The sequence below is a fragment of the Eumetopias jubatus genome, unplaced genomic scaffold (assembly GCF_037043125.1).
Source record: "Eumetopias jubatus isolate StellerSeaLion01/CBP00866 unplaced genomic scaffold, mEumJub1_p1.0 scaffold_3, whole genome shotgun sequence".
In the NCBI taxonomy this organism is placed as follows: Eukaryota; Metazoa; Chordata; class Mammalia; order Carnivora; family Otariidae; genus Eumetopias; species Eumetopias jubatus.
Genome location: NW_028274809.1, coordinates 45170280 through 45314458, shown reverse-complemented (window position 1 = coordinate 45314458; position 144179 = coordinate 45170280). Strand labels below are relative to the sequence as shown.

The 144179-nt window shown below is 37.9% G+C and overlaps 1 protein-coding gene and 1 pseudogene across 2 annotated transcripts; one reads left to right on the top strand and one right to left on the bottom strand.

Annotated features, from left to right (window-relative positions):
- The first annotated feature begins 9570 nt into the window (after positions 1–9570).
- On the top strand, positions 9571–42816 carry WDR75 (WD repeat domain 75). Of its 2 annotated transcripts, none has more exons than XM_028125109.2 (21): positions 9571–9686; positions 14861–14990; positions 17550–17615; positions 18493–18583; positions 21958–22082; positions 23568–23638; positions 24620–24739; positions 25067–25155; positions 30258–30416; positions 31459–31518; positions 31610–31725; positions 32771–32946; positions 34461–34618; positions 35080–35260; positions 36100–36194; positions 37013–37108; positions 37745–37914; positions 38454–38513; positions 41058–41204; positions 41707–41798; positions 42482–42816. In XM_028125109.2, the coding sequence occupies exons 1-21, from the start codon at positions 9601–9603 to the stop codon at positions 42681–42683; spliced, it is 2490 nt and encodes an 829-aa protein (XP_027980910.1). In that variant the 5' UTR covers positions 9571–9600; the 3' UTR covers positions 42684–42816. The 2 variants fall into 2 exon arrangements, with proteins under 2 accessions (XP_027980910.1, XP_027980920.1); XM_028125119.1 differs by having other exon boundaries at positions 42487–42579.
- Positions 42817–64963: 22147 nt separating this feature from the next.
- Positions 64964–96568, bottom strand: LOC114225117 (lysine-specific demethylase 3A-like; annotated as a pseudogene).
- Between the last annotated feature and the right edge of the window lie 47611 nt (positions 96569–144179).

The following is a 144179-nucleotide window of genomic DNA, read 5'->3' as shown; positions in this document are numbered from 1 at the left end:
ACTTAACTTAATACTATCTCCTTGGTAAATACAGATCTGATTCTCAAGTAAGAGTTTAACCAAATTTAAAAACACTCTGAAGTTTATTTTCCACTATGAAATATCTATTGATATTAGTTATTTAGGCTATTATATAGCACAAGTGTTATAAAACTATTATTACTAGATAAAAGCTCCTCTACTAGAGAAACTCTACTTCTATCATTTTACCCCTATTATAAATGCTTGATTCTTAGTTTCTTTTTTTCAATAAGTTCTTTGAAGTAATAACTTTATTCCTAGTACTCTTCAAAGATGACCAATGATTTTGTTTTGTTTGTATTATGATGAACTCATGATTTTAACCATATGTTTCAATCCACTGCAGTTATTATTCTTTTTGATATTCAAAATGTCCCAACTCAGTGGGACCATCTTCAAGCTGTTCCTGAGTCCATTTTTGAGTCAGGAACAGCTGAGTCAACCCCAGTAGTCTTTGATAGCTCTCTTGCTCTGGTATGATAAGATGTTTTGTACATCTGTGTCTCATACCTAAAATCAGCCATTTCTTCAAGCAGCTTTGTTTCCTTTTAGTGGAAAATGGAATTTAGAAGCCATATATGGGTGTTAAGAGTGCCCATTGCTACTAAGTTAGTGACAAAATACATTTTTAAAAAACAAAATACATCATAAATTCATAATGATGATTCCAATTCAAATTTAGAACTATCTTCAGATGTTTCTAATGGGCACCCAAGGTAGAGAACCAGTAAGCTAGGCCTAGCCTGTCTCCAAACACAGCAGTATTTTTAACGTTGGTCTTTTAGCATTAAAATCAACTGGAAAGCTTTTAAAAACTTGATGCCCAAAAAGAAAGATCTCAAATCAATAACCTAATTTTACACCTTAAAAAAACTAAAGAAAGGAAAGCAAACTAAACTCACAGCCAGTTGAAAAAAATAAAGATTAGAGTGGAGATAAACTAGGCAGAAAATAATAAACAATAGAGAAAATCAATGAAACCAAAATTGAAAAGATCAACAAGATGTTTCATTGACAAATATTTAGGTAGACTAAGAAAAAAACAAGAGAGATGATGCAAATAACTTAGATGAGAAATAAAAGTGGGGACATCACTACCAATCTTACAGAAATAAAAAAGAATAATATGAACAATTATAAGCAAACAAACTAGGTTACCTAGATGAAGTGAGAAAATTGCTGGAAACTTATGAATTACCAAAACTAACAGAAGAAGAAACAGAATTATTTCAACAGACCTATAACAAGTAGAGACTGAATGAGCAATCACAAACCTCCCAACAAAGAAAAGTTCAGGACCAAATCGCTTTACTGGTGAATTTTACCAAATATTTTAAAAAATTAATACCAATCCTTCACAATCACCTAGAAAAAATTGGAGATGAGGAAACAATTCCTAACTCACTCTATTAGGCAAGCACTAGTCTAACACCAGAGCCAAAACACCACAGAAAAGGGAACTATAGGCCAATATTCCTTATTAATGTAGGAATAAATATCCTTAGAAAATACGAGCAAACCAAATCCTATAGCATATCAAAAGGATCATATGCCATAACCAAGTGGTTTATCCCAGAAATGGAGGAGTGTTTCAAAATATGAAAATCAATGTGGTAATACAGCACATTAATAGAATCAAGCAAAAATCCCACATGATCATCTCAACTGGCACAGCAAATTCATTTACAAAATCCAACATCTTTTCATGATTAAAAAAACACTCAGCAAACTAGTAATAGAAGGGAATTTCCTCAACAAGATAAAAGGAATTTATGAAAAACCCACAGCTACCATCATACTCAATAGTGAAAAACTGAAAACCTTCCCCCTAAGATCAGGAATAACACAAGGATGTCCACTTTCACCACTGCTATTCAGCATTGTATTAAAGTTCTAGTCAGATCAATTAGAGAAAGAAACAAAAAATATCCAAACTGGAAAAGAAGAAGTAAATATTCATAGATGACATGATCTGATAAATAAAAAAAATCCTAAAGAATATACAACAAAAGCTATTAGAACTATAAATGAAATCATCAAAGTCACAGGATACAATATCAACACACAAAAATCAGTTTTATTTCTATACACTAGCAACTGAGAGAGGATACATAGTGAGTGCTTAATGGTAAAGGGTTTCCTTTTGGAGTGACAAAAATGTTCTTGATAGATACATAGAGTGAAGGGTTGTACAACACTGTGAATATATTGTCACTAATAAAAACTTTATGTTATGTGTATGTCACCACAATTTAAAAAAAAAAAAACTCTGATGTCCAGGTGACACTGCAGACCAATTAAAATAGAATGTCTGGGGGTTGGACCAGGTTGCATTATTTTCTAAAACACTCCAGGTACTTCCTGTGTATAGCTAAGGTTTACTACTTGTTTATACATAGTAATGAGAATTTAGTAAAAGAGTGGTATCAATAGCTAGAATATCCTTTGGGGATATGACTGGCATAAAGTATTTATTAACGTCAGGTACTTAAAAGCATAGGGTTTTGCGTAAGTACATTTTTATGGGGATAGGGCCTCAGAGTCTACTTAAGGGCTTTTTTGCACAGCTGTCACTAAAATGTGCAACTTTTTTAGCTTTATGAAGTTATTCCCTATTGCCTAGTCTCTCAAATTGAGATCTGAGAGTTCACTTAGAATTTTTAAATTTTGAGATGTCATTTTGATAATCTGAGGAAAAAAAAGTATCAGTATAGCAACAAAAGTTCTCTTTTACAGTGATATTTCCCAACCGAATTACATCTTCAATCTGCAAAGAATAAAATATTATTATCTATGTTTCCTGTCTTCTTGGACACCCTCCATTCTCCCTTCCTACCTCCTAAACCAAGAGTCAACATAACTCTTCCATAACGGACCAAATAGCAAATATTTTAGGCTTTCATGACATACGATCTCTGTCACAACTACACACCTCTGAGTCTGTAGTACAAGACCAGTCATAGACAATACATTAACAACTGGACATGGCTGTGTTCTAATAACTTTATTTTCAAGAGATATCACAGGCCACTTTTGGCCTACAGGCCAGTTTGCTAACTATTGATGTGGAAAGAATGTGGAAAAGATGATTATTTCATATCTCCTTCTCTTCTCAAACTTCCAACAACTCCTTCCCAATCCTTATTTCAGTTGATCATCTTATTTGCTGTTTCACTGCAAAAAGAGAGAGCAAGGAAAAGAAAAATTTCAAAAGCTCCCAGAAGTACATCTTCCCATCTAACTGCATCTTAATCTCTTTTCATTTCTAGAGCTGAAGTGTCTGTGCTCCTGGCAAAGGCCAATTCCTCTACTTATACACTAGATTCCAACCTCTCTCACCTATTTAAGAAGTGTGCCAGCAATTATTTCCTTACTTCCTTTCATCGTCAGTTTTTATTTCTCCTGTGTCCTCTTTCTGTTAGCCTATTATCTGCTGTATCTCAACCTTAGAAACAAAAACAAAAGCCCTGTCTCTTGACATCACTTCCCCTCCAGCTATCATGTTTCTTCCTTTCTTTGTACACCAAAACTCTTAAAGAGTCCTACTATCTCTAACTTCACTCCTCCATTCTCTCCTAAACCTGAAAATCAGATTTTCACTCCCATCACTCCATCAAAACTGCTCTTACCAAAGTCCCCAATGACTTCCACATTGCTAAGTGCAACAGTCAATTCTTTGTCTTCCAGTTATTTAATCTATCAGTCACAATTGACAAAAAGATCAGTTCTACCTCTTTCTTCATTTGGTTTTCATGGCATATATCCTTCCGATTTCCTTCTAGAACTGGCCAGTCATTTGCCGGTTTTCTCTTCATCTTCCTGATCCCTAATATTAAGGTGCCTCAGGCTCACTCCATTGGTGACCTCAGCCAGTCCCATTGCTCCTCCATATCATCTATATGCCAATGACTCCCAAATTTATATCTCCAGCAGAGGCCTCCGCACTAGATTCCAATAGGATATCCAACTGCCTACTCAACATCTTCATTTTGATGTCTGATAAGAAGCTTATACCTAGTTCCACCCTCCAAAATCTGTTCTCCCATAGTCTTCCCTTCACAGTACATAGTGATCTCAATATTCAAGACTCCCAGGTCTAATCTCTGGAGTCAAGTTGTCTTCCATTGTCTTACATACATTTCTTCTATCAGAAAATACTATTTGTTTTACATTCAAAATATACCCAGAACACAAACATTTCTCACCACTCTTATTACCCAAGTCTAAACCACCACCATCTCTCAACTGCACCATTTCAAGAGGCTCCTAATAGGGCTTCAAGCTTCAATCCTTTCCCCGCATCAGTCTCTTATGTATAAGAATCAGAGTGATTCTGTTAAGAAGTTAACCTAGAGACTCTCAGTTCCTGTCAAAATGGAATCAGACACTCCACTCTCTCTCTTCTACTAATTACAGCTAAAAACTCTAAACAAAACACAAAATAAACTAACAGAGGCCTCTGCAAGGTAGACAAAAGTGGGTGGACGAGGTAGGAAGATGAGGACTCCAAGTAGCGACAAAAATGAAGCAGCTCTCTCTTTCCGCTATCCCCATCTGGGAGTAATGTCCCCTGTGAGATGGAGGTCTTTTAATTCTCCTGGCTCTGCCCCAGATGAGATCCAATAATAAAGGTACAGTGACTCAGGAGCAATAACAATATGGGGGAGAGGGAGATGGCAGTGGTGGCCCCATATATTCTTTGCCCTCACTAATTAGCCCCATTACAGGCCTCACTGTGGAAAAGTATACAACACTGTGAGAGGAAAAACCCTGGGTTTTCTCCTTCCTTTTCTTTCTTTCTTTTTTTTTTTTTTTTTTTAGAGAGAGAGAGAGAGAGCATGAGCAGGGGCTGGGGGGGAGGGGCAGAGGGAGAGAGAGAATCTTAAGCAGGTTCCATGCCCAGCACCCCCAGTGCAGAGCTCAATCTCACAACACTGAGATCATGACCTGAGCCAAAATCATGAGTTGCATGCTTAACTGACTGAGCCACCAGCTGCTCCAAGCCTGGGCTTTCTAATCAGAACACCAGGAGGAAAATAAATAGAGCCCAAGAATATAAAGAGTATCACAGAGGAAAGAATTGGAGAAAGGGATCCTTTAAATCATAAATACTGGGCTCACTTCTGAACTGTGCATGCACAGCCAAGGCTGGAAGGATTTTAGCAGGATCCAGGATCTCTTAACACAATATCTGGGATAAAATATGAAATTATTCAACACACAAAATCAGAACCAGAAAAATCTCAATAGCTCTGAAGGGAAAGGCAATCAACAAACACCAACCCCAAGAGTACCCAAATGTTGAGATTACTAGAAAAAGACTTTAATTCAGTAATTATAACAATACTCCAAAAAGTAGGCAAAATTCACTTAAAAGAAATGGAAAGATGGAAACTTTCATGAAAAAAAGAGGCTGTAAAAAAGAACCAAATGGAAATTAACCCAGAACAGATCATAGACCTAAATATTAAGTGTAAAACATAATATTCTTCATATAAAACATAAGAGAAAATCTTCATGAGCATGGAATAGGTAAGGAGTTCTCAGATACAACAACAAAAAAAGCATGATCCATAAAAGAAAAAAATTGAAAAACTGTACTTCATCCAAATTTAGAACTTTAATTCCATGAGAGACACTTAAAAGAATGAAAAGACAAGCCACAGAATGGGAGAAAATATTTACAATTCATACATCAGACAAAGGAAGTGTATCCGAAATAAAGAAATCTCAAAACTCAACAGTAAGAAAACTGTGAAATGTCATTAAATATGACATTTATTAGAATATATTAGATGAGAAAAATAGACATAAAAAAGTGGAGATAATATAAATTATCTATACACAAAGGACCATTAAAGTAAATAAAGGACTGGGAGAAATTAAATCAAATGATTTACCAGTATTTTATAATAATGTAAATATTATAAATGGTGTCTGAAATACAAAAATTTCCTTTCAAAAGTAAAAATAAACAAACAAACAACAAAAAAACAACCACCACCCAATAAAACAATGGGTAAAAGATTTGAGGACCTTGCACCAAAGATGTATAGATAGGAAATAAACACATGAAAAGATGCCTAACAGTCACTAGTGAAATGAAAACTAAAACAATGGAGTCCTACTACAAATTTAATATAATGACTAAAATAGAAAATCCTGACAACACCAAATGCTGATAAAGATGTGAAGCCAGTAAAACTTTCATATATTACTGACTGGAATGAAAATGGTACAGAAACTCTAGAAAAACAGCCCAACATTTCCTTAAAAATTTAAAGATATCATTTGACCCAGGAATCCCACTTATTGGTATTTATCCTAGAGAAAGAAAAACTCATTCACACAAAACCCTACAAATGAATGTTTAGAGCAGTATTAGAAAGGGGGGGAAGACTTCAACAAAAGAATGAATAAACAAACTGTGGAATATCCATACAATAGAATATTACTCAGCAATAAAAAAGAGAAAACCACTGATCTACCCAACATGAATCTCAAATGCATTATGCTAAGTGAAAGAAGCTAGACTCAAAAGGTTTTGTACTATATGATGCTATTTATTATGAGTATCTGGAAAAGGCAAAACTGTAGGGACAAAGAACCAATCAGTAGTTGCCTGTGTTATGGTTAATTTATGTGTCAACTTAACTGGATCGTGGGGTTCCCAGACATTGGGCTAAACATTATTTCTAGGTTTGTCTGAGAGAGTATTTCCAGAGGAAGTTAGCATTTGAATCTATGGACTCATGGACTCAGTAAAGCAGACTGCCCTCCCCAATGTGAGTTGGCATCATTCAGGGCCCATTAAGGACCTGAAGAGAACAAAGAGAGGAGGAATGAAGAATTTGTTCCACTCTACCTGACTGTTGGACTGGGCCATTAGTCTCCTCCTTCACTTAGCCTGGATTTACACCATCAGTTCCCCAGGTTCTCAGGCCTTCAGACTCAAACTGAATTACACCAACCAGCTCTCCAGGGTGTCCAACTTGCTGAACGCAGATTGTGGGACTTTTCAGCCTCCATAATTGAGTGTACCAATCCCTTTAAATGGATAGAGAGATCGATCGATCAATCTTATTGGTTCTGTTTTTCTGGAGAACTCTCAATAATACAGATTTTAGTACTGAGAGTGGGATGTGGCTGTAATTAACAAATACCTGAAAAGGTGAAAGTGGCCTTGGAACTGGATAAGGGTACAGGCTGGAAGAGTTTTAAGGTGTGTGCTACAAAAAGTCAATATTGCCATTAAAGGACTTTTAAACATGATTTTGGCGAGGACTCAGAAAGAAAAGAGGAGAGCTGGAGAGAACTAGGGATCTGTCAAATATGCTCAGCTTCCCTTCTCAACAAGGGAGCCAAGCTTTCCTAGCTCTCTTCTATGAAATGCCTAGGGAAGTAACTGATAGTTTAATAATAGCACATGCAGAGAGTATCTAGCCACCTTCCATCATCCTCAATATCATCTTAATTCTTTCTGGTCCTCCAAACGCTTTAGAAAATTTTGCTTGTGTACTAGTGCTTGAGAGCTAATCAACAAAGATTGATGTATTACTATACAAATGCCAGCAAATGAAAGAAACTATCAGACTTAGGAAGCAGAATTCATTATACTTAACAATTCTTGGCAAAGTGAAACCCCACACAATCTAAATACAGATAGCTCTGGCTATCTTCCAATTGTTGCTTATTGCTGCAGTATCCATAGGCAATATTGCTTGCCTGATACAATTTCTCAGTCCTTTTCCCTTCTGATTTCTTCTTAAGAAAACATACTCTCTTGTAACTCTCTTCTTCTTATGGATTTTCCCCAAACTTTAGACTAAAAGCTAAGTTAAATATTTTCCCTTTTTGGCTGCCATTAGTTATTCCTCCTAGTTTCCCCAATAACTCATGTCTCAATTCCACAAAACATTCCTTCAAAATAAAAATGTAGATATCTTTCAATCCTGCAATACCTATTCTAGGAAGCTCTCCTATAGCAATAACAACAAATTTATGTGTTCTATAGCACTATTTGCCACTTTAAAAAATGGAAATGACTAAATATCCACTTTTGAGACAATGATTTCATCAATTATGGTACATTTACAGAATACTATGCAGTCATTAAAAAGATAAAATCTGTTTGCAGTGAAAGCGTAAGAGAAAAAAGAATTCTGTAGTGCACTGTATTGAAGAATAATGTTAAGGTATATATATATATATATATATATATAGAAAAATATCAGGAAATTTTCAATGGTGGAGAGATATTTGTGGGATATAAGATGGGCTGGGATCATTCTAACCATATTTCTGTACTGAAATTATTTTACTGCAAATCTGTACTAACGTTGAATTTTTTAAATATTTTTTAACCTGCACAACTTAAATACACATTCATCATGTTAAACATCCTCACAGAAATCTTTTTTTCTCATGTTACGGTCTTATTTTCTTCAGCACACAATCTGATTTACTTGTCTCTCTCCCGTTGGATCACGTCTGTCTTGCGCTGTGCCTCACAATAATTATTAATAATTGTTATTTGTCTCCAGAAAAACTGAAGAGATACCATAAATTTTAACACATCAAGAGGTAACGCGTACAAGTACAGATCTCCTGTTCCCGCTAAAATTAAGCGGTCAGTGGCTCTTCACTCTTCGTAATGACACAGAGCTGGCAGAGAGGATCGATAAATGTTTACTGGATAAGTGGATAAAGATAAGCACCTGTAATATACAGGGACCACAAAAAAAAAAAAAAAGTACGTAACTTTACAAAAAGGAATGGTAATAGAGTGTTAAGGCTTCCTCACCCACAGGCACGGTCGACTAATGGGGGAAGCTAAAACCAAAGCAACAGGCACAGAAGAACCCGTAGCAAGACATGGAACTTGGGCGGGGGTGGGAGGGAATGTCAGATCAGTCCGAGCGGCTCCATCGAATCGGTGAAAGAAAGGTGCGCCAGAATCCCGGAGCAGGAGCCAGGCGTCCAAAGGAAAAAGCAAGGCCCTCGGTGTTGTGGAGATTCTACAGGAACTTATGGGTACGCTCGGCGGAACAGGAGAAAAAACGGCTAACGGGTGGGTGAACAGCTATGCAAAAAGTAGACAGCTACCTTTCCACCCAAGAACTCAACTGCGCGGCCGAGTAACCAATTGGTACGAAACGCTGGCGTCATCTCGCAGAGACCGAATCAAAGTGGAGAAAAAAGCGGCCTGGTGGGTGGGGAAGGGAGGCCGACTGGAGGTCACGTGATAGGACACCCTTCTCTTCTGGCGGAAGAAGATATATAATCAAATTGACAGGGCCAGAGAAAAGAAAATTAGCACTAAATAAAAGTTCAGGGGTGCCTAATATAAATTCATTGTCTCTATGTCTCTGTTTCGCTTCTACCTTTTTACATGTGTCCTAATTTGACGTTGCCCACACAAAAGATGGCGGCACAGGCGCTGGGTCCTACCATCGAGACTGAAGCCTAGAGGGGCCCAGGCACGGGTTATGAGGGCTGCGACTCGGGTTCTACGGCCCGGCCTCCATAAAGGAAATTCGGGGCGGGCCCACGAGCGTGAGTTCCTGCATCTGCGCAAAGATGGTGGAGGAGGAGAGTGTCCGCGTGGTTCGTTGTGGCGGCAGCGAGTTGAACTTCAGGAGAGCGGTGTTTTCTGCAGATTCTAAGTATGGGGCCACCGCACATTGCCAATCGGGCTGGGGGACGTGAGTCGCCGGGGGGGGGGGGGGGTGGGAGGAAAGAACTGTCAGGCTCGTCCGCACTCGCAAACCCGCGTTCTGGGCTCAGGGAAGGGGGAGAGTGCGGGGGAGCTCGCAGGGCACGCGCGAGGCAGCCGGTGCCTGAGCGCTGTTGAGAGTGAGAAACCACTTCGTGCCCTGGCACCGCAGGCTGGGGCGCGCTTCTCCTTCTCAATACAGTTTACCTGCAAGTAGATTCAGGGACCGGGGGCGGATGCGCGTGTCCAGACTCGGCTCTGCGTTGGGGGCGGCGAAAAAGTCCAGGTACAGGTTTTGTACGCTACCGCTCTTGCAATACCACGGGGAGTATTTCTCTTTCGGAAAGAATCGGGATTTTGAGTTACTGAGAGAGTGAAGATGTCCGTTTTCTCCACACTGCCCTATCCCTGAAAAGGTATTTTGGCAACCTTTTTGCAGCTTTTCCTGGGTACGGATGTTAGATTCTATGCGGGGTAATAACATATAAACCTTGGTCCCTTTTCTCAGGAGTTCAGTATAGCTGGAAACCACACTACTCGCTGGGTTCAAAACCCGGTTCTTCCATCGTGTGAGCTTTGCGAGTTTTTAATCTTTGCCTCAGTTGCCTCATCTGTAAAACAGGAATGCTATTTTGTAGTCTGTCTCACAGGGTTGTTGAGAAGGTTAATTGCTTTAAGACATATGAAGCAGGTAAAATAAGCCTGGCATTAATGGCTCGGTGTGTGTCCGCTGTCATCATTATTGCTCTGTTGTCAGCATCATCTAGAAGTGACACAATGTAGGAAGAGATTTCAAATCATTTAAGGACAGAGTAGCCCTTAGTAAAAACGCTTTCTATCTTAGAAGAGTAAAGATTGTATCTTAATGGAAGTTTGTATCCCTCACAATATCTTGCTTATGAGTGTATAATAGTTGTTGAATGCATACATGACTGAAGGAATTTTCATAAACTGTCCTGGAGGCAAAAAAAAAAAAAAAAAAGAATCATCCTTGGTCTTTACGTGAAAGAGGGTTTTGTTGATATTCATCTTCTAAATCAGGAAGAAACCCAGACTTCAAGAGGGTGCCAAAGTTCTGCTACTTTGGACTTACATCTAGATAGCCAGTTTCTTGTTCCAGTGTACTGGAACTCTACACCTTATTCACTATAAGAAGATTCACTGTGTTTCATTTGCTCAGTCCTACAATTTAAGTATTTGTCAGCTGTCTATTATAACAGACTGACATAACAAAAGCTAAATTTAATATGGATCCTACCTTCAAGACCTTACAGTCTATGAGGAAAAGAAATTAATTAATTTTAATTAATTTAAATAATTTTATAATTAATTGATAATAATTGTAACATGTTTCATACTGTGGTACTTTGGGAGTTCATAAGAAGGAGAGAGTACTTCAGACTGGTGAGGTTCCTGAGGAAGTAACCTTTAGGCTAGGCCTAAATAGGTGAATGGTATTTTGACTAGGGGATGTGGACAGAAGGCATTCCAAATAGGGGGCACAGAACGAGCAAAAGGAATGAACAGACTGTGGTACAGTTAGCTAGTGTGAATGGTATATGAAGAGAGCTAGTGTGGTTGGACAAGGAACATGAAGCCAGTTCTTGATTGTTTGGTCCAAAGAGTGTATTTTTTTTTCCCCTAGATGGAGGGTGGTGGGAGGTAACATGGTTGTGGTTTCTTCAAGAAAAATTAATCCAAAAACTGTGTATAAAACTATGTAATAAGTGGTGGAGAACAGCAAGATCAGAGGTGGGTTGGCTTAGCATACTTGAGGTACAGTGTTGGCATGGAAGGGAGAGTGATGTAGTGAAAGTTTTCCTTCAGTAGGAGGACCTTGAAAGACTAATGGGAGTTTGCCCCACCGGTGATATTGGGGGAGGACATCCAGGCAAAGTGTGCAGCTTGAAATTGCTGGGGTGGGGTTCGGGGTAGGGAGTTTCATGTGTGTAAGTCAGTATAGTTGCAGCATAAAGGAAGTGGTAGGAGAAGAATCTGGAAAAGTATAGACAGGACTTAAAAGACGAATGCAGGCATCCAAGCAAGAGATTGCTTTGGCCTGAACTAAGATATATTGAAGATGAAAAGACAGAATTTTGGAGCGATTTGGCAATTAGGATTAATGAGAAGATGTTGAGTTCATTTTGGGGCCTGATGAGTGTAAGGTACCTGTGAAACAACCGGGTGGGCCAAGCAAGCAATAGGTAGAAATTCAGTCCTGAAGGCTGGGGAATTTGGTGAAGATTTAGATGTGTTGTTGTTGTTGTTGTTTGGTTTTTGTCTGTATAGAAGGTAGTAATTAAAATCAGTTCTCTAGCAAATTAATAGGGTTATAATGAACTCATCAAGGATTTGAATATTATCTAAAAGATACTGTAGGGGTTGGCTAGGTTATACAGAAAGAAGGTAATTTTGTATTTTGCTTCAAGGAACTTACCAAGAAAGCTGAAATAGTAAATAAAGCAATAGAATTGTGGAATTTTAGCTGTCTCCTCTTGGTCACTGGGGCCTCTTGGAACGAGGACACAGAAACCGTATCTACTCTGCCTACCTGAGAGGGTTGTTATGAGAGGCAAGCCGAGAGGTGAGTACACATGAGAGTAGGTGGCATTCCTGTATCAGATATTACTGACTCCTGGTCCAGCACTGTTTGTATTACATCCTGTTACTCCCCCCCTTTATAGGATGCTCTGCATTAGGTTGCTAGGGTATAGAAAATTTAAAAAAGTGGGTCATTTTTGCCTTTTGCACTTAAATTCCCACAAAGCTAATGTCCAACTCTAAATATTTTTCTTTTGTAGACCATTCTGCGTACTGCTGCTGTAATACTTTTCCTTAAGTGTTACTGTCATAGTGTTATGACTCTCACCCTTATTCCTAGTCTTACTCCAAACCCTATAACAATCTTCTGTTGCCTTCCTTAACTATAGCTCTTTTCTCTGGCTTATGAGGCTTCCCTGATCTAGCTTAACTCTGCTTATCCAGTTGTGTTTCCTGACATAACCCACTGTACGCACTTTTCTTGTTAGGTACATTTCCTGTCTCTTGTAGGTTCTGTGTTCGTTATTTCCCAGCTTTTGCTTATGCTGCTACTCTTTTTCCTTCCCAGCTCTTAAATTATGCATCCTTCAGAGCCTCATTTAAGTTCTGGTTATTTACCAATAATGTTGGTAAATTCTCCCAACATTATTCAGCCCATATGTGGCAAAGCTGGCATTCGTACCCATTTGTACTTGACTAGTTAAAAATGCACTTTTCCTACCATACTGTTTTTCTGTTATTAGATTTATAAAAAGTACACACACCCTTCCTCCCCTGAAAGAGCTTACAGTCTGGTAGGGGAAGTCTTTCAGTATGCCATGTGGTAAGTGCCGTGATGGAGCTAAGCCTACCTATTATCTTGTAGAAACATTCAGAGTGGTGCTGATCTGGAGTGAGAAAATGTGGGAAGGCTTCACCTGAGCTGAATCTTATCTTAAGGAAATATAAGAAAGAGTGTTCTGTGTAGACTGAAAAATTTACAAAAGTATAGAGAGAGCATATCATTTGGGGGCTTGCATTCAAATTTAAAGCCATTCTCTACCTAGGAGCAAGGAGAGAGGAAATTCCTTTCCTCTGGGGAAGCATATCAGAGTCAGGTGTTTTCTTGGCACACCGTACCCCCTCCCCCAACCATCATCTAAGGACTGCCTAGAGAACCCATTAGTACTAATGGAGTGTGTCCGTGGGGAGTACAAGGTTGTTGGAGCTGTGAACCACTTGAGTAGAGCATGGTTTTCAAGTGAAAAAGTAGTTCCAGATAGACCGGCTCAAATCACCAAAGGCCTTAAGAGTTTAGATCATATCCTAAAGGCAGTGGCAAAACACTGACAAATTGTAATTTAATTTTACCTCTAAGGAAGTAATGTCAAATTTGCAAAATTAATCTGGTATGAGCAGGAAAGATGAATTGAAGGGCCACACCTAGAGACTGTAGGAAGCCCTTAAGAGTGGTCCAGGCTGGAGATGCTAAGACTCTGAATTAAGGTACTCATGGGAATAAAGAGGAGGATCCAGCCAGAAGGGTAACCATAAATCTCAGATGTTTTGTTGCTTGAACTTCCTTAATCTATTAGACAGTTAAACACAACCATTTCCTGACTTTCTCCTGGCTACAGCACTTATAAAATGCATCCTGATTTCAGAGAGGTGAATGTGTGAAAAAGGAAGTGTCTTAGAACTGATAAAATAGGGTAATGGTAACCCTGGTCGGCATTAGAAGATTTACTCTTTTGTTACTTTGTAATAATTTTTTACTGGTTCATTTTATCCATTTAGTTTACCAAATCTTTGAGGATCCTGTTGGTTCCGTTCAACAAACTAGATTGGACATTGGGAATCAAAGATAAATTAAGGCCTTTGTCCTATTAGAGCTTATGGCCAGATAAGGAGGGTAGATACATATGTAAACAATTTCAGCACAATGTGAAAAAGAGATATATGTAAACAATTTCAGCACAACATGGAAAATACTAGGATCAAGTCGTGTACAGGGTGCTTTGAGAGCACAGAGAAGAGGTCTAGCCTAGGAATTCTGTAGTTTGTACCTTCTATAGTGCATGGAAAAACCCCCTGCCAGGCACGTATAATGTTTAGTAATGGCACAGAACAAACATTTTTTACTTTGTCGAGATTGGAAGATTTGTACCTCTGAGCTTTGTTCTCTGGTTATATCCATAATGAAAACTGTCAAATAAATATTGCCCCCCACTTAACTACTTTTAGTAATTTAGTAGCCTCTGCCACAAATCCAAAAAGCAAAACCAACGTTTTAGCAACAAGAAAAAGAACTGTCACAAAGTCTTTACACTCTGCTATAAAAGAGGCCTTGCCAACCAGAAAGAACTTTGACTTAGTGTTTATAAGGTGGTGTGTCCAGTGAACAGTGAAGAGTGGGGGATATGGGAAGATGCTGTCAGAGTAATGGTGTATAGTAAGTGAATACATAGCACACAATTTTTAATATATAGTTCTCGAAAGTATTGAAAGAAACCTCTGTTGCAAGTTAAAAAATTTTTCATGGACTATAAGGAAAGATGATACTCTCTATAGAATGCATGAAACTTAATTTTTTCTTATTTCCAGGTATATCTTCTGTGTTTCTGGAGACTTTGTTAAAGTTCATAGCACAGCTACAGAAGAATGTGTACACATACTGCAAGGGCACAGGAATCTGGTGACTGGAATCCAGCTCAACCCCAACAATCATCTACAGGTGTCAAACGATTTATAATTGACTATTTTAATGTCGGCTTTGTTGTTGCCAGAAGATTATTAATTGATTTTGGCTGAGAAACTTTCCAGGTTGTAATTAGAAAAATACAGGTATCCCTTGCTTTTCAAAAGATTGTATTATGCTACTTTGTTTTTACAAAGAAAGAAAGAAGAAAAGCAAAAATAGCATTCAGTATTTATCTTGCAGCAAGGTGTTACAGAGGCAGCATGACACCTTCCAGTGAGAGTAGCACCATCAGTCTCCTTCCCCGGGAGCTACACTCAGCATCTCAGCACCAAACCACCGTAGCTTTAAACTGTCTGCTGTGAGCATCTGTACTCACATCATACATCCATTAGCAAGATGAGTCCTAGGGTATCAGAAAAGCCTAAGAGAGTTTATTTTTGGGGTCTGGGAACACAGAATTTTTCCACATAAATTAATAGTAACTGCTTCTTCGTTTACATCATTTCTTCTACAAAAGGTTTCATAAGAATATTTTCTCATAGGGGAAGGCTGTATGTTGATTATCTGATTCAGGATATTTTTCACATATTTTTAGTTCTTAAAATAGCGTCACAGCCTAGAACTGCATTGCCCCTCATTCTGTGAACCATTTGTTCCAAAGGATGCTACTAGGTGTTGCTTGAAAGAAGACATTCTTGGCTATATGAGTTTCTGAAATTCAGGGCTAGGCTCAGTTAGATGAATTTCTTGGTTGTAGATCCTCTCAGGTCCTTTTATAAATAAGCATTGTGAATATCCAAAAGGGGTGTTTCTCAAGCTTATATGCCCTTGAACCCTTTGGTTTCTGGAACACGTTTTTGAAAATGCTGGCTAAAAGGGATTGATGCTGTAGATACGTTCCCTTACAGATGAGGCTCTTCAGTGTTGATGCAGATGTTACCTAATCTTAAGGCCAGTGCTGGACAAGAAGGGCTTCAGTGGATGGACCAGTTAACTTCAGGACGAACTTGGGAGTCCAGTTTAAGGCAGATCCTTCCACTCACCCCACAAAGCAGCTCTTCTCAGAATTCAAAAATAATGAAATGTCATTTTAATTCTGTCCTTACATTTCAGCAGCTGCTAAAGAGATCTCAAAAACATTTTACTCTTGCTCTCGTTTTTGATCAAGTTCCATTTTTCTAGATTAGTCACAGCTAACTTGGAAGTATTGCTTAATACAAGAATAGATTTGCATTGCCATTCACTGTATTATCACAGAGGAAGTAGGGCATAAAGTGACAATGATCTTTTCTTTCCAAAATTAAATGAGCTACTGTGAAAATCAAAGTTAAGTAACTTTTCTGCAGGGTGCAAGCACACATTTTTTTTCCTTGCTGTCCTCTGAGGGTTTGACAAAATAGCTTATTGTTACGTGTAGCATTTGAATGTTTTTCATAGCAGAGATATCCTTTCTTTAAAATTGGAATTTGTGAAGTCTGTATTCCTAAATTTTGTAGCAAAACAAAAAACAACATATACAAAGCATAAAAAATCTCTTTCATCTTACTGAAAGTTAATAAAATTAGAGGAGGACAATTTTATTGACAGGTTTGGTTGAGGGGATAGGGAGTGCAGATTCTCCGGACTTTAGAGTCATGGGATTTGTGTGCTAACCATTGTTTTGACAGTGATTGTGTGGTTGCCTTATATTTTACTGATCCATGTTCATGATTTTTCCTTTGTATGTAGTACTTGTATGTTTCTACTTATTATAATTCTTTTACTTGAATAGGTAATAGTCATCATCCTCTGTTCTCTGATTCCATGTCCTCACTGGCAGAAATCTTAAAATTTCCACTTTCAGAAAACCTGAAATTCTTCATAAACATTATAAGCTAAGTATTTTTCACAGTAACGGCAACAAGTAATCCACTGTGACCTTAGTAAAATTAAGTCCATTGGGACAAAAATAAAAGTAAAAGTACATGTTATTAAGGCCTTCTGGTGTTACCAAAGCGTGGTGCACAAACCAGCGCTACAAATGGTTGGTTACCATTCTGCAATGAGAAGAGTGTAGGAATGGAGTGACCCAAAACTTTAGAGCACTTCGATGTTGCCACAGCGTCCAAATGCATAATAACTTCTGTTGTGTTTTACAAAAGTATTGTTCCTTGATGTGTTGGACATTTCTTTCTTTCTTCCCGTTTTTTGTTTTTTGTTTTTTTTTTTAAACAGGACATTATCAGGTCATCTGAGAAGCACTCCTTTAATACCCATGTAAGATGAAAGCGGTTCTGCTAATAAAAGTGCACTGGGTGCTAGGAGAAATATTAGCAAGCTCTGAAGTGCTATTCATAGCTCAATGACTTACCATCTCCTCTTGAAGCTAGAGCGTTGACTTTTATCCCCCCTCGTTTTAATTAAAATTTTGAAGTTCCTTCAGAGAGCTGTGATTAGATTTTCTCTTTTGCAAAAACAATATGAGTAGATGACTCTACCTCTTTAAGGCTAATAATTTAATGAACAGAAAATGTCTTCTGTATCACATAATTATTTGATATCTTAATGAAGTTCTATTTTATAATAAATTTTTTATTATTTTTACCCTTTTAGTTGTATTCTTGTTCCTTTGATGGCACCATTAAACTGTGGGACTATATAGATGGCATTTTAATAAAGGTACGTGTTTTGATCTTCTATTTTTCTTATTTGAAAAGGGATGGCAACATCATTTAATGACACATTGTTTTCTTCTATAAGGCCTAATCTTTAGATAGCCTTTCTAAACAAGTTGTGAAAGTCACACACCATAAAAGAAAAGAAAGTTGACTGTGAAAATTTTAAACTTGTAACAAAAAGGTGAGCAATAAAATGAGAAGAAAATATTTACAAGAGTTACTATCCCTAATATACAGAAAATATACAGAAAACCAATAAGGAAAAACTAATAACCTAGTAGGAAAAAATTGGCACAGGGTGAGAATATGTAATTCACAGGAAAAAAATAACAGCCAGTAAACATGAAAAGGTGTTTAATAACCTCAGTAATAAAAAAATTACACAGCATTGTCTCCTGTCAGTTTAGCCAGGTTACAGACTGCAAAAACAATCTAGTGATAGGTAAAGTGTAGAGAAACAGATACTTTTATTTTTGTACATAGAGTACAAATGAAAATGAAAAAATAACTTTTGCTCCAGCAATCTCACTTTTAGGAATCTCTTGTTGAAATAAGGACATGTGTGTAATAATTATAGCATTGTTTATGGAAAAAAATTGGATATAACCTTGATGTCTGTTAAAGTTTCATATTCATTCAATAGAATCCATATAACCATTGGAAAGAAACAGGTGGATCTATATGTATTAATTTGAAAATTTATTTAACAAATATATATTGAGTGTCTTCTGTATACCAGGTATTCTGATGTTGGGATACAGCAGTGAGCAAAATGGATTAAAAAAAAAAAAAAATCCTTGCCCTTTATGGAACTTATGTTTGGGGGTTGAGGTGAGAGTAGACAGACGATAAACAATATGGTACTTTTTATCTTTCAGACTTTCATAGTAGGGCATAAACTTCATGCCATCTTTACTCTGGCCTGTGCTGAGGATTCTGTCTTTGTTATAATAAATAAAGAAAAACCAGGTATAGTATAATTAATTTATTTTGTTTTATACAGCATTGGGTTGCTCTTTCCATAGTTTCTCAAAATATAACAGTTTGGTTTTAGTCTGAAGTTAACTGTTTGGAGCTGGCATTTAAATTGCTTCTGTTATTATTGCATTCATTTTGGGGAAGCTTCCCAATAGTTCTGAAATACACAATGCGAAAATGATTACTTAATATATAGTTGTAATAATAGATTACAGAGCTCAAATTTCAAAGCTGTTTTGCAGAAGTGGGCTAGAGTTTGTTTTTCTACTAACTTTAATTGGCCATTCTTAAGCATCACTGTTCATTTTATCAGTTATTGAACACCCTTTTTGTTGATCCTGAATCTGTCAGAAATGGTATAGAAAACAGTTTGATATTAAGAGCTAGTAGTGTGAATAAGTTATTCATTACTGTTGGAGCATGATTTCATTGAAATTGCCATGTTTCAAAGCATTTTATGAATTCCTGGAATATCTTCAGTGGTTACAAAAATTGTCCTTTAGCAGAGAATTTGATACATCAGAACATTGACATGAGGGATATATCCAAAGAATTTTTCTAATACTGGAATTCAAGAAAGCCACTGCATCTTCTGGTGTTCTGTATAAAATATAGCTGTCTTCAGAATTCAAAAATGAAAGCTTTAAGATGGTTACAGAGCAGTCTGCTGGATTGGCTCATGGCTCACTAGCTAAATGAATCCTTCCCATGGTATATTTTTGTTTGTTGTTTGGGTTTAGTTTAGGGGTGTGGTAATTTTGTTTTGTGTGTGTGTTTTTGGCTGGAACAAATTTGCAGATTGTTTTATATAAATCGTGGACTTTTTTTTTAATTTTTTTTTTTATTTATCTGACAGACACAGCAAAAGAGGGAACACAAGCAGGGGGAGTGGGAGAGGGAGAAGCAGGCCTCCCGTGGAGGAGGGAGCCCGATGCGGGGCTCAATCTCAGGACCCTGGGATCATGACCTGAGCCGAAGGCAGATGCCTAACGACTGAGCCACACAGGCGCCCCTATATCATGGGCTTTTAAATTACCTGAGAGTAGTTAAAACTATAAAAGCTAAATCTGTTTTTTAGCTAAAAATCATTTAGTGAAGTTTGTTAATGAGTAATATTTTATCTATCAAAAATGTGACATGAAAGAATAAAAGCAGTAAGTTCAGTTTTCTTATGGAGCCCATAAACCACCTCTAAAGGATATTCCAAAAAATGTTCTGGAAATGGCAATATTTCTTAAAATAGTTAAGTCTTCTTCCTAGTTGACGGTTTTAGATAGCCCTTTTCATATTTCAGTTCTGTTTTATATATGTGTGTGGATTCTTAATGTCTGTCCACATACTAAAAATTCAGATTCCTAATCTCCCTAACTGACAATTGATTCATTAGTTTTGAGATTTAGTCTAGGATTCTGCATTTTTTTTTTTTATTTCCCCAGATGATTAAGCTCATCCTTCACATTTGGTAACCAGTCTGTATACTAACACCACGATTTCTCAGTTGCAAGGGTAGTTGCTAATTGTTATAGCAAAACTTTTCATCCCTATTAGTGAGGTCAGTGATTCTTAACACTAGCTGCACATTAGAATCACTCCAACTAACTTAAGATTCCCTGTGCTGGGGCCTGTTTACTTAAATATTCCCTAGTTGAGTCTAATGTGCAAGCGAGTATAGAAAACTACTGATCTAAAGTAAAGATCTTGGCATTTGCCTTTCAGAGTTAACCAAATGCTGTAATGTAATTTGAATTCTATTCATGGTGGGATTAGTGTTACTCTCCAGTACTTAACACATCATGAGAACTCAACATGTGAAAATCTATTTAGCTGTTAACGTAAAAATGTGAATCAGGCCTAAGACGGCATTTCATAGAATAGATCAAAATACATATATCCTTCATTAGTTTCATCTTTGTTCCACAATCCGAAACCAGCCTCTGATTGAAAATTGTATAAATCATGTTAAGGTATGCTTCGCTGCTTTAAAAACATTTTTTATTTACATGTCATATTTTTAGGTACCATTTTTTGACCGTATGTAATTTATTCATTTAGTATCTGACTGAAAACCTACTACGTGCTGGATACTATTCTGATTGCAGAGAACAAAACAGACAATCCCAACAATAAGCAGACTAGATCAGTCATCAGATGTAATAAGGTGAAAGATGCTTTAGAGAAAAATATAGCAGGGGAGGAGAATAGGCAGCATTGGAGAAATACATATTTAAATAAGTGGTCAGGGAAGGTTCTGAGAAAAATACGCTGTGCAGCGGTATTGGAGAAGCATGTTCTGCAGCATTTCTAGCATGTTTGAGGAATAGCAGGGAGGTTGGATTGGAGTGATCCAGGGGAGAATAGGTAATATATAGCTTTATAGGCCATTGAAAGGACTTTGGTTTTTACTCTGAGTAGTTAAAAAGCTGAGTAGTTAAAAAGAGTGAAATGATCTGACGTAGTTGTACTAGATTCTCTGGCTTGATGAGAATAGACTATAGGGAACAAGGATAGAAGTATAGCGTACAGTTAAGCGGTCCTTGCTTAGGTGGTGAGAAATGATTGTGTTCTGGGTATCTTTGGAAGATACAGCCAACAGGGTTTGCTGATGGTTTGATGTGGGATATGAAAGAGAGTCTAAGATAACGTGAGGAAGTCTAAGCAGCTGGGTAAATGGTGGTGCCATTTCCTGCAGTGGGTAGAGTTGGGGAAGACTAAATTTAGAAAGGAAAATCAAGAGTTCAGGGTTTGGGCATGTGAAGTTTGAGATGACTGAGAAGGCTAGAAAAACCAAGAGTTCAGAGCAAATAATCAGGCTGGAAAATGGGAAAATGGTAAATTGATGTGTTACAGAAGTGTATATTCATTTTAATGTCTGAGAGAATAAGGAAATAGCATAGTAAAATACAGCTGTTTTCTCTTGGGAGATTTTTTAAATGGGATGTAAAGAGAACAACATGTCAGTATTACAGAAGAGATATATCTTGTGACTGTGGTAAGCACATAGCATTTCTGAAATCTCTTGGATGGGTTGTTGCCTTTGGCTGCTCAGTTCACCAATACACCATATTCCATCTCCATTGTAAAGGGCAGCTTAATATTTTGGAATACAGAATATACCAGTAAGATAAATTGTTTTCTGTTTTAACATATATAGAGCACGTATGTGTAGGAGTTACGAAATTAGACTTCCATTTAAAACTTGTATATTCAAATGAACAGTCCAACTTGAAGGCATATTTTGTTCAAGATAGCCTGATTTATCGCCATCAAATGAATTCTAGAGTACTAAGTAACAGTTTCATATGAATAAGTGCACATGTTCATTTACTCTAGAGAAGCTTTATGTTGATATAGCTTCCTTTGGCTAGATATTTTTCAGCTGGTTTCAGTGAAACTGCCAAAATCATCAAGCCAGGAAATAGAAGCTAAGGAGCTCTCCTTTGTTTTGGATTATATAAACCAGTCACCCAAGTGCATTGCCTTTGGAAATGAGGTAAAATTTGTTTTGGTTTTCTATTTTGTACATAAAATCTCTTTGCGGCAATGTTTCCTTTGAGCATTTTATGTTATAGTCTCTGAATATTGCCTTGAGTATTTTTGTTATGAGCTAAGAAGTTTGTTCCATTACTTTAGCATGTATTTATGGTGTAGATATTTTAGGATCCTTAATCTTTATATACTATTGTTCTTGTAAACCCTCTAATTGTTCAAAAAATACCAATATTTCAGCATTTGAACTCTTTCTTAGCCTGCTCCGTGTAAAAGCCACTCAAATCCTTTCATTTTAGACTATGTGTCTTTAGAAAATACGACCTCCCTGTCCATAATCAGTGTGCCCATTTTAGAAAATTGGGAAGTTAAAGTGAAGAAATTAAATCTTAAAAGTGATATTTGAGGTATCTCTTTCTAGACTTTTTCCTAAACGCATATAAAATAACTTCTCCCAAACTAAATTAGGATCTGAAGGCTTTTTAATCTTTGTTTTCACTTAACATTGCAACACAAGTGTATACTTATATGTTCCTCAGAAATAATAACTCTCTGATGTTTCTACCATGATTTAGCCTTTCCCTATTAATAATCACTCAGTTATTTTCAAGTCAAGCGCCACCGAAAGTCCCTAGATGACATTGTGGTGGCATGTTCCTATAATCTGTTTGTAGCATTTTTTTGGCTTTGTTCTTAAAAAAGCTAATTTCTTATAGTAGAGAAAACACTTTAACATTAAAGACTGACAGTACTGAGCATTGGCAAGATAAGGAGCAAAGGTAAACACCTGTTCTTACCATGAGCCAGCAGTTCCACTCCTAGGTAGAGAAATGAGAACACGACCATAAAATGACATGTACCACAATGGTTAGGATTCATAGTAACTCCAAAGTGGAAATAACCTAAATGTTCATCAACAAGAGTATAAATAATTTGTGATATGTATTCATTTATTGGACTACTACTTCATAATAATAGAAGCTAAAGATACAGATAAGAGCATGAATGACTCTCAAAAAGGTGATGATGAGCTTGAGTTCAGACACAAAATTGTGCATTGCACCATTCTCTTTATATGATGTTCTAGAACAGAGAAGTAAACTGTGGTGATAGAAATCAGTGGTTGCTGAGAAGGGCAGGGACATTGGGAATGACTAAAAAAAGGAACAAGGAAATATTTCTAAGGTGAGAAAAGTGTTCTAAATCTGGTGGTGGTGACATGGATATACATGTCAAACATTGTACTGTTTTGTATGTAAATTATGTCTTAATGGAAAAAATTCAAATATAGGACCTAAGTTCATCTTTTAATTTTCTATGATTATTTTAAAAGGATTATCCTTTCCATAGCTAACTATATCATTTTATATGAATGTGCTCAATCTGCAAAAAAAAAAAAAAAAATGGTTACTGTATTAACTTTTGTGATGAGAACATTTCTCAAAAAGTGTTACCTATTTTTGTGAATGTCATCTCTTTGAAATACTAGGGAGAATATGTTGCTGCAGTACGGGACTTTTACTTGTCTGTCTATTTTTTCAAAAAGAAAACAACATCGAGGTAAGAATTTCTTTTTGATAGCTTTATTTACTTGAGTTGGTTGTAATTTTATTTCATCTTCATACCTGTGATCCAGAGCTATTTCTAGTTTCATGTTGCAAGTGATTGTGAAACCACTACATTACAGAGGTAGAGTTCTTAACCCACAATGGATAGGTTGAAGGAATTATTAGTCACAAAAACCTAGGGAGCTTTGTTCAACCAAAACCCTTGGTCCACTTAGATTCTGGTGTGCATATATGATGTCAAAATTGGATGTAGTTTGAAAAGGCTAGCCCAGGTGATCCTTACTGCCTTTTTTTTTTGGTTATAAGAGTGAATGTAGGCTTTGGGATACCCGGGTTTAAAGTGAGTCAAATTTAGTCTCTCTGAAGCCCAGTGTACCTCAAATTAACATATATTTAAAATGGGGAAAATATCTACCCAATAGAATTATAAGGATGAATAAAATAACATATTTAAGGAGACTCTTGTCAAACCCGAGTAGTGACTCTTCAAGTGACACTGTCCCCTCTTCCCTTTTACCCTGTCAAGATTAACATGTTTCTCTTTGCAGTATAATAAGGATCCTAATTATCTTTGGACCATTAGCCACTTCTCTCAGATATAATTTATTAGGCTTCTTCATTACTAATGTTAAAATTTAGCTTCGGTTGACAAGAAATTTGAACAAACTTGGCTCAGGCAAAAGTCACTGAAAGGACTGTCTTGGCTTTACTTTGATGTCAGTGGCCTCCGTAAACAAGTTATCATGGTAGAATGTTGATCACATGGAGTTTATACTGTATATTAACTGGTGTGTGCAAAAAAAACATTCTTGATTCTTAGTCACAGTTTTGTTTTGTTTTTTAAATCATGCATTTATATTCAGTGAATTTTCGGAGCTCTCCAGTTTGGTTGATAAGGGTGTGAACTCCCTTTTACTTAACTACATCACCACTTATCAAGAGACTTTAATAAGGGACAATTTTTTTCTTCTAGGTTTACTTTATCATCATCAAAAAATAAGAAACATGCTAAGAACAATTTTACATGTGTTGCATGTCACCCAAAGGAAGATTGCATAGCAACTGGTCACAAGGATGGCAAAATTCGTCTTTGGTCAGTTCACTTATGAAATGCATGGTGACCCTTTATATTATTATTTTGTATTAGTCCTGCAGAACAGAGCTATCTTTGGGCTCAGGATAAAGGATAGTACTGGTAGTAGAGATGAGGCTTTGCTGACATCCTCCCTTTCTTGTATTTCTGTGCTCTTCATTGCATAGACTTATTTTTGAATTTCTAACCTTGGGCTTGTGGGAGGAGTTAAAATTTCCATTTTGTCTATAATTGTTTTATTAAGAACTTTTTTGTCATTACTTTTTGCCATTACTTTCCTAATTTAATGCCTTTGGTCAAATTAACAAATTTAGTTTTCTCCAACAGGAGGAATTTTGATGATGATAAGAAATACACATACACATGTTTACATTGGCACCATGATATGGTTATGGATTTGGCTTTTTCAGTGACAGGTAAGTAAAGTTTAATAATTAAAATGAACTTTTGAAGTATATGGATCAGCATTCACTGCGTTTATAGTGTGAAAGGTTTAGAATTGCATGGACCAAGAGAATTGTAAACTTTCTTCAGCACAGTACCATACATTATAGGTTTCAGAGTTTGAAAATGTACACTTGTGATAAAGTCCTTGTTGTTAACATAAAGAACCTATTAAATTACATTAGTCTTTTAAAATGTAATTATAATTAGCCATGGCTAAGTGCTTGTTGTCCGTAAAAGTAGCTATAGTTTATCTTGTACAAATGATTATGCTATGCTTTATATCCAGTACCTCATTTAATTCTTGAAGCTATGAAATAGGCATCATTTTGCAGATGAAGTGAGATTTGTAGTTGAGAACTAATTTGCCTAAGGTCGCACAGCTAGTAAGTGGGATTTGGACCTAGGTCTAATTCAAAAATTTGTTTTTAACTATTAGAATGCCTCATTTGCATTCACAATTTAAAATTAATTCAGAACTTCTGTTTCATTTAAGCTGCATGAGAGTGTGGCTGTAGTGATTGACAAAGTACCACACCCATTTATGATAAAACCCTCAAAAAGTAAGCTTAGAGGGAACAAACCTAATCATAATAAAGGCCATATGTGAAAAAACCCACAGCTAATATCATGTTCAATGCGAAAAAACTGAGAGCTTTTCTTCTGCAGTCAGGAACAAGACAGGGCTGTCCAGTCTCACCACTGTTATTTAAGATAGTATTGGAAGTCCTAGCCTCAGCAGTCACACAATAAAAGGCATCCAGAGTGATGAGGAAGAAGTAAAACTTTGTTTGCAGATGACATGATATTGTATATAGAAAATCCAAAAGACCACCAAAAAACTGCTAGAACTGAGAAACGAATCCAGTAGAGTTGCAGGATACAAAATCGACGTACAGAAATCTGTTGCATTTCTATACACCAATAATGAAGCAGCAGAAAGAGAAATTAAGGAATCAGTCCATTTACAATTACACCAAAAGCAGTAAGTTACCTAGGAATAAACCTAACAAAGAGGTGAAAGATCTGTATTCTGAAAACTATAAAACACTGATGAAAAAAATTGAAGATGACACAAAGAAATGGAAAGACATTCCATGCTTATAGATTAGAAAAACAAATATTGTTAAAAAGTCAGTACTAGCCAAAGCAGTCTACACATATAATCACTCCCTATCAAAATACCAACAGCATTTCTTCACACAGCTAGAACAAATAATTCTAAAATCTCTGTGGAACTACAAAAGACCCCAAATAGCCAAAGAATCTTGAAAAAGAAAAGCATAGCTGGAGGCATCACAATTCTAGATTTCAAGTTACATTACAAAGCTGTAGTAATCAAAACAGTGTGGTACTGGCACAAAAATAGACACATCAAAGGGACAGAATAGAAAGCCTAGAAACAAACCCACAATTCTATGTTCAATTAATCTTCGACAAAGCAGAAAAGAACATGCGATGGGAAAAGACAGGCCCTTCAACAAATGGTGTTGGGAAAACTGAAGAGCAACATACAAAAGAATAAAATTGTACCACTCTCTTACACCATATACAAAAATAAATTCAAAATGGATTAAGGACATGAGAGGCATGAAACCATCAAAATCCTAGAGGAGAACACAGGCAGTAACCTCTTTGACATTGGCTGTAGCAACATTTTTTCAGATATGTCTCCTGAGGCAAGGGAAGCAAGCAAACAAACTATTGGGACTTCATCAAAATAAAAAGCTTTTGCACAGCAAAGGAAACAGTCAACAAGACCAAAAGCCAACCTATGAAATGGGAGAAGATATTTACAAATGACATATCTGATAAAGGTTATAACCAAAATATATAAAGAACTTATACAACTTAACACCCAAAAAATGAATAATCCTTGTGCAGAATAAACATGGGCAGAAAACATGAACATTTTTCTAAAGAAGACATCCAGTTGGCCAACAGACACATGAAAAGATGCTTAACATCACTCATCATCAGGGAAATACAAATCAAAACTACAATGAGATACTACCTCACACCTGCCAGAATGACTAAAATTAAAAAAAAAAAGAAGGAATAACAGGTGTTGGCGAGAATGTGGAGAAGGGGGAACCCTCTTGCACTGTTGGTGGGAAATGCAAGTTGGTGCAACCATTTTGAAAACAGTATGGAGGTTCCTCAAAAAAAAAAAAAGTTAAAAATAGAACTACCCTACAATCCAGCAATTGCACTACTAGGTATTTACCCTGAGAACGCAAAAATATTAATTTAAAGGAATATATACACTCCAATGTTGATAGCAGGATTATCTACAATAGCCAAATTATGGAAGCAGCCCAAGTGTCCATCAACTGCTGAACGGATAAAGAAGTAGTGGTGTATATATAATAGGCTGTTACTCAACCATAGAAAAAGAATGAAATGTTGCCATTTGCAAAGACATGGATGGAACTAGAGAGTATTATGCTAAACAAAATAAGTCAGAGAAAGACAAATACCATATGATTTCATTCATATGTGGAATTTAAGAAACAAATGAACAAAGGGAAAAAGGCAAACCACTAAGAGAACAAACGGGGGAGTTACCAGATGGGAGGTGGATGGGGGGATGGGGATTAAGGAGTTCACTTGTGATGAGCACCAGGTGTTCTATAGAATTGTTGAATCACTATATAATACACCTGAAACTAATAAATACTACACTATATGTTAACTGGAATTTAAAACTTTTTAAAAATTATTAAAATAAAAATATTTTAAAAATCTTCCTTGAAAATAGGATGATCAACATAAATTTTGAGAGGTACATTTTGTCTTTTAGCACCCTCACACCTATGTAGTAAAAGTTATATCAGTATATTTTGACTGGTTTCTGAAAAAGGGGGACTGGATGCTAAAGAAGATTATGTGTCTGGAGAAAGTGAATTTTCTTTCTGCAGTTCTTCCTAGGAACTGTCAGAATAAGTCTTAATACCATGTGCTCTGGATCCTTACAGGGTTACTTGGGTTTAACTCACTGGAACTGGAGCCTCAGGAAGTAGGAGGCATCTTCAGCCTACTGTGGGTTGGGGTGGGGAACAGTTACTGATGTATATGGGTGTGGGACCCTGACAGAGTAGTATAACAGTTGTGATATGGGAATTAAGAATAGAGAATGAAGAGGGTATTAACCCTCTGGCTAAAAGATGTAGGCTGCTCTTATCTTTTCCACCCTTCTCACAAGCCCCCCCCCGAAATACAAATGGGGGGCGGGGCATGTGTGTGTACATATGTATGTCATGTTCCATGCAGCATCATTCTGCCTTTCATCCTCAGTTTCATTTTCTCTGCTGTGGCCCCTGCCCTAATCTGGGCCAAGACCAGTTGATACTTACTGTCACTGACTTTTCTCTATTTTGTTACCTTGTCCATCTTGTCTGCCACCTCTCATGCCAGTTAGCAGTCACAACTCTCTGTGGTGGCTTTACTTAAGCCCTGGAACATTTGAGCCTGGCCTTCTCAGATGGGTCTTAGGGAAGGAGTAGACTATTTGGCAGTCAAAGAAAGGGAAAGAAAAAATACAGTGCACCTCTACTGTGAGCCAAGGCTTTGGTATAGGAGGTACTGCAGCTAATCTTGGCTTATTAGAGAATTGAATTCCTGGTTTTATAAGTCATGTGAGTATTTGTAAATAAGAATAATTAAATATAGTACATGGGGGGCACCTGGGTGGCTGTCAGTTGAGCATCCCGTTCTTGGTTTCAGTTTGGGTTGTGATCCCAGGGTTGTGAGATCGAGCCCTGCACTGGGCTCCACACTGGACACAGAGTCTGCTTAAGATTCTCTTGCCCTCTGCCCCTCCACCTTCTCTCGTGTGCGCAGGTGCTCTCAAATAAATAATAAAATTTTAAAAAATATATAGACATATATGTATGTACATATATATATAGTACAGGGTTTTCAGTAAAATGTCAACATTGATCTTGTGTCAGCATTGATCTTGTATTGGTGTAAGACAATAAAAGAAGAAAATTAGTTGTCTATGTAAATGAGCTACAAAGTATAGTTGCTTTGAGAAGTGGTTATAAGTTCAGGCAAATATGAACAGCATCAACTGTTTTGCCTGTACTTTGCACTCAGTCACACTGTGTGTGAGCACTGAAGTAATTAGTTCTTTCCAATCCTTAATCCCTTCTTGTCTCATGTCAGTATATTAGGACCTCCAGTTAATGCTAAGTTACTGAGAATTTTTATCATGGGAGTATAATTCTATCATTTATTTTTTCTACATCTATTAAGATACTCATGATTATTCCCTTTATTATGTAAATGGAATTAATTACACTTATTTTTCAAGTGTTCAGATAACCTCACATTTTTACGATAAACTCAGCTCTGCAGTATGTTATCCTCTTAATATATCCTTGGATTCAGCTTGCTAATACTTTAGGAATTTTCATCAGTCATGAAATTAGCTTATAACTTTCTTATAATTTATTAGGTTGGTAAAGGATTATGCTGTTCTTGTAAACAAGTTGGGAAGTGTTGTTTTTTGGGTTTGTTACTTGGAAGAGTATAAAATTGGTTCATTTCTTAAATGTTTGGAAAAATTTGTCATTGAAGCCATCTGGTCCTAGAGGATGTGTGTCATTCAGTTTTTCTATTATTGGCAGAAGAGTTGATCAGCAACAAACTAGTTAGATATTGTTGGAAAGGAAAATCCCAGAATCAATGATTGTTAAGTTTGTTGACTCTTAATCTCAGGAAACAAACTGAGGGTTGTTAGAGGGGAGGAGGGGAGGAGGGGAGGGGGATGAGGTGGCTGGGTGAGGCTGGGTGATGGACAATGGGGAGGGTATATGTTATGGTGAGTACTGTGTATTGTGTAAGACTGATGAACCACAGACCTGTTCCCCTGAAACAAATAATACGTTATATGTTAATAATAAAAAAGTCTGTTGTCTTTATTAAAAGATAGGAAGATACTTGTTTGCATATTTTTAAAACTAGTTTATATCTCTAACATGGTAGGGAGATTTTTAAGTGTTAATTATATTTTTCTATTTTTTCCCCCAAAATACTGTCCTTTTCATTTCTGTGGATGGATGAGAAGGCACCAGTCTGCTGAGTGGTGGTCGTGAATCTGTCCTTGTAGAATGGCGCGATGCAACAGAGAAGAATAAGGAGTTCCTCCCCCGTTTGGGAGCTACTATTGAACATATCTCAGTCTCACCAGCAGGGGATTTGTTCTGTACTTCTCACTCGGATAATAGTAAGTCTGACTTTGTTGTGAGGAGATAGAATTGTACAACTAGGGAATGGAAAATAAGAGACGTAAAACTAATTAAGAGGAGTGTAAGATATAATGAGCATTTTTTCTTCCATTCTTCCTCTTTTCTCCGTTTCCTTTTTTTGACTCTAGATGCCACCAAAATCCAACATTTTCAGGATTGTTTTGATAAAAATGTAGGGCTAAGTGTATTTGGTCCTTGTACCATTTCCATTTCAAAACCTTTACATGTGGGATGTGGGGATAATAGAGGGAGGGTTTTTGAAGTGGGCATTTGTGCCTTCACAAATGTAATGTTTTCAAAAGAACACTTGATGTAGCCACACTCTTGGTGTGGGGGTCCCATGGGTTCTGACAGGAATAGATGCAGTCTTGTATACCTCCAAAACTTTTTGCTCATCCTGTTACTACTCAGCCTAAATGTAAATCTCAGGGCGCATTGCCTCCTTTCCCTTCAAAAAAAGAAAAGAAAAACTGTAACTGTGAGCAATCCATTAGTGCAATGAGTCATTTCAAAGTAAACTGTCTTTTTTAGGGTATATAAGTTTTTGAATTAACACTTAAATATATTCATAGGCACAACTGATAAACCTTAAAGCCTCCGAAAAAACAAAAAAAAAACCCTCTTCCCCAGCCCCAGTTTTTTAGCTAAATCACAAAATATATTCCTGATTTTTTTTTTTAAGATTTTATTTATTTATTTGACAGAGACACAGCGAGAGAGGGAACACAAGCAGGGGGAGTGGGAGAGGGAGAAGCAGGCTTCTCGTAGAGCAGGGAGCCCGATGCGGGGCTCGATCCCAGGACCCTGGGTTCATGACCTGAGCCAAAGGCAGATGCCTAACTACTGAGCCACCCAGGTGCCCCTTTATTCCTGATTTTCTAATAATAGTAAACTAAACTTACTAAGTTGTTTTAGATTCTGGTATATTTTAGAATGACATAAATTCATTTGATTTTTTTTGACCTTGAAATTCTGACCAATTTATGGGTTTATTTTGTTTTTTTTTTTTTTTACCCACAGAGATAATAATAATTCACCGAAACCTTGAGGCATCTGCAGTAATTCAAGGCCTAGTGAAAGGTATTACAAAACCCAGTGGATCTGTAATCATGCACAACTTAAAAGTGAATATTTGTATGACTTTAACTATTGTTTGTCACTTCTTTTGCAGACAGCAGTATCTCTACCGGTTTGATGATTGATCCCAGAACTAAAGCTTTGGTTTTGAATGGAAAACCTGGCCATTTGCAGTTCTATTCTCTGCAGCATGATAAGCAGTTATACAATGTAAGATTTCGATCCATTAACTGGCCTTAAAACTAATGAAAGTTCCCAACAGCACCACCAGCGTTAAGTAACTTATTTAGTAGCTTCTAAAACAAGGTCCCGTGCCTTTGTTTGCTTGAACATTATCAGTACTGTCTCTGGTTACTTAGTTGTTTACAGCATAATTCTGATGAGGCCACAGCAGCAAATTAAGGCTCCATGTAAGTCAGTTGGCACTCCTGTGCTGGCTCTCCATTTAATTATGTTTCAGACTGCACTCTAATTCGCTGTCACATATCTGTGCTTCTGAGTTACAAGAATAGGGAAATCAGAATATAAGGACTGTAAATACAGATATGTCTCTGTGTTCTGCTAAAGTGTTATCCTATTACCTACCAGTGAGAATATTTTCAGTGTAAAGAGGGACGCTGCTTCTTCACCCAGACTCTCTACATCTCTGTGCCCCACAGTACCCTTTATTCCTGTCGTAGCAGCTGTACACTTGATCTTCCTTTCCCTTGCCTTTAAAACCCCCAAAGAAAGGAAACTTAATTCTTTGTACATTTTCAGTACAGTGCCTGGAAATAATAATTAATCAACATATGTTTGGTAAGTAGACAAGGGAATGGGATAAAAGAAACAATCATAATTAAAATTGTCTACTTACAACATTGCTATCTTTCTTCACCACTTAAAAATTGTAGATTTTATTTTTGTTCTTGTTTTCAGTGATGTGGAATTTAACTTGAGATTTTATGTAAAGCTCTTTGTCGATAGTAATGCTTTTCTCCCTTGCTTCTATCAGTTAAGGGTTCTATTGTATCATGTACATGGGTCAGTCAGTCATCACTAAAATTAAAGGTCATTAAAGAATAATTGCCACTGAACTGGTGCTATATAATGTGCTTTTTTAATGGCAGTTTTGATATCCATAACTAAGTTGGTTTTTCCTTTATAACTGTAGATTCTAGAAATCATGTTTGTAGTTAGTTACCATTTCTTGAAAACTTTAACGTTTATGTATTTGCATTAACGAGCATTTTGGATTTTTTTTTTAACCCATCAGTTAGATATTATACAGCAAGAATATATCAATGATTATGGTCTGATCCAGATTGAGCTAACAAAGGCTGCATTCGGCTGCTATGGTAACTGGCTTGCAACAGTGGAAAAACGTCAAGAAAAGGAAACAGAGCTTGACTTGCAGATGAAACTGTGGATGTATAATAAGAAAACACAAGGGTAATACTACCTATATGGCTATTTAACTTCAGAGTAGAAACTATGTGATTTTGTATTTTATGTTTCATTTGTCTTTAAAAATGTTTCATTTTGATAAATTTTAGATTTAGACAAATGAGGGAGGTGTTACTCTCCTAATAAAGCCTTTCAGCTTTTGCCCTGAGAAGGCACTGGTGTCCCCCAAGTTGTAATGTCATCTCCACACATAAATGAGGAAACATGGGAAAGTGACCCCCCTGCCTCCCAAGGGCATCAGACCTAATTGCAAGCAAAGCCAGTTAGAATCCAAATTTCTCAGTCCCTTTGCTCCTCTATTCACATTATACTACCTTTGGGAGAAATGGCAGAGGTATACTGTAGTGTACCGTGTATGTTTGATTACATAGAGAGTTCCACTAGTTTTTCAGACTTTGATTATAGTAGCCGTTTATCAAGTGTCTGCTGCATGCCAAGACCTAGGCTTAGTGCTTTTGTATCTATTGTCCTACCAATCTTCATAGAAATACTATAAGATAAACTTCTCTTCCACATTTTACAGGTTAAACAGGTCCAGAGGGATTAATAGATTATCTCTAGTCACTCTTCTTGTAGTATGGACTTTTAAAAAATCACAGCACAGGGGCGCCTGGGTGGCTCAATTGTTAAGCATCTGCCTTCGGCTCAGGTCATGATCCCAGGGTCCTGGGATCGAGCCCCGCATCAGGCTCCCTGCTCCGCGGGAAGCCTGCTTCTCCCTCTCTCACTCCCCCTGCTTGTGTTCCCTCTCTCGCTGTGTCTCTCTCTGTCAAATGACTAAAATCTTTAAAGAAAAAATAAAAAATCACAGCACAGTCTTGCCCCAATGTTCTTTTAAGAACACTGTGCTAGCATAGGTTATCTTGCATTTGAAGAGGTAGTTTTCTGTATTTTCTTGCCACAAGTAGGGGCTTTCACGACCATTCCATTTTTTGCTTATTTTTGAAAGTAGATAGTCATCTGAGTTCTGTACAATTTTTTTTTTAAAGATTTTACTCATTTATTTGACAGAAAGAGACACAGCGAGAGAGGGAACACAAGCAGGGGGAGTGGGAGAGGGAGAAGCAGGCTTCCCGCCGAGCAGGGAGCCCATCGATCCCAGGACCCTGGGACCATGACCTGAGCTGAAGGCAGACGCTTAACGACTGAGCCACCCGGGCGCCCTGTACAATTTTCTTACAGAGTTTAATACGATAGGCTTTCATGTATCATTCTGTGATGACTCCTATTTTATATTCATTTTGTACAAGTTGACAGTATACATAATGATCTCTATATTGTATAAGTTACACAAAGGCAGAGATAATGTGTTAGAACTCTTTATATCCTGTGGCCATTAGAGGTAGAGCACTCAATTGTTTGTCATTCTAGATGATAATGTATCCGTTGCCCACTCTTAAAGATGCTATTGTAAAATGTACAGTAAAAAATTCTTGTACTCATACGACAATATATAATTTCCTGATGTAAGACTAAATTGATGATTTCCTTTCTGTTAGGTTTGTTCTTAATACAAAGATTAACATGCCACATGAAGACCACATCACAGCTGTCTGTTTCTGTAATGCAGAAAAATTTGAAAACCCCACCTTGGTTACAGCTAGTAAAGATGGTCACTTCAAAGTGTGGATATTAACAGATGATTCTGATATATACAGTAAGTTAATTAAATATGGTATGTCTAAAGAGTGCATAATTTTAAGAATTGATCTCTTTCATGAATTGTCTCCATTCTAGGAGGACATTTTCTACCTTAACTTCTGTAGGTTATTGCCTAATTGATTTAAGAGATTACATTTTACATGCCTTTTCCCCAAAATCTGTACTTTTTTATCAGTCTTGATTAATCAATCATGTATTGATTATTTCTGTGAGGGTACAGTGCTAAAAAGAAAAAAAAAGGCAATTCTTTCACTGTTCCACTAGAGGGAGGTCAAGATTTCCTGGAAGAGGTATATATTTCAAACCAGTCAGTGCTTTGGAGCATTTCTAACTCAAGTTTCAAGGAGCAAGGTTTTTTGTTGTGCTTCTTCTGTAATCCTTACTGCTTATAACTACCCTAAAGTATTATCTAGCATTTATACCATTTCTGAACTTTATGATCTTTCTTTTCCATAGAAAAAGCTGTTGGCTGGACCTGTGACTTTGTGGGTAGTTATCACAAATACCAAGCAACTAACTGTTGTTTCTCTGAAGATGGCTCTCTACTAGCAGTTAGTTTTGAGGAAATAGTTACAATATGGGATTCAGAGACATGGGAACTTAAATGTACATTTTGTCAACGAGCTGGGAATATAAGGTAAATAATTTGGGGAGTATGTCATACTGTTTGTTTTTAATTTAAATGAGTCTTTCCACATAAACCTTTAGTAGTAACTTATGCTTCCTCTAAAGGTAGTCTGTGGGTCAGTAGCAAACCAAAGTGGTAGGAAGCTAAAAACTTTGGGTATGTGAACTATTTGCTATGGTTTTACCCATTTCTGAAATGAGGATTAACATTTAACTCTTGACCTACAGGGTTTTTTTCTTCATAATAGATACTTTTCATGGTTGTGCTACCTAAAAATAGGCGCTAATAAGCCTCAGTGGATCCAAACAATGCTTATCTTCTGTTTTCCCATAAAAACAATGTCATGCTCAAACCTTGTTTGTATTCAGAAAGGGCAAAAGAAAAAACAGCAACATCTGCCACTTCACTTCAGGCAGCTGGCATTTGAGGACAGAATGGCAGAAGGCTAACAAGACAGTTTTTAATTCCCAACGTACCTGATTTTGAATTTGCTTTTACAAATTCTTAAGAATTTATATAGCAAATTTTCTTCTAGGTTAAACGAGCATAAAAAAGGGTTTTGTTAAATGCCTTTGTACATTTCACGTACATGTTGCTTATGGTATGTGCCAATAAATTATACAGGATATTAGAGAAAAGAATTGGTCATCAAATATGTTTTTGTAAAGAAACAAAATAGCTAAATAAACTTTTCCTTTTGCTCTCCTTAGTCCCTTTTTTCTGCAGGATAATTGTGAACAAAAATATATCTTTCTAAAAGTCTGCATTGCATAAAACTATACTAGAAGTCTGCAGTCCAAAACTCAGCATGCTAGAACTGATGGTTAATTCTTGTGGTTTTAACATAGGCACCTTTGCTTTGGGAGATTGACTTGTTCAAAGTATCTTCTTGGTGCTACTGAAAATGGCATTCTTTGCTGTTGGAATCTGCTCAGTTGTGCATGTAAGATTTTTTTTTTTACTATAAAGTGATTTGACAAATCATACGATAAATGGCCATTAAATTTTGGCATTTTAGGACTTCTGGATCATATCTTCATGTCTCTATCCAGAGAGTACTTACAATTTTTCACATGTCACATTATACATCAAAATTTGAAGTGCTGAGCTTGTAAGAGATGCACATTATTTGTAATCTGCCTATTTGGCCATAAATTGACTTCCATTATTCCTTTCTCTGCCATGTATAACTTTCTGTTGCCTTCCATGTTCTCTATTCTCATAACAGCCTGAGGAATGTTTCTGCTAAAATGTAACCTGTATTAACATGCAGCATCCATGGCAGCTTTAAATTTGAATGTCTCCTTTCACAAGCCTCCTAACAAATGTGGACTTTGTTTTTACTCATTTTACTTACTGGCATTTTACATATTTGAGTATGCTTGGAAGGCATGGTGGTTGTTTAGTAATGAACATATATGATACTCTGTTTATATATATTCTCTACAGTGGTTTGGTTAACATTTTGCCCATGTTAAGCTGCCGAAAGCACCAGACAGTAGTTGCACTGAGATAATAATAACCATTTCATAGTATGTGGGAGTAGTACTTGGCTTTTCTGCTTCCTGCCCCTTGCTCTAGTGCAGCCTTCCACAGACATTCTCAGTTTGTCTCCATGTGTTATTTGGAAGTGTAATATCCCTCTTCCTAAGAATAATAGAATTGTCCCAGTAAAAATTGTGTACCTACTTTAAATAACAAGCTTAAAAAAGCTTTTGGTAAATCTCTTTCTAGAAATGAATTGCTCTTTTTTTCTCCCAGTGGAATGGAGTGCAAAATTAAACATTAGAGTTATGGAACCTGATCCTCATTCAGAGAATATTGCTGCAATCTCTCAGTCTTCGGTGGGTTCAGACTGTAAGTACAGACCATAGTTTGATAATAAGAGGAGATCTATTACCTAAATTTTCTTTTAACATCTTTAATATAGAGTCAAACTGCCTTTAAATCAAATGTTTATTTTAGGCCATTTTGCCAGAGGTACTGTCCTCTCTTGAGTTCTTACTCCGACATCTTGTTCTGTATGCATTCACACTGACTTCTGGGAGAACTCCAGTACATCTCATTTTTCACCATGCCAGGCAGTCCCACTCCACATTCAGAACGTCCCAAGAGAGATTTTGCCCCTCTGAAGCATTTTAAGAAGCTTTAATCAATCTTCCTCCATCTTCTTGAAGCACTGTCTACAGATCCCTGTTCCAGTACTTAAGACAAAATATCACAATATTTTGGTATCTGTCTTCTGCGGTGGCCGCCCTGGTCTCTGGAGCAGGGATTCTTCTTCCTCTTCTTCATCTTCATAGCCCTCATTCCTGACTGCTTGGCACATAGCAGGCATCCAGTAGATACTTGAATTAAAGCCTAAAATAATCATGACTTGGACCATTTACTCAATCCTGGGGTCAGTCCCAGGATTAGTGTGGGCTGTCAACCTGAGGCTGGAACTAACCTTTGCAGGCAAAATGTTATGGTCTGTTTGTTTTTTCCCTCTAGTGTTTGTATTTAAACCTAGTGAGCCAAGACCATTGTATATTCAAAAGAATATCTCCAGAGAGGAAGTCCAGTGGGGAGTGTTTGTTCTGCGAGATGTGCCTGAATCATTCACCTCAGAAGCTTACCAGTGGCTGAACAGATCCCAGTTTTACTTCCTAACAAAGTCACAGGTAACCATCCCACCTCAAAAAGGCAACCACTTTGTATATGTAATTTTCAGTTCATTTTATATTTGAAAGTAATAACTCATAACAGGTGGAACAGTGATACTAAAGGATTACTTCCCAAAAGAAGTAATCTAATATGCTCAATAAAACAGTATTACTAGTCTTTTAAGTGTATTAGCACAACTTTACCCCACACCTTTGAGGCTCTTTAAATATTTGCATTATCTCCATGACAGCAAAAAAAAAAAAAAAAACTAAAATACTTTAAATGGTACTTATTAGTGTGGTTTTTTTTTTAATTTTAGTATTTGATTTGCCATAATAAAAACTGGCCTCAGTTTGATCCATCAGTTGAATCTATTTCATTACCAGTTCTTAAATAAGTTTTCTCAGAACAATTACTAAGTATGTTTTAAACCTTCTCTTACTTTTCTTTGGGCAGATATATATATGTGTGTATATATATCAAGATGAAAAATGGACCTCATTTTTTAACTATAACATTTTTATTTGGATTTTGCATCATTAATCTCTCTTTTCAGAGTTTATTGACATTCAGTACAAAGTCTCCAGAAGAGAAACTCACACCAACAAGCAAACAGGTATGTTTTAGCCACTCATGGTGCAGACTGCATTGCCTCCCTACAGAGATAACTTTATCTGTTTGAATTTAGCTATGAGAAAAATGTTCCACCTGCCCTAACATGGAATTAAACATACACTTAAAAGTAGCTTTTATATAACCTCTTTGAGGTTATATTTACTCTTCTAAAATATAGTTTTAATTTGTAACGTTAAAAATATATGCTTGTGATTTGAGTCAAATAGTTATACAAAACTTTCAGGAAAACTTCCTAACACCACTGCCATTACCCACAAAGATAATCACTTTCAACTCTTTTAGCTGGAGTTTTTATTTGCCTTCCTAAGAAACATGTTTATATTGCTAATTCTGGATTTTTCAGATTTAGTTATGGTCTATTTACTGATCTATTCAAGTTATTACTCTTTTTCACACCACCATTTTCCCCATGTACATAACACACACACCTTTCCTGTTCTCCAGTTTTCTCAGTACAGATAAATCAGGTCAGTATTCCTTATAACTGTGCAAACACAATTCATAGTTGAGTCATGTAGTAACCAGACAGATTGTTTTTCTTTTTTTTGCAACACTGTTTTCTCTGGAGTTAATGTTGCCACCTTCTTATTTGCATAGTTTCCTATTTACTTCTAATTCACCCCCAGACTCAAGTTATTTAAGTCTTCTCTCAGTATTTCATGTACATTAGGTATTCTTTCAAGTCTTGAAGGAATATTTCCAAGAGCCTCTGACTTGCTTCAGTCTGGACCGATTGCTCTATGAGTACCTGCTGCACAGTAGTCATAGGATCTACATTCGCCATCATTTGGGGAATCATATCACTTCTAGCTTTCCTCTTGCTTCAGTCACTTCTTTGCTTTGTTGTGAAGCACATTCTGTTAGTGCCATGGGAGGCAGATTTAAGACGTTGTGTGTTTGGAAATGTTTCTTTTCTCCCACTTGATTGGTTGGTCGAGTTATAAAGTTATAGGTTGAAAATCATTTTCTCTTAGAACTTTGAAGGTATTGTCCTATTTTATAGCTTTGGGTGTTATTAGAAGTCTCATACCATTCTTATTCCTGTTCCTTTATCTGTAAAGTAGCTTTATTATCCTCTGAAAACTTAATTGAATTTGTTCAGCCGTTTTTTGTTAAACATCAATAAGCCAGGGTCTGTTCTAGATGCTTGGAATACACCAGTGAGCTAACATTCAATTCTCTAAACAGTGTTTACAGTCTAGCAGGGAAATCTAGCAGGGAAATACAACAAGCATTAAATAAGTGAAATATGTAGTACTTTAGAAGTGGTAAGAATAATGGGTGGAGGAATAGAGGAAAAGGGTGTGGGATGCAGCTTGCCATTTTATGTAGGCCAGGCAAAGTAGGCCTTGTGAATAAAATAGAATTTGGCTTTTCCTCTGAGTAATATGTGCAGCCCCTTGGAGAGTTTTAGTCCAAGAAATGACTAAGAAAGAATTACTTCTTTGCCTTCATTTTCTGTTCTTTTTCTGGAACCCTTGTTATTTAGTGCTGAACTATCATCTATTTTGTTTTCTGGGAGATTGTTTCATCTTTGTCATCTAATCTGCTTTTTTTCTGTTTTGCATAGTCCCATTTCTATCATTTGTTTGTTTTCCATCTGTTTTAGTCTTTCATTTCACAGGTTTGCATCAGAATCTGATGATTCTCAGATGTCTGCTTTTACTTAAAAGTGATCCAATAAGCCATATGGAAGGTCTCTGCCTAGATGGAATTTGTCCGCTGGCCTCTACCACTGGCTATTTTTGAGAAAGTCTCCAAAGTCATTATTTTTAGGTTTTTTGTCTTAGGCTGGTCAGATTGCCCAGATAAAATTCTTCTAAATTCTTGCCTGGAGGCTAGCAGCCTGGAAGCACCCTATATGACGTACAGCTGCCTTCAGCTGTGAAGACACTGCCACCAACCCCACCAGGCAGTTCAGTTTAAAGACACACTTTTGTTCCACCCTCCAAAGAATGTACTTCCAGGCCTCTCTTGGGGCTCAGAAGGAGATCTAGGAATTTGAATGCACTCTAAATGGACCTTCAGCCAGGCCACCCAGTTATTGGTAGCCTTTTTCTGAGGTACTGTTACTATTAGTACCAATTCCTGAGCATTTGCAGGATTCAGCAATATAAATTGGGATGTTTCTTGGCTTTCCCCCCCAGCCAGCTTAGAATTCTTTCTCAGGTCTACTAAGTTACCTACTACCCTTGAACTTGCTTTCCACCTTCCAGCATCTTACTTACCCATTTTCTTTCTCACTGTGGGTTTATGGCCTTTTGAAAACCCATTTGCTATCATTTCACTGGGGGAGAAGTAGTAGTGTGTATTTTTTCTGTCATCTAAGTGTGCACCGTTAGCTTTTTCCCTAATAAATGGGCTGCTAGGCCTCAGTTGCTTTACCTGTAAAGTGAAAAGAAGCATACCAGATAATTTTTAAAGTTCCTTTCATCCCTGACATTTTAGGACTGCAACACTTTTGAGTCCAAGGCAGTTCCTCCTTTATATTGAAGAAATTTCCCTTTGTCTTCAATCCTTATAGCTACTAGCAGAAGAAAGTCTTCCAACAACACCATTTTATTTCATATTGGGAAAGCACAGGGAACAGCAGGATGAAAAAATAAATGAGGCTTTGGAGAGTGAACGAGTACAACTACCCTTAACAGAAAACATACCTGCAATTAGTGAGGTAAGTAATTCACAACATGAAACAGATTAAATACATTAAAGCAGCTTAAATTAGAGTTTCTATAATTTGTAACATAACTTTTTTAAGATTTATTTGAGAGAGAGTGTGTGTATGTGAGCAGGGGGAGGGGCAGAAGGGTAGAGAGAAAACCTTTCACAGCCTGACACAGGGCTCCATCTCACTGCCCTAAGATCAGAACCTGAGCCGAAATCAAGTCAGGTGCTTAAGACCCAGCCACCCAGACACCCCTGTAACAGGTAACTTTTGAATAATTATTTGTATACTGTGCAGTTGTAATACGCAAACCAAATAACATAAATTTATGATTCCAGATTACTGTGGTCTGAACTGACAGGAGAGGAGAGATGATTGTTTGCATAATTGTCAGAAGGCAGGCATAAATTTTTTTTTGGTTTGGTTTTACTGTGGAGAAAGCCTGTTGCATTCAGCTGATGGCATTCTTTTTAAGTGAAGCCCTATTTTTCTGGTTTTTTTACTCTAGCTTCTTCATACTCCAGCCCATGTATTGCCATCTGCTTCTTTCCTGTGCTCCAAGTTTGTAAATTCATTGCTGCTGTCTAAGGAGACAAAGAGGTAAAGCAGTTTTTTAAAATATGTTTAGATATTGTTTTGGGAAACAGGATAGTTTGTTACCCTTTCTTAGAATATTCTTAAACTGTGACCCTTCAACAGTATGTAGGGTAGGAGCACCGACCCCCTGCATAGTCGAAAATCCACGCATAACTTTTGACTCCAATAAAACTTAACTACTAATGCCTGATGGTGCTTGGAAGTCTTAATAACAGTCAACACACATTTTATATGTTATGTATATTATATACTGTATTCTTACAATAAAGTAAGCTAGAGAAATTAAAATACAGAAGAGAAAATACATTTACAGTATCGTATCAAATCCATGTATAAGTGGATGGGTGCAGTCCAAATCCATGTTGTTAAAGGTCAACTGTATTTTTCTTTATTTTAGCCTTCATATGCAGTTAAAGGACAAAGGACTATTAAGCCAAGTGAATAAAATACATTGAAAATAATTGTTAGATCTCGTGTGTATGGTTTAAGGAATTGATATATAACTAAAAATTACACTTTGTAAATTCACCTGTTCTTTTATAATAACCCATTTTTGAAGTGCACTCAATAAGATTTTTCATTTACTTTCCCTGTGTGGTTGTAATTCTACATAGGTGTCTTAAATTAGAAAGTTATTTAGAAACTTTTTAAGTAATAATTCATATTTTATTCTGTTATCATGAAAGTGAAGAAATTCCTGAAGATGTAGATATGGAAGAAGAAAAAGAAAGTGATGATTCAGATGAAGAAAATGATTTTACTGAAAAGACCCAGGACACAAATGACACAGATTTGGGAGAAGACATTATACACCAGTTGTCAAAATCTGAAGAAAAAGAACTAAGAAAATTCAGGAAAGTAGACTACAGCTGGCTAACTGTTCTTTGAGCCTTGGAGATGGAAGGTTCTTGCATTTTGTATTTTTTTTTTTAAATTATATATTGATACTCCAAAAACATCTACTTGATGTTATTTCTTTCCTTAAAATATTAAATATGAACAGGCTTTACTTTTTAAATAACTGGTAATACAAAGCTGTGTTTGCATCATGCTTTGGAGTTGCTGGGTGCATTCATATACACACCATCTCATTTTTATTTCGAGTTACATCAGCCTTAGAAATATCTAGCTATTTTCTTCACAAGTGATTACAGCATATGTCACCTTATCTCCAATTTGGAGATATTGTTAACAGCAAAATTTACTTGGTGGCCAACAGGACCTGAACAGATGTGTTGTTTTCTTTAGTCCTGCTTCATACATCTTAGTGTGTTTATTTCTCAGAAATTTAGAGAAATAATTTGATTATGTGGTGTTCCACAGACCACACTGAGGGTATTAAATCAATAATAATAATAATAATATGGGCCGCCTAAAATCTGAAAAATTCTAAAGTGAAATCATTTGGCCCCAAGCCTTTCAGATAAGGGCTTATCTACTCTACTTGGAAAGCCTTGGAAGATATAAGAAGAGTTGATACTACTTTGTCAATGTTATGGGTGTAGGAACAACTGCTTTTTAACCAAAGTCTCATTGCTAGTAGACTAGGATCCAAGCCTCTGTATTATATTTAAGTACTGAGGTGACTGTTTTTTAACCATTTAGCATTTGGAGTTTTCCTATTTTACTCCTGTTAAATTGACATTAAAAAGTTAACACAAAAACAGTAAAGTGTACAACTTTACAGTCCAGGATAGTGTCTGAACTCACCTCCTCCACAGACACACCAAATCTGTACCTGTTTCTGGAGCACTTCCTCCAGAAGAACTGAGGGCTGACTGAGCAGCTTCTGCACAACAAGATAGACTACATACAGAACAGCAAGAGAGACTCTGTAATGAAGAGAACACCTACCCCCAACACTGCAAACTGCAGTGGGGTGAGATAATACTGAAGAATCACATGCAAGCAGATTTGTCTGCGCTGGGGCACAGAAACAAAAGCCATGGTTTAAAAGAGCAACTAGAATATAAGTATTCAGCCCTAGAACTCTACCAACCGGTAGGAGAGCTGCTGGAACTTTCTCCAAGTTGGAGGGCCTGTTCGGTGCCACAGTTTATGTTCTCTCTCCATATTTGATAGCATGGATGGGAGTAAGGTCAGGGCACCCTAACCAGCCTACCACTTCGCTGAGCCCCTGGCCATTAGCCCATACCAGCCCCAGCCATCCCACCAAAGTGGCCCCAGTGTGGTATACACTGGACACCCCTGTACAGGCCTCATTGTGGTTCCAGGCATCTTGTCAAGGTGACATGGGTGCAAAGCACCCTGGAACACTCCAAGCCCAGACATCCTACCAGGGCAGCCCCAGCACAGAGTGAACTGGGATCTCCAGCCCATGCCAGCCATAGCACCAGCCAGCCAAAGTCACCAAGCATACACAGTCTATATAGAAGATGACCATACACAGAACCATTCAAGTTTAGGAGAAGTAACTGATCCACTTAATACATAGACACATACACAGAAAGTCAAGCAAAATGAGACAGGAATATGCTCCAAATGAACAAGACAAAACCTCAAGAGAATTAAATGAAATGGTGATAGGCAATATGCCTGTTAGAATTTGAAGTAATGATCATAAAGGTGCTCACCAGACTGGAAAGAAGAGTAGAATAACTCAACTTCAATAAAGAGAAAATACAGAAAACCAATTAGAGTTGAATGCAATAACTGAAATGAAAAACAAACTAGATGGTATCAACAGATTAGAGAATGCAGAAGAATAGATCAGCAATCTGGAAACAGGCTAATGGAAAGCACCCAAGCTGAACAGCAAAAAAAAATTTACAAACTGAAGATAAACTGAAGATAGGGTAAGGAATATGTTGGACAACAACAAGCCAACAAACATTCACATATAGGGGGCTCCAAAAGAAAAAAGTCTCAGGCAGAAAACTTATTTGAAGAGAGAATAGCTGAAAACTTCCCTAACCTGAAGAAGGAAGACACCCAGGTTCAGAAAGCACAGAGTTCCAAACAAAAAAACCAAGGAGGTCCATACGAAGACACATAATTAAAATCTCAAAGATTCAGGGCACCTGGGTGACTCAGTCGGTTAAGCATCTGCCTTCAGTTAAGCATCTGCCTTCGGCTCAGGTTATGATCCCAGGGTCCGGGGATTGAGCCCCGCATTGGGATCTCTGCACAGTGGGGAGCCTGCTTGTGCTCTCCTGCTCTCTGTCAAATAAAATCTTTAAAAAAAAAATTAAAAATGTCAAAGATTAAAGATAGAGAATTTTAAAAGCAGTAAGAGAAGCAAATAGTCATGTACAAGGGGAACCCCACAAGGCTATCAGCTGATTTTTCAGCAGAAACTGCAGGTCAGAAGGGAGTGACATGATCCATTGAAAGTGCTGAAAGGAAAAAAACCCTACAACCAACGATACTCTACCTAGCAATGTTATCATTCAGAATTGAAGGAGAAATAAAGTTTCCCAGATAAAGTTAAAGGACTTCATCACCACTAAACAGGCCTTATAAGAAATGTTAAAATGAGCTTCTTTAAATGAAAAAGAAAAAAAGTATAATTAGAAATAGGAAAATTATGAATAAAGATAGAAAATATTTATACATGAAACATGGAGGGAGTAAAAGTTCTTTTAGAATGTGTTCAAACAAGTGATTATAGACTACTATATACTTAGAATGTCATAGATGAACCTCATGGTAACCACAAACCCAAAACCTATAATAGGTACACAAAAAATAAAAAGCCAAGCATAACATTAAAGAAAATCATCAATCACAAGGAAAGCAAGCAAGAGAAGAAAGGAACAGAGAAGTACTAAGAAAACCAGAAAACAACAATGGCAGTAAGTACATACCTATTAATAATTAACCTTAAATGGTCTAAATGCTTCAATCCAAAGACATAGAGTGGTGGGGGAAAGAAACATTTATGTGCTGCCTATAAGAGACTTCAGACCTAAAGATACAGACAAATGGAAGTGAAAGAGAGTAACAATATTTATATTAGACAAAATAGACTTTAAAACAAAAACTATAGCAAGAGACAAGGGCATTCCCTAATGATAAAAGGATCAATCCAACAAAAAGATAAAACAATTGTAAATCCCTATGCATCCATTAGAGCAACTAAGTACATAAAGCAACTATTAACAGACATAAATGGAGAAGTTGATAGTATTAATAAAAGAATAGTAGGAAATTTTAACACCCCACTTAGATCAATGGATAGATCACCCAGGCAGAAAATCTATAAGGAAACTTTTTGAACAACACATTAGACCAAATGGGCTTAACAGACATATTCAGAACATATCCAAATATATCAGAATACACATTCTTCAAGTGCTCATGGAACATTCTCCAGGATAGATCACGTTAGGCCACAAAACAAGTCTTAACTAAATTTTTTTTTAAAGATTTTATTTATTAGAGGGCAAGGCAGACTCCCTGATGAGCAAAGAGCCTGATGTGGGGCTCAATCCCAGGACCCTGAGATTATGACCCGAGCCAAAGGCAGACGCTTAACTGACTGAGCCAACCAGGTGCCCCGTCTTAGTAAATTTAAGACTGAATTCATAACACATCTTTTCTAACCACTATGGCAAGAAACTAAAAATCACCAAAAAAAAAAAAAAAAATGCTACTAAACAACCAATGGATTAATGAAGAAATTAAAAACATGGAGGAAAATGAAAACTCCAAAATCCTTGGGACACAGTGAAAACAGTTCTAAGGAAAGTTTATAGCAATCCACTCCTACCTCAAGAAACAAAAATCTCAAACAATATAACCTTATACCTAAAGGAACAACAACAACAAAAAAAGAACAAAGCCCAAGATAGTAGGCAGGAAATAAAGATCAGAACAGAAATAAGTGAAATACAAAATCGAAAATACCAAACCAAGAGCTGTTTCTTTCAAAAGATAATATTGATGAAACCTCAGCCACACTCATCAAGAATAAAAGAAGACAGAAAATCAGAAATAAAAAAAGACATAACAACCACCAACACCACAAAAATACAAAGGATTTTAAGAGACTACTACAAAAAGTTATATGCCAACAAATCAGACAACCTAAGAAGAAATGAATTCCTAGAAATATAATCTTCCAAAACAATCAGGAATAAGAAATCTGAAAAACAACTACTAGTAACAAAATTGAATTTGTAATCAGAAAACTCCCTAAAAATGAAAGTCCAGGACCAGAGGGGTTCAGAGTGAATTTTACCTGACATTTAAAGAGGAGTTAATACCTATTCTAAAACTATTCCCAAAAAATAGAAGAGAAAGGAAAGATTCCAAATAAATTCTACAAGGCCAGCCTTACCCTGATTCTAAAACCAGACAAAGACATTACAAAAAGGAAAACTACAGGCCAATATCCCTGATGAACATAATGCAAAAATCCTCAACAAAATGTTAGCAAACCATTTAATAATACATTGAAAGTATCATCTACAATCAAGTGGAATTTATTTGGCAGATGCAAGGAAGCTTCAATATTCACAAATCAACATGATATACCACATTATCAAAATAAAGGATAAAAATCAGATCTCAGTATTTGAAGAGCATTTGACAAAATTCAACATCCATTCATGATAAAACTCGACAAGTGGGTGTAGAGGGAACATACCTAAACATAATTAAGGCATTATATGAAAAACAGCTAACATACTCCAGTGAAAAACTGAGTTTTTTTCTAAGAACAGGAATAAGACAAGGATGTCCACTCATCACTTTTATTCAACATCATATTAGAAGTCCTAGCCACAGCAACAAAACAAGAAAAAGAAAAGATACTCAAATTGGTAAGGAAGAAGTTAAACTATCACTATTTGCAGATGACATAAAATATTTTACATAGGACCTAAAGACTTCAATACAAAACTGTTAGGAATAATAAATGAGTTAAGTAACATTGCAGGATACAAAACTAATACACACAAATCAGTTGTGTTTTTATACACTAATAGCAGAAAGAGAAATTGAAAAAACAATCCCATTTATAATTGCATCAAAAATAACAAAAAAGCTAGAAATAAACATAACCATGAAGGTGAAAGGCCTGTACTCTGAAAACTATAAAACACTCTTATGAAAGAGATTGAAGACAACACAAACAAATGGAAAGATACTCCATGCTCATGGATTGGAAAAATTAATATTCAAATGTCCATGGTACCCACAGCAATCTATAGATTCAATGCAATCCCTACAAAATACCAGCAGCATTTTTCACAGAATTACACCAAATAATAAAATTTATATGGAAACTCAAAAGACCCTGAATAGCCAAAGCAATCTTGAGAAAGAACAAATGGATGTATCACATTCCCAGATTTCAAGATATACTACAAATCTAATAATCAAAACAATATGGAACTGGCACAAAGATAAAACACACAGATCAGTGGAACAGAGAGCCCAGAAATAAACCGATGCTTATATGGCCAACTAATATACAGCAAAGGAGGTAAGAATATACAATGGGGAAAAGATGGACTATTTAATAAATGGTCCTGGGAAAACTGGACTGGACAGCTACTTGCAAAAGAATGAAACTGAACCAGTTATACCATACACAAAAATCAGAATGGATTAAAGACATAAATGTAAGACTTGAAGCCATAAAACTCCTGGAAGAAAACATAGGCAGTAATTTCTCTGACATCAGCAATAGCAACATTTTTCTAGATAGGTCTCCTGAGGCTAGGGAAACAAAAACGAAAATAAACTATTGGGACTACACCAAAACAAAAAGGTTTTACACAGCAAAGGAAACAAAGGCAACCTGCTGAATGGGAGAGAGATTTAGAACTGACATCTCTGATAAGGGCTTAATATCCAAAATATATAAAGAACTTCTACAACTCAACACCATAACAAACAATCCAACTAAAAATGGGCAGAGGACCTGAATAGACATTTTTCCAAAGAAGACTACAGATGACAGACTCATGAGAAGATGCTCAACATCACTCACTAATCAACAGAGAAATATAAATCAAAACCACAATGAGATATTACCTATCAGACCAGCTAAAATCAAAAAGACAAGAAATAACAAGTATTGGAAAGGATGTTGAGAGAAAGGAACCCTCATGAACTGTCAGTGGGAATGTAAATTGGTACAGGCATTGTGGAAAACAGTATGGAGGTCCTCAAAAAATTTTAAAGTAAAAATGCCAAATGATCCAGTAATTCCACTACTGGGTATTTATCCAAACAAAAACACTAATTTGAAAAGATATATGCACCCCTATGTTTACTGTAGCATTATTTACAATAGTCAAGATATGGGAGCAACCTAAGTATCCATTGACAGATGAATGGATAAAGAAGATGTAGGGTGTGTGTGTGTGTGTGCGCGCGCACGCACGCGTGCACGCACATGCACACATGTCTGTGTAAAAAATGGAATATTACCCAGCCATAAGAAAGAACAAGATCTTGCATTTGTGACATGGATGGAGTTAGAGGGTATTATACTAAGTGAAATGAATCAGACAGAAAGATAAATACCGTAAGATTTCATTTACATGTGGAATCTAAAAAACAACATAAATGAACAAACAGACCCATTCAGAGAATAAATTGATGGTTGTCAGAGGGAAGGAGAATAATAATGTCTACATTATTTACAGTAGGAGGATGGGCAAAATGGGTGAAGAGGAATGGGAGATACAGGCTTTCAGTTATGGCATGAATTAGTCATGAGGATAAAAGTTTCCACATAGGGAATATAATCAATGATATTGTAATTGTATGGTGACAGATGATTGCCTCTGGTGAGCATAGGGTAATGTAATAGAGTTGTTGCATCACCATGTTGTACACCTGAAACTAATATAACATTGTGTGTCAACTATACCTCAATTAAAAACAAAACAGTAAAGTATACAAATCATAAGACACATCTCAACAAATACTAATGAAATTGCTATAAATGGCTTTTCAGTGTGTTTGAGTCAGTATCCAAAGCCTATACAATTTTTTTAAATAATAGCAAGATTGAGATATAACTCACACACTATACAATTCACTCATTTAAAGTGTACAATTCAGTAGTTTTTTTTTTGTTTTTTTTTTTAAGATTTTATTTATTTATTTGAGAGAGAGAGAATGAGAGACAGCACGAGAGGGAAGAGGGTCAGAGGGAGAAGCAGACTCCCTGCTGAGCAGGGAGCCTGATGTGGGACTCGATCCCTGGACTCCAGGATCATGACCTGAGCCGAAGGCAGTCGCTTAACCAACTGAGCCACCCAGGCGCCCACAATTCAGTAGTTTTTTTAGAATATTCACAGAATTGTATATCATCACCACAATCAATTTCAGGTTATTTTCATCACCCCAAAACTCAGTGCATTAGCTGTCACTTCCCATTTCTCCCAACCTACCCCATCCCACACCTTAGGCAAAGATAATACTTCTGTCTTTTTAGGTTTGTTTATATGGACATTTCATATAAATGGAATCCTATCATATGTGTGGTCTTTTTTTGACTGGTTTCTTTCCCTTAGCATTCATGCTGTACTATGAATCAGTACATCATTCCTTTTTATTATTTTCATTTCTCCTGGGTATATACCTAAGAGTGGAATTACCAAGTTACTTCGTAAGTCTGTGTTTAAATTTTTGAAGAATCACAAGACTTACAAATCAGTCACAGAATTTTACATTATTTACAGTATGTGGAGCTCATTGTTCATAATCTGGTCCATTAAATTTAGGTCCCTTTGCAGGGTTAGTTTTTGAGGCTAGTCTTTGAGGGTTTTTTCTGATCCCAGGAGGATTCTTTTTAGCTGTCTCTTCCTGTTTCTTTCTGGTAAACTAGCTGGTTTATGGTTTAGTTTATTACACTGACGGAGCTACTTACAAACCTCATCTTAATTGCTTACCACCAAAATCTCCACTGTTTTCAGGGACACCCTTAGGCTCGAACTTTATTTCAAATAATGTCAGAGCTCTCTATTCTTATGGACTGTCCCTGGGCAAAATCTGTCAGCCACTGCTCCAGAACTAGGGTAGACACAATGACCCCTTCTCTCATAGTGACACCTTGCTTTGCAAACTGGGAGGGACAACCACCTCGACTTTGTTTATTTGCTTATCTCGCCTCTTGGAACTTCTGCCCTAAGCAAGCTGGGGTAGGGATGACCATGACTCCAGTATTTTCAGCCTGCTCTCAGCCTAGGGAGTAGGGCATACTGACATAGTTACAAATAAATTTCATTATTATTTTGCCATATTGATGTTGACATGGTACTTCCAAGTTTAAGAAATACCTATTTTTTGCAGCTATATATGAAAGATTGCATAGTTTCAAATCAAATAAATTTAGAACATATCTTTTTAAAATAATGATTATTATACAATCTGAGTGGTTACTTTGTATGGATTTAATTACTTTTTCTCAAAAGTTGATCACTCTAAGACTAAAACATGACAACACCGTTGGGAAGAATTATCCTAATTATTCCTCCTCCAACATTAAAAAATACATATATACTGTTTCCTTTTCCAAAGACAACATTACAGATAAAAGCAAAATGGCCATTTTGATCATTGAAATCTGGACCTGTCCAGCAGATTTGTAGTGCTGGCCCTCCAGGGTTTTTTTTTTCCCTACAAAGAACTAGACTAGTTCCAACATAATAAGTGAACTAATAAAGATTATTCCCCTTGTCTCCTCCCTCATTTATCTAATTTATCTGTCCATGAACCCGTTACTTGGTGCTTTCACTGAGGCAGCCTGTACTTAGGAAGTATATACAGCCTCAGTCTCATGGCGGATGGATAAACCACATGTTAACCACTTGCTCATGCCACACATTTCACACACATCACACTTTCTCCACAACAACTCTATATGTCAGGTAGTCACCCCAACTTGACAAATAAGGAAACTGGCTCCAGAGAGCGCAAGTAAGTTGTATCTAGATCACTGGCCTCAAGAAGTGGGGTTAAGACACAAACCCTTCCTCATCAAATTCTAAATCCTGTGCTCTTTCTAGAATAGCACATGGTCTCCCAGGCACTTAAGACAGCTACTTATCATTACAAAGGCATCTGTAACTGGGGAAGAATCAGGATAAGAAACAAACAGAATAGAGAGCCCAGGTTTAGACCGTCCCAGCCACAGACAAGAGGTAGCTAGCTCTGTGACCTGGCTGAAGGAATTCAAGCTGCTGAACTTTAGCCCCCTCATATGTAAAATGAAGCTCTCCCTCCTTATGCAAATGGTTTTGATTATCTGACTAGTACCATCGTGTTCCAAATACAGGAAAGGTATATAAAATTTAGATATTTTATGAGACTATGCACTTGGTTATATGCAAATTTTTAATGAAAAGCTAACTGAATACCCACATATTAATTAGAATAAGCTCACTATTAATGTGCTGGAGCAATGTTCCTCTTTGTTTTGTTTTGTTTTCCTTATAGACTAGCAACCAGTACAGAAATCATAAAATATATTGTAACGTTGTAATAATGTGTCTTAAATAATTTGGGGTCTCTGTACTATGACTATAATGGACCATTCAACAGAAACCTATTAAGTTGAACATAACTGCTTGGTTAAAATTAACTAAGTCTTGTAAATGGCATTGATTTTTCTATGAGGCTGTTTTATCTGAAAATTGTGCTTTCTTCCGTTAGCTCTGTTTCTTGAAAGCCATGAAAATGGCAAAATTGTCTTACAACAAAGTCAAGATTATGTAACACCACACAATCCTAAATGAAATAGTAAAAGCTAAGACCCAGAGAGGATTTAGGATCCCAGGTAGATTACTTATCATTGAGATTAAAGAGAAATAAAAATGGAAGGAATTGGGATTTGATAGCAGTATACCACAGAGTGGTTAATGTGAGTAGAATACAACCAGAGAGATGCAATCAATGACTGAACTATTCGAATCGCTTTTGCTTTTCAAAACCCATGAACAAACCACTTATTCTCTGAATCACAGTTCCTCCCTCTAAATTGCAGAATTAAAATGATCTCTTCCAGCTCTGATACTCTGTGACCACAAAACTAAGATGCCAGAGTGGTATATTACAGTACCACTCCCACCCCATGCCCCCAAATGCCAAGAATTTGGTCTTGCAAGTAGTAAATTTGTGGTATCTGTATATAAATACGTACAGGTATAGCTATCTTAGTTTCCTATCTTCAAGCATAACATACCTCTAGCTTGGAAACTCCTTGGGAGATCAGAGCACTTAGTTCACAAAATGAAATAATCAGACATGAAAGTGCACCAGTTCCTCCCATTGTTGTGTAGAGTTTTGATAATCCTTGTTACTCAGTGGTTGCCCACTTTAACGGAAGGACGAATATAAGTGCTCTGAAAACAATCACTTTAAATGCAAATATTGATATTATATTCTAGCTCACATAGGAAGGTAACATTAAACTTCTTGCTCCCACAGAAATGCCTGTTTGCAGTTGTGAAATTTGAGTCCACTAGTCAAGCTTTATTTGGTGAGCGGTATCTTATGCCAGAAAGACCATTGGTCTAGGAGTCAGAAGACTACTAGTTCCAGCTCTGCCTCTTTCTAGGTGTGTGTTGGTATTAAGTTTATTTGAGGGCATATTTTTTTTACCTCTAAAAGAAGAGAGCTGTGTTTTGTTAGATGGTCTTCTAAGGCTTTTTTTGTTTTGTTTTGTTTTGTTTGCCTCTCAAATTGTGATTCCACAACATGCCCAGAAGCCTATTAGCCTTACTCAAAAAAATATGTGTGGCTTTGCTGCTTAATTACAGCCTCCTTTGGTGCTGGAAACAAGAGCAAAAAAGCAGCTTAAAAGATTTTATTTCTGAATAGGAAAGAAGATCCTGCCCCTACTTAGGCTTGAGATGCACTTGACCTGAATCTCTGCAGACTTTACCCAAGAGAACAGCTTAGAATTAGAACTCCTCATCAGTAATTTCCTCAGAAACAATGAGCAAAAGCAAAAACTGGAATGAGGGACCAGGCTATATGACACACAAGAGGCACTTACATTTGTTGAATTAAAGAGACCACAGGGGAAAGAGCCAAGATGCCCTTCAACACATGAATGGATAAAGAAGATGTGGCCCATATATACAGTGGAATATTACTCAGCCATCAGAAAGGATGAATACCCAACTTTTACATCAACATGGATGGGACTGGAGGAGATTATGCTAAGTGAAATAAGTTAAGCAGAGAAAGTCAATTATCATACGGTTTCACTTATTTGTGGAACATAAGGAATAGCAGGGAGGACATTAGGAGAAGGAAGGGAAAAATGAAGGGGGTGGAAATTGGAGGGGGAGATGAACCATGAGAGACTATGGACTCTGAGAAACAAACTGAGGGTTCTAGAGGGGAGGGGGTGGGGGGATGGCTTAGCCTGGTGATGGGTATCAAAGAGGGCACGTAGTGCATGGAGCACTGGGTGTTATATGAAAACAATGGATCGTGGAACACCACATCAAAAACTAATGATGTATGGTGACTAACATAACATAATAAAATTTAAAAAAATTACAGACCACAGGGTAAAGATGATGGGAAGGTAGGTTTACAACTTTTGCCCTATCTAATCAAATCTATTTCCCAGGCCCCAATTACTCCCAGAAACCAATGAGGACTTACATATTCTGCAACATAGGCAACACAGTCCATGAGTTTTAGTCATCAGCGGAGTAGCTAAAGAAAATTGAATACAGACTGGGTTTTCCAATCTTAGAATATGGGGCTTCACTAGATATTTGAAGCTGCTGCCCACTCTCCACATTCGTCAGCATCAGGAGAGGAGGTTGGCTTACTTTGTGTTCCACACTGACAAAAACCATTGCTGCTTCATCCTTGTGCCTCATCCACAAGCACATCCTTTGAGTTGATGAGTGACTAATTCTCACTCCCGCCCTCTTGGTTTTGATCCCATTCTTTCCAGGCTGCTTGGGACCTTGCTCCAGCAATCATCACCCCCAACTCAATCTTTAATTTTCACTTTCTCCTTTCCCCTTGGCATAGGAACATGCTTACACTCAAGTATCTTCAACCTTTAAAACAAAATCCCGCAGCTGACAATTTGTGTTGCATATGAATTTCATTGTTGGCATTCTTTTTCTTTGATCCCAATTGCGTTTACTTACTTTTTTTCTTCTTATTGTTTTTTGTTAAATCACATGTATTTCCGTAAGCAATCTTAAATCTTTTTGGACACAGACCTGAATATAAGGACATGCAAATATTCACATATCCTAAAGGTATCATATCCAACTTGTCAACCTAGATCTAGCAAAGTGAGTTCCAAATGAAAGTTTGAAAACTCAATGAGCCAATAGATGTCATAATTTATTAGGTAACATGCAATTAAAACAACATATTAAAGTGAGATTTTTGTTTTAGAACTGGCCATTTTTCTACAGAAATTGTGGATTCAAAGATCTTAATTAACCTGATTTCTCTGGTAAACTGATCTTTCCAGTAACCAATTCTGAAACAAAAACCTTTCTCAGGCACAGGGGAATGTACTGTATGTGCGGCTGCAAACCAGCCCAACAAGCAAAGATGTGAGTCTCTCTGGAAATTAGGACCAACCAAATCTCCTCTCTGAGGCCCCGAACATCTCACAACCTCACAGGATCATCCTGAGCATTAAATACAATCATGTATGATAAAGCTGTTCACAAAAATACAAATTTTTGCATAAATGTTAAGCAAACCATTTGGCAGATTTAGCCACCCTGACTAAAATGTGTTGCCTGAATAGTGAAAGGATTTCACTTTCCCTTGAAGATGAATTACAGCAAGATTCAAACCTATCTTGAGGTTGATTCTTGGTATTTACGTTGCCAAACATATTGTATCTGTTTTATAAATCAGTTCCTTTAAGACAAAGGAAAGTAAAAAGTATAAGCTCTAGAATGAAAAAGATTTGATTATCAGTAACAGAAGCCAGCCCTCTGATTCCCGAGCTACACTTAGCACAGAGGGGAGTAGGATTTTGAGATGAATCCAATTTGTGTCATGCAGGTCTAGATCAGCTTTCAGCACATCCCATTTGTTCTTCACAAAACACATATTCACTATGACAGGTAGAATCAGCAGCAGGATTGTAGGACTTTGGTTCACTGTGATTTACTGTAAAGCTTATTGTCTACAGTGCTATTTATGTGGTACTGATACAAAAAATGTTTAACCTAAATTCAACCATGAGAAAACAGACAAGACCAAACTGAGGGACATTCTGCAAAACAACTGATCTGGACTCAAAAACGGCACTCTCGAAAGAAAATAAAGCTGGGGAACTATTACAGATTAAAGGAGACCACAAATGATATAACAACTAAGTGCAATGTGTGATCCTTGGTTGGATACTGGATTGGAGGGGAGAAAAAAGCTATAAATTTGGGGGACATTTTTGGGATGCCTGGGAAAATTTGCATACACACAAATTTTAGATATAGGATTATATCAATGTTATTTCCTGAAGGTGGTAAGTAAATTGTAGTCATGTTGTCATGCCCTTGTTCTTGGAAAATAAATGACGAAATATTTAGGTGTTAAGTGTGACACAAACTATTTAAAATTCACAGGTAATATAAATGTTTCATTAACTAAAGATGCATATGAGATAGATAGCAAATCTAGCAAAATGTTAACCACTGTTAAATCTAGGTAAGGGGTATATGGATGTTTAATGTTCTCTTCTTGAAAACGTTCTATAGGTGGGAAGTTTTCAAAATAAAAATATTTTAAAAATTCAAAAAATTATATAAAAATACTACTTCTGCTATCTCTATTGCTGCAGGACCAAGTGCTTGCAACCTGTCTAGCTATCTTTAGTTTGTCATCAGAACTGCTCAGATTCCTTGCCGATATGCCTCCTGATGACTTCCTTCTTTCCTCCTAAACTATAACTACCCTCAAGTTTCACAGCTACCATTTCCTCTTAAGCAATTTATCTAGCCTTAGCTTTGATAACACCACTCTGCTTATCCCCTTACTCTCTGCTCCTTTGTCCTCCTTTGCATTTATCTTGCTCTCCTATTCTATTGCATTTGAACCAGTTTGCATCCTCCAAGTTGAGTTCTAAGATCTTTACTATTCCCATGTCTCCTGCATTCAGGGCAGTAAGCACTCCTGCTCAAATGGTTCTCACTATGTGACACAATCTGTTCTGCCTTTCTGCCATGTCTCCCCCATAATTTGGCAGATTTTTGGAATTCTTGCTAACTGAATGTACCCAAATTCATTCCATCCTACCCTCTGGTGTATCCAATGTGTAATACTCCTCTCATCCCCCCAATTCATAACCTTGGTAGAAAATATCCTATTGACTATATAAGACAACCTAAAGAAAACACTGAACACTACATTGAACACTACAAAATATACCAATATGTTCAGGTCCCTTAAATAAAGGAGGAGATGTAAAACTGGCTATTGAGAACAAACTACCCAGAAAGTATACCCTTAATTGGTATGTCCATTAATTGGGAGTGTCTTGAGCCAAGGATAATTGCTATTTCATATTTTGCCATTGTCTCCTAACATTTTCAAAGTCCTCTTTTAATGGGAAATTAGGTCACTCTGAATATCTCTACATCTTTTGGAAGATCTCTAGCAGGAGTAATCTGTGTGCCAGTCACTATGGGTCCATATATCCGATTCAGGATGTTATGGAATCTACTCCCAGGCCACTCTTGGAGGGCAAAGAAAGTAGAACTCAGTCCCTGACTCAGTCACTGTGGCTCTGCTGAACTGCTTGGAAAAATCACTTAAACTTCCATGGCATCCATTTCCCCATCAGTAAAGTGGAAGGCAACTGTCATCTCTGAAATGACTTCCATCTCTGATGGTTCTTGACTGCAAGAGTACTACATAATATCTTTTGCAATTAGGATGGTAATAATAATTAGATTTCTGTGTATGATTTATGCATGAAACATTATATCTGTTTGTATTGTAAAATGTTTCTTTAAATCTCTTTGTGTAGTCATGTAATGTAATGTTTGGGAGAATAGACTCTGGAGACAGAGTCTTGGCTGGAGTCCGTGCCTCACTAGCTGTGGGACCCTGGGCCAATATTGCTCTCTCCTTCCTTATTTTTTTAAAGATTTTATTTATTTATTTGAGAGAGAGAGAGAGACAGAGATAGCGAGAGAGAGCACGAATGGGGAGGAGAGGGAGAAGCAGTCTCCCCACTGACATGGAGCCCAATGTGGGGCTTGATCCAAGGACCCCGGGATCATGACCTGAGCCAAAGGCAGACGCTTAACCAACTGAGCCACCAGGTGCCCCCAATCTTGCCCTTTCTTTAAGGGCAATTTCCACTTGAGAAAAGCAGAGATACTTTTTTAAAAAAGATGATAATATTTCATTATTGAATATGTTAATAGACTAGGGAATCCCACTACAGTGTGCAGAATTCCTTATACAATTAAAAGAAAGAAGTGTGATTTGACAACTACCTCTGCCCATGCCACAGTGACACTGGCCCTGGTCCTACTGTCTGGGTGCTTAGGTCCAGATGTGTTTGCATGTTTGGGGATAGGGGGTGGAGGGAGAGTCAGACATGAAACAACTCATTGCAGAAATAATTCCTACCTTCTTAAGGGCCCCACAGGTATAATAATGACAGAACAATGAGAATACCTATCATTTTTTTAGGGCTCACTATGTGCCAATCCTCATGTTAGGATGTAGTTACACATTAAAATGCAGTCTTGTTTTCCCTATTTTGCCGGTAGGACTGAGGCCGAGGAAGGTTAAGTGACTTGCCCAGGGTCACAGTGCTAGTAAGTAGCAGAATGGAGGTTTGACATATATTTGGATCTCCTAGAGGCAAATGGACTCACTCCCTTATCCAGGGCAGTCCCCACAGCCAGTAAAGCAGCACCCCTTCTGGAGCATCCTCCCTCCAATGAGGCTGGGTCAGTGCTCTGCCTCTCCCTGCTGGCTGTGCTGTGGTCAATTAATCGCTACCTCTGCCCACCCTCTGGAGGCCCTTTGATCTTCTTCATATCTCTTCTCAACCTCGCCATAGCCTCAGCTAGTCTGAAAATCCTGGGCATCCTTCTGATGTTGCCTGGCCTTCCTGACAAGATAGTTCTTCTCTAGAGGACCTGTTGCTGCTGAGGGAGGGACACACACCCACATTTCCCTCAGGACTTTGGAGCACCTCTATCCCTACTCAGGGGTATAACTCCTAGAAGAGCAGCAGGTAAGTTACCAGAGAACCCTCACCTTCAAGTCTTGTGACCTTTGGCTCCTGTGTCCCCTTTAACTTATTACCATGTGCCCTCTGGGAGTGGAGACTTCTGGCCCTTCCCAGGTCCCAGCTGCACTATAATCTACACTTTCACTTCTCCCTCACTACATGCTCTGCCTATGCCCTGCCCCATACTCAAAAGTTTTTTTCCTAAACTAAGTGTGGATTTAAAAAAAGAGAGGCTGGGTGAGGCATCTACAGTTCAGGCCCCATCTTGGCCATCAGTCCCCTTGGCTGGAAATTCAGTATTATTATATAATTATGCCAAAACCATTGAGCTTTAAATATTTATCTCTATTACTTTATCCTGAATATGCACATATGGTATTGTGGATCAGAGACAGAGTTCGTGTTAGTTACCCTACAGTGAATGTGAATAATGAGTATACTACTAGTCTTTCCCCCACCACCCCCCAAAGGGTATCAAAATGAGAGCAAGGTCCAATGTCCTACACAAATATCTGGACACTCTATAGGTGAGTGATATTGCCATCGGTTGACCTGCACACTGTGGCTTAACCTAGGGACCTAGTCTGTTTTGTAACCATTTGGCTCTTCTCAGGAATATAAAAGAAATTTTATTATCATTTCAGATCAGAGCAATTAAACAGACAAGTAGATACAGATCTAATTCTTATGGTATGTGAAAGGTGTTGGGAAGCTAGGGCTTTCTACTGGAGCACAAGGAAATCCAGGGAAGCTTTATTTCCCTGAAAAGACCCCAATATTCTAATCATACCAACGAGTGCCTGAAAATTTCTGGTGCCCCCCAAATTCATTTCACTCAACAAGGTTTTAAGTTTATACTTTGTGAAAAGGTAAGATTTGACCACTCTAATAGGAGTACAGAGGTCTCTCAAAGTTTTAATTTGAATTTCCCTGATGACTTATGATGTGAAACATCTTTTCATATGCTTATCTGTAATCAAAATATCTTCTTTGATGAGGTGTCTGTTTAAGTCTTTGGCTTTTTTAATCAGGGGCGCCTGGGTGACTCAGTCATTAAACATCTGCCTTCGGCTCAGTTCATGATCCCAGGGCCTTGGGATCGAGCCCCACGTCGGGCTCCCTGCTCCACGGGAAGCCTGCTTCTCCCTTTCCCACTCCCTCTGCTTGTGTTCCCTCTCTCGCTGTGTCTCTTTCTGTCAGATAAATAAAATCTTTAAAAGAAAAAGAAAAGGTAAGGTGCAGTCCCTGTGCTTAAGCTGCAACAGTGCTTCATATGGTCAATTTGTTAGAGGCCAGTGGGATCTGAAACTACAGCTTACAGTTTCAGAGCAGGCCCATCCTCATCACATATAGACATATATTTCATGTGAAATAGTAAGAGAAGACTCTAACCAGATGTCCTGACCCAGAACAACCACACAGAAATTGCTGCCTCACTCTGTCACTGCACACATCTGTTCTGAGGATATGTACTATTAATAGAAATTGATCTATCCAGACCCCTCTGCAATTTACCTAATACAATGCCCATTGAATACCTCATTGGTCTCTGTAACTATATAGTAGTCAGAAGAATGGTTATTAGAGCCTAGAAGAAGTTAAATGACTTATTCAAAGTCATATAATGAATAAATGATACAACTCAAATTCTAATTCAGATCTTTGATAACAAAACCAGAATCCTTTTCACTAAGTAAGTTCTGTGTAATATTATGTAAGCACCCAATACTGCCAATGTAATGTTAATTATTGTAATAGTTGCTGTATCTTTCACTCAACTTCTTATAACATGAAGATTTACAAATTCTTAAATCAGACCAGTTGAAAAAATTGTGTAAGGATGCATTGAGGCCCCACTTGTTGCCATATGACATAAATTGAATACTGAGAAATGACAGCAGCAAGTGGGCTAATTCAGTAGATGACTATCTCAGATCACATTTTTTATCCTCCCCCTCACCCGGCAGCACCCAACCACTGATCTTTTTTACTGTCTCCATAGTTTTGCCTTTTCCAGAATATCTTACAGTTAGAATCATACAGTATGTAGTCTTTTCAGATTGTTTCCTTTCACTTAGTAATATGTATCTAAGATTTCTCCATGCCCTTTCATGGCTTGATAGCTCATTTCTTTCTAGTGCTGAATACTATGCCATTGTCTGGGTGTACCATAATTTATCTATTCACCTACTGAAGATATCTTGGTTGCCTCCAAGTTTGATAATTATGAATAAAGTTGTTATAAACATTTGTGTGCAGCTTTTTGGGTAGACATAAGTTTTCAACTCCTTTGGGTAAATACCAAGGAGTACAACTGCTGGATCACATGGTAAGAGTGTGTTTAGCTTTGAATGAAACCACCAAACTGACTTCCAAAGTGGCTGTACAATCTTGCATTCCCACTACTCATGAATGAGAGTTCCTGTCACTCCACCTCCTCACCAACATTTGGTGCTATCAGTATTCCAGATTTCGACCACTCTAATAGGAGTACAGAGGTCTCTCAAAGTTTTAATTTGAATTTCCCTGATGACTTATGATGTGAAACATCTTTTCATATGCTTATCTGTAATCAAAATATCTTCTTTGATGAGGTGTCTGTTTAAGTCTTTGGCTTTTTTAATCAGGTTGTTCTCTTATGGTTGGTTTTTAAGAGTTCTTTTATATTTTGGATAACAATCCTTTATCAGATGTGTCTTTTGCAAATATTTTTCTCCTAACGGGTTGCTTTCTCATTCTCTTGCCATGGTCTTTCGAAGAGCATAAGTTTTTAATTTTAATTATTCCAATTTATCAATTCTTTTTTCATAGATTGTGCCTTCAATATTGCATCTAAATAGCCATTGCTATACCCAAGGTCATCTAGGTTTTCTCCTATGTGATCTTCTAGGAGTTTTATAATTTTGCATTTCACACTTAAGCCTGTGATCCATTTTGAGTTAATTTTGTGAGGGGCATAAGGTCTGTGTCTAGATTTTTTTTTTTGTTTATGGAAATTCCGTAAGTTCCAGCACAATTTATTGAAAAGACTATCTCTTTTGTCAAGGATCAGTTGACATTATCTATTTCTTGGCTCTCTATTCTGTTCCACTGTTCTATTTGTCTGTTCTTTAACCAATACCACACAGTCTTAATTAATGTAGCTTTATAGTAAGTCTAGAAGTTGGGTAGTGTCAGTCCTTCAACTTTGGTCTCCTGCAATATTGTGTGGGCTATTTTGGGCCTTTGCCTCCTCATATACATTTTAGAATAAGTGTGTTGATAATCACAAAATAACTAGCTGGGATTTTAATTGGGATTGCATTGAATCTACAGATCAAATTGAGAAGAATGGACACCATAACAATCCTCTTTCTATCCATAAACATAGACTATTTAGTTCTTTGATTTTTTTCATAATTTTGTAGTTTTCTTCATGTAAGTCATATTTTGTCACATTTATACCTAAGTATTTCATTTTTTTGAATACTAATTGGTATTAGGTAAATTTGAAATCTACTTGTTCATTGCTGGTGTATAGGAAAATGATTGATTTTTGTATATTAACCTTGGATCCTGCAAACTTGCTATAATTGCTTATTAGTTTCAGGAGTTTTTTGTTGATTCTTTCAGATCTTCTACATAGACAATCATGTCATCTATGAACAAAGACAGTTTTGTATCTTCCTTCCCCATCTGTACATCTTTTATTTCCTTTTCTTGTCTTGTTGCATTTGCTACAACTTTCAGTACAGTGTTGAAAAGGAATGGTTAAAGGAGACATCCTTGCCTTGTACCTAATCTTAGTGGGAAAGTTTCAAGTTTCTCACCATTAAGTATGATGTTAGCTGTAAGGGTTGTTTTTTTGTTTTTTTGTTTTGTTTTGTTTTTTATTCTTTATCAAGTTAGGAAAGATTTCCCTATATTTAGTTTACTGAGTTTTTATCACAAATTAGTGTTAGATTTTATCAAATGCTTTTTCTGCATCTATTATTACAATCATTAGATTGTTCTCTTTTAGCCTATTGATGTGATGGATTACATTAATTGATTTTCAAATGTTGAACCAGCCTTGCATACCTGAGATAAATCCCACTTGGTGGTGGTATATAATTCTTTTTATACATCATTGGATTTGATTTGCTCATATTTTGTTGAAGATTTTTACATCTATGTTCATAAGAGATATTCATTCATCTGTAGTTTTATTTTCTTGCAATGTATTTTGGTATTAGGGAAATCCTGGCCTTGTAGAATGAGTTAGGAAGTATGCCTCTGCTCCTCGCCTCTGAAAAACACTGTAGAGTGTTGGTAAAAATTTCTTCCTTAAATGTTTGGTAGAATTCACCAATGTACCTGATACTTTCTGTTTTGGAAGTCTATTAGTTATTGACTCAATTTCTTTAATAGATATAGGTCAATTTGTTTCACCAATTTCTTTTTGTGTGAATTTTAGCAGATGGTGTCTTTCAAGGAATTGATCCATTTAATCTATCACATCTGTGGGCCATTGAGTTGTCCATACTATTCCTTGATTATCCTTTTGATGTCCATGGAATCTATAATGATGTCCTCTTTTCATTTTTGATATCAATAATTTGTGTCCTGTTTTTATTAGCCTGACTAGAGGGTTATTTCATTCGTTGTTTCAAAGAAACAGCTTTTGGTTTCATTAATTTTCTGCCTGCTTTCCATTTCACTGATTCCTGTTCTAACTCTTATTATTTCTTTTCTTCTGCTTACTTTGGATTTAATTTGTTCTTATTTTTTTTAGTCTCCTAAGGTGGAAATTTAGATTATTGATTGTAGAAATTTCTTCTTTTCTAATATATGTATTCAATGCTATAAATTCCCCTCTAAGTGCTGTTTTCATTGCATCCCATATATTTTGATAAGTTGTGTTTTCATTTTCATGTAGTTGAAGGTTTTGGTTGTTTTTTTTTTTTAAGATTTTATTTATTTGACAGAGAGAGCATGCACACAAGCAGGGGGAGCAGGAAAGGCAGAAGCAGGCTCCTCACTGAGCAGGGAGCCTGATGGAGAGCTCGATCTCAGGACCCTGGGATCATGACCTGAGCTGAAGGCAGACACTTAGCCAACTGAGCCACCCAGGCACCCTGAAGGTATTTTTTTAATTTCTCTAGAGATATCTTCTTTGGCCAATGTGTTATTTAAAAGTGTGTTGTTTAGGGCACCTGGGTGGCTCAGTCAGCTAAGCGTCTGCCTTTGGTTCAGGTCATGATCCCAGGGTGATGGAGTCCAGCATCAGGCTCCCTGCTCAGTGGGGAATATTTTTCTCTCTCTCCCCCAGTGCCCACCATCCCCGCACCCCCAGCTCATGCTTGCTCTTGTGCACTCCCTCTCTTTCTAGCAAAAATAAAATATTTAAAAAATAAAAAAATAAATTTGTGTTGTTTAATTTCCACATGTTTGAGGATTTTCCTATTACCTTTCTTTTATTGTTTTCTAGTTAGCTCATTTGTGGTCTAAGAGAAGATATTCTTTGATTTCTATTCTTTTAAACTTGTTAAGGTGTTTTGTGTCCAGAATGTAGTCTACCTTGCTGAATGTTCCGTGTGAGCTTAAAAAGAATATGTATTTTGTTGTTGTTGGATAAAGTGGCCCATAGATGTTGATTGTATCCAGTTGATGGATGATGTTGTTGAATTCAACTATGTCCTTACTAATTTTTGCCTGCTGGCTCTGTCAATTCTGACAGAGGGGTGTTGAAGTCTCAAATCATGATAATGAATTCATCTATTTCTCTTTTAAATCTATTACTTTTTGCCTTACATGGTTTAATGTTACATTACTTTTATTTTAGCAAAGGTATTTTGCAAGCTTTTTTTAAAAATTATATGAATAGTGCAAAATGCTTAACACTTAAAACCAGCAAAGCTTCATTTAAGTAAAAAACTTTATTTGAAAAAAGATTAACCCCCAGAATTTTACAGTAGTTGATTTCTACTATATAATGTCAATCCTATGCAATATAATAAAAACTCCATCATTAGCTGTTGATTTCCTCCATTGCTCTTCTGAATCTTAAAGGACAGAGGAAGGGGTACTTAGACAAACATGAAACAAAATTCAACCCAAATAAACTGCAAAGGATTCCTAATAGTTATAGATGCATTTTGTCTAAACTATCCAAATAAGTATCTTTGAAATAACTGTAGGACTTGCTCCAAAGCTGGTAAGAGGTTTTGGTTTTGCAGGTTGCAAAAGCTCTGCACTGGGTGAGAAGTCACAGTTTAAGGATGCATGTTCTGTAAATATTTACTACACATACACATTTAATGTCTGTCAACACTAGAAATACACATTAGAGTACCCTCAAAATTCAGGTATGACTTTTTAAAAATGAAGTAACTTAATTCTTAAAATCCACAGGAATCCTGTCTGAAGAATTTGTTTTCTTTTTTTAAAGTTTTTTTTTTTTAATTTTATTTATCTGAGAAAGAGAGAGAAAGCATGAGCAGGAGGGAAGGGCAGAGGGAGAAACAGACTCCCTGCTGAGCAGGGAGCCCAATATGGGGCTCAATCCCAGGACACTGAGATCATGACCTGAGCAGATGCTTAACCGACTGAGCTACCCAGGCACCCCTGCCTGAAGAGTTTTGACAGCTACCAATAAATTGCTTCCATTGTGCAGGGGTTACAGCATCTCTGAGACCTTTAGGGTTTGCTGAAACTGGATTTGCTGGCTTTTAGTATTGCTGCATGGTAGATAACATTCTTCTCCTGTAATTTATCTTCATGACTGGTATAAGTCCATGACAGATGACAGAATTCCTGAGTAAACCAGAAACATTGTATAACATGCTAGAAATAAAATCATCAGCCACTTGATCAGTTAAATAAGTTATGAACCTAATATGGTATTCCTACGGGGATATTTACCATATCTCTAGTAAAAATTTTTTTAAGATTTTATTTATTTGAGAGAGAGAGAGAGAGAGAGAGAGCTCAGGTAGGGGGAGCAGCAGAGGGAAAAGGAGAAGCAGGCTCCCCACTGAGCAGGGACCCCGATGCCAGGGTCATGACCTGAGATAAAGGCAGATGTTTAACCAACTGAGCCACCCAGGTGCCCCTCTGGCAACTTTCAGTTGCCCCGCCTTCAACTTTATACTTTTGATGAAGATGCTTTCGTAGTGATGGGTCTAAACACCAGATCTAATTAGTAAGGTTATTGTTGCTGGGTTTTCCTGAGCTTGCTTTTTGATAACTTTTAAAGAAACACTCATACCTTCTCTGTGTCTTCTCAAATATACATATCTGATATGTATGTACCAGAATGCTCTAGGCTTCTCTTTTCTTTCAATAAATTGCTTTATTGTGAGTTCATGAAAATTTCCATTTTAGACAGTTTTAAGAACTTCTTAGTCACACTGTTCTTTTGAAATTCCCACATAGACCATGACATCAGCTGCACCAGATATGTCTCAGCAGATGTCACTCCATATTTTTGGTCTTCCAAAGTAATTTGTCTACAAGCATTACACATCTTGGGACCTCAATCTGGCCAAAGTATTTTGGTAACCTAGAAACAAAATACGGTTCACTGTCTCATCTTGTATATTCAAGCAATGGAATGTTGGCCATCAGATCATCAAACCTGGAAAGCATATCTAAAATTTCTTCCTCGTAGGCAGTCCTTAAGTTTCATCATTGCTAATTCCTTTTTGTTTTTCAAGAAATGTGGAACTCCTTCAAATCCATCTCAAAAGTCTCCTGTTGTGACTTCAGTGATGATTTCATTCGTCCTTGATATAGACTGAATGTGTCCCCCCAAAATTCATTTTTTTAACCTAATCCCCCCATGTGATGATATTTTGAGGTGGGATCTTTGGGAGTTGATTAGGCTCTGCCCTTATTAATTCATTAATGCCCTTATAAAAGAGACCCCAGAAAGTTCCCTTGCCTCTGTCCTGTAAGGACACAGCAAGAATACAGTTGTCTATGAATCCAGAAGTGGCCCTCACCAGACACCAAATCTTTCAGCGTCTTGATCTTGGACTTCTCAGTCTCCTGAACTATGCAAAATAAATGCTTGCTTTTTAAGCTATCCAATGTATGGCATTTTGATATAGCAGCCCAAATAGACTAAGACAGTCCCACAATTAACTAAATCACCTTACCAGTCACCAAATTCTTTGATGAAAGTGTCAGGTTTTCAAAATTCAGTGTTCAATTTATAATGAATCCAGACATCATTTCTGGCTACCCTGTGTCCAGTACTCCCTGAATACATTCCAGTTCCTCTTATTGTTGGGATCTTGCAAGCACAGTAAGTAATTACCACACAGCCAATAGTGAGGAGTATCAGAATGTTGTTCTTCTCATCATTCCTTGAAGTTCTTACATAAATCAGAGCAAGTCTTATTTTCTACCAAAGAAGCAAGGATATCAAGGATTTTTTGTGTATTCTTGTGTCCATTTTGTCTTTGTTTTCCTTATTGACATTCTCTCTGGTAAAGTCTGCTGGCCAATTTAAAGGAAGAGTGCTGGTTGGACAGGTCAACGTTATGCTGTTGGCTGGCTTGGAGGCTGCACTCTTACCCATAGCTGCTGGCTCCCACTGAGGGATTTTACAGGAGCGCAGCATCAAGAATGGGTTTTTCTCAAAATAAAGGAGTCTGCTTTATGTCTCAGAGGCTGGCTTTGGAAAGAGCTTGAATTACCTGTTTTAACAAGGACAATTTGCCTTTATCCCACATTTTGCTCTTACAAAATGAAGTCTCCAACATTATAGATAACTTTTCCAAGAATGTTCTATGTATTCATCAAGTTCCTTGGTTCACGTACTTGACTCTTCACTCATCCTAGCCAAGGAAAAGTAGGTAGCACCCTGTTGGCAATTTTTGCTCTTCATTTGGTAGCAATCCACACATACTCCAAATTTACACTGAGGATACATGCAGTGCAAGTTGAAGATGGTGGTATTGCACACATCACACGTTTCTTGAATACCTTTGGCAGCTTACTCCCTGGCAACCCTCTAAGAGATGCTTTTACTGTGACTCTACAGTTGACACAGCTCCCTTTCCAGAAATCACCATTTGACATAGTGGTTTCCAGTGTTGGCCAGGATGTACTTTTTTGTATCCAAATCAGTCCCCACCATGTTTTTGGTTAAATGTAACCATAAGCTAATTGTTCATCATTATTACAAACATTTGACAACGAGGCAACACAGGAAAAACACACAAACCAAGACTACACACAGACATCAGGCTCTAATAACCCAACAAGATTTCCTAAGGTTTATGTGAGGAGACTTGTGATTACACAGCTCCCTTTTTCATCCCTCACCTCAGAGAAATAGTGACTAAGATGATGAAACGGACATATTTCAGCTATAGTAGGTTAGGAATGGCTTAGAAAGCAAGAAAAACATCTGACTAAATAAGAAGTGTAAAGATAGGTGGTTGTGGATATTGGTCAGCCACTAAGCCATGTCATCAGGAGCCTAGACTTTCTATTTGTTTGCTCCATCATCCATAGCTGTTAGTTTTTCATCTTTGTGTTTTCAAATTATGGTCTCAAAATGCCCACTGAAATTTCAAGCAAGAAAGAAGAGGGAAAGACCACTTTCAGCCCTTACAATGCCTTTTACCATGAAAGCAAAAGATTTCTCAGAAGTCCCCAGAAGATACCATCATATATTTCACTGGCCAACACTGGGTCATTTGGCCACCTTTAGCTCCAAGTGAATCTGGAAAGTTCTCTTGTATGGAAAAGAACTACAGGATTAGCTTATATTAATTATGATTCATCTTCTAGAGGTGGGCAGACAAGTACCTATATTAGCCAGCTTTTGCTATGATAATGTTTCATAATATGTAAGCCCCCAAATCTTCGTGGTTTATAAGAACAAGCATTTTTTCCTCACTTACAGGCATGTAGGCCGTCTGTGATTCTCCTATGTTTGGCTGGGATCAACTGGGCTTGGATACAGGACTGTGTGTGTTTTCATGTTTGCCCGATGCATATTCTTATTCAGGCACTACTAACACCCCGGCATAGTCTCATGGCAAATGGTAAGTGCACAAGAAGCCAGATAAAATCACACAAATACATTTAGAGTCTCTGCTCATGTCATGTACAGTAACACTCCATTTGCCAAACAAATTACCTGGCCAATCCCAACACAAACTGGGCAAGGATATATACTCTGCCTACTCCTGTGGAAAATGCTACAAAGTCAGATACCAAAAGGTGTAGATGTATAATTCCATTAGAGAGGGAATGAAGGGCTGGGAACAAAAATCTAATCTATCCCCTCACTCCAAACTGGAGCCCTGAGAGCAAGAAAGAAAGGAATAAATGTTGGGTAGCCATCCAACAGTGCCTTCCACACTAGAGCAATCAAAAGATGTAGAAACTTATTTTGGACGGTTAGGTTAGCAGGAGGAAGAGGAGGAAGTGAGGAAATGGACGTGATACAGGCTGCTTTCCTGGGCAGGGGTTTCCAGCTATAGCTTTGACAGACAATTGAATAGGCCGACATAGACAGTTTAACATCTCAAACTCTCAATTCCGTAGTTTGTCAGCGTTTGAATTCCTGCTAATAGCAAACATTTCTGATGCAGTATGTTGCAGGTACAAAAGTACTTTACATGCATACTTTATCCTCACAACAAACCTATGAAGTTACCCTCACTTTATAGCTGAGAGGTCAGGTAACTTAGGCAGCTGCTTTATAAATGGCAAAGCTATGATTGGAATCAAAATCTGTCTGAATTCATTCACTTAGGCATCCACTACTTGCCAGGCACCATGCTTAGTGTTGAAGATGCAGATCAGTGGTATAGCACAGTCCCTGCCCTCTAGGACCTTATTCTTAGTCTCCAAGCTTTACAGTCCAGTAGACATTCATTACATGTTAACTAAAAAACAAGTCCAATATAAATATGTGTGTTATTTTTCAAATGAATAGCTATGTGCCAGGTAGTCTTCTAAGGGCTTTTCATGTCAGATATCAATGAACCATCAACTTTATGAAATAAGCATGATTACTTGCCATTTTAAATATTAGGAAGCTGAGATATGTAGAGATTACTTTTGTTACACACTAGGAAGTGAGGGAGCAGGATTAGAACATAGGCAATCTGGCTCTAGAGCTCATGTTCTCACCACAACACCACACACAGCCCAGGACTAATAAAAAACAGGTTTACTTCAATATATTAATGCATCAGTATACCTTTTTATGTGTATTTTCTTATTAAAGGAATACTCATTATAGGGAGCCTGCACAGGGAAGATGAATCCCCAAAACATTTGCCTTTGAAAGTGAGAGGGGCTGAATTTTGTTAGTTCTTACAACCAGCAGGACTTAAAGCCTGGAATTATAGAAATCAGTGGGTGGCTCTGGGAAAACCTGGAGGGCATTAGGAAGCAGAGTACCCTCCATTAAAAAAAGAGCATAACAGCCCTTGCAGATACAATTTAGAACCAGCAATTCAAACAATGCTTGGGGCAGACTGGATGGAGAGTGATTTACTCATCTCAGAGTGTGACCTGGAGAGGCAAGGATCACAGGGAGTCCCCTCCACAAAGGAGCTGGCAGGGGCCATTTCCATCCCCCGCCCCCCAGCATAAACCCAGGGCCACTGCAACAACACTTGTTACCTAACTTGCTTACACTAAGCTTGGCCCCTATGCTTGGGAGGATCCACCTTTCCCAGTCACGCTTGCCTCAGTTCCAATGCCATATGCCCCCTGCCCCAGAAGACCAGCATAAACCCCACCAACACTTCCTTTCAAGACTTGTGCAATTTATGAGACCTCGATTTCGATGATGGCAGGTCTTATTTCACAAGCAAAACAGCACACACCTTGTTAAAACATGCCACACCCCTGCTGGGGACCAAACACTGCCCACGACAGGCAAAGAGAGCCTCTGCAGACAACTGGACTGAAGGAAAAAGAGGCCAGGACTCAATAGCAGAGCACATGCAACACACATAGGAGACACTCCCTGAAGCCCCAGGCCCTGGGGAACAGGGGACACTAAACTGCAGGGCACTACAGGACCTCTTCTTCCCAAGGTCATTATCTTCAAGAGCTAGAGGTGTAGCTGACTTTCCTAACACACAGAAACAGACACAGAGAGTTAGACAAAATGAGGAGACAGAGAAATATGTCCCAAATAAAAGAACAGGACCAAACCACAGCAAGAGACATAAGCAAAACAGATATAATATGCTTGATAGAGAATTTAAAGTAATGATCATAAAGATACTTACTGGACCTGAGAAAAAAGTGGAGGACATCAGTGAAACCCTAAAAAGGAGATAAAAAAAAAAAATCAGAGATGAAGAACACAACAAATAAAATTAAAAATATGGTATAAATAGCAGGGTAGATGAAGCAGGGGAACGAATTAATAACCTGAGAGACAGAGTAATGGAAGTAACCAAGCTGAAAAAAATGAGAGGAAAAAAATCATGCAAATTAAGAATAGTCTTAGGGAACTCAGTGACTCCATCAAGCACAATAACATTTGCATTATAGGGATCCCAGAAGAAGACAGAGAAAGAGGAGCAGAAAATTTATTTGAAGAAATAGCTGAAAACTTCTCCAATCTGGGGAAGGAAACAGAAGCCCAGATCCAGGAGGCACAGAGACTACCCCCTCCTAAACCAACCCAAGGAGGTCCACACCGAGACACATAGTAATTAAAATGGCAAAAAAGTCGTGATAAACGACAAAAAAAAAAAAGTTAAAAAATAGCAAGAGAAAAGAAGTCAGTTACCTACTTATGGGGAAACCCCATAAAGATATCAGTGGATTTTTCAACAGAAACTTCGCTGGCCAAGAGTGTCAGTATACATTCAAAGTGCTGAAAGGGAAAAATATGCAGCCAAGAATACTCTATTCAGCAAAGCTCTGATTCAGAATAGAAGGACAGATAAAGAGTTTCTCAGACAAACAAAAGTTAAAGCAGTTCATGACCACTAAAGAAGCCCGATAAGAAATATTAAAGAGAACTCTGAGTGGAAAACCACTAGTGGGAGTATGAAAAGTAAAAGAACACGAAAGTAGTAAAAGTAAGTATACCTGTAAAAATTAGTCAAGGGAGTCATAAAATAAAAAGATGTAAAATATGACAATGCCATATACCTAAAAAGTGTGTGTGTGGGGGGAGGGGAGTAAAAACTGGATTCAAACTTAAGCAACAATACACTTAATATACACTACTATATGCAGAAGATGTTATATACAAACCTAATGGCAACCACAAATGAAAAACCAGTAATAGATATGCAAAGAATAAAGAGAAAGAAATCCAAGTATACCATTTACGAATGCTATGAAAGAGAGCAAGAAAGAAATCCAAGTATACCATTTACGAAAACCATGAAAGAGAGCAAGAAAGGACCAGAGAAAAAGTACAAAACAACCACAAAACAGGTAATAAAATGGCAACAAATACGTATCTATCAATAATTACTTTGAATGAAAATGAACTAAATGCTCCAATCAAAAATACAGGGTGACAGAGTGGATAAAAAATGAAGATCTGTCTATATGCTGCCTACAAGAGACTCATTTAAGACCTAAAGTCACTGAAGCTTGAAAGTAAGGGGATGGAGAAACATAATCATGCAAATGAGGGATGTCAAAAGAAAGCCAGGGTAGCAATACTTATATTGGACAAGGACTTTAAAACAAAGACTGTAATAGAAGACACAGAAGGACCTATATAATAAAGGGGACAACACAACAAGAGGATATAACAATAGTAAATATTTATGCACCCAACATGGGAGCACCCAAATACATAAAACAGTTAATAACAAACACAAAGGAACCAATTAATAGAAAAACAAAATAGTAGAGGACTTTAACACCCCACTTACATCGAGGGACAGATAATCCAAACATTTTAACAAGGAAATAGTGGCTTTAAATGACACACTGGACCAGATGGACTTAAAAGGTATATTCAGAACATTCCATCCTAAAACAACAGAATACACATTCTTTTCAAGTACACATGGAATTTTATTCAGAATAGATCACATATTAGTCCACAAAACAAGTCTCAATAAAGAAGACTGAAGTCATACCATGCTTCTTTTCCAACCGCAGTGCTATGAAATTAGAAATTGACCACAAGAAAAAAATCTGGAAAGAGCACAAATACATGAGGGATAAATAACATGTTACTACACAATGAATGGGTCAACTAAGAAATCAAAAAAAAAATAAAAGTTACATGGAAACAAATGAAAGTGAAAACACAGTCGTCCAAAATTTTTGGGATACAGCAAAAGCATTTCTAAGAGGAAAGTTTGTAGCAATACAGGCCTACCTCAAGAAGTAAGAAAAATCTCAAACAACCTAATCTTACACTCAAAGGAGCTAGAAAAAGAAGAACAAAACCCCAAACCAACAAAAGGAAGGAGATGATAAAGATTAGAACAGAAAGAAATGATATAGAAACTAAAAAACAATAGAAGAGTTTAATGAAAGCAGATCTGGTTCTTTGAAAGGATCAACAAAATTGATAAACCTTTAGCCAGTCTCACCAAAAAAGAGAGAGAGAACCCAAATAAAACCACAAAGAGGAGAAATAATAACCAACACCACAGAAATATAAACAATTCTAAGAGAATATTATGAAAAATCATATGCCAACAGTTGGACAACCTAGAAGAAATGGATAAATTCCTAGAAACATATAACCTTCCAAAACTGAAACAGGAAGGAATAGAAAATTCAAACAGACTGGTAGCCAGTAAAGAAATTGAATCAGTAATCAACAACTCCCAATAAATGAATCAGTAATCAACAACTCCCAATAAACAAGAGTCCAGAACCAGATAGCTTCACAGGTGAATTCTATCAAACATTTAAAGAAGAGTTAATACCTAGTCTTCTAAACCTATTCTAAAAAAATAGAAAGGAAAGGAAAACTTCCAAATTCATTCTATGAGGCCAATATTATCCTGATAACCAAAACCAGATAAAGACACTACAAAAAAAAAAAGAGAGAGAGAGAGAGATTGAGAGAGAATTACAGGCCAATATCTCTGATGAACATAGATAAAAAAACCTCAATAAAATACTAGCAAACTGAATCCAACAATACAGTAAAAAAATCATTCACCACAATCAAATGGGATTCATTCCTGGGATGCAAGGGTGGTTTGATATTTGTAAAAACAATGTGATAAGTCCCATCAGTAAGATAAATGATAAAAACTGTATGATCATTTCAATAGATGCAGAAAAAGCATTTGACAAAGTACAACATCTATTCATCATAAAAATTCTCAACAAAATAGTTTTAGAGGGAATATACCTCAACATACTAAGGCCTTATGCAAAAAACCCACCACTAACATCAATGGAGAAAAACTGAGAGCTTTTCCCCTAAAGTCAGGATCAAGACAAGACTGTTTACTCTCACCACTTTTATTCAACATAGTACTGGAAGTCCTAGCCACAGCAATTAGACAACAAAAAGAAAAGGCATCTAAATTGGTAAGGAAGAAGTAAAACTTTCACTATTTGCTGATGACATGATACTCTATATAGAAAACCCTCAAGAGTCCACCAAAAAACTACAACTACTGATTAATGAATTAAATAAAGTCGCAGGATACAAAATCAATGTACAGAAATCCATTGTATTCCTATACAGCAATAATGAAGCAGGGATAAGTGAAATTAAGAAAACAATTCAATTTACAATTGCACCAAAAACAATAAAATATCTAGGAATAAACTTAACAAAAGAGGTGAAAGAACTGTACTCTGAAAACTATAAAACACTGATGAAAGAAATTGAAGATGATATAAAGAAGTGGAAAGATATTCCATGCTCATGGATTGGAAGAAAAAATATTGTTAAAATGTCCATACTATCCAAAGCAATCTACACATTTAATGCAATCCCTACCTAAGTACCAATAGCATTTTTCACAGAGCTAGAACGAACAATCTTAAAATTTGTATGGAACCACAAAAGACCCCAAATAGCCAAAACAATCTTGAGAAAGAAAAACAAAACTGGAGCTATTACAATTCTGGACTTCAAGTTATATTGCAAAGCTGTAGTAATCAAAACAGTATGGTACTGGCATAAAAATAGACACATAGATTAATAGAACATAGTAGAAAACCCAGAAAATAGAAAACAATTATATGGCCAATTAATATTCAACAAAAGAGGAAAGAATATACAATGGGAAAAAGTCTCTTCAACAAATGGTGCTAGGAAAACTGGACAGCTACATGCAAAAGAATGAAATTGGACCAATTTCTTACAACAGAAAAAAATAAACTCAAAGTGGATTAAGGATCATAGGCGAGATATGGAACCATAAAAATCCTGTAAGAGAGCACAGGCAGTAATTTCTCTGACATCAGCTGTTGCAACATTTTTTTCTTGATCTGTCTCCTGAGGCAAAGGAAATAAAAGCAAAAATACGTTGGGATTACATCAAAATAAAAAGCTTCTCCATAGCAAAGGAACTAATCAACAAAACTAAAAGGTAATCTACAGAGTGGGAAAAGATATTTGCAAATGACATATCTGATAAAGGGTTAGAACCAAAATATATAAAGAAATTTTACATCTCAACACAAAAAAACAAATAATCCAATTTAAAAATGGGCAGAAGACATGAACGGACATTGTCGAAAGACAACATCCAGATGGCCAACAGACACATGAAAAAATATTCAACATCACTCCTCATCAGGGAAATGCAAATCAAAACCACAATGAGATATCATCTCACACCTGTGAAAATGACTAGTATCAAAAACACAAGAAAACAGATGTTCGCAAGGATATGGAGAAAAGAACCCTTTTGCAGTGTTGGTGGAAATCCAAACTGGTGCAGCCACTGTGGAAAACAGTATGGAGGTTCACCAAAAATTAAAAATAGAGCCACCTGCATGGTTCAGTCAGTTAAGGGTCTGCCTTCAGCTCAGGTCATGATCCCAAGTCCCACATTGGGCTTCCTGCTCAGCAGGGAGTCTGCTTATCCCTCTACCTCTCCCCCCAGCTTGTGATCTATCTCTCTCTCTAAACAAACAAACAAAAAAACTACTCAATGATCCAGCAAACACACTATTGGGTATTTACCCAGAAAATACAAAAACACGAATTCAAAGGGATATATGCACGCCTATTTTTATAGCAGCATTATTTACAATAGCCAAACTCCGGAAGGAGCCCAAGTGTCCACCAATAGATGAATGGATAAAGAAGTGGTGTGTGTGTGTGTGTGTGTGTGTGTGTGTGTGTGTGTGTGCGTGTGTGTATGTGTGTGTGTGTATATATATATATATATATATATTATATATATAATGAAATATTATTCAGCCATAAGAAAGAATGAAATCTTGCCATTTGCAACAACGTGGATGGAGCTGGAGTGTATAATGCTAAGCAAAATAAGTCAGTCAGAGAAAGACGAATACCATAAGATTTCACTCCTATATGGAATTTAAGAAACAAAACAAATAAAGGAAAAAAGAGAGAGAAAGAGAGAGAGAGAGACAAACCAAGAAACAGACTCTTAGCTATAGAGAACAAACAGATGGTTACCAGAAGGGCAGTGGGCGGGGGGCTGGATGGAGTAGGTGATGGGGATTAAAGAGCACACTTATCATGATGAACACTGGGTAATGTATAGAATAGTTGAATCACTATATTGTACACCTGAAACTGATGACACTGTATGTTAACTATACTGAAAATAAAAAACTTAAGAAAAAAATTGTTATAAACTTAATCACATAAAGGCCTATAAAATATTTTCTGTTATAAAAGCTTCCTCACACTTGAAAAACTTGGGATCATGGATCTGGCATTTTTAAAGTCTTCTAAAATTATAAACTAAGAGGAAAAATATTACTATATAAAACAATTAAGTGCCATTTCTTTTTCCTTAAATCTCAGAGATGGATTTCAGTTATGCTACTCTTGTATGGGTGTGTGATACTTACCTAATACTTTACAATTGCTAGTTAATCACAGTACACTCTAGTGGTAATTGTGCACATTATTATTACAAGCCCTCTGTGTGGGGTGCTGAAGGTGCCACTGGAGAGGCCATGTCTGTCAGCTCCACAGAGCAGCTGGTGGTTGGGCCACTGTCCCACAGCATCCACTCCAGGCCCTGCTGCTTGGCGGCAACAGGAACCCCATGATGCCGCTGCAGACCAGGGGGCGCTGCTGAGCCCAGGATCCCCGCCAGCAGCGCAGCGCCCCACTGCCAGGCCACACCTGGGATCCTAGGTCCCAGGGGCCGTGCCACCTCAGCCCACTGTACTTCAGTCTGTTCTGCCCAGCTGTCCACCGTCCAACTCTGGAGAAAATTTTCAGAAGATAAATCATGAAGATAGTCATTATCAGAGGTAGAGACATTCACAAGTTGTTCCTAATCAGAGTGAAGCTTGTATTTCAGAGAATCAGCCTTACTCCTCAGCATGCATACCACCTAGTTCTCTAGATAGCTTCTGAAGAAGGACCAGCCCCCCTTTACCTCCCTATAAGTTGGAATAATATGTAAGCATCTCTTAAAAGACTAGGAAGATCAGATTTAGGAGGGGTATGAGCAAATCCTCTATAACAGTGTAGCAGAATATGAATCTTTTGTGAAATTCATACATGATTGATCACATTATGTAATGATATGGAACAAGGTCAACAAGCTATGCATCCGGAAACTTTTTTGCCTATGTGGGAACAGGTTTGACTGCAAGGCATAGCTGCTGTATGCTTTTGCAACTGGTTTGCTACATTTCAGCTCCAGTTTTCCATCCTGACAACACTTAAACATGTCTTTAGGTCCATTTTATACCACTTAAAAAGACCTTAAAACTGTGTAAGAGTGGGGCACCTGGGTGGCTCAGTTGTTAAGCGTCTGCCTTCAGCTCAGGTCATGATCCCAGGGTCTTGGGATTGAGTCCCGCATTGGGCTCCCTGCTCGGCGGGAAGCCTGCTCTCCCTCTCCCACTCTCCCTGCTTGTGTTCCCTCTCTCGCTGTGTCTCTCTGTCAAATAAATAAAATCTTTAAAAAAAAAAAAACTGTGTAAGACTGATGAATCACAGACCTGTACCTCTGAAACAAATAATACATTATATGTTAAAAAGAAGAAGAAGAAGAAGAAGAAGATAGCAGGAAGGGAAGAATGAAGGAGGGTAATCGGAGGGGGAGACAAACCATGAGAGACGATGGACTCTGAGAAACAGACTGAGGGTTCTAGGGGGGGGGGGGTGAGGGGATGGGTTAGCCTGGGGATGGGTATTAAAGAGGGCACATACTGAATGGAGCACTGGGTGTTATACGCAAACAATGAATCATGGAACACTACATCTAAATAAATAAACAAACAAACAAAACCTGTCCGGTTGCCACAAGCATCTCTTCCTTTTCTCCTCATCCAATAAACAGCTGTATGGGGATAGATTTTCCAAACAAAAATACCTGGAATAGCATGTATTTAGCAAAATAGGACTTCAGTGGCACTCATCAAATAAAGTTTCCCTAAGTACAGTTCTGTAAGAAGTGTGTGTGTGTGTGTGTGTGTGTGTGTGTGTGTGTGTCTTTTATTTGTATTGTGTAAATTTTTGTGATCTTTGGGTTTCTGACTGTGAATTTGATGCATGACCAGTTATGGTTTAAAACATTTGCTTGGTCTGCAGAAGATTACTAAAGTTTTGTGACCATATGCCTGGTAATAGTGGATTGTTTTACATGTAGGTATTATTTGTTAAATGCAGGGACTGTTGTCAGGCACAGAACATCAATCATAAGTTAGGACAGACATTAGATGTGATTATGATGACGTAGCAGAGGTCCTAGGTCTACAAATGTGTGGTGAGGGATTAGGACAAACTGGAAATGAGCCATTTGATACCTGGACTCTGCCCAGCCATGTTACAAAAATACTTTTGCCCCCAATCCTTAAAATACTCACATGGAGTCTGCACTCACATCATTAGCACAAAGAGCTCCCTGGACACTGAACCTCTAAAAAGAAAATGTCTCCTCTGGGCAGAAGTACCAGATTTTTTCAGGGAACATAACATAGGTGAGCACCAGGCTGGGCCAGGCTCTGTCATCACTGGTATTTTGGAGGAGCCACTTCACCTTTGTATCAGTTATCACAAATAGAACTGGGATCGTTTGTTAGGTTCCCCCAAATTCTTTTAAGAGATGTCCATATTCAACTGCTTGAGTTTTGTTTGTTTGTTTGTTTTTGTAGATTGATTTATTTACTTATTTTAGAGAGAGAGAGAGAGAGCAGGGGGAGGAGCAGAGGGAGAGGGAGAGAACACCAAGCAGACTCGCTGCTGAGTGGGGAGCCTGAGTTTCAATCCCATGACGCTGAGATCATGACCTGAGCCAAAACCAAAAGTCAGATGCTCAATCAACTGAGCCACCAAGGTGCCCCTCAATTGCTTGAGTTTTGTTTTAGCAACCTCCTTTCTCAAAGTTGCTGAGGGGCTGTTCTTCACCTCGTTTCCAAGTCTGAGGAACAGAAAGTATCCTCTGTTTTGAGGAAGTGAAAGTTATGTATTTACTTTTTACTGTGGCTTGTTCAGGACAACATTTTACAAAATGCCTTGCTTCCTTAATTAGTGTTTCTAGAAAGGAAAGTTCTACTAAAATAGTTTTAGTTGGAATATCGAATAGTTTTTCTTTAATAGGGCTTATTTTGAAAAAATTGTATTTAATTCAAATGCAAAAAAGTTATAGGTAATCTCACTGATAAATACAGTTGCAAAACTCCTAAACAAAGCATTAGCAAATTGCACTCATCAATGTACCAAAAAAAAAAAATAACACTACATCATTATCAGTGGTGGATCTAGGAATGCAAGGATTTTTCAACATTGGAAGATCAATTTATGGAGATCATTGGCATATAAATAATACTTAAACACTTGCTAGTAAAGAAGATTCCCTAGGAAAAACAAATTAGATAACAAAAAGTGATTCCTAACAACATGATCTCCAACAATTTAAAACTTATGGAAGAGATCCCAAAGGAGCAGCCAATGAAAAGGGGGTGGGGGTGGAAAAGAGGGATGTGTTGTGTCAAGGTATCCAAGAGAAGAAGGTGGTTTCAAGAGGAGGACAGAGGATTGACTATTAATGCTGCACAATGGCAGTCACTGGTTCTTGGATAAACACAGTGTCGGTGGAGTCGTGGAGAGGAGCTGGATTGGAACGGGTTGAGAAAATACAAAATGGGGAAATGGAGCTGAGACTATCATTTAAGAAGTTAAGCTCTGAAGGGAACAGATAAATAGGGGTGGTAGCTTGATTCTTTTTAAAGGATTGCAGTAACAGGTTTGGTTTAGTATTTTGTTTTGTATTCATTGTTGTTGTTTAAGGATGGTAGGTACTGAAAGATATTTTATACCAAAGGAAATAATCTGTGAGTAAAAGTTTGATGATGTAGAAGAGAAAAGACAGTTATGGGAGCAATGCTTTCTCCCTCAGCCACCAACACCTTGCCAAACTCCAACTCAAGTGCAACTCAACTGTCTGCCATTCTCCTGAATTCAAGCAGCTGAACATAGTGGGAGAAACATACACAGCTGGTCTCATTTAAAATCCATGACCACAGATCTCAAATGAGCCCTTAACACTAATAATCCTACCCTATTTGCCTGATATGTATTACAGCTTCTCCTCTCTCCAAAATAACCACATCCTACATTCTCCTCTCTCCAGAAACTTACTCACATCCTTCACCTCCTTCACTTTTAGTTGCTCTCCTTGCCCCATACATCATGAGGGAAAATAGAAGCTCTTGGATAAGTGTTCTTTCATCTTCCCACCACCGAATCTCCCTGCTTTTTAGCACCTGCCTTCTTCTGTGACACCAGGTGGAATGGACAGCTAGGAAACCAGCTGAAGGGATAACTGCACACGTTAACCCAGAAAAATTTTGGCTTTCTTTAGGAGAAATAAATTGCTAAAACTATATACACAATAAAATTTTGATTAGAAGTAATGGAAGAATTCCATCTCCTTGAAAAAATTAAATTTGACCTGGGGAAATTGGACTTAGTAGAAATAATGCACCCTAATAAAGGTCATGTACTATGTGCCATCAGTAAAAATCTTCATTACAGAATTTACACATAAAACCTGTTCCCTGAAGAAAATCATTTTAGCAAAATAAAAATAAAAATGGAAACAATACATTTTAGTTCTGAAAATCAACTGTTAAAAAACAAGTCAACTGAGTAAATCTGAAAATCTAATTGGCTTTATTCAACAATTCATGAGTTGGGCAGCATCCCACCTAGCAAGTGGAAAAGAGCTCTGAAGAGCTGAACTAAATGAAAGGATTTATAGGCAGAAGGGGGCTGTAAAGGAAGTTTCTAATAAAAAATAAGTTGTTTCAGGCAAGGTTGCCTTCCTTTCAGGGAAGGGCAGGGGTCTATCTTGCAGATTACCCCACCAGTGCTGATCAGGTGATTCCACCTTAGCTGGTTAAAGGTCATATTCCCTGCAAAGGCTGAGACCACAATTAACTTGGATATTAAGTCTTGGTTTGCTGACATGGGGCCCAGCACAAGTGACTCCGTTTTGGATTTGTTGTCTCTCTCTCTCTCTCTCTCTCTCTCTCTCTCTCTCTCTCTCTCTCTCTCTCTCTCTTTCAACACAATAAGACTATAAATGGTCATTAAAGTTCTGATATTTAGAAACAAAGTCAAAACAATCCCATAGAACAATATTGGGAAAAAATTTTCCAACAGAGAAGTCAAAATATCCTGTACTAATTTGGTATATTTCCTTTCAGATCTTTTTTTAATGTATTCAGACAGAAGAGTGGGGTCCACTCCCAGTTGCTCAAGCTTAGGGTCCTCAAGCATAGTCAGTTTGTCAGCTCCATCCCTCCCATACCACCACCACACCAATAGGTCCCCTTGGCTAATAGATGCCCTAAAGACATTGTCAAGAGGTAGAAGAAAGCAAAGACTGGTGGATGGATTGGGCATTGTCATGCTGGATAATCAGCTGGTGAGAACCTGGTACAGAGAGAAGACAGTTCCCCCACAGTGCATATTACATGATGGACAGGAACAGGTCCTTGGTATAGACAATGTGAAGTTCTCATTCATAGAAACTCTAGGTAGTTTTCTGGCTGGCAAGGCCTCTGATCCAATTTGAGTCTTGGCACCTCACAGCAATATTTCCTCAGACCCAATGCCCTTACACCTTGTATAGAGGTGCTCTCTCTTGGGCCACTGTTTTCATGGGCTCCTGGTATTTTACCTTCCTTTTTTATCCCATGCCCTGGCTTCCCTCCTCTGCTCTCCTTTTGCCCTAGAGACTTCTTCCATTTCTCTTGTAAAATCCCTTAATGTTTCTTAGGAAGAACCTCAGTGTCTCCTTAAAAACTCATTTCAAGGCATTTATTGTTTTGCATTTAAAGAAGTTCGCGGTAGCCATGCCATCCTAACAAGTAAAAAGCTAAACACGCTGAAAAATCATCAACTCTTCCTGGATTCATAAGGGAGGAGAGGACATTGGGCAAATCTCTATCTCCAAGACTGGAAAGACTGATCGGCAAACAGAGAGTCATGGCTTACCAGAGCAGAAACTCACTTAATGGAAACCACCTCAGTAATGAGGCTCAGAAAACTTGAACTGTAATTGATGAATTGCTGGAGGCTCAGGATATCCAAATCTGAGGGTTAAGAACTCCAGGGGACTCAATCATAGTGGATCTCCACAATTTTGTAAAATTTACCTCCAGGAGATTGAGCACGGAGAAAATTCCCCTTCGGCTTCTGGCTGGAAAGGAAGAAGTATCCATTTTGAAAGAGATCAGAAGCATCTGTTCTTCCGAATAAGGCCTGCCCTCAGGAGAAACTAGTTAACCAGAGCCTAGCCTGCTGGCATATTATAGAGCCTAACTCACCTGGGGAAGGGAAATAGCCACTCCAGTCAGCTCTGTTCTTTCACGTAGGGGAAAGGGAAATACCCAAGGCCAGCCAACTCTAGCCATCCTGTCTCACCCAAAGGGGGAGAAAAAGACTATGAAACACTTTGACATTTGCAATCCAGAAGCATAGGCTCAAAGTCTGAGACCTGACCATAGAACAATAAACTCCTTCCCCCCAAACACACACTTTTTTTTTCTAAGATTTTATTTATTTATTTGACAGAGAGAGACACAGCGAGAGAGGGAACACAAGCAGGGGGAGTGGGAGAGGGAGAAGCAGGCTTCCTGTGGATCAGGGAGCTCGATGCGGGGCTCGATCCCAGGACCCTGGGATCATGACCTGAGCCGAAGGCAGACGCTTAACGACTGAGCCACCCAGGTGCCCCCCAACACACACACACATACCTTATTACTAAAGGCCCATCTACAGCAGTTCCTTTTACCAGTACATCAAGTCCAGCTATCCAAAAAAAAGTTATAAAGCATACTAAAAGTAAATTTAAAAACAATACCTACATAGTGTTCTAATGGACGCATGTATCATATTCTATTATACAATTTCCCATCTATGTTGTTTAAATTTTCCACTATTTTAAAACAATAAAAACCCTTACACCTATGATATGTATATTTATGTAATTGGATGATACATTTCCTTAGATTATATTTCTAAAAATTATTTGTCAGAAGTTTGGAAATACTAGGTCATCAGATAGTTTAATAAACAACTCTGGCAAAGAAAGGAGAAGTGTATGGGGAGGAGTGTGGGAAGAGGAGAAAGTCAGTCTAGGAAAATTTATGACCATATATTTTTCTTTTTTCTCCTCTCAAGATGTTTTTATTAACTTTTCAAATATGGTGAAAAGATCCTTGAATTTCAAATAATATATGTAAAAAAATAATCCTGCCTCCCATATGTCTCCCAGATCCCAGTTCTCTTCATTGTTTCTTATTTGCCCTTTTAAATATTAGGGTAAACCATACAGAACAGCCATTTTTGTAGGTCAAACATGGTTTAGAGAAATGCAATATGGTTCCACCTAATATTACATACCCGTCCATTTACTTTTCCAAATATGTGATCTTAAAATACTCAGTGACTTCATCATCTATATGAAGATGTTTTGCTATAAACTTCTTTCCTTCATGAGAACAAAATATCTGAAAGTCAGGTTTTAAAAATCAAAACTCCAAGGAATGTTAGATAAGTGGAGTAAAGGAGGTCTTGGGTGTGGTGTTATTCATTTACCTAAAATGAGTAACAGTGTCCTTTAACTTGAAGAGGGAGTGACACTTTTGAAGTCTATAAATTACATAAACAAATGATAAGAGAATATATTGTATGAAGAAAATCTCCTACTAACAAAGCCTAATGGTTTCCTACAGAATCCTAGAAAGCCCTGCCTCTGGCTATGCAGGCATGCAGGCTAGAGGGCGCTGTGGCCCAATCCTAACTTGGTTCCTATAGCCCAGATTGGGAATAAAATTGCCTAGACTAGTTTTGCACCAACAAAGGACTATGGGTGAATAGTTTGTCTATTGTGACTTCACTTCCTGAAGTAGCTTTTCTCTAGAAAAGCAAGAGGCAATTACTAAATCTTCTTAGCTGTATAATTAGAATATCTTTTCAAGAAGATTCAGATTATGGAACAGGAAGAGACTTTAAAAGATCATCAAGGTTCATGGTTCCTCACAGGGAATCATATCAAATCTCCTGTGGCTTTTGGCTAATCATTCAAGGGTGGTAAAATGATTTTTCTTTTTTCAAGTTTGAACCCAAGCCTTTGGATGCTGTGGCATTGGAAAGGGATCCTTCCTATGTTAGTTTGTCCAGCTTTTCTGAATTACTGCTCAGTCACCTTCTCTCAAAAGATACTCCTTATTATTTTCCCCAAAAGTATGTCTGGAATCATTATATCCTGGCCAACTCTGCTAACCCATAAATACATTTCCTCTTTCCTGATCCCTATAATAAATGTATCCTTATACACAGTACAAATTCTGTCTATTCGTGTATTGGGTTTGTTCTGACCTTCTCTTGCCTCTCTGTTGTACACATGTGTTACTGTTTGTTTCTAACTTAAAGGCATTAGGTGGAGTATTAAACTGACTGTTTCAATGGGAAAATGTGTTCTTGTCAGATTAGAAAAATGATGGTTGGGCTTCCATGTCAGACCACCAACACCTTTTTTTTTTGGGCACATGGACAGGGAGAGGGGCAGAGGGGCAGAGAGAATCTTGAGCAGACTCCCCACTGAGTGCAAAGCCCCATGTGGGGCTCAATCCCAGAACCCTGGGATCATGACCTGAGCTGAAACCAAGAGTTGGACACTTAACCAACTGAGCCACCCAGGTCCCCCCACTACAACCACCAAATCTTTTTAATCTATAATTTACCTGGCCCACAATGCTGGTGGTCCTTTTTCAATTATACCTCTATTTCACTGAATAAGCATGCATTGGAAAATTGTGATATGGTCCTGATGTGGGACACCAGCAACAGAAATTTCTAACTTCAGTAGGAAGCACGACCACTGTTATAGAGTCAAAAATGATTGCTGGGCGTTGGTCTCAATGTTCACTCACTGTATCTGAAATACCCCTGGTCCTCAAATGTACTCTTGTTTTATGTTCAGTAGACATTTATTATTCTGAAAAATAGATCTCAAGCTAATGAGATCTAATGGCAAAATTGAAGTGAGTGCAGTTAGACAGGATTTAGTTTAGTAATGAAAGGAGCTGAAACAAAGTAAGTTAGCCTACAAAGCACAGCCACCCCAACTGTATCCTTTGTTTAGGGGATAAGCTAACCAGGTACACGGGGAGCATTAGGGCATAAAAAGAAGAAAACTAGAATTCTCAAAGCGGAAGTAAAAGAGTCTGGGGATAAATTTAAGAGGGAGAAGATAGCAAAGGTTGACTGCAAATGCTTGGTGAGGAGTGTGGTCAGTTCCCACAGCCCTGTTAGGTGTGGTTTGTTCTGGATCACTGTAAATGATTCTATTTCCTAAAAGCAACAATGATGCGGCTGTTGTTTTACCGGCGTACATCACCTCACCAGTAAGAACATATCTGGACAAATTAAAGACTCCGGTCTGACTTACATTCCAATCTCCTGTCAACTGCCTCTCACATTGTTTATAAGATCACCAGCAACAAGGGGCGCCTGGGTGGCTCAGATGGTTGGGCGTCGGCCTTCGGCTCAGGTCATGATCCCGGGGTCCTGGGATCGAGTCCCGCATCGGGCTCCCTGCTCTTTGGGAGCCTGCTTCTCCCTCTGCCACTCTCTCTGTCTCTCATGAATAAATAAATAAAATCTTTAAAAAAAAAAAAGGTCACCAGCAATGAGGCAAGTAAGGCAGGGTATGGATAGATCTGTGAAAATCCACCAGCACGAATGGAAAACAAGTTCCTGGTCCGTGTCAGTGAGTCCATCACATCCTATTTGCAAGGAGAAGACAACGGTATTTATTGTGTAGACAATGGCTCATTAACATACAATTTTTTTTCAGAGTGTTAGTGTGTTGGCTTATAAGTGGATATAGTCCCCATGCAAACACAAATGTTCTCATGTGAGCAGAAGGTAAATACTGCCAGCAGGATTTTCTTCTTAGACGAGCTTTGCTGTCTGGGTGCAATATGGAGGGTGATAGGGAAGTAGGGAGAATGGATTATGGAATAAGTAGCAAATGTTTCCTGGTGACTGGTTTACATAAGATTAAATACAATTACCTGTTCCTCTGACTCACTGAAAAGTTTTTCAGTCCAAGAGGCAAGGTTTGACCCTGATATTCAAGGGAATCCAAAGGGCTTTTCTGATTACCTAGCTCCCAGAATATCCACAGTTCTCATAAAACATTAGTGCAGATCATGTGAATGGACTAATCCATCATCAACTGTGGTCATCTAAGAGAGAAAATGTCCCTAATAAAACACATCAACCCTGGGGGCGCCTGGGTGGCTCAGTCGTTAAGCGTCTGCCTTCGGCTCAGGTCATGGTCCCAGGGTCCTGGGATCGAGCCCCGCATCGGGCTCCCTGCTCGGCGGGAAGCCTGCTTCTCCCTCTCCCACTCCCCCTGCTTGTGTTCCCTCTCTCGCTGTGTCTCTCTTTGTCAAATAAATAAATAAATAAAATCTTTAAAAAAAAATACATCAACCCTGTTGAGATTGAGGTGTTGTAATGGATGGTAAATACTGTGAAAAAGGGAAAGAGTATTAACATTATAGAACTGAAAGATATTTTCCTTAATTCAATTCAGGACATGTTGTGTCACAACATACAGCTAACAAATATGCATTTGTAGAAGTGCCAAGTTTGAGTTCTTTGCTGGAAAAACATAAAAGGCACCAGAGGGGCTAAGATTTTTGAAGGCATTCTTCATTCTCCTCACAGAAGCCTCAAGCTGAAATCCCACAGGCTTATTCTGAGACAAAAAGTACTACATACTTACATATTACTGCACACTTCCATACCTTTTTCTGCCAGGGAAGAACCCAGATTACCATCAAACAGAATCAATTATATCCCCCCCCCCAGTGTCTCATGTAAATCCACACACTGGCATCTCCTGTGGAGATGTAACAGGAATCCAACCGTGTGATTTCCCTCATAGTAAGAATCTATTTCTGGGCATCTAAAAATGGATCCAACAATGACAAGCTGTACCAATTGTAGAGTTGGTTAAAAGAAAAAGCTCAACTATATTTGACTCAGTTGAAGCTATGTGTCTAATATTTGACCATTTTTCCATTAGGAGGAAAATGACAAAAACGATAATAAAACATTTGTTTGAACAAGTTTGACTTTTTAATAATTTATCAGTAGCAAAAAGAAATCTAACTTGTCATTTTCATCATTCTGTGTATACATATTACAGATTATATATTGAGGCTTTAAAAAATAATGACTCATTATAATGTAAATTCTCTTTACAGACTCTCCCATGCGTACAGCAGAGTATATTTTTAGAGGCCCCATAAAAAGGAACGATTTTTCTAAACCACTGGCTATAGAACAAGGTGATTTTAGACAAGAAGTAATTTAGAAGGAATTTACAGAAAAAAAGACTAATGCTTTTTCTAGAACGATTCTGAATTAAAATCATCACACTTTCTTATAATTTTTTTATCCACAGTAGCTATTAACAAAAACTTTCTAAATTTTAGACTATTGACTCTTCTTAGTAATACAATGCTTTGTCCTATATTTAGACTAGAGAAGAACTTTCATCATAGTAATTTCAAAGCATTTAAACTTCTTTATGATGCAATGCCTGTCATATAATCTGCACTAGATGCTCCGTGTGCATCTGAAAGAGTCAGTCCCCAGTGAAGGAGTCAGTCCCCAGTGTGAGTTTACCAGATTCCCACTCTAGTCAGAATGTAAGCAGGAAATCACTGTCTTCGGGCTTGTAAATAACACCAGCATAATTTGTTACAGTAAGTTTTCCTATAATTATAGATGTTATAGATTTTATTGATGTCATTTCAGTTTAAGTGAATTCATTTCTCTTCTACATTTCATGAGTCTATTTTCAAGCCATCTGTCTGAAATCACATTATTTAATAGGGATGTGTAAGAAATTTGTTGCTTATTTTAGTTGCTTTGAAGTAAATGTTTCAGAGTTTCAAAAGTCCATACACAAAATACAAGTTTTCCCCTTGTATTCTTTTCTATTCATGCAGAATCTAAATTAAAGAATCTGAAATGTTTGAGGATTTTTGTTTTTGAAGAAGAAATATCCAGTTGCCAGTAATTACCCACCATGTAAAATCTCCATCTTTGGAGATGTGTTTAGTTGCACTATCAGGGGATATCTGGCAAGCAGTTTTGAAACTCACAGTCCTGAAGTCCCTTGAACTGAGATATTTTGATCCAGGCTATGATCCAGGCTAACTCATGTAAACTAAAAAGTGATTGGTCACATAGAATTAGCTACCAGGCTTCCTGTAACCTAAGATGCACTTTTTTTTTCCAGTTTAACTTTTCTAGAATCAAAATGTTTTTATATTAATGTGCTTCTATTTAAAATGGGTTCTTTCCCATGAACTGAGCTTTTTGCTCATTTGTTCATTTGTGTTTATGAATCCCCGCTGCTTTCAGAGAGAGTTGGTGTGGCCTGGGACTGCTGGAGTCCTCAGGACCATGGCCTCCTGCTGGCTTTCTTTTCTTTCTTGAAAAGGAAAGAGGTTGTTTTCAAATTCCTGGTAAATCTTACAATCTACGGTGTCTGCACAAGGGCCTGCAGTTTCCAGGTATATTGCACAGCTCCTTTTAACCTCCTTCTTTTTTTTACTGAGCCCCTGCAGCAAATGTGTTCATCACATTCCCATAGTGACACTAGAACCATGACCTAAATTTACAAGTGATCTTCAAATAAATATTTATGGAGCCAAGAATTAAACTTCAACTGCCACCATAAAGCTTGCCTTAAGGGGAAGACACTCGATAAAAATCTAAATTAGCCCAAAGTAAAGAGTCAGATATTCCACACTGCAATTACTTTTCTGTTTTTCAGTAGCAACTAACCGGCTAGTCAGGACTAACAAACCTTGAATTCAGAAATGGACATCCAAATTCTTGTGCAACTAAATGCCCAGCAATAAAGGACTTGGCTGTACCTGCAAACCTGAATGATAAATATATATACTTCTCTTTTTTTAATGCTGCAAAAGGTAAGGTTTTTGCCCCCAATTTAGGATGCCTAACCAGCTGTTATAAAAACTACTCTATCTAGGGGCGCCTGGGTGACTCAGTTGATTAAGCAGCTGACTCTGGATTTCACCTCAGGTCATGATCTCAGGTTTGTGAGATCAAGCCCTGCATCGGGCTCTGGCTCATCCCAGAGTCGGCTTGAGAATCACTCTCCTCTCCCTCTGCCCTTTCTCCCACTTGTGCTCTGTCTTGCTCTCAAATAAATAAATAAATCTTTTAAAAAATTTTAAAAGCTACTCTAATAATTGTTTTACATTTTTTATTTTATCTGAAGTGATATAAATATGGCATGATAATATCATGAAAAAGTAATGATTCAAACAGATGAATAATAATAATTCATCTTTCCATAGATTTGAGGGTTTGTCCTATTATTTTGTAAACCCAGTGAACAATTCTTTGAACATTATCATTTAAATTAAAAAAAAAAAGAAAGAAAGAAGAAGAAAAGAAGGAAGGAAGAAAGGAAAACATGGCTATTTGACAAAGACAATTATTCAAGTCAAATGTCTCCCCTCTAGTATAAGAAAAACTGATACAGATGGAGGTATTCTCCCAAATTAGGAGAGAGATATATATAAATGCCATAATACATGTCACATATGCCATATATGTAGCTGTGATGCAAGCTACATCATTCTCGGGTTATTGTTAACCCTAAAAGTCCAAATTCAGACTTGACCAAGTGAAAAGAAGCCAGAGAAGCTAGAGAAATTATCTAGCAGTGGGAAAAGACAGAACATGGCATTGCAAAATCTGGAATGAAGTCCCTGCTTAGTCCCTTATTAGCTGAGAGAATTTGGGTTAGTCACTTAATCCCTCTAAGCCTCATTTTCCACATCTGTCAATTAAGAATAATATGTTCTTTCAGAGGGTGTTTGGCGACTGAAATGACATAATGAAAATGTATATACTTTATAATTATAAAATGCTCTACAAACGTTATTTTAAAACATTTTAAAAATAAAAACTGTGACAATGAGCAAGGCTTTCAGGAATTATTCAAATCATCAGAAGAGAAGATCACCAGAAATTGAAATTGGCAATATTAAGCATGAGGCAGTCACAATCCATGCTTACTTCTGGGGCCAGTGTACCTACTCCAGGATCCCATGCCCTCTGTCTGTGGAAGACCTACTCCTTGGAGACGTGTGGTTAAGGGGGACACTTTTCAGGCTCTTAAATGATTATAACTCGTTGGTCTCTTCACTCATTCTCTATACTGGGTTCTGGAGCTACAGAGAGGACTAATAGCCAAGGTGCCTCCTCTTCTGGAGCTTACAGTCTAGTAAGAGAGACACAAATTAATCAAATAATCACTTGAATACATTAAAACAGAGAAAAGCCTTTAGAAGGAGAGTTCAGGGGTCTTTGAACCTTGTGAGAGATAGACTTGATCTATTTTGGTGTTGTCAGGAAGCTTTTCTGGGGAAGTAACATTTGGGCTAAAACATGAAGGATGATTAGTCAACAACTAGATGAAGTTGGGGGGGGGGCAGAAATACTTCAGGCAGAGGAACTGCCTTAGCAAAGACTGAAAGGAGGATGTGTTGATAGAGCCTGAGACTGGTGACAGTAGGAGAAGCAAGCAGGAGCCAGTCTTTAAAAGTGGAGAAGTGACAAGATTACTTTTTTAAAATAACACTGTAGAGAGTGCACTGGGGGGGTGGGGGGCAGGGGGAATAACAGTAAGTTTGATTCATTGGAAAACCTCTGATAGCTTCAAAAGAGGTACCGGGGACATCACTTGTCTATAGATGTGGGTAGATTAAGAGAAAGGGTTTAGGAATAAGTCTTGAGGGGCTCCAACATTTATGGTCTCATTAGAGGAGGGTAAGTCTAAAAGAGGGAGTAGGAAGGTCAGAGGGACATTAGGAGTCACAGAAAAAATTCTGCCTTGTGGTCAAATAAGATGAAACTAAAAAAAAAAAAATCAGTCATCAGCAAGAACTATATTGGAGGGGAGATGGAGAAAAAAGTCAGGTCATACAGTGAGAGGGAATAAGGAAATGGGGCCAACCTGTTTAAGAAGTTTGGCTTTGGAAATTACAAGCAAAAGATCATGGTAGCAGAGGGGAGAATAGACAGGGAAATATTGGGGGATATTTTATTCACCCCTCAAATTGTGAGTCAATCCCTTTAGTCTCGGTCTAGAATTTCTTTGTTTAATTTAGGGTGGTTTTGGTCCTATCCAGACTATAGCCTTAGAAAGTATTTGAGGAGAATGGAGACTGGACTAATATATGTAGACTCCAAAATTTAAAAAACACAATAATAAGCGGGTTATTCAGTCACTCACTATCCACTACCAACAAGGCCCACACTAGTTTATAGTTTCTAAAAGCCATTCTCAGTGGTGTAGCCTTGGAAAGAAAGGAAAAACAAGACATAATATTTCTCCCCTTAGGTCTGGGACTTCCCTCTTATTCAAAGACTCCTTTCCCCAAACAACGATGCAAAGCCGTGTCCGTTTGCCCCTAACATCTCTAGTCGGCCCATCTCACTCATCTCTATATCCACTGGCTTGGAAACCTCCCCTTCTATATTGGGCCCTAGATAGGAATGGGCCCTGGGGGGCACCACTGCCTTCTCTATCCCAGTCATCATCACTCACCCCTCCTCTTACTGTAGAGACGTCCAGCAAGCACCCAGCCATTGGTGCCATATTGGTGTGTGCTGTGGCTGACCAAGATGAGATGTCAGCCCCTCTCACCACCCCGTCAATTCTCTACTGACCCCACTGATAATAAACCACATGTCAAGAGTTGGCAGTTGTACTTGTCTTGCAGGCAGCTCCCCAACATAGGTTCAACATTTTAGAGACCCTGATGTCTCCTGGAAGTTTCCTTCTAGCTGAAACTAGCTGTTGATGGGAAGTATAGGATATTCTACAACTCAGATATATTTTTAGAGCTGTAGATTTATTTTCCATTACTTGAACCAATTTATTAGCTAGTTAACTGAAACAATTAGAAAACCTAAGGGTCAAAAATATTTTATGAAATTAAAAAAGAAAAATTTAAGAGTGTTCTGGAAACCATTTCTTGGATTCTTGGTTGCTGAACTCTCAAGTGAATCTTTTTTTTGTTAAGATTTTATTGATTTATTTGCAAGAGAGCCTGCCCTGAGCAAGTAGCCCCGTGAAGGGCTCAATCTGAGGACCCTGGGATCCTGACCTGAACTGAAAGCAGACACTTAACCAACTGAGCCATCCAGGTGCCCCTCAAGTGAATCTAGAGTATAAATATGAAGCTTATATCTGTGGGAAATGTGTTGGCATCTCTGTTTGTAATGAAACAATGAAAAAATTTGAAGCTTTCCCCACTTACAATGGTTCAACCTAAGATTTTTCTATTTTACAATGGTGCAAAATGATACATATTCAATAGAAACCATACTTTGAATCTTGGATTTGATAGTTTGCCAGCCTAATGATGTACAGTATAATACTCTCTTTTGATGCTAGGCAGCACAGTGAGACACAGCTCCCAATCAGCCACACGATCACAAGGGTAACCATGGATATGCTTAGAATTATTCTGTACCCAGACAACCATTCTGTTTATCACTTTCAGTTCAGTATTCAATACATTACATGGGATATTCAATAGTTTATTATAAAATAGGCTTTGTGTTAGGTGATATGGCCCAACTGTAGGCTAATGCAAGTGTTCTGAGCACATTTAAGGTGGGCTAGGCTAAGCTCTGATGTTCAGTAGATAGTAAATGCATTTTTATATGATATTTTCAAATTATGATGGGTTTATTAGGATGGAACCCTATTGTAAGTCAAGGAAGATCTGTACATGGTATCAACGTATGTTTCCATTAAAAAATCCACAACTGAAAGTAGAAAGTTGTACATTTCAAAACACAAAAAAGGGCAGAAGACTTGAATAGATAATTCACTAAAGAAGGTATATGGATGATAAATAACACATGAAAAGATATTGAACATCATTATCCATCAGATAAATGCAAATTAAAACTACAATGAAATATCACTATATACCTAACAGACTAACAACATTAAATGCTGGAGAAGATGTGCAAAAACAAGATCACACATACCTTGCTGGTGGGAAGTAAAAAGATACACCCACTCTAGAAAACAGCTTGTAGGTTTACCTAGATTTTCATATAGCTTTATTTGTATTAGCCAAAAACTTGAAACAGCCTAGATGTCCTTCAACAGATGAATGGTTAAACAAACCAGTATATCCATAGCATGGGTACTACCCAACAACAAAAAGAAACAAACTATTGATATTTCCAACAGCTTGGATGGATCTTTAGGGAATTAGGCTAAGTGAAAAAAGAGCCAATCCTGAAGGTTACATAATATGTAGCATTTTTGAAATGACAAATTTTAGGAGTGAAGGGCAGATTAGTAGTTGTTAGGGGTTTGGGTGGCAGTGAGTGGTACAAGGGGAAGAGACATGGCTATGGTTATAAAAAGCAACAGGAGGGATCCTTGTGGTGATGGAATTGTTCAGTGTCTTGACTAAGGTGATACAGAAACCTGTATGTGATCAAACTGTATAGAAGGAAACACATACACACACAAATGAATATGAGTAAAACTGGGGACATCTGAATCAGATCAGTGGATTAAATTAATGTCAGTATTCTGGTTGTGATGATATAGCTTGCAAAATGTTACCATTCAGAGAAGCTGGGAAGTGTATAAACAAGATCTCTCTGTATTACCGCTTAACTGCATGTGAATCTATATCTATCTCAATAAAAAAAAAAATCAAGCAAAAAAGAATACAAAGCAAGTTTTCTTGCGATAGTCTTTATCACCATGGATTTCTTTTCTTTGCAAGGTACTCTCTAAGCAAAATAGTGATGAATAATGATCATTAATAAGCCAATATGTTACCACACACAGGTTAAGACAGCTGTGTCAATAGAATATCAACCACATGAACTGGAAAATGATAGTTTAAACAGTTTTTTATCAGTTAGCTGATGAATACTTTATATTCTTTTCAAATAACATGCTAGAAGCCAATTTACTATGTGAAAACTATACCATTAATTTTTCCCAAACCTTGTTTTCATGGCAATCCACTTCTATGAAAATGCAAGCAGGAACTTCCACCTGGGCAGGAGTTTGCAAAAGTATTTCTTTAACGTATTTAATAGAACTTTGACTTTGGGCTTCCTACACAAGTAGTAGCTACATGAGAAACTCCTGTTAATTTAAAAGGCAGAATCCTAACATTTTAGGAGCAGGCTTTGTTTTGAATTCTCTCTTCTGCTCTTCTCCCAAGCTCATCTGGGACATTTGAAACATGAGAGGGGGAGCTCATTGCCCCAGCTTCTCAACAGTTTACCACTGCAGCAATCAGACTACATAAAAACCCCATTACTCATTTACCTTAACATAGACATACTTTTGCCAGTTTGTCTTAACATTTTACCTTCTGTTTTAGAAAGAATTGTTATAAGAATAGCCATATGAAGACCGTTTCTGCATTTCCTAAACTATGTGTTTATCAGATATCTCATACGTAATGATTTTTGTGATAAATTTCTCTTAGAGTGTAGGGAAAAACAAAATGTTCTTTTAGACACAAAGGTATATAATTCCTTACACTAGATAATAAAAAGTATACAACCCAACGAGTCACTTTGACCCTTACTACCAAGAAACTCAGATCTAAGTTTTCTGCTCATTTACTATTTTGAGACTAACTATTTAGTCTCAAAATATCTCAAGGAGATATTTTCTCCTTCCCCCTACTCTATTTCAACATAATCTGTCTTAAAAGTTGTATTTTTTTAAATTTTATTAAAGATTTTAGCCAACTTAAATTCATTTAATTCTAACAGTTTAATAATAAATCATTTTTTATAATACTACTTTAAGGATCATTTATTTTAATTCTTTTTTCAGAAGGATAAACAATATATTTGAAGCAAATAGACCTAGCAAAAGTACAAAAGACATGTGCAAGATTACTTAATATGTTTGTGTTTCCATTTACTTAAAACTTAAGACTCAGGGATGTTTAGTTCCTTATTTTAACAACTTCATAGATGTCTCTTGATTTAAAAGAAATTGGTTGTTTAGGGGTGCGTGAGTGGCTCCCCTGAAGGCATCTGCCTTCAGCTCAGGTCACAATCCCCGGGTCCTGGGATGGAGCCCCATGTTGGGCTCCCTGCTCAGTGGGGAGTCTGCTTCTCTCTCTGTCCACCCCCCCCTACTTATGCTCTCTCTCTGTCTCTCAAATAAATAAGCAAAATCTTAAAAAAAGAAAAAAAGAAATTTGTTGTTCAGATCTACATTCAAATCACCAAGTATAACTCCCATAGTAGGCCTTAAAAAAAAAACATCCTGCCAGAGATTCCCCCAACAGTTTCTGGCCCTAAATAAATAACTCATCTATAAATATATTTTCTGCTCAAGTATAATAAGCTAAGTTCCCTAAAAGGTGATGTATTAATAAAAACTGATAAGGATGCAAAAGTTCATCAGGTCACCATGGAAGAAATCTTATTTCTGACCTGCCAGTTTGCAAACCAAAAACCAGTGACAAAGGGCATCCATTGCACATTTCTGGCTTTTTGTAGCTATCTTTTCTCTTAACCTTCTACCAGGAGTCCAAGGATAGGTTATAATTTACACTAACTGTTCTAAAACTCCTGTCAGGAGTTTTCTGTTCCCCAAGTCCCCATCTCTATTCCCTTCTCTTATAACAAAAGTATCTTCCATTGGAATTTCAGAGAAAGGCTCATGGAGGCTACGGAGCTATGTGGACTCCCAGTGTGATCCTCTAGTTACCTTTCCATCTTTGGACTCTCTGCTGTGGTTTTCCTTGGTTTCTTTTGACAGTAGTTCCCAATGTCAACAATTCCATGTAGTGGACAACTTCTTTGGTTTACCATGACCTGCCTTAATGAGTGCTCTTGCAGGTGATCGTTCTGATCAATGGTGACCATCTTGTTAGCAGTGTCCCTCATTTCTGTACATGTCTACCATGACCCTGTGTCTTAACTGAAGCTGACTCATTCATGCAAATATAGCTGGTGCCCAACAAAGGAGACTCCAAGCATCATTACTCTGTTCATTGCAAAAATTCCAGACCTAGACTCCTTTGCTCATGAGCTTTTTGCTCCTCCTCATCTTGTTTCTGAATTCCTGCTTGACTTATGGAACCATAACTGATTTTTTCTGACTTTAACCCAACACTCTTTCTTAGACATATACTATAGACTACCTTTCTGGATGCCTGTGATTCCTACAGTTAAATAGTAACTACCTTGTGCAGTGCCCCACAGGCCTGTCTCACTCTCCCATCAACCCCATTTTGGGGCTTTACAGCTCTCTCAGGGGCCATATTCAAAGCCTCTTCTGAATGCTAGTTTCCTTTCGTCTAGGGAAGCTGCCCCTAGCAAGGGCAGGGAGGAGAGTACCCAGAACTGCCTCACAGACTTTTCCTGCTCATCCCTGAGCCAGAACCTAAGCCTACTCTTGTCACAAATAAGCCCTCAGAATATTTGACACTCTCCACCCCAGGCGTGCTGTGCAGAGTCCATCACGTCCCTATGTCCAGTTCAGATATACAGGCAACTTGACCAAACACCCAAATCTTTTTCATTTTTCCTGCTCACACAAAGCACTCATTCAAATTGGATCATAAAAATGAACATTCTTGGCTATTTCATAGCTCCCCAAGCTGGGTTAATTCATTAGACTCTAATATTCAGATTGCACACCACTTATACTGATGATTTTCAATATTCCACTTAGATGGTCCAGTCATGATAGCCTTCTTTCAATTCTTCAAATACACCAAATATGTGGTAATAGGGCTTATTAGGCATTGTATGCTCTAGCTTCTGCTCACCAACCCCATCTTTTGTCACTTCCTCCCTCCCTCCAGCCATGCTAAATAAACTTCTTTTAGTTCCTCGAATGCAAATCCTGGGATCCAGGATTTCACACTTCTTTGTCTTTTTGCCTAATATTATCTAGGCTCCGGCTCTTATTCATCCTTACAACAATACCTCCTTAGCCCAAGTTTGGATCCTATGGTCTCTCTGTAGGCATACACGGTGGAGAGCTGCAGAGGATCATGATTTAATGGGAATTAAAATTACATCTGCTTAGAATTTTCAAAATGTTATCCTGGGTACACCTGTTTACTTGACAATCTCTGCCACTGGCCTGAAAGCTTAGTGATGTCAGAGGCTGGGGCCGACATGGGAAATAGTCAATACATATTTGTTGAATGGATGAATAATCAAACTATGTTTTCCAATAAATCTTCCCAGTGAAGTGCCTCACTTCTACTTAGATTGGTTACACTATGGGTATATTTACTCTTGTGACCATGGAAAGCTTATCCCGTCAGCGTTGCCTGACCCTGTCTCCCTGTATCAATGGTCCAGCTGTGCTGTACCTGTTTTGAGAGTGAGAAGTAAAATGAGGTTGCCTTAGTTTCTATTAAATTAATTTTCTGAAACTAAAAAAAAAAAAAAAATCTCAGACAGCAAATACATTGCCACATTCACAAACTAAGCATGCAGGCTTCAAATGAAAGGTACTTGAAAAGCCATTCCTGTCTTTTTTCTTATGTATGAAAACGTTGACTTTGGCAGTTTATAGTCCAAAGCACAGAAACCTCAAAGTTGGCAGAGAATGTTATCTGGAAAGCAATGTCTGACCAAATACTGAATTATTATCTCATTCCCAGGAAATGTCCTTCCTATGAGTCACTTTTGTTATGATTCTACCATAAGCTTGAAATTGAGGGGAGTTTCATAAATAGACTACTTTTTTTCTTAGGGCAACTTTAAAAGCAATGTTTTTGCCAGTTAGTGGAAATGGCACTCATTAATGAGAAAAATCTAACTTGTTTTTGCTGACCAAAGCCATCCTCATTTTTTGCTGAATCACCAACCATGCTATGCTTTGCTTTTTGCTCTCATTGAAATGTGTTTATGTATCTTACTAAAATAGAAACAGTCACTGTAATCAGTTCCCTTGGAAAGGAAGGAAATATTAGCCTTTCCTTCACAAGAGGATGTTTGTTCATGGGAACAAGTACCAGCAGTAAGTGTTGCCCAAATTTAAGGCGCATTGATCTATTTTTTATCAGATTTCAATATCCAATGGTTTTCAACTACTCCAGAAGATTCAAAACCTGTCAAAGAGTAAAATACTAATTTTTTCTCCAAGTTCTATCTTGAGTTTATCCTATCTAATTAATAGAGTCAGTTAATCAAACATTTGAAGACACGCCATTTCATGCTTAAACCTTCTAGGGATGAAAGAAATAATTATCACTTTTCAGCCTCTAACTTCAAAAATCCAGATTACCTTTCACATGGTTTTATTATTAATCAAGGCAACTACCCAAGCAAATACTTTAATTTTCTTCAAGAGCTTCAAATCGTCAAAGATTGTCCTGAGACCTGAGCTCAGAACATTCAAACTGCAGATCTTAAAATTGTTCAATCAGTTCTAAGATTCTAGAACACGCTTAACTCAAGTGCCAGTATAATGAGACGGCGTGTGGGGAGCGGGGGTGGTTTGGTGAAGTAGCAAGATCTGTCCCATGGGAGTAGGGTATAGAAAGGAGAAGTGTGGACGGTGAGGAGGAAGAAAATAGGGCAGACTCTAGTCTTGGACGAGCCATAAATTATTTTAGGACATTGACCCAGAGAGATAGGTCTAGGGCAGGTAACTCATCAACATTCCTGAGTTGTTGGAGCCACCTGGCCAAGAGGGGCAAGCCCCCCTCATGGGTTATTCTGCTGATTGCTTTAAGCAAAATGATCCTTCTTAGCTGTTGCACGTGTCTGTCACGTGTACTGTCTAGTTATATAGCTTTCTGTTTAAGTTTCTTGAAGCAAGCGCCCTTGTCTTATAATAATCTGCACCACCATGCAACTGTGCCTGGCACAGAGCAATATGCAATAAAGGTTTGTTAAATTGATGAATAAATAAATTTTTACGATACTTCTTCAGTGTAACAAATCACAGAGAAAAGCACAAGTTCAAAACAGTTTCCTCTATTACTATTTAGATGATAGATAATAAGCAATCTATTACTTGATTAATACTTATAAAGGCATATGCTTAAGGAAAACGTTAACTCACCAACAGAAAATGCAAGATAAAGTCTTCTTATTTGGAGTATGCTGACATTTAAGTGGAATAAAACTCAGCATTTTAAATCGCTTAGTGTAGGATTAGTTCTGCTTTCTCATCTTTGCTAATCTTCATGTTTGTCACTGGCAGAGTCACACTCTATATTTATTCCACAACATTAGTTCATCTGCAAGCAAAATATGGTGCTTCCCCTGTTTGAGTTCTATTTCTGCTTCCTCTGCAACTCCCTCACCGTATCTACTAATGCTGCTTTTCACCCTTACTGTTCAAAAAACCATTTATTAGGAATAAAACATTTCCATTGGCCTTTATTATTCCCAAAACATGACAAGAAATGTTATGTTATGGAATCTTACAGCAAACTTCACACTTGACAAAAATGGAAACTTCAGAAACTTACATAAATCTCCCACAGTCATATATACGTCAAAGCTGCTATCAATAAGACGTAAATGGAGCTCAAAAGAGGATTGATGCAGGAGAAATAGATTTGATATCAGGAGCTGAGGGACCATTGGTAATTGTTGACACTCTGGCAATACGTGAAATGACTAACTCAGGGAGAGGACATGGAGAAGAAAGAATGACAAGTAAATCCTGGGTGAATCCTGGGTGATTAAAAATGTTTAATATGAAGAAGCAGGAAGAATGAGAGAAACCAAGAAAGAACAATTAAAAAGGTAAGAGAACAAAGAAAAAGAAAGTCAATAGTGTAGTTGTTATAAAGAAGCCAAGGAAGGTGAAAACTGAAAAAGAGTTTGTGGATTTGTCAATGATAAAGTTACCGGTAATCCTAACCAATGCATTTGCTAAGGAGTTGTGGAGATAGAAGTCAATTTGCAAAGAGATCAGGGAGTTAAAGAGAGCAAATATAGACAACATAGATCTTACGTGAATTTTGTGTCCAAAAAAAAAAAAAAGAAGAGAGATAAAGCAGAAGTTTGAGGTGGAAGCAAAATCAAGAGAAGATTTTTTTAAGTCTCTTTTGGCTGGAGGGAGGAGACAAAGTGCAGAATGTGAAGCCACCGGTAACTGATTGAACAAAGTCCTGAAGGGGAAAGGGAAGGATTCCCTAAGGGGGAAGGGAAGGATTGCCTTAGGGAGACAGAATGAAAGGAGGAGGTGGTGGGTGAAGTTACTAATGCTGGAAGGACAGGGAAGGGAAATAAATGAGATTAATTTTATCCATGATTTAAGAGATATAGTCACACACTTAGAATGAGAAGATGTATAATAAGATAAAGAGTCACAGAAAATCTGACAATATTTGGGGCCATCCCAGTGGAGAAAAAGAAAGCAAAGGTGGCCTGGAAGCATTAAGTGCCCAGAGGGAGGGTGGGAATCACCATAAATTCCTCCATTTTCCTAACAACGCAGGGTCAGCAAGTTCCCTGTCCACCACAGCTCTGGGAATCAAACACTCTTATAAGAGAAGGTTGAAGATGAAAAGTGCAGATGGGCCAGGTTGGGGGTGACACACTCTAGGACATCAGCTACGCACAACATACAGCAGTAGTTTCAAAACCAGGTGCAATCCTTAAGTTGTGAGACCAAGTGAAGCCTTCCCTGGGGCGCCTGGGTGGCTCAGTCCGTCAAGCCTCTAACTCTTGATTTGGGTCAGGTCGTGATCTCAGGGTCATGATCTCAGGGTCGTGGGATTGAGTCCCACCTCGGGGCTCCACACTCAGTGCAGAGTTTGCTTGTTCCTCTCACTCTCTCCTCTCTCTTTCTCTCAAATAAACAAATAAATAAATAAAATCTTAAAAAAAAAAAGTGAAGCCCTCCTTGTATCATTACCCTTTCCACACTACATCTACCCCTCCTTCTTCCCAGGGGATGTACATCCTTCATTTTCCTTTTCTTTCTCCTCACCTATTTTTCTCAAACCCCTCTCGTGGTATGCCATTTATAAAAATCACAGCTGAAAAAGACTTATGAGTCATCTTCAAATCCAAACATGACATGGTTGGAGAATATTTTATTTTTATTCCACTTTGTTGGAGGTCAAAGTGCCAGGTTCTTAAGCCAGTCACAAGCGTGCGTTCACTCCTGAGGACTGCAAAGCAAGGGATCCTATGACGGAAACACTTGACAATGAGGAAGCACTTTGTGATATGACTGGGTTACTAATCAGAACTTCTAATTTTGAAATTTTCCTTAAAAATCCCATATTCTAGCACTCCTCTCTATCTATATATATACATATGGATTAAAAATCATTTTAAATAAACTTACATTTGTGAATGAAATGGAAAGTTATGTTTTCAAGTCCCTTCCCCCCATCCACCCATACACACATTTAACTTTTAAAATGACCAGTTTCTCATTAATTCAATCCTTTCTCTGACAATTTGGGTAATTCAGAAATGAGCTAAATTTAAATTTTCCCTTTTGCATATTTTTGAAGAAGTCAATTAATAGAGTAAACACAATTTTAAGGACATTTTCTACTTGAATGTGTAAACCATATTAAAGTTTGGAGTAAATAGGTGCCAATGGTAAGTTTTCTATGGTAAGGTGATTCAGCACAACATTGCCTAACTCAGAGTTGCTGATTATCTTTCTATATTCCTTAAAGCAGGCCCTCCACTAGAACACACATTAACCTAGATCCAGGTCCTGTCTCTATCTGAAAGCAATACAATTGCATTCCTATTTAAATATTTTTTAAACTTCACTTTAAAATGTTTATTACTGAAGTAAAGTTATTATTATATGTTACATTAGTTTCAGGTATACAACCTGATGATTAAATATGTCACTGATTCAAGTGGTTCGGTAATTCTAATCAGTCTCAGTCATAATTACTTACTGTTTTACTAGGCAGTTGACCCTTGAACAACACAGGTTTGAACTGCATGGGTCCACTTATATGTAAATTTTTTTCAGTAAATACAGTAGAGTACTGTAAATGCTTTTTCTCTTTCCTATGATTTTGTTTTCTCTAGTTTAATTTATTGTAGGAATACAGTACATAATATGCAGTGTATAATACATATAACAATCAAAATGTGTGTTAATTGATTCTATGTTATACGTAAGGCATCTGCCAGCAGTAGGGTATTAGTAGTTAAGTTTTGGGGGACTCAAAAGTTATATACAGATTTTTGATGGTGCAGGTGTCTGGGTCCCTAACCTCCACAATGTTCAAGGGTCAAGTGTAATTTCATATTTATTTTACTTTTATCTTTTAAAGTATAAATTAATTTTATTCCCATGACCTTTCTGAAAATAAAAATTTAGTTCACCCGTGTCAGTCTAGAATGCTTTCTTTTGCTTCAGACCAGAGGTAGTATTTCAAAAGGAACTGTTTTCAAGAGCTATGACAGTTCCTGTCACATAGCTGAGTGAAAAGGAAGAAAAATCTCTACTAGGCAACATTTTTAAAGGCTACTATGAGATATTCTGTCTATTTAAAAGTAAAAAAAAAAATCTACTTAAACAATTTTTTTCTATTTGTATTTTGTGTTAATTCTGACTAGGCGTCTAAGTTATTTATTGACATATATAATTGTTAAATAGAACTTTACTGTATATTGACCTTACTTGAAATAATAACTTTCCCTTTTATTTCAGTGTCATTGTCTAAAAGTGACCTCTCTAAATTTGTAGTTTCTAGAATCTTTGCTTATTCTATTTTTTATAGAATGGTCTGATGCTTATAATTCTCTCAGTTATGCCACACACTTATTCATGTTACAACTGTATATTGAGGACATGTTATTATCTAGGCATGCACTGTGCTAGATGTAATGATCCAGAATGCACTCTACTCTGGAGGAGCTCACATGGGGGTGAAGGATCCGATCAGGTAAAGAGATTCTGCATGAAGCAAGATGACTTTATTTATTCACTTTTTTAAAGATTTTATTTGTGGGGCACCTGGGTGGCTCAGTCAGTTAAATGTCTGATTCTTGGTTTCAGCTCAGGTCATGATCTCAGGGTCTTGAGATCAAGGCCCAAGTTGGGCTCTGTGCTCAGCAGGGAGCCTACCTCTCTCTTTCCTCCCTCCCTCTACCCCTCCCCCATGTGCACTCTCTTTCTCTCTCTAAAACAAATAAAATCTTTTAGATTTTATTTGTAAGTAATCTCTACACTGGACATGGGGCTCAAACTCAACAACCTCAAGATCAAGAGTCGAGCCCTCCACCAACTGAGCCAGCCAGCTGCACCTGCATCAGGCCGGATGACTTTATAAGAATAGAAGTAGGTGGCCGTGAGCAGAGCACCTACCACAGTGTGCTGAGATCAGCATACAGAACTGTTTTTCAGGGGAGGCAAGGCTGAGCTGAGTCCTAAAAGAAAAGGCCTTGAAGATCCCTCACATGTGGAGCTGCCTCTGTGAGGCGGGGGGAGGCCTGCCAGCACAGGCACAGGCCTGGGGATGTGCCCTGGCTGACTGTGATCAGGGAACGCGAGAGAGTCTGTATGGCCAGATGTTCAGCTGTGCAAGAGAAGGGCAGGGACTCATGCTCCCTGAATTTATAGTTACCTGAAGACTGGACTTTAATCCTAAATTCAAATTGCTTCAACATGGAAAAAAGTTTGTATATAAGAGTTCGACCAAAGTCATAGCTCCTCTGTTCTTGAATACAAGATGAGAAATGGTCTCAAAGTAGTTCATTCACTTTGGGAAAGGAAAAGTTCAAAGAGCAAAATTTTACACTGTGGAGCCCTTCTGAGGAGGAATGGTATATTCATCAGAGGAAGTAGAGGTGCAGTGAGCTTGTGGGTTGAGAGAGAAGGGGATGGAGTTCAGGACTACAAAGTTCTTTCTTTGTCTAGCTCCTGGGGTGATTTCGAAGGGTTGTCCCAGAGAGGTTTTCTAGTAATGAAGGGAAGTCATATGAGGGGCTATTTCCTTCTTGATTATTTTACTTTTAACCCAACAAATAAGAAGATTTCCATGACACTCCAAAAGAAGTTAAACTGCCTGAGGAAAATCTGACATCTGCAAATCAGTGTAAACTAGCTATCTTATACTTTGCATGAGTAATAAATTAAAAGAACAGCCAAGCAGAACATGGTGGGTGAGGAAGGAGGGGAAAAAAAAAAAAAAAAAAGCAAAACCAGAAGCCTGGGCTGAAGATAAAAACCTGATAAAATCATTTTTTCAAAGAATGCCTAGAGCTTGGAGTTGAAGGTTGGCCTTGTCAACTTCTTAAGTCTCTAATTCTTCTCAAGAAAAATGTGATGAATAGATAAGAGTAATTTATAATGAGCATTTCAGTAGTTGCTTATAAAGTACTTAAAGGTGCTTAAGAGCTGTTCTTTTTAAATCTTTAAATGTTTGGGTATGCTATTAATTTATGTTATAAAGAAGATGACTGACTGAGCAAATGTACACATTGGTCCAGTCAATTATCAAAACCTCAAAGTAGTAGAATCTAAACCAATGAGGCTATCCTGATGAGTGTTGACTCCACTACTAATTTAGTATTTGAAGCTATATTTAAAAGCAAAAACCTATTACCTTTTATATGAGGCTTCATCAGTTATTAATTAAAGATTACGCATTCTTACACATAAATAAATATATACAAGGCTTCACTTTAAGACAAAAAAAAAAAAAAAACCCACCACACTATAAATAGACTATAAAGCATGGCGAACCTCCCTAGCCAATTTTGCAATAGGCACTCCCTGTTGCAAAAACATTCCAGCCATAAAAGTCAGTCATGTTAGGAAGCGTCAAGGGTTCTGACTGCTGCAGAGGCTGAGCTCCTCTCTGGGTCTAGGAATCCCAGCTCTGGCTGGAAGCCAAGTCAGGAATCACTGGGAAGCTCTGGAAATCTACAAATCCAAAAAAAATCTCTCTCAGATATTCCGAATTATAAGTCCTGAGTTGAGTTCTAGAGACAGCCCACTCAAAACATGAGTGAGGCTCTAACAACGCTTGCTGAGGGAGTAAATCAGTATACCTGGTTGGTGATTTCAAAACCTAATCTAAAGCATTGCCTCCAAATTAAGAATTAATGCTCTAAGACAAACATAAATCTGTAAAATTATTATTGTACTCTGCTACCTTAGTAAGACCTTTCAGCGTACTTTGACTCTTGCAGTTTTTTTTTTTTAAGATTTTATTTATTTATTTGAGAGAGAGAGAGAGAAAGACAGAACATGAGCAGGGGGAGGGGCAGAGGGAGAAGCAGACTCGCCACTGAGCAGGGAGCCTGACACAGGGCTCCATCCTGGGACCCTGGAATCATGACCGGAGCCAAAGGCAGATGCTTCACCGACTGAGCCACCCAGGCGCCCCAACTCTTTTAGTTCTTAAGGGCAATATTAAATGCGATATTGTCTTTGTCTAGTAGAAATGTAGTCACTATTTTATAGGTAGGAAACATGAAGCCAGAGAAGTAAGGAATTTTCCCTACATCACACAGTGAATAAATGACAGTACCTAGAAAAAACAATAATATAGCTAACATTTTTGATCACCATTTTTAATTCTTTACATGACTTTTGTGTTTATTTGATTCTCCAACCTACATGGAGGTACTTTTCATTTTAGATGTGAGGAAAGGAAGCACAGAGTGACTATATAACTTCTCCAAAGTCATACACAGCTAGTAAATATGGAGGCAGAAGTGAAATTCAGTCAGCCTAACTTCACAGTCCATGCTCAAAACTACTTCACCCTCATACTTTATTTCTCTATCTACTTCCCCATAGTAACAGTTTGTGGGTATCTTGTCTATCAGACACCCTAAGCGAACTCCTTGTAGAGTATGTCCTCCCACTAGTCCTCCCTCAAAGGCAAAAAAAAAAAAAAAACCCATCAGAGTACCTTTTGGGGGGAACAATCTGTGACCCAGGATCTGCCTAGAGAAGGCAGCCCCATTAGCCACAATTCCCCTCATAGCCTGTGTGGTCCAGTGCCTCAGTGCTCCCAGGTCTCCTGACCCCACCAGCTCCCAGGTCTCCTGACCCCACCAGCTCCCAGATCTCCTGACCTCACTCGCTTTCAGGTGAGTTGTATCCAGGCATTCTTTCCATGTACGCAGTTGTTTGTTTGGAAGAATCATAATAACGTATTTCAACTATCCATCTGTTGCTTAAATCCCCTCTATGATATTCTTGCCCAATGTTCTGGAAAGTTGAAACTTCCCAGGATAGCTCATTCCATCTTTGGATAGCTTTAACTGAGAAATTTCTTTCTCATGTGGAGATAAAATCTGTTTGTAGCTTCCTTCTATTTTTCCCAGTTAAAACCTTTAGGTCTAATCTGTTTTTTTTTCCTATTTCGAGCATTTAATAAAGGCTACAGGCCATTTCTGGGCCATGGTAGAGCCCCTCAGGAGCATGATAGTCTGTGGGCCTTAAGCATAAACACCCTCTTCAATAACAAGCCTTCAAGTGCCGTAAGGGAAAGAGTACTCTTCCCTCGTGTACCTTGTACCGTGTCCAAGTCCAGGCACTTGCGGTCTTCTCTCCCCGCTGAACGGCATCTGCTTAGATTTTGGCCATTCCTTTCAGTCCATGGAGACCTTTCTGAATCCCAGTTCTGTGATCTAAGGTATTCACGTTCCCTCCTTCAAGTCACTTTTAGGCTCGAGCAGCATGCTCCAGTGTTTTCACCATAGCCACTGTCAAAGATACGGGCCAGGAAAGCTGGACACAAAGCACCAACTGAAGATATCACCTGAGGGGGGAGGGGGAATGCCCACTATATTTTTTGCAAAGATTGTATACTGGAACTTAAGTCCACAATACACAAGGAAGTGTGCACATTTAACAAATAGAGTATAATCAGATGCAGTTAACTTTATCCCCCAAAGAGATCTACTTTTGTTCTGATTTCTCCAAGGTTGGATTAGGTCAGGAATTGGACTAACCAACTCAGAGGATAGGAAAACACATGAAAGCCTCATGATTGAGGGGCTAGGTACTGATTGCAAAACTTTCTTTTACAGCTTAGCAGATGACCTTAGGAAACACAAGTATTTGGGTTTCCAGGTCTAAAGTCCCCCAAAATTCTAGCCTCCCTAAATAGAGTGGCTATCCAGTGACTGTCTCTATGGCTAGAAGGATTCTCATGGCCAGTAACTTTACAAAGGCCATGTTGGGGATTAGGCTTTTTAAACCTAATTTACTTGTTTTAAAATAAATTTTTTTATGCTTCAAGGGTAGCTTTTACTTCTAGTGTTCTAGAGTTTTATAGACAGGTTCACAACAACTCTGTTCATGTACTTTCTAGATTTTGTAAATTAAATCATATCCCTTCTAGCATTTGGCATTTCAGAACTAAGTGTTTTAATGTAGCCGGCATTGTGGAAGAAGATTGAAAAATATTTAAGTCAGGGGATCCCACTCTGTCATTAACTACCCAAGTGACCACAGACAAGTTTATTATCCTTTCTGGGCCTCTTATTTCTCATGTACAGTAGGAGGGATCAGGGTTGCATCTTTCCTAAGGTCTCTTCTAGTTTTCAAAATTTTGTTATTAGTCTAATTCCATTAAATTAGAAGGCTGTACTGAGGCATCAGAACAAAGACAAACTGTGGTATCTGGATTCTTTTCTGTGCCTTAAACTTCAAGCCTGCAAGTATGATTTTAATACACAAGGCCTATCACACAACATAATTTCACTGTTACCTGTAATGCCCAGTAAATCACAGGATACAATCCCTCTAATCCAACAGTTCCCAAATTTGGTGGCTCATTGGGAGCACCGAGGGAATTTTAAAAAACTGCCGATGCCTGGATCTCACTCCCAAATGTTCTAATTTAATCGGTAAGGAGTAAGACCACCTGCACCGGCAGGATTATAAAAACTTCTCCAATTTAGAACCAGTGCTCCAACCCATAGTTCTCAATTCTGAATGCATGCCAGAATCACCTGATAATTTTTCAAAACCTGCCAACGCCTAGGTCCACTTTCAGATTCTAATTCATTAGGTTTATTCTCATTCAATTGGCATTGACATGTTTTAAAAGTGTCGAGGTGGGGGCGCCTGGGTGGCTCAGTCCGTTAAGCAGACGACTCTTTGTTTCGGCTCAAGTCATGATCTCATGATCAAGCCCCGAGTCAGGCTCTGCGCTCAGTGTGGATTCTCTCTCCTTCTCCCTCATGCTCTCTCTCTCTTTCAAATAAATAAATAAAACCTTAAAAAAAAAAAAAGTGTCAGGGTGATTGTAGTATGAAGACAGAGCTGGGAACTACTTCTCTAATCTCTACCCCACAAGTTCTTTCTATTTGGTCATCCTGGCCTCCTACCCATCCCACACTGGCCACTCATCAAATGAAAAACCTTTGACCTAATTACAAGGTACAGCTCCGCCTCCATTATATCAACCTGGTGCCCTAACTTCCCGCTTGTCCTCCAGGATCATAACCTCTTATCTTGTCACTTACCCGTGCTCCCTGTTCTGTGACCATACTTGCCCAGCAGTGGTCTCTCAATGCTTCTTTCAGATTGTTAGTCCCAGTTCTTAATTTCCATATGCTTTATTCACCAATTCTCCCTAGAACTTTGTTCACTATTCCAAACTTCCTCTGCGTCTTGGATTATCCGGATCAAATTTCTCCTATGATCCCAACTAACTACCGTTGAAAGGAATCTAAAGGAGATACCAAACTGAAAACAAATCTGCCAATTATTGCCAACAATTAACCAAACGCTAGGCCTATATAGCAAGAGAATTGCAACACACACACACACACACACACACAAATGATTTATAATACTTTATCCATTCAACATTTGTTTCAGTTCTGGCCAGGCACCTTGAAAAAACACAGGGATTAGCCTTGAGAAAGCACAAGTTGAGAACAGTAAATTATCAAAGGAATTGAGGACTTACCAAAAGAAGATGAAAGCAAAGATTAGAACTTTAGTCTGGAGAGATGATGAAAGTGTAAATCATTTTGAAATGGGGAGTGAAACAATATTATTTTCTCAAATATGAATCATAGAAGCTGAGAGAACAACATTTTAGGAAAAATGAGAGGTAATACTTCATAGTAATTATAAAACAAAATTCTAAGGAGCTTATGTAGGGTAAAAATAAACAAGCTCTTTGAAGTCCTAGATAAATTTGATGAATGAGATATAATGGGTTTTTCAGAAAGTAAGAAAATAAATACCTAACATTGGGGAAGAACATTACAAGTTTTTTAAACACCTTCATATGCATGGTCTTATTTAAATTTTATAAAAAATCAGAAGTTAGAGCTGTTCTGAGTACATTCTGAATATTTTGAAGCCGGTATTGTAAAGGCATCCATCATCTTCCACATATCTCCTTTCAGACACTAACTGAAATACAATCCGGTGCCGTGTTTACTTTAGTGGCGTTTATAGCCTTATGGCCAGAGACAGATTTGCCATGAGGCTAATGAAGCTTGAAGCCTTAAGCCTTTCTCTTGTAAGGCCTCTTTCCAAGCCTTAAGATGAGCCCTGGCAATTCGTTTCCTTGGTCATATGCTTTTGGGTAATAGCAAACATAAATTACCGTAATTTGTTGGGATTTCCCTTTTCATTATATTTACTTTTGTACATACTCTGTTTTGGTCATTTTCTAATCTTTTTCTGAAGTACGGAATATGGGTCCCCTCCTGCTTCTGACCCATTTTTACTAAGTCCTAGTGTCCTGCTAACCATGGCAAGGCCATTAATATCCTTCCTGGTTGTCCTTTAACCCTCCTTCCTCATCAACACTCAGCCTTCGAGCTCCAGCTGGTCCTTGCCCTCTCTCCTCAGCGCTCTCCCTCATTTCTGATGCCAGATCCTCACAGAGCATGTCTTCTCAAGGAGACCCAGAGTATCAGGTAAAGCTTGTCAGCTATTCCTTTTCTCTCCCAGTGTTCTGTCCCTGTACCATTTCTCCTCCTTTTCCTCAACTTTGAAGAACTCCTCCTCTGGAGCTCTCCGTGCCTCCTCTCTCGGGTCAGCCACCCTCTCTTCTCCTGCCCCTCCAGGCCCTTCTTGCCACCTGGGAGCACACTCAGCACTTACAGCACTTACCGTCTCACTTAGGGGTTTCTCTCATCTACATTTCCATTCCTTGACCAAAGGGAAAAAAACACACTAAATACTGAAAGTGTCTTTTATCCTGAGCCTTTTTGGCATAAGCACCCCAGAAGGAAGGAAGGAAAGATTTGTGGCAAGGGCTCCTCGGCCAACCTTGCGAGCAGTGCTTTCCCCACTGGAGGAGATGTTGCCAAAATAGTCACTGGAAAATGTGAAAAACAAAACAAAAAAAAAAACAAGCGGCACCATGGTTTCTCCTTTCAGCAACTGTGGGTTAGTGCACCTGGAGTTCTAACGTCAGCCTGAGCTACCAGAGAGCGCAGTCTGAGGATATGTGTCAACCGAGGCCTGCATCACACACATGCTCACAACCAAAGAGCCTGGGTCAGAAGTGTCTGTTAGGCAGGACTGATTTCAGGATTTTGGCCATGAAATAAAGTCCACTGTGTCAGCTCTGAACTACCCATGCACCATAGGAAAGGGCAAATGTTTATTTTACCAAGATTTCAATAAAGTGGGCTTAAGCTCAGAGAGCTACAATACTTAGAAGTTTATCTAGAAGATATAATAATGAAATAGACTATCTCAGTCACTGAATATTTTAGTTATCATGGCTTTTTCTAGATTAACTAATATTAATTGGTGATTCTAGAAAATGTTTTTAAATTAAAAAAAATTTTTTTTTTTATTTGAGAGAGAGAGCACAAGTGGGAGGCAGGGGTAAGCAGAGGGAGAGGGAGAGGGAGAAGTAGATTCCCCACTGAGAAGGGAGCCTGATCCCAAGGACCCTGGGATCATGACCTGAGCTGAAGGCAGACACTTAACTGACTGAGCCACCCAGGTGCCCCTAGAAAATGTTTTCTTAAAAGTTATCATGTGAAGGTCTCTTAATTTTCCTCCCAGAAAAACTTCTAACAGTTTAAAGCAGATTTAAATAAAGATTTTAATAAAACAGCATTTAAAGGAGAGTCCTGGGCAGGATCAGCACTGTGGTTGAACAGAAACACACAGTCTGCCAAGAAAAAAAGAGCAAGCAATTTGAACTTTGCCTTAGATTTTAGTCTAGGAATTTACAGTACTTTAATGCTACATATTTTGTTCAACCTACAAAAACCCACAATGTTTATGGAAGCCCAGGAGAGCCAACTTCTTCTCAGTAAATATTCTCAGTATAATAAAACATTAATGCTGTGCTAAAATCACAAGTTTTCATATATTCAGAAGCAAACTGTGCGGATTTCCTGTGTGCAAAAGATGTAGTAATTCAAATAAATAAAATTATGGCTAAACATGTGACCCTAAATAGTTTTCACTGCTGCCATTTGTTAACTCCCCAGTACTAATTTAGCACCAGAGTACTGGTATATATCTCTGGCAAGAAAAAAAAACAACAGTATACAAATAATAACCAAATCCTGTGAATTCCTGGCAGTGCTAACATTTTTGACATATAATTGTTTTTAGTTAAATACATATGCCTTGATTTTCTCCTACCCGTCACGACTACCGTGGCCATTCACTTACTTTCAATAGTGCAGTGGTGAGCACTCCCTGAAAATGCTGCGTCACAGTCATGTGACACATTCATGCCGTCTCCTGCTTAGGGTTACCTGATGAAGAAAGCTCAGTCGCAGTTAGCTGAGTAATGACTGATATGGAACTTAGTCCACTACCAACATCAGCTATCTTTCACTTTTTCTTGAGCCGAGTTCTACAAAATTACACTGCTTCTGGCATGAGGAAACAACTGGCTTCCCCAAAATACAGGTCAGACTCCTGACAATCTTAGACTGGGGTTTACAGCATAACAAAAACTCAGTAAGAGACAGCCAAGATGGCCAAGCTGAAGACAATAACCAAAATGACAACACTTTCCTAAAAGGGTTGAACTAGTTTCTTAGAGTCATCACAGTAAAAGTGGACTAACATTCAGCAGACTCACCAATGCCACAGGGCATATGCAGACTGAAAAAGCATCGTAGTCCAAACGTCACGACACACAGCAGAAAAAGTTGGGCAGACTCACCTCCTTCCCAGCAGTAGAGAGGGCAGTCATCTTTCAAATATCAGAAAGACATCCCAGCACAGTGATACTCAAGCTAGTAAATATTTGTTCTAAAACATTAAAGAACAGTTTCCTATACCCCTTTGGGTCTTTTTTCTCACTGTACCTTGCTGTATTTTTACTTCTATTAGCTTTGTGTTGGCGTATAGTTGAATTTTATGCACTAATAAATAAATGATAGAAAGAAAATGAATAATATGGAATATAATATGGCTGAGTCTAATTCTTAAAATAAGGATTTTTAAGAAGGCTTGACTTGGGAGAATTGCCCAGAGGGGGAGCCCTGAGGGATGAGCTATTTTTATGGACCAAAAGAAGTTGTTATTAATTAACTGATTTATTCACTTATTCAACAAATATTTATTGACTATCTTTGCACACCAGGTATTGTCCTAAGTTACTATGATTCAGGGATCTACAGGACAGACCTGGACACTGGTCTCATAGAATTTACATTTTGGTGGGGGAAGAGATTTTATAAGGAAAAATGAAAAAGGAGCAAACAAATAAGGATATGGTTATGATTGTGTTTAGGGTCCAAATGGGAAGAGTTTGGAGAAATGGAAAAGTGTGAGCTGATCATACAGGGCCTTTAAAAGCCATGTTAAGATTTTCTGTTTTATCCTAAGAGAAATGGGGAACATTTTAAAGTGAAAGGCAGGGATATTACATGATTAAAACTTCATTCTAAAAGAGTACTCTACTGATCTATAAGTAGAAAGGATTGAAGGAAATGAGCAAAACAAGATGAGGGCAGGAGCGGGAGAGAGTAAAGGCCCAGTTGGGAGGCTATTGCTGTGGTTTAGCCAAGAGACAGTGGCAGTTGAGCCAGAAGAGTGGCAGATTGAAGCCTGGAGAAATGGACAGATTCAAGATTTATCTACAAGGGGGCATTGACAGATGCTTACCAAAAAAACAATAGTCAAGGATAATGTCAGCATTCCTGTCGTGAACACTTGGGAAGATGGAGGATGAGAGATTGAGAATAATGGATAAAGAGTAGGCTTGAGGGATAAGAAAATGAATTTGGATTTGGATATGTTTAAATCAAGATGCATGAGAGGCAACCAAGAGGGGACAGCAAATAAATGTATGTATGATTTTGTAGCTCAGAAGGGAGATCTGAGTTGGAGAAACCGATCTCCAAGCTGCTGGTGTATACACAGGGTTTTTTTTTATAAGTGGTGGGAATGGATGAGACATCATAGGAAAAGAATGTAGGATAAGAAAGAAACAAGGGTCCAAGACTGATTGTTGAAGAACTCCAACAGCTAAGTAGAGGAGGAGGCACTAGCAAAGGGGAATGAGAGGGTGGGCCAGGTGGGGTGGAAAGAACATTAGAGTGTGTATTTCACTCTGTTGTATATTACAGAAGCCAAGGAAAGAGAGAATTTCAAATGGTGGAAGTGATTACTCAGGGAATGCAAGTAAGGGGAGGACTGGAGGCGTATGTTGGATTTTGCAATATGGCCACCATTGAGATCTAAGCCAGAACAGCTTGAGTGGCATGGTGGATTGAAGAGAACTTAGCTTTAAAGCCGAGTGAGGCATTAGGAAAATGTGCATAGAGAACTCTTCCCAAAAGTCTGATCATGGGCAGAATTTTGAGGTTCTATCCTCGGTTATATAGCTTGCGTTTCTCTATTTGTGAAATGACGATGTGAATATAATCATACTCAGAAAACACCTTGAGAAATATAAAAGTAAAGCCCCGTGTGTGGCATCATTCCATTCAGTTTGGCTCAAATAATATTTATTGAGCACATGATAGAATCTGGGACACAAAGATGAATAGAACAAGGTGCATTCTTGCCAACAGCCTATGATTTAACAGAGAAGACAGAATAAAACACATACACTTAAGAAAATGCCATAAATTTGAAGATGAAATTATGCACAATGTGCTATGGGAGCAAGGGAGAGGGCTGTTTACCACAACTGGGAAATTTGAAACACTTTTTGGAAGAAAAGACGCATGAACTAAACTGTGAGGAACAAATAGGAACTAGCCAGGGTGGTAAAAAGGAAGAGATACCACAGAAGGAACTTAGGAATGTAAACAAAGGCCCAAATTGCTGAAACACAATTTAAACTCTGTGTACACCTGCCCATGATTTGCTAGGAGAAGCTACAAATACTTCAGCTACTAGAATACAAAACTGGAGCAGGAGAATTAAGTTTAGAGAGGAAGACCGGCCATGTTCATGAAGAATTTGGGTGCTGCGTTAAGATTTGACTGTATACTCTAGTAACTGTCTGAGTTCAAATCTAAGATCAACCACCTGTTAGTTCTGGGACTTTGGACAAGTTACTTAAACTTCTGGAGCCTCAATTTCCTCAGTGAAAGTTTTGAATTTTAATTTCCTTGAAAGAAAGCTTAAATAATTCCTATATCCTAATATGAAAATTTCATGAACTCTCAATTAGGGTTAAAAATTATTATCAGAGCATGCAGCAGCCTTAAACAACCTCATTCAATCTACTCATTCTACATATAAGGAAACTGAGTCCCAAAGAGACTGGGAAGTTATCCGAGTTCCTTGAAGAAGAAGCAGAGCCTAGAGCAAATCTAAGTTCTGTTTTCTGATACTACGACACTATTGAACATTCTTCTCTTCCAGGAGTTAAAGGCTGAAGCAACCAAAGAGTAAAAGAGCCGGCAGAGGTTATCAAAGGCCAAAGTGTCAGTAGAGATGCCATTTTCTGGTCGTGGGCCACAAACTGAAGGTTGAGAATTAAGACAGGGACAAGGGGTGGAGATAGTCATATCTCCAGATTCCTCTTCCCTCCTGGCAAATCACCATAAACTTACAGCTTGATACATATGTTGTAAGAGGCATGGGTTTTGACAGAAGCCAGGTCAGGTTCATACCCTTAGTTGTATTTCTGTCTAGTTGTGTTTCTGTATGCATAATGTTTTCTGTATCTATAAAATCTGATCATAATGCCTTTTTTTATGAAGTTTAAATAAGTCAGTATATATGGACATGCTTAACATATTGCCTGACACAAAGGAGGCAACTAAATATTTGTTCTCTTTATTCCTTCTAACAAGAATACAGGGCAGACCACCACAATCAGAATTTGAGTATACTGAATGACATAGACCCAGATAACTTACTCTCAAGACACTGCAGAGAATCTGGAAGTGGACAATAGATGATTTTATAGACAACTATCCATCTTTGAATTTCAGACTGACCTGCTAAGTCCTGGACAGCTAATGACAGACTAGCTCAGAGACCAAAGATCAGAGTCTGAATTGGACTTGGTGGAGCCTTTAGTTCACAAGAAAAGGACAGGTGATAGGTGTGGTGTCTGGCATAGAAAGAAATGCAATTGAAGGTAAGAAAATTAAAACAGGTAAAGTAGGGAAAGAAGCTGTTAACTAATACGTCACTGTCTCAGATACAAAAAGTGCTCTGGCTGTGTAGCCATAAAATGCTTTCTCTGTAATTATTAACAGCTGTTGCCTGAAAATTATTTGGAGTTCATTCCAATGTGAATAGTAAGACAGGAAAAGTAAGCACTTTTCTTTAGCTGCACGGACTTTAAGGAAGAAAGCATAAAGATTTGCGTGAAGTGGTCACGGAACTAGTTCTGTAATCTTCACATGACTCGGTCCACTCCAACTATCTGATGAGGAAAGCAGGCGTCCTGACAGAACATGCTAGAAGCAGGGTGCACATGAGGATTTTGAACCGTGTTTCATTGCCTCTTCTTTCCTTCCCTGTAATTTGCTAACTTCTCATCTTGGGCATTTGGTAACCTACACACTACCTGTTGAAACAGTAAGGCAAAAACAAAAGCAGACTAAGCTCTCCACATCCTTTTAATCTTGAGCCTCACAAATATTTTTATTTGCCAAAAGCATACCACATACCATCTCTCTTCACCTTTCGCATTCTGCAGTCTTCTAAACCCTCATATCACAGGCTACATGAGGACAAAAATGAATCTTTCTATAATTCTCTCCCCTATTTTCTGTTTAAGAAATTCTGATGAGGGGACACCTGAGTGGCTCAGTCAGTTAGGCATCTGCCTTTGGCTCAGGTCATGATCTCAGGGTCCTGGGATCGAGCCCCGCATAGGGCTCCCTGCTCAGTGGGAAGACTTTTTCTTCCTCTCCCAATCCCCCTGCTGCATTCCCTCTCTCTCTTTCTCTTTCTCTCTCTCTGTCAAATAAATAAAATCTTTAAAAAAAAAAAAAGAAATTCTGTTGAGAAGAAATTAGGAAATACAAATAAGTTTCATTCACTTTGCAACCATTCACTGAGTCCCTGCAATGGGGTTAGGTGCTCTGTTAGGTACATGAGACACAAAGATAATAAGACATAGATCCTGCCCTCAGATACTCTCAGTCTAGGAGGGAATAGACATGAGAACTAGTCATTGTACCGCACTGTAACAAGTGCTTTGAAAGCAGTCAGCATGTATTAAAAGGGCTCATTCTACCAACAGGCAGATCAAGAAAACATTCACGAATGAGAGCCATTATTTTTAGTTGAGTCAAGATGGAGGAACAGGACTTTGCCACAGAGCATAACATAATGGCAAACGTAACAACATGACAAACCCAGGGAGGTATGAAGGGGGCTGGCAAATCTGGGTATCTGCTAATGGTTTGTTACTGGTGGATGAGGGTGTAAGGAGCTGAGGCCAGAGAAAGGGGAGGGGGTAAATTATGAAGGATTTTATATGCAGGAAGAGGTTTTAATTTTATTCGGAAGGTAATAAGATGCCTTTCGAAAGGTATTAATCCAGGAAGTGAATAACTAGATTTAAACTTTAGAAAGGCCATCAGCAGCTGCGTGGAGACAAGCTTACAGGGGGTGGAGAGTCGAGGCAGGATTTCTAGTGAGGAAGTTACTATATCAGTTCAAGTGAGCGATGGCGGGAACCTGAACTGAAGAAATGGCAATAGGAATGGAGTAGAGGAGGTATTTTTGAGAAATGTTTAAGAATAGCCAACTAATTAAATGCGTAGAGTGAGGGCGAGGTAGAAGTAATGGAAGACGAACGCCAGATTTGGGGTTTTAGTTCCTGGGTAGGTGGTGATAAAATTAGCTGAAGTAGGAACTTGGAAAGATGTTAAGGGGAAGATTAATTTAAACTTCCTTTTAAATATTTATTTATTTATTTATTGTGGTAAGAACACTAAAAGTGAGATCCATCCCTAAACAAAATTGTAAGTGTAAAATGTAGTATTGTTGATTATAGGAACAATGTTGTACAGCAGATCTCTAGAGCTTATTCATCTTGCTTAACTGAAATTTTATGCCTGTTGATCAGCAACTCCCCATTTTCCCTCTTGCCAGCCCCTGGCAATCACCATTTCAATGTGTGATTCTATAAATTTGACTATTTTAGATACTTCATGTAAGTGGAATCATCTATATGCCAAAGACTCACACATTCAAATCTATACCCCAGGCCCATAAATACTCACCCCAGTTTGTCTGAGACTTGCCCAGGATGCCCTTGCTTTAGAACCAGAAGTTCTATGTTCCATGAGCCTCCTCAGTCCCAGGCAAACCATGGTGGTTGGTCACCCTACCCAGACTTCTCTCCCAACCTCTAGATTCATAAATCTGACTACCTACTTACTCTCTAACTCCACTTGAATATGTAATAGGCATCTTAAAGTTAATGTGTCCAGATGGACTCCTGATCTTTTTCAAATCTGCTTCTCTCATGGACTTGCTTATCTCAGTAAATCATGACTCCATCCTTCTGGTTACTTCTGCCATAAACCTTAATGTAACTGACGATTTTTTTCTTTCTTATGTAACACATATCCAATCTGTCAACATATTCGGTTGGCTTTCCTTCAAAAATATCCAGAATCTGACCATTTCCCCTACTTCTACTGTTACCACTGTGACCAACCCACCATCAGATCTTGTGTGAATCAGTGGAGACAAGTTCCTAACTGATATCCCTGCTTCCACCCTTCCTCAAACTTATCCACACACAAAGTTTATTCCCTACACAGTAGCCAGTGCAATCCTTTAAAAACATATGTCAGATCACAGCCTTTGCTTACATTGCATAATTATTTCCCACTTACTCAGACTGAAAGCCAAGTTCTTACATCGACCTCTGAGGTCCTACCTCACCTGACCCCTCTCTCTGTCATCATCTCCTGCTATTTTCATTCCTATTAACCTGCTCCCAACATAGGGGCCTTCCTGTTGCTCTTTAGACATGGGGAACATACTTCCATCTCAGAGCTTTGCCCTTACTCTTCCCTCTGCCTGGAGCAGTCTTCCTTCAGGTATATGCAAGGTTCATCTTCTCATCTAGTTTAAATGTTACCTTGTCAGTTTTTCCCTGATTATTTAAAATAACATGCACTTGTGCGTACACATAGGCACTTCCTAACCTCTTTGTCTGATGTCTTTTTCTCTGTAGCACTTTCACCAAAGGACATACTTTATATTTTATTGTTGATTTGATTATTGTATACCTCCTCCATCACTAAATGAAAATTCTTAGCTGTTTTATTCATCACTATATCCCCAGCACTTAAAACAGAACCTGGCACATAATAAATATTCAATAAATATATGTTATGTAAACCAATGAATGAATTATAAACTGAGATAAGAGTTCCAAAGGGCAGGAACAGAGCATGCAACTATAAGAATATGTAACAAGAGAATCTCAAACTAAAGAGTTATGGAAATGCCACCTGAACCGAGAGACCTGAAGCATGAGTAGGCACTGGCCAAAAGGGGAGGAAAGAATATGTCAGACAGAAGGAAGGACCTATGCAAAGGCCTTATGACAGAAGGCTCTACAGTGTGATCAAGGAACTGAAAGAAAACCACTATGCCTGGAGTACAGAGAGCGAGGAGGAGATTGCTGAGATGAGGTCGAGAAGGTGCACCAGGGGCATGATTTCTGTCTGTATTGGAGAGAAAAAAATGCATTAGAGGAACTTAATCTTGGGGTAGATGTATGTATGACCCAATCTCATTTGTGTTATGAAACTATCACTCATGCATATTAAATGGGGTGAAGAGGGCCAGAGTAGAAACATTGAGACCAGATGGACCACAGCCATAGTACAAGTAAGAAATGATGGTCCCATAGACGATAAGGTAGTGGTGGGGATGAAAGAGTGACAAATTCTGAGATTCTAGGAGTTAAGATGGACAGGATCTGTAGAGCAATTAAAGATGGGGACGAGAGGATGAGGGAGAAAGAGATATCAACAATGATGCCTAAATTTACTAACAGAACAGATGGCGGTCATATTTCCTGATTTCAGTATACTGGAAGAGGACCTGGCTTTGAGGGGATGGCTTAAGAGTTCAGTCTTGGACATGCTAAGTTTGAGGAGCCTTTTGGACATATAACACCAAGAAGAGGAATTGACAGAGCTATTGGACATACAGGACTAGAGCCATGTAGAGGTCTGGGCTGGAGACAGGTATTTGGGAGCTATCATTATGAAGATGGTAGAGAAACCTCGAAATTAATAAGTTGGCCAAATTTTTGCATGAGTTCTTACTAAGCTGCATCTTTCCTCCCCTGTATTCGAATAGATGACTTTTCAGACAAAAGCATGACTTTAATTTTATCCTTATTTAATTTCCTCTTGTTAGAGATTCAGATCCTTGCTATAACTTGTTAAAATTTTTTTAAGATTCTCATTCTCACTTTCCCTCTCCTCTTTCTAGTTTTGTATATTCTGCAATATTAATAGTAATAGTAACAATAATAATAATAAGCAAAGCAGCAGCAACAACATGACAAGAACGTCTCTAATCCATTAATAACAACATGGAACCAAACAAGATAGAGAATGTATCCTACTTGGGACTTCCCTCCAGTGTCACTGGTAGAGGCAAAACCACTTCAGATCCGTCACAGCATCCAATCTACTATTCAACAGCCTATCTTGCCTCCCAAGGATAGCATGACAGAACGTGTAAAATTATTTATGTCAAGCAACTTCAGAAGCATGACAAGCATACTCCTAAACCTACTCTTCAAGTCCTAGTTCTATCAGGTCCTTGGTTTATGACAAGTTTGAACACATAGCTTAAACTCAATGGGTTATAGTTTCCATTTGTAGAATATTGATCACATTATCTTCCCCATGGATCTGGAGAGAGGACTAAGAGAGGTAATGCATGCAAAGCATCTGGCACCTAATACGTACACAAAACAGGAGCTAGCTTATTTTTGTATTATTATTACTACTATTTCCCCCAAATTTATGTGCATCTAACTTGCTACCGGAGTATGTCTCTTTTTGACAACAGTAGGCCCAAGAGAGGACCATTGCCTCATTTCAGCAGATAATAGCAACACAAGAAATCATGTGTGCGAAGTTGATCATAAAATGGACCAAAAGACTTGTCCAAGGACAAACTACCATTGAAGAATATTTTAAAATACAGCATAGGGAATAGGAAAAATATTATTGGTTGAGGGTGAAAACAAGACTTTTTTTGTCCAAATATTAGGAAACTAATAGATATGTACTTTTATTATCAATAGGTACCTAGGAAAACTGGCCACTTACAGAAATTTACATCATAGAAAATACTGACATTGGATTGCCATTAGCAAGCTTCGCTGTTTGTCTGCTCTTCAATTTCCTCAACTATCAGCTATGAAAATTAATGTCAATACTATCAAGTTGTTGAGTGTGTTAAGTGATTTATCATATGCAAAATGCTTTATACAAAATAAGCATTTGGTAAATGTTAGCTCCATTTTCCTAAATACTGTTGGTTAAGTACAGGTAAACAATGAGGAAATGAAAGCATTATTTTGTTCAAATGGACTGCACCCAAGCTATCTTTCATTTCCAGCACTTAATCTTTGCAAACTTATTCTTTGAACCCCACCATTTATTACAGCCAAGAGAAAACAACGGAACGGTATCTATTTTTAAACACTTACTAAAAGATAGAGAAAGGAAAATCCATTTCTAATGATTTTGTGCTTCATCCCATGACACTTGGTAGATGAAAAATGAGTCTCGTTCTTTGCTTATAACTGTTCTTAGACACTTAATTTAAAATATACATGTTAATCAATATAATACATGCACATGGTAACAACAAATAAGACATGCAAATAGGTAACAAGCAAATAAGACATGATGAACACAAAAATAACATTCTCATCCTTCTCTCATCCTCAATGCCACAACCCCACAGGCAAACTCTTTCAGTTGTTTCTGTTTTCAGTTTTGGTGATTGCCTCCCTAATTCTAGATATCATGATTTTATATCTGTTTTGATTTGTCCACTTTAGACAGTATCAAATGAATCCCATATACAAGAGCTTAAAATTCAGGGCACCTAGTCAACTCTACTCTTCTAAATGTATGTTATTATTTATAGTTTTTCTATTACTTATCTTTATATCTTTAAATAATATATTTAAACCTCTATTTCTTATTCCAAAAGCTTTTGCAGTATCTCTAGCAGCCTCACTTACTAGTGGCATAATGTAATGTAAGTTCCATGAAGATAAGGAGCTTTGTCTGATGTTTTCCTTGTCTGCATCCCAAGTGACTAGAACAACACCTGCACCCAACGAGTTCTCGGTAAGCATTTGTCGAGTGAATGAATGAATGACCACACTGATGTTATCAGTGTATTAACATTCTTACCTTTCCTTCTAACTGTCATTTTCCTCCTCCTATCAGTGACGTTTTTGCTTTTTCACATTATAGGTTTATTAATATTTACCTATTGCCCTGTAAGCACAGCAAAGCTTCCTATGTTTTGTCCATAGGTGACTTAGGGCTAGTCATCTTGGCTTGCCCCAAATGTTGGTCAGTTTATTTAGAGAGGAGAGCTACATGCCATCCATCTGTCTCCATGCTGGTTTGAGGAAGAGGGCCTGAGGTGACCACTGCTGGCAGCGGCTTCATCACAGACCTCAAGCGACTCCCCTAATTTCGACTCCAGTTCCCATTCACTTGCCGCTGATTCTGAGGCCAGAGACTTTCTGGGGTCCATTCTACCAAGCAGATCAGCTCTTGTCTCCCTGTAGCTCCTATCATCTCTAACACTTAGGCTCTCTTCTCCTCTTTCATTCACCAAGACATTCCCAGTTAGTTTCAACATCTCCCAAAAAAGTGTTAAAATCGTTTGTTTGTTGGTTCATTCCCATCCTCATTTTCTTTAAGGTTATTGATATTTTTCTTTTTGTGCTTTGCTACTTCAAGTTCAGTGGATGTTAAAATGAAAACTCGTACCTCATTTGCCACCTCAGACCACAAGTCTTAAAAGTAATATTTGTAATATTTTATTCAACTTGTGTGTATGTAAAGGAATTAAGAGACACACATGATTTGTTATAGACAACTTCTTTTTGCTTTTGCTGCTCTGAGCTTGACTTCCCACGTGAACCCTAACATAGTCAATATATGATTGTTGATTCTCTTAGCTTTTCGTTATTTTTAATTTAATTCTGAGATTTATGTTAATTCTGTGATGCATCTTTTAAGCCACATTAAAATCTTTTTTAACAAAATATGGCTCAAAATAAGAAAATATATTTGAAAAACAACACTCCCCTCCCCCACACACACTGTGGATGAGCAAAATCCTACCTCACAGACTATGGAGTTGAGGAAGAGCAGAAGAGGGGTGAATGAGCAATTGTGACCTGACTTCCCTGTTGTACAGCTGGCCACAAAGCCAAAGTATTAAGCCAGCCAGTATTTCCTACCTCGATGAGCCTGGAGAATTCTAGGAAAAAATGTTCAAAGATCACCTACATTTATCACACCTTCAGCTAAAGAGAAACAATTCACCTACCAAATTCATTGACTCATCTAGCAAACATTTTGGAAGGAAGGAGTCTCACATTTATTGATTATATATCATGTTCTCTTTCACCTGTTACATTTTTTTTCATAGTCACAACAAACCTAAGAAGTAGGTATTATATTAGACTCTTGTGATTGATTTAAAGATTTAACATTGGAGGGTTTGGCTAGTTGCCAGTAACCCCAAAAGTATAGAACTTGTCATTTTTCTGAAGTATTCACTTGAAACTGATGCTCACTTGGAGGCTGAAGTAGGGGGGTAAGCGATTAACCAGTGAACGAGATGGGATTTATTGGTGAGTATCTCTATTTCGACTGGATTTTCTCACCTTTCTCTCCCATCTTTGCAGCTCCAATAGTATTCTTGCCCTTGAGGATTCCATGTCTCAAGAGTATCCCTTGAGTATTTCAAGAGCCCATTATAATCAAGACATAAACTAATGTAGCAGTGCTTACCCAGGGTGGGGAAAAATGGCAAATTAGGATTCAAGACCATTTTTCTAGACTCCAAAATTCATGTTCTTCCTTAGCTTGCCCACTGAACTTCCTTCTAATGCTGGGGACAGAACTGCAGCAATGAATTTTATCTTCACCAAATCTGAGGCCCCAGGAGGAAGGGTGCATCACTCCCAGCAGCCGACTGTGCTCTAGGCGGTTTAAGGATCCTGTGAAGGTCAGCTTGTCAAGGAGGCTTATCTCTTCTTTGTCTTTAGGAGGATACAAAACTAACTCCCTCCTGACAACCAACAGAATAAGATGAGCAAACAGAAACTAGTCAACTGAATCAGTCAAATGATCAGCTTAATAACAGGCAGAGATGTGTGACCTGAAGAGAATATGAATTATTTGTGAAAGATTGACAAAGAAACCAAAATCGAGTTAAGAAACAATGGTCTAGGGGCGCCTGGGTGACTCAGTCGGTTAAGCACCCGCCTACGGCTCAGGTCATGATCCCAGGGTCCTGGGATTGAGTCCCGCATCAGGCTCCCTGCTCAGTGGGAAGCCTGCCTCTCCCTGTGTCCCTCACCCCACTCGTGCTCTCTCTCTCACTCTCTTTCTCTCAATAAAATAAAATCTTTAAAAAAATTAAAAGGAAAAAAAAGAAACAATGGTCTAAAGTTTTGCCAGACTCAGAGAGAGTCCATGGCAGGTAGCCCCTGGTTGACAAGCTTCATAATCCTCTGGAATGTTTTTACAACTCTGTTGTTCTAGTTCATAATAAGGTGGAAAATGAAGTCTTCCAGGTGTTTTCAGCAACCAGTAAACCAGTGCCTTGTGCATGGGAAATAGTTTATCAATGACCAAATCTGCTTCTCCTTCCAAAATATTTCATCAACATGTTTTCTTCAAACCAATTAACTCTGTTTTAGTAAGGGGACGTTTGCCAAATTAGAGATTAATAAGATACATCCTTCCATACAATTATCAATGTATAAAAGAATCCCAAATCCCCATCCTGTGATTGAGACTCCAGAGGCTATTTATGAGCTTTTCCTACTTTGTGTGGCATACTCTATTTGATATGGGTGTTCTGGGTTAGTTCTGGCTTTTTATTTCCCCCCCCCAAAAAAAGTTCAAAAACAATTTTTTTAAACTAATAGCATCTGGGCCCCCAGGCAGCTTGGTTAGCTGAGATGCCCTTAGATAAGTGTTATAAACATTTAGAAGGTACCCAGGCCAGATAATCAGTGAGATTATTAGTGTTTTCTCCCAAAGAACACAGTATGCGGAAAAGGTAAAATCTAGTTCAAATTGCACAAATAATAACTGGATACTTTGTGTGATGCTTTAGAATTTTACAGAGTATCTTCATATTCATTACTCCATTAGGCCTTATAAGATTCCTGTGAGATAGATGTTATTCTTTTACTTAACAACTGAGTAACTTGCCTGCGGTGATGCACATGCTATGTGACCAAAGCCAACTCTACATATTGGTCCTTCATTGAGGGCAAACCTGGTGTCCATACTAAGTGAGGAAGACAGTGTCCTTCTTTACAATATGCTTGCAGTGTGTGTGCACATATTCTCAGTACAATGTCAATGCTTACTGGAGTGAGCTAGAAGGCAGCAGACAAGCAAACCCAAGCCAAGCACGATTCCAGTTGAGCCTACCTGCCCTGTTTCGGCTTTGACCTGGATAGATCATAAATCATCTGTAAAGATTGCTCAGTCACTGTGTCGACTCTATCCTTGCTCAGATCCATATGAGTTGCCAACAAAGCTGAAAAGCAAACTGATTTATCAGATCATTGTTATGAGGGCAGTTAATGTCACATTCTTTGTGTCAGGGTGCATCTGTGCCCAAGGTACTCCCTAGGAAAAAGTAGGCGCAACCCTTGAAGTTGCAATAGCTAAGTAGAAACCATGACCTGGTAAAGGTCACTGAGGACCATAGCTAGAAGTGAATGGAAAATTCTGCTGATATCTGAAATGGAATACGGTGACATGAATTAGTATTCACTCTGATGTTCCCTAAAGTACACTGAAATAGTGTCAGAACATCAATATATAAAACTGTCCAACTGTTGGCCAAAGGCAGAAGTTAGTGGTCTGATTCTTGGAGAGTTATCCCTGCAGGCGTGTACAATGCTATAAATGGCCAGAGCTTGTGTGGGCCTTGCCCGTCCACCTCTGGCACCCGCCCTTCTCTATGTACTGAGATTCTTCCCTCTGGTACATTCAAGACTAGGTTTTGTCCCCTAGGTCTTTCCTGAACTATTCACCCAGGAGCTGCTCCTCCCTCGTCCTCTGGCATCTGGCATCCTACCTCCTTTTGCAGCTTGGAAGCCTCGAGGACTTGCGGTCATAGTCCCCTTATGGAGAGACTGCCACCCTTGGGACCAACAGACAAGACAGGCCATTCTATTTCTCTGCTTAACCCATTTGTTTTCCAGAGTATCACTCCACAAATCTGTATGATGTAAGAGTCTTTACCAAATAGCCGAGGTAACCTGGCCAAAGAACTGGGCCAAGAAAGGAATAATTTAGTTCTGTAGAAATAGTCCAGGGGCAAAACAGCCAACAACGTTAAGCCCTTGAAGTAGTTCCTACGTAGACCCTCCCCAAATCCTCACCCCTTTGCCCTGTCTGCACCTTTCTTGTGTAATCTCTGCACTTCCTGTGACCTCTGCCACACACATCTTGACCTTTGAGAAACTGCATTCCTAACAGCAGTGGTTGCCCGTCCCTCATTGTTTATGACCCCCAAGTCATTCCATCTAGAATAAATCCCGAGGTGCTCCTGCCGGACCTGCTCTGTAGTGGTTTGTGGAATTCTTTCCCATGCAGAGCAATCCAGGGTGGATGTGGATGATCACGTCCCTGTCCCTCTGAGAACTTCCCACCAATGTGAGCTGCAAACAGTCCTTTCTTCACCTATCCAGGGAATCACTGTTGACTTGGATACACACATCTCTAAAGGACAAGCATTCACTCTCAGAGATAGTAGAGCCAGAGTTTAACCAGAACCACAAAATAGTAGCCACAGACAGGCTTTATTTGGGCCTTCACTTTAAAAAAGAAATGAATCTCTTTTCTGGGATGGACAGAAAAATGCTCCCCTCCAAAGATGTCCATGTCCTCATCCCCAGAAGCTGTGAATATGTTACCATCCAGGCAAAAGGGACTTTGCAGATATGATTAAGTTAAGGATCTGGATCTTGAGATGGGATGGGGATCTTGGATTACTCAGGTGGGCCCAGCATGATCACAGTGGTCCTTACAAGAGAAAGAGGAAGGCAGGAGAGTCAGAGTCAGAAAAGGAGATATGACGGAGGAAGCAGAGGGTCAGATCAGAGAGATTAGAAGGTGCTGTGCAGCTGGTTTGAACAGGGATGAAGAGGTCACCAGCCAAGGAATGCAGGCAGCCTCTAGACACTAGACAAGCTAAGGGAATAGATTCTCCTCTAGAGCTTCCAGAGGGAGCAGAGCCTTGCCAACACCCTGATTCTGACCCAACGAAATCCATTTCGAACTTCTGACATTCAGAACTGTAAGATCATAAATTCACATTGTTTAAGCCACTGTTTGTGGTAATTTGTTATAATGGCAATAGGAAGCTAATCCAGTTTCTAACATTTAAACACCAGAAGCTGTGACATGAAAAAGAAAATCTATCTTTTGGGCCTCTCTTGGAAAATCAGGAAGTCTGTCCACACTTGGCCTACTTTCCATGGCAGAAATCAGCTGTGTAGCAGCTGTCTCTTTTAGAGGACAAGGGTACAGTTTTCTACCATTCCCTGTGTTCCCAAATGCTGAGGCTAAAAGCCACATGTGGATTACTGTTATCAGGTTGGCTACTGTGATTTATGGCTGGGTTCTTCAATCAATGCTCAGGCAGCACAGGGATCATACCACCGTTCCCCTACCCTTTTACTGACTTAAACAACTGCCTAAATGGACAGCCATTTGAAGTTTTAAAAACTTCCAATGGAAAGCTACTCTTCTTTGAAAAGTACTGGATAGAGAATTGCAATGAACCAAGGAAAGAAGATAACGTATCCACGGGTGAGCTGAAAGGAGGGACTGGATCATCATGGTAAGTATCGCCAATCAGGCACCATATCCCCTTGGGTTCAGAGAGGTTCATTTGGATAATTTTCTTTCCTGGGTGATATGTAGTAATCACATCCACACATAAATTCTTCAGATTGTGATCACTTGAAAGCTCTGCCTTTTCGGGGGGTGGGTGGAGAGAAGAGGAGCCTAAATTAGATTATAGCAATATTTGGCCAGTGGTGGATTTATATCATGTTTTATAAAATCATGTTTTAAATCCAGTAAATGTTAGCCAGAATCTGGGTTGTTTGGTCTGGGAAGAAAAACTTTGGCCACAGAACAGCTTCTAAAGGTCTTGTAAATAGAAATGTCTAATGCTCTATGTTCATAAAGGGTACCCAAAGTAAAGTAGTTCTGCCACGAAAGCCACCTACTCAGCAATTTGAGCCTCACAAAATATTTCCATTGTATAAAGAGAATCTTGTGCCAAGCCAGGTGCAACCATGACAAACTGTAAATGTCTAAAGTTGTACAAAAGGCTACTTTATAAAATAGTGGTTGGTCTATTTTTCCAATAACACTGAATATCAAAAGGTAGCACCAACAGTACATTTCCAGAAATCATAATCACTTCCTCCATTAAAAACACCTATTCAGAGCCTTCTCTTTTGACGGGCAACTTCATCAGGCTTTATTTTTATAACACTTCTGATGGTTCAGCTGTGCAATGGCCAGTTCTATTATTAGATTGGTTTAGAAGAGTCTCAGTCCCACCGAGTGGAAGAGATTTATTCTCCAAAATTGGCTCTTCCCTCTCAATGTAAACTCTAGTCAGAGAACTGCTGTCTCTGGGAAATGAAGTGGATTTGGAAAGTAAGGCAGTTTCAAACTGCTTATGCGAATACATTTTTTTTCAGAGTGAACTAAGTCACTGTTCTCTCTGTGGCACAAGAGACTTTACTGTGCCACTGGGCAAACACATTGGTGACTTATTTGTTTATGGACCTGTCGCTCACTAGGCCTGGTATGACAAAGTACCAAAAACTAGGTGGCTTAAACAACAGAAATGTATTGCCTCACAGTTCTAGAAGTGAGAAGTTCTAGATCAAGTTGTTGGCATGGTTGGTTCCTTCTGAAGGCTGTCAGAGAATCCATTCCATGCCTCTCTCTTAGTTTCTGGTGGCTTGCTGGCAATCTTTGTCATTCATTGGGTTTGGCTAATCACCCCAATTTCTGCCTTCATCTTCACATGGTCTTCTTCCTGCAAGTGTCTGTATCCCAATCTCCCCTTTTCATAAGGATTAGAATCCCACTTTATTCCAATGGGACCACATCTTAACTAATTACATGCAACAACCCTATTTCTAAATAAGTTCACATTCTGAGCTACTGGTGCTAAGACTTCAACATATGAATTTTGAGGGGACACAATTCAACTCATAACAGGACCAAATCCATGGTTTTTTTTAGGATTTATTTATTTATCTTAGAGAGGGAGAGCATGAGTGGAAGGGGCAGAGAGAGAGGGAGAGAGAATCTCAAGCAGACTCAGTGCTGAACATGGAGCCAAATGCAGGACTCAATCCCAGGATCCTGAGATCAAAACCAAAAGTCAGATGCTTCACTGACTGAACAACCCAGGTGCTTCCAAATTGATGTTCTATATCAATTAGACCAAACTCTTACAAAATCATGCTAAAAGAAAAAGAGAGAAATTGTAAACTAGTGTTTTCTCTCATTTTTCTCTTATACGCCATCCTCTCTGTTCTTGGCATTTGGAGAAAGGATACATATTTATGAATGATAGGCCTTTATCATGGTAAAAGCTATGGAAAGTTTTGATCAGCATTTAGACATTGTAATTAAATTTTACCGGAGAATAATTTCCAAGACTAGCAATGGGTAAAGTAATATTGTTAAGCTTTATTTTAAGAGCTAAAAATGAAAGAATGAGAGCATTTCGAATATGATAGCTGAATTTATTTCTTAAAATGGAGATAACTTGGCTCAAGAGTAGGCTTTTTTTACAACAACCCAAGAGACCTTCTCCCCATCACTGTCCATCACTGTGCAACCCTTGCCATTGTTGGCCTTCCTCCTTAAACCTCTTTGGCTCCCATGCCTAGCTCTCCATTTTTTATTCTTTTTTTTTAAAGATTTTATTTTTATTTATTCATGAGAGACAGAGAGAGAGAGAGGCAGAGGGAGAAGCAGGCTCCCAAGGAGCAGGGAGCCCGACGTGGGACTCGATCTCAGGACTCTGGGATCATGACCTGAGCCGAAGGCAGACCCTTAAGTGACTGAACCACCCAGGGGCCCTCCATTTTTTATTCTTTTCCTGTCTTAGTCTTACTCTTTACCATCTTTGGGGTTTCACACTTCTCCTTCCAGTGGCTAAATGTAGAATTTTCTCCATATTATACTCCAATCCTGTCCTCTTTCCCTACTCTATTCCTGTAACTACATTTACTCCTTGGATCCAATGATCATTTTCAGGCACCTGATTCCTAAGTTGATATTTCTAGCCTTAGCTTCTCTAGCTGCAGACTTGCATTTCCAGTTGTTTGCACCTGAAACTCAATAAAACTAAAATGGAGAGCATCATATCCTCCAATTCCCTGAGCTGTTCTCTCCTCTTTATTACATTGTTTCTGCTAATTTATTATTCTTCCACTCAAACAGGCTCAGAACCTTGCAATCATCATGCATGTCTTTCTTCATGTTCCCATACATGCAGGCATTCTAGAAATTCTGTTGTCTCTACCTCTGCTATGTACGTGATCTTTCTCTAAGTTGTCCTGATCCAAACCCCGTATTATTTCTCACCAGAGTTTAAATTGCTTCCTGTTACCTCAGCCTCTCTCTGCTCCATTCTCAACTATACCCTGCGTCTTCCACTTCCAAGAGTTCAGCTGGAAAACATAAGTGATTTCCCATTTTCTGTAAATTTTAAACTGAGACATCAGTTTTAAACTAGCATTTGTGGGGTCCCTGGGTGGCAAAGTCCATTAAGTGTCGGACTTGATTTCAGCTCAGGTCATGATCTCAGGGTCCTGGGATTGAGCCCCACATCAAGCTCTGTGCTCAGAGTGGGGTCTGCTTCTCCCTCTCCCTCTGTTCCTCCTCTCACTCGCTCTCTCTCTATCTCTAAAATAAATAAATAAATCTTCAAAAAATAATAAACTGGCATTTATGACCTCTATGATATGGATATACTCTTCTGATTTCCCTTATCTCCTGCCAGTTCTATACACGTACCTGCTTCTTTGGCCAGAGTATACTACTTGCTTGTTTGTTTTTGTTTTGTTTTTTTGTTTTTTTTTTTTTAATGGATTTCACAGAAACGGATTCTTCCAAACAGTGTATTCTTTAAGGCTAAAGGCTTACTTATTCCATGTTCTCCATGAAGCCATTTCTGATAACCAAATATCTCTGATCCTTAGCATTTTGTTTGTGCATCATTCCACTTAACCCAAGCCCCAATGATAGGCTCATGATATATGCTCAACAAATGTCTTAACTGACTGCCTTTCCCAGGATGCCCTGCTTTAGAGTTACTGGCATGCTTGGCTTACCCAGTCTACTAGATTGTGAACTCCCATATACTCTTCCAGTGATTCTTTCTGGGCCCTCAATAGACCCCTAATTAAAGACTATTGATTTAAACTAAAACGATATTGGAAAATCAACATGACACACCAAAAGATTGTTATAAACTTCACAGCTAGTGGATGAGCAGAAGGTCAAAATAATTATTTAATCCAAATAGTTCATTAAACATACATTAACCACTAGATTATGTAACCTTATCTTCAAAAATCATAACAATCCTCTTATGAACCATGGGCTGCTCATGGCTGGATACTTGGAAGAGAGGGGTGAAGAACAGCACGAGGAAACTTCACGCATCCATGAGCCCTATTAAGAGTGATGGGGAAGAAATGATCCCAAATCTCAACATCAACTTTAAGAATGTCCTCATGACATTTTCATATGTAGCTGTTCTTATTGTTCTTTAGTACAAGATTTCCCGCAAAAGACCTCCTAATTACTTAAATGAACATTCAATAATAATAAAAGTCATTCCTCCTTGTACTTTCTCACAAGCTCCAAGTAAACCACCCAAGTCTATTTTTGATTTATCTTAGAAGCTGAGTTCTCCTACAGAAGAATGGGAGACTCCTTTCTCCTCCAACATGATAACGTTGGTTTCCCCTGAGCTAGTAGATACATATGGAGTGATAATGATGCTGGAATTTCTGAAAACGCAGAGAAATTTGACACCACAATGAAACAAATGCAGTCTAAAAATACAGGTTTACAGATATGGAAAATATTCGCCATTTTTGTTTAATTACATAGGAGGAATATAGATCCCTCTCCACAGAAAACTGCTCTGGCCCTGAATCCTTTAAAACACAATTTGAATGGCAAACTATGATAGATGTTTTTTTCAGAAAATGTCTACTAAATTAAAGATTATAGAGAATTTACTATATGTAAATAACCCTTTTATATAGTCTATTGCATAAGATCAAGCCACTAGAACCACTTAGATGGAAGAATTTGTCTAAGTCTTCTGGAGATGATAAGAACAGTCAGGATTAATTGCTGTTTACAGCAAAGTACAGTGAAAAGCAAGGCAGTCTTGGGTGCCTGGATTAGTTCAGTGTTTCAGAGGCTGAGCTCCGGAGACAGATGCCTACTCTACAACCTGCTAACTGCATGGCACTAACCACATAGCTGTAGCCAATGTATTCAACCTCTGTCAGCAGCACATTCTTGTTGTGAAATAAGGATGATAATAATGTTTCCTTCCTCATAAGTTTATTGTGAACATTAAATGAGAGTTTACATAAACTGCCTACTTCAAAGAAGCCACTCCAGCTACTTTAGCTACTATTATTGTTTAGAGCACTTACTATATCAAATTTCACTGATTTCTTTCTTTCTTTCTCTTTCTTTCTTTCTTTCTTTCTTTCTTTCTTTCTTTCTTTCTTTCTTTTTCTTTCTTTCTTCCTTCCTTTCTTTCTTTCTTTCTTTCTTTCTTTCTTTCTTTCTTTCTTTCTTTCTTTCTTTTTTCTTTCTTTCTTTCTAATGTCACTCTAAGACATTTGGATATCAACGGCCTTTTAAAAATGGCTTTATTGAGATATAATTCACATACCATACATTTCACCCATGTAAAGTATACAATAAAATGGTTTTTGCTATAGTCACAGAATTGTGTAACATCACCACAACCTAACTTTAGGACATTTTTGATCTATGTTTTTGCATAATAAATTATCAACTCTTTTTTTTTTCAATTATTACATTCTAATTGCCTTTTTAGAATTCTTCCTACAGTCCCTATAAAGGTTATGTTGACCAATAGAAGAAACCACTTTATTAATGGAACCACTTGTATTTTTTTGAGTTGGCGAGGTACACACACTTTAATTAATGTGAGGACAGTACTGGATGAATTCTGTCTTCCTGGCTGTGTCACTAAAGACCTAAGATCCTAAGATTAGGCTGGTAGGAAAGAGAAAAGCAATGGCCTAATTACCTTTTTCAATAGTTGGCTTGTAAGCTGGACTTGTGCCCTGAGAATGAAATGAATTCCCTTACCCAAGTATACATTGTATTTTTAAAGGGCTTGGGGAAGGGGACATTGCAAACCTGCACTTTTAAGTGGCAGAGAGAGTAGTAATAAAGTGTCACATGATGGGGGATCATAAATGTCTTTAAAATTCTGAGATCTGAAGGACAATGCTAGATAAAGTACCTTCTGAGGGGGAGAGGCAATATTGTTTATTTCATCACTTGGCAAAGCCCAGATGGACTAGGACCAGCTACTCATGACTGGACATCTGAGGGACAGAGCTCTGTTTAGTATTAGCTTGCACAGGGCACAGACTGTGAGTATACCTGGGCAAGAAATTAAACTCTAGCGATGGTATTCCAGAGTCATGGTTCTGAAATTGAGGTGAGATGGACTGAAAATGAGGTTCAAATGGCAAATGAAGAAAAACTGGAATCACTTCACAAACTTGCCTTGGTCCAGCTCAGTTCAAAACACCCACAAACACACATCAGTCTGTATTCAGATGCCTTGGTTCATACACACATATTGGACTTTGGATTTTTTTAAACAAGTCAGTAGGCTCAGAAAAAGCTGAACATGTATATCACTGCCAGTCCCCAGAAGTTTCCTGGATTAGTCCAGGCAACAGCTGCATAAATATTTCTTACATTGGCTGCCTGCCTTACTCCATTTCTTTGTGGGAAAGACCTTTGCAAAAAGATCTTTTTTTTGGCAAATCAGTTTACTACTTGTATCTTATGTGGATTGACTAAAGAACATTATTTCTAGAACTAGGAGTGTTCCAAGCATAATTATGACTCCTAGAAGCTAAAGAGACATGACCATCTTTCTCTTTCTCGGTCTGGCTTACTCCTATTCATCCTCCAAGAATTAGCTCAAAATATTCAGTATCAAGAAATGAGAAGAACCTAAAAAATAAAACCATAAACATTTATTATGTGATAGAAGGAAACACTTGAAGGAAACACTCAAATAAATGGAAAGACATACCTATTTAACAGAAAGAAAAAATCAAAATTATGAAGAAATCAATTTTTCCTAATAGTATATATTCTCTAAAATGACAATCAAAATCTCAATGAACTTGTTAGGAATTGACAGAATGACTCTAAAGTTTTTCTAGAAAAATAAAAATGCTAGAAGAATTAGGAAAATTCTGAAAAAGAATGAGAGAACTTGTCCACAGGTATGTTATAGTTAGAATTGGTACTGACCAATGAACTTCTAGACTCCAGTGAGTGTAACAGAATAGGGTCTAGAAACAATCCCACATGACATATGAATTTGGCACCCAATAATAGTTACTATTTTGTGCGCTCTCATAATGTGCCATGTAGTCTCCTAATCCCTGTACATGTACTAATGTATGTAGTCCTGACAACTCTAAGAGATAGATATTTAACCCCATTTTATGTATGAGAAATCATGCCCAGTTTGTAAGCAGTGGAAGTTGGACCCAGACAGCCTACCTCCAAGACCCATTCTCTTAATCACTACTCTACATAGTATTTTAAATCAACAAGGAAAAAATATCACTCGAGACAGGTGGCTAACTGAAGCCGTACCTCAGTTTTTATATCCAGCTTATTTTAGATGGCTTAAATATTTAAATATAAAAATAAAACCATAAGAGTTACTGAAGAAAATATGGGCTTTTAGAAATCTTGATGTGGAGAGGCCTTTTTACCGCCCACACAAAAGTCAAAATCAAAATAAAAAAGACTGATAGGCCTGATTCAAACATTTTAAAAACATAAAGTCAGGCGAAGAGGTGAAATAATAATCGTAGTACATATGACAAGCAAACATTAACATCCCTAGTATCAGAAGATCTTTTACAAATCAACCAGATGGTGATAGACATCCAACGAAAACATAAATAATTCAGAAAAGTCTTAAAAAGAGACAAAAACATGTGAAAAGATGTTTAAACTTACTAATGGTTAAAGAAATGCACACTGGAATAAAGAAAATTTTCATGTATCAGACTGGCAAAGACATGACATAAAATCCCATGTTGACAAAAGCACAGGAAAACATGGGAACTTGAATTGGTGCTTTTCTGGAGAGAAGTTTGGCATTTGTAAATCAAAATTTCAGATGTGTGTCATTTAAAGTGTAGCAATTCTTCCAGAGACTTATCTATAGAGATCGCTGCCTGAGTAACCAAAGATATATATACAATGATAGTAAGTACAGAATTATTTAACACAGCAATAAGAGGGAAAACAACCTAACTGTACTTTGATATGAGACTAGCTAAATAAAGGTACAAAATATAGGGTAATATTCTATAGCTGTGAAAAGCGATGGAATTTCTAATTCATTGATATGGAACAATCCAGGATATATTCTTGAGTGTAAAAAAAAAAATCAAGATACAGAATAATATGTGGAGCATAGCCGCATTTATATAAAATTTCATCTATTCACACACATACATGCATTTGCCTAGAGGGGTATTCACCAAAATAGCAAACTGTGACCATCTCTGCATGAAGAGATTTGGGGTGAATTTTACTCTTTTGTTTATAGTTTCATGTATTATTTGGAATTTTTAAATAAGCAAACAAATACCACTGGACAAAGGAACAGAAAAGATAGAACTGAAGCGTTGCCTTTTTAGGAAGACTTCCATAACTCCAGGCTGCACTAAGAGCTGTTCTCTGAACTCCCATAGCACCCTATGCACATCTCAACCACAGCAAAACCATATTACAATGTAAAGATATCATTTCCCATGAAATCGTCAGCTTTTGAATATCCCTGATATCCTATGTGTTTTGTTTTTCTTGTGTGAAGATCAGAGACTTAGCACATACCGGCATTCCATGACTCAAACTATCTGGGAACTCAAAAACATCCTATAACTGTGATAGATCGTAAGAAATGTAGGTGTCAGTTTTATTTGATTAAGATGTGATTTTTTTCAACAGTTTTAATGAGATAAATAAATTGTGGGAAAAATGCAAACTAATGGCTTTTTTTTTTTTTAATGGCTCTCTCTCCCTTTGAGCAAGATTCAGGGTCTCAGTAAATTAACATTCTTCAGAATATTTTGGGTACTTCTGTTTAAGTCTTGACAATGGCCAACATTGATTTATGACTGGGAACATGTCTACTTTTCTGAAACTCTCAGTTTCTGCATCTGCAAACTTGAAATGGGAGGATTTCACCCAGCAACAGGCATCTAACCTCCAATGAGGGGTGATGAGGAATAGCTAAGAGTATTTGCTCGAGGGCTCTGCTTTTGGCCTGCTTTATTTCAGCTCCAAATTTTCCAGTGAACTCTGTCTCTATTTTGACATTGAAAACAATGTTTCAGCACTGAGGGACACTCAAAAATGTTTCACAATAAACTCCTCTTATCTGTTTGTTGACTTCATCATGTGAGGTTTTCCCTTAGCCAGATCACGAATTATATTCCAGGGTTAGTGCTTTTGAACTATAACCACAGATATGAATTGAAAGTAGAAAACGGTCTCTAGTAGATATTATTAGATATTCCCATGAAATATAAAATACATGAAAAGGGGAGTAGGTAACAAATCAGATAAGCCCAAGAGTAAAAAGGAGCCCTCTAACTGAAATTAGTTAAAAATTGAAAGACCTATACTTCATATCCAAACTATTAATGTATTTTTTTTAATTTTTTATTGTTATGTTAATCACCATACATTACATCATTAGTTTTGGATGTAGTGTTCCATGATTCATTGTTTGTGCATAACACCCAGGGCTCCACGCAGAACGTGCCCTCTTTAATACCCTTCACCAGGCTAACCCATCCTCCCACCCCCCTCCCCTCTAGAACCCTCAGTTTGTTTTTCAGAGTCCATCGTCTCTCATGGTTGGTCTCCCCCTCCGATTTCCCCCCCTTCATTCTTCCCTGTTAATGTATTTTTAAACCTATGCTAGAGGACGGTGTCGGTTTTGTGATGTTAATGGTGCTATTGCTACTTAAATTCAAACAGGACAGAATGGTAGTAAATGAAAAGTTACAGCTTTACCCCTCATTACACCAACTAGAGAGAATGCCTTCTCATTATTCTTAGGTTTTCAGGTAGTTACCTCATCATTAGGCTTGTTTCACTGTGTTGAGGCGGGTGTGATTTTCACATGCTCCTCCAGCCAATGAAAGCACCAGCTTTTAATGATCATGTGAAATCTGTGACTCTTATTTTATAAATATTGACACTTCTAGGTCAGTCAGTGTCTTTCTGAGTGTTTATTAATTTTTTGTCAATTAAGCTTAGAGTTTCTACAACGTGTTACTTTAAGCTTGTGTCATCGTTTTGAATTTAACATATTACATAACACTGTTTATAAGACATGTATGCCTGGCTAAGCATTTATTTACTTAAAATCAGTGGACCAAAAGTTTTAAGAAATGTAAAACACTGGTGAATATGAATGAAATACTGTCAGGAAAAAGAAGGATGGGGGAGAATTAAAAGATGATTAGGAATTAGAAGAATGAAAAAAGAAGTACCAGATGCAAATAACCTATAAGCTATAGTCAAAACAATTGCATATGATGTAAATAGTAAAACATAAACCATTATGACATGTGATAACTATTTGATAAATACTGTAATTAACTTAGATATAGTTCCGAGACCACACAGTCTTTTCCTCCCACTTTACGCAAATATAGTTTTCACTTTCAAAGTAAGGCAATCTGTTATACATTTAATCAAATCAATGACCACTGAGACTTTTTTGAAAAACTCTGCTCATGCCCTCCTAAACCTGAATTTCCAAATGAGCAGGATAAGTTTGTTTTGTTTTGTTTTGTTTTTTTTGATAATTCAATCACTGGGCTCCTTAATTAAGAATTGTATTTGAGAAGAATGAGTTGATAATATAGATAAGAGACTTAGGTAACTGTTAGAATCTGCTAGAGTGGCTCACGTAAGCCAGCTACATCAAATTTTCAATACTACTGATACCTATTTCTTGATTTAATAATCTGAGACATTATCTCTCAGTGATGTATTATAACAGATAAGGAATTAATTTCACATTATGTCCTGCTTTCTCTTGCTTTCAAATGATGCAATTTATATAATTTCATATAACATGCTTAATGTTACTTTATTGTCATCATTTTTAGATAGTGTCTTAATTCCCTCTCTATAAAATGAGGACATAAGAACCCTACACTATCTTTCACCTCTTTTCTACCACCAACTCCTAGCTTTTGTCAACTACACCAAGACTTTTAACTTATAAGAATTTATAACATTTACATTTACAGCCACACTGTCCTTGTCTTAAAGCTTTATTAAAAAGCTTCTGAGTTTTGCTTAGTGGTTAATTCTAAAAATTAAAAGCAAATGACATATTATTACATCACCACTCGAAGAAAATGATCTAAGAATCAAAGTGAAATTAATTATCTTATTCATTTATTTGAGAGAGAGAGAGAGCATGCATAAGCAGGAGCAGGGGGGAGGGGAAGAAGCAGAGGGAGAAGCAGGCTCCCCGCTGAGCAGGGAGCCCGACATGGGACTCCATCCTAGGGCCCTGGGATCATGACCTGAACTGAAGGCAGATGCTTAACCAACTGAGCCACCCAGGCACCCCTAAAATTAATTATCCTTTCTTTTACTCCAACAATTCCTCAGAATCTTGCCACAGTTGACTTTGTGTCACATATGGAAATGACTCTCTTGTACAAGTTTTTGGGGCTTTTTTTTTAATTTTCTAGTTACCTTTTTTTTTCTCTTGGACAAGAAACATATGAACCCTCATCATATCATTAAGTAATCCAACTCCTTCTCTTTCCTCCCTCCCCATTCATCTCCTCCATTTTTTTGCTTGGTTTGTCAGTAGAAAGATATTTGACATCCCTGACATCCATCTTTAAGGTCACTTATTTTTCTCTTATACTTTATTTTTGTCTCTTTGCTCTACTTTTAAATTCATCTTTTTATTGAATTTTGGGGAGAGTCATATTTTTAATTTCCAGTAATTTCCTCCTGTTCTCTTTTTGCATAAAACTTTGTACTTACTTTATAGATAGCATTCCTTTTTTAATCTCTCTGAGGATATTAACTAGAATTGAAAAAAGCTGTTTTCTTTCCTAAATTATCTCTGGGTTTTCTTGGTTCATCACTTTTTTTATTCATCTTAGTCCCATTATTTGGAGTTGTTGGTTTTTCCCAGGTGTCTTGTCATCATTGATTATCTGTTCATACACATGAAAGGCAGGCTAGGTCGATGTATTGAAGTAACTTATGTAGATTTCCTCTACTGTTGAGTAGGTTGTTTTTTCTCAATAGATGCCACTCTGGGAAGATTTCTGAGTAAGTGGGCAAGTCATGTCAAGGGCTAGGCTTCTTTAAGACACAGGCAGAGAGCACAAAGACAATCAGGGTTTCACTTCCAGTATCAGAACAGGTGGGCTTCTCTACGGGGTCCACACCTTCACTAGAAGCAATAACCCTCTCCAGAACTAATTGTTCACTTTGCAAATGTGCTCATGTCATTAGCACTGCATACATGCTCTCCATATGTGGAAAGGAGCAGCTGTTTTGTATTCAGTCCTTCTGCCCACTTTCCTCACTGGCTCCCTATACCTGTCAAGACAAGCTACTCCAGGAAAGGTAGCTCACACCTGCGCTACAGCCTTTTGCACCAGGGTTTAGATGTCAATATGTTCTCACCTGCTTAGTTCTTTATACCAGAAATGTACCTTTTATCCGCTGGAGATTCTACTCTAGGTTGAGAACAAGCCAAGGAAAGAAGCTGAAGGTTTTTAGAACTCATTTCCTGTCATTTCAGTGACATCTGAGGAAGAAGAGTAGATAAACATACAGACTCTGTTGACTGTCCCTGACTAAGAACTTGCGTTGTGAATTCCCTTCCCATTCTCCCCAGTATCTTACCCTCTTTCCTTTCATCTGTCTTCTCTTCATCCTGCTAGTCTTCTGTCCCCCTCTCCTTCTAGCCACAGAGAAGTGCCTAGAAGTTTAGGAAATATTATAATTAAAAACTGTGATGAGAATTTTCCTGTTTTTAAAAATAGATGTTCTTTCTGATGTCCACAAAAGAAATCTCAGCCAATTGTTTTCCAAAGATCTAAAACTAAATGTAAATTCAGTGTACTTTTCTTCTAGACAGATCTGCTTATAGACTTCCGCTGTCAAAGGGAATATGCTACATTTGAAGAAAAAAAATGAACAGGTAAAATTAACTGGTATATTTGACTGAATAGTCCATCCAACATGACACACTTACTTAAGAGTAATTCAGGTAAAAATAAATGATATTGAAACAAAGAATATCCTTAATTCTTTCTCACGTGAATTTGGGAAACACTTTACTGGGGGCTCTATATCAGGTATTGGGCTAAAAATGCTGATCCCCTATGAGATAGGTATTAATATTCCCATTGTGCAAACAAAGGTTCAGGGAAGCTAAACAATTTACCTAGGAGCACAGAAGCTGGTAAATGACAAGGCCAGAATTTAAACTCAGAGCTCTGTGCTGCTCCTAATCATTTTCCTATTCCACCTCATAGAGTTGTTAGGAAATATAGCTTATATATAAGAAATATACCTTATATACCTAATATACCTTAGTCATACATCCCACAGTATTGTAAATACCGCACAAGGACCAACCAAGACGTTTTAAATGGGTGTGGTGGCTATGAATTGGAAAAACTTTAGCTTCCTGGAAATGCAATTCCAATTAGAAATCCTCTTGTTCAGTGAGTCAGTTAATAAAGTTATACCCATTTCCCTGTGTAAATTAAAATATGTTTGCCATAAAGAAATAGACCCCTGAGGGACATTAAGGATTTTCTGGCACTTCCCACTAGTAAAAGCCCATGCTAGTGTTGTATGGCATGGAGAAAAGATGATAGCTTTTGTTATAGACAGAAATGGTTTTAGATTCTACCACTTCTTGCTGTGCAAGCATATGACACTTAATTCTAAGACTCAGTTTCCTCATCTATAAAACACAGATAATAATATCTTCTTCACTGAGTTATGGTGAGGATTAAATAAACAAAGTACTGACAAATAACAGATGTTAAAATGTTAGTTCCTTTCCATTGTACTTTTATTTAAACACTTTATAATTAGCAGATAAGATATCTGTCTGTACTTGGTCAAATACATAGTAGCAAATAAAAAACAAACCTATCCATGGATAACCATTCTTTCTAGACTATATATGTATATGTTAGGTTCAAATATTCCTTTCGGTATGAGTTGTTATGTGACTGTGTCTTGCTTATTAGGGATTATCTTGTAAGAAAATCAGTTCTTCAAACATATATTTATCCTGAAGTGTTTTAATTACCATAAAACATTTATCCTCTCACATTGTCAATCAATTTAATTAGATTAGAATTTGTAATCGCCACTACAACTGCCTACATGAGTTGAGGACCACCTCTTTCTCAGACAGTTTAGAACATAACTACTTCAGTGTACTTTTCTCCCAGTAAAACGCAATAAGGAAAATGTTCAAATAGAAAAATATATACTAATTCGCATCAAGGCCAGGGTGAAGAATGTGGAAAAAAACACTTACTTGTACTTTGATCTCTCATTTGTCCATCCTTTAGATAAAATATTTGCTCCCTTTTGGACTTGGAAAATGTAAACAAGTCTCCATATAAGGAAAAAAGTCACTTAACTTTTAAAGTGTGACTTATATGTAGCCGGTTCAAACTTGTTTGAGATGAATGTGTATGTGTTGTCACAAGGTTCTTCTAACATTTCAACTCTACTCTTGAATTGCTATGTTGTAAAACAAAAATGTTCTGATAGCAAAGATTACTCTGAAAGGTGGATCGAGACGGGGGAAAAGGAGACGGGAGAGCAGTAATGTTTAACTGAAGTAATAAAGAGTTTCAAGTAAGTGTCATTTGGGGGGGAAAAGGTAAAAACTCTGTGGCCTTTTGTCTTGGCTGAAAGGAATCTCAGACTGAATTTATTTCTCAGGCATTATAAATATATTTGACTAGAGATTCTTCTAGTTTTTAAAGTTTTTAATCTGTTTTATGTTTTAAAAATTTTTTAATTGCTATATCAACAGCCTTAATGCAAACATGACTTTAATTCAATTTGGGGGAAACAGATACACTTATAAATCAATGAAGGGATATAGATAGAGATCAACATAATCTTAGTGAAGCAACCAAATGATGATATAAAGTTATTTTTTAAACTTCCTTACAAAGAAATTATCTGTAAGGATATACCCTAAACTGTTCACAGTGAGCATCCTGAGGACTTAGGGAGTGCGATGGGAAAAGGTACCTTTTGTCAATATAAAATTCTGTGCTTACTTTTTCTTTTTCAAAACAGGAGCACAATATATAATTCAGAAAAACTTTAAAAGTTTTTTTTTTTTTAATCATCATTATCCTTTAATCCAACAGTGTAAAAAACAACACATAGAACAAAGAACTTTGGGGCACAATGGTCACTGACATCAATATGGCAGGTAATAAATGCATAGATTATCTGACCTTAAATGATCTCCAATAAAGGATGTCTTCTGCCCAGTTCTTTCTTGTCCTCTGTACTCCACAATTTTTGTATATATACCTGCTCTCCTTACACTTTATTCAAATACCATTCTCTTGTTCACAAACCATCCTCTTAGAGAAAAACTCAAAACATGGCAGCCCATGGTGGCTCATGGGTAGCCCATAGGTAAAGATTGTTCGGCAAGAAAGATGTTTTAGCACTTTTAAATTATTTGCCACTATTTACGAATTTGGAGATTTCACACAAAATTCCAGATTCCCAGCTTCTCTGGAAGGATGCAAAGATGTTAACACAGGGCCCACGTACCTGCCCGACAACAGGAATTGCTCCCAGCTGCCCCTTTAGCTCACCAGAGCCTCACCACACCATTGCCTCCCAACAGCACTTCCGGGGCTATGTTCCATTTAGTGTGCCTCTTGCATTGCTTTTGTCTTATGGTAAAAAGGAAAGAAATTTCTTATACCCTATCTTTCTTTTCCGGGGCGGAGGGAGGTGGGGAGTAATGCAAGGAATATCAAGCAAGCCAGATGTTTCAGGAAATAAATGGAAGAAGGCATTATTTCTTTACGGGAAGGAAGACGGACGGCTTTCTGCTTTTAGTCCGCAAAGAATGCCTACGTTGAAAGAACGAACTGAATAACCACATATGAAGCCCTTATGGAACAAAGCATGAAATTTGTTTTTGACTGGGAACAAAATGATTCTTTTATGAAATGTAATTACAAGTTAAATGAAAGACAATTTCCTCTATCCAGGCCAATTCACTCATTTGTGTGACCTAAGTGACCGCTCGTTTGAGTTTGTCCCCCTACTTAGAAACACACCCAGACGCAGGACTTGTCATCCGCCCCCGGGGCCCTACTTCGGATGCCTGGGGTGGTAAACAGTAGAGGTTGCCAGGCCCGCAGTGACGCCCCTCCCCTCCTCTTCCTGCTCTCAACAGCACTCGGCAAAGATAAGGGAGGCCGCTGTAAAA

Bases quoted from the DNA above. Each gene is read 5' to 3' on its own strand.
- WDR75 (XM_028125109.2), top strand. From the start codon at position 9,601: ATGGTGGAGGAGGAGAGTGTCCGCGTGGTTCGTTGTGGCGGCAGCGAG. The intron at 32,947-34,460 runs GTAATACTACCT...CCTTTCTGTTAG, and splicing joins TATAATAAGAAAACACAAGG to GTTTGTTCTTAATACAAAGA. The intron at 35,261-36,099 runs GTAAATAATTTG...GTTTTAACATAG, and splicing joins CAACGAGCTGGGAATATAAG to GCACCTTTGCTTTGGGAGAT.